This window comes from Notolepis coatsorum (genome assembly GCF_963971535.1).
Source record: "Notolepis coatsorum genome assembly, chromosome: 5".
NCBI classification, from domain to species: Eukaryota; Metazoa; Chordata; class Actinopteri; order Aulopiformes; family Paralepididae; genus Notolepis; species Notolepis coatsorum.
Genome location: NC_140169.1, coordinates 30,032,100 through 30,176,278, shown reverse-complemented (window position 1 = coordinate 30,176,278; position 144,179 = coordinate 30,032,100). Strand labels below are relative to the sequence as shown.

Sequence of the window (144,179 nt, the reverse complement as noted above, 5' to 3'; positions counted from 1 at the left end):
GGGGTGGAATTCTCAGACGACGGAGCCCTGCTGTCACACGATTGGCGCATATGTCACATGACGTGCTGTGAAGACCCGCCCTACTCTGCCTCTGATTCGCAGACTGTGGATGGGGAATGTGATTGGACAAAAGCAGAGTCACTCACAGACAGAGGTCTTGTATTTAACCCTTTCACTGCCACACCACGTCACTCCCAAAAGAAAAACAGCTCAAAATGTATTTTTGACTGTCGAAAACGAAATAAAATACTGCATTCCGCCTGCATTATGAATTTATGATGAGATAGTAACGAAATAGTAATGCACAGCCACTTGGACAAGTAACTGCAATCAGATTACTGGCTTTTAAAGATTAACACGTTAGATTACTATTTTCGGGGAAAAGTAATCATATTACAATAACGCGTTACTTAGTAACGCGTTACTGGCATCACTGCAAGTAACGGATAACAAATACGGGAGTGAGTAGGGGAGACAGTCAGGAGGAGAGTAAGGGAAAACCAAGGGGGGTGGGGGGGGGGGGCAGGAGAGGAGACAACGTGGGGCAGGGGGAAATGGTGGCGAGTTGGAGGAGGGTGGTTATGGGTAAGGAAGGTTGAATGCTTGGGAGAACAGGTAGGTTTTGAGTCTGTTTGTTTCTTCACTTGTTTTAACTGCAAGTGAAGACGGCAAGTTTGTGGGAGCTCTTTGTTTTACATCTATAACACTGGATCAGTCTTTATTGTCGGCTATATCTACAACACTGGATCAGTCTTTATTGTGGGCTATATCTACAACACTAGATCAGTCTTTATTGTGGGCTATATCTACAACACTAGATCAGTCTTTATTGTGGGATATATGGGATCAGTCTTTTAGTATTCTCACCATGAATGGAGTAGCTGTTGCTTGACACTGTAGTTATCCCAGACACCTGCATCACCTGCCACCATGGGTTCACCTGTGAAGACAAAAGATAATTATGAACTCCCCAATACCAGTGGACCATAACCAAACAGTGATTTGAGCCATGTGGGAGTAAGACGTGATTCTAAATGTTGACACCCACACAACAGCGCAGAATGACTTGTTCACTAAACAGGTCATAAAGTCATAAAGTGTAATCTTGTAAACTAAGATTACAAGTTTGTGCTGGTCCGCTGAATACATGTAGGGGAGAAGAGAGAGCTCTCCTAATGCAGAGGTACAGACCAGAGTTAGTATAGCACAGATATAGGAGTCCAGGGAGAGCTACAGTAGCATCCGTGGGTGTTCTCTGTGCAAAAGAGATCACTTGAGGAAGTTGACGGATGTAGTAACGTTAGTCAGGGACAGGGTCAGAACTACAAGGTTTCGTTTTTTTTATTTATTTGGAATTCTAGAACTCTATAGCTTTCAGCAGAATGTTTAGTTCTCAAAACACACTGTACATCACAATGCATCCATTACTTTATCCACACCCCTAGTGTTAATGTACACAGTGGGTGCAGTGTGACTAACCTGTGCTCAGGTCCACTCCGACCAGCTGGCCAGACACATTGTACTCCGTCTGGAGCTTCACCAGAGTCTCCATAGGGTCATAGCCAGAGTTCTGGGCCAACACCTGGGGTGGTGAGAAAGGGAACGAGGGAAGAGTCATCATGGAATGAATGGAGGCTTTAATGAGGAACAAGAGGAACGAGACAAGTCCCGCCCCCCTCCCGAATGATGAATTGGTGGTGTGTGACAAAATATACTGTAGCATCCATCAACACTTCTTGATTTGTAAGAAGTCTTTGCAGAAGAGCTAAAAGTAAGGACATTCAACATTCAGTATATGAAGGCATTTACAGGAGGGCGGCTATGTGGCGTAGTGGGCAAGGCGCTCGCCACGAATACTGGAGACGCTGGGCTCGCCTGTTCGAGCCCAGCGCTCCACATTGCTTTCAGTTTAGCTGGTCGTCCGTACTAATACACATTGGCCGTATTAGGGGGTGGGAAACTGATGGGTGGGGATCGGGCGCTGTGGACAGCGACTCCTACAGGTCGGTTGGTGCGCCTGCGCAGTAGAATCAGGAAGTGTCGGGGGCAGCGTGAGCCTCCCACGCGTTACTCCTCGCCACTGAGAGATCGCGCTGTGCAGGTGAAAAGATGCGACTGCTGTTACCTCAAGTATCGGAGGGGACTCGTGCTATGTATGACTTAGTCCACATTGCAGCCGGCTTGTGGTAGGCAAGAAACAGCGTTCGTGACAGGGGAGGGTTGAATTGGATGATACGAAATTGGGATGGAAGAAAAAATAGAAAAATGGGAGAAAAGTGGATAAAAAAAAATGAAGGCATTTACAGGATGACTCTTTCCAGCTGTTGAAATGAAAGTCCCAGATTAAAAAGTATATATATACACAGTCACACACGCACAATAAAACATTTTATACATCACTTACAAGCATGACCACTTAGGCCCTGTCCACACGAGGGTTTGGATTTAATATGACCGAAGTTTGAAAAAATAAAACTCCGTCCACACGGTGAACACATGTGAACAACCGTGTATAACTGCGTACTCACGGCAGAGCTGGGAACCCAGTAACCGATACATTTAGTACAATGCCAAAACAGTAGGCGGCGATGTTGTTCAGACATGAAGGCCATTTCAACCAATCAGAAAAGGCTGTACGCTCACTAAACTTCCTGTTGGGTCACGATCTGCCATTAATTCACTGAAGAAGAAGAAGTAAACTTCCTGTTTAGAAGCACAGCTGGACTGGATCATTTTGCCAACGGAACATATTATTTTCAGCAAAGAAAGAAACTGCAATAAACAAACGGATACATTCACTGTGTTCTGCCTCTCATTTTGTTGATGAAACAAAACACAATTTACCACCAAGAGCGGATAGTTTAGTCTCACAAAAGACCGCCGGTGTTGTTAGCTACATGCTAATGTGAATGGCTATATCCATGTATAGTATATAGCTTAAATGCTAACGTAATGTGGTAACGTTACCGATATGAAATGGATGTAAACGTTATTTAACACATTGCAGAATGGGTACAATACAATACGGCTCAATACAAACAATTGTTAAGGGGATGCAGTCTGGACTGGGTTCCTTATAACAATAACTTGACAACACATGAGTTTAGTTTAGCTGCAGCTACATGTTTACTCTCAGCGTCAGGTCAGGAATGCGACAAGACATCAGTCGATCACAACACTCTTCAACACAGACGATACGTTTCGAACAAAAGTTTGTTACAATCATTTTCATATAACGCTACTTGGGACTGCTGTAAACACTGGTGTAGTTGGCTCTGCTATAATCTCTCTACCCCGCGGTCTGCCGTGAACATGGGAAATAATTGCGACAGCTCTGCTGTAAACACTGGGAATAACCTCGGTTGCTATGCCCACACGCAACTGCAAAACCGCACAACTTCACCCTGGCCACCGGTTTCAAAGACCGCGGTTGCAGTGTAGCAAATCCCCGGTTGTGTGTGGCCGAACAGTGCAACTGCGCACATACAATCATGGTTATATTAAAACCAGCGTTCGTGTGGACGGGGCCTTAGTACCGGTAGATCTTGACTGTCTTGGGAGAGAGAGAGAGAGAGAGAGAGAGAAGGCATTACAGGATGACTTTTTGAAATGATGTCCCAGATTAAAAAGTATATATTATATATACACAGTCACACACACAATAAAAAAATTTATACATCACTTACGACCACTTGAAGTAGTTGTTCTTGAGCTGTCTTCTGCGTTCATCTCATTGATGAGATCCAGCACTGTAACAGTATTTGCAACAATGAAATTATATATTTTATTACAACTCTATCAGCTGAGTAACAATATTCATCAAAGTGTTGCGTGTTACAGTGTAGGTTAGTTTATTAGTGCATGACAGTAAGGTTAGCATACTTTTCACACTATAAGCCCCACCTGAATGATAGCCAGTTAGCAGCTCCGGGTACAGTAGTTAGCAATGTTAGCTCTCATAACGTTAGCCAGTTTGCAGCTCCGGGTACAGTAGTTAGCAACGTTAGCTCTCATAATGTTAGCCAGTTAGCAGCTCCGGGTACAGTAGGTACAACGTTAGCTCTCATAACGTTAGCCAGTTAGCAGCTCCGGGTACAGTAGGTACCAACGTTAGCTCTCATAACGTTAGCCAGTTTGCAGCTCCGGGTACAGTAGTTAGCAACGTTAGCTCTCATAACGTTAGCCAGTTAGCAGCTCCGGGTACAGTAGGTACCAACGTTAGCTCTCATAACGTTAGCCAGTTAGCAGCTTCGGGTACAGTAGGTACCAACGTTAGCTCTCATAACGTTAGCCAGTTTGCAGCTCCGGGTACAGTAGGTACCAACGTTAGCTCTCATAACGTTAGCCAGTTTGCAGCTCCGGGTACAGTAGGTACCAACGTTAGCTCTCATAACGTTAGCCAGTTTACAGATCCCGCCAGTTTCATAATATCGAGCTAATAACGTTACAGTAGTCACTGAAAACACAGACTAAACAGCACTCATTTATATCAGCGGCACACATTACTTATAAATAATAAAATATATGTGTTGCACAATTACCTGAGGAGAAGATGCAACAGTTGGTCACGACGTGGTGCAGGCTCTGTCTGTAACGCGCTTCAATTCAAATTTCAAACCGGGATCCCCCACAATGCAACGCATCAGTGTTGCCAGATTTGAGAGTCTGCCTTCATCTGACAAACCTTTGATAATAATGGGCGGTTCGGATATTGTTAATCCGATCTGGCAACCATGCTCTTCCTTGTTTCTCCGCACAGACTGACCACGGTTTTGATTGATTGAAAACTTTGTTAACAGATTGCAGAATGGGTACAATACAGTACAGCTCAATACATACAATTGTTAAGGGCATGCAGACCAGAGAAAGACTTTCGTCTTGTTTACATCAGGGTCCCCCATTTTCAATTCATCATAACATGACATGTGACATACAGATAGACACTTCTATACATTTATGACATACCAGATTTGCAAATACAGTAGGGCCTACTGTTTGTGATACAAAAAGAGTCTAGAAAAGAGAGTATATACATTTGACGTAGAACCGTACATTATAGGTGGGGTGGGGGGGGTAGGTTGGGTAGGAGGGGTGGGGGGGACACTGTACAACTGCACAAGCACAACTGTACATTGGAATATTGACAAAACCATGTTTGGTACTTTACTGTACATTGGAGGGGGTTGGGTTAGGACATTTACAGGGGCCAGTTTCGAATTGCAGTCTCCCGTAGGTGTTCTTTGAGAGTGGTTTTGAAAGTGGGTAGTGATTCACATTCCTTTACATCTTTGGGTAGGGCGTTCCACATTGATGTGGCATAATTGCGAAATGTGTTTAGTCCCTGTTTGAGCCGAATCTGGGTTTAACATGATTTGTGGAGCTCCCATGGTGTTGTGGTCGTGGTATTCACTGACCTTTGGGAAGTATTTTGACATGTACACATATACCTTGGTCATGTATGTATCTTGTAGACAGGCCCATTGCAAGTTGTTGTACTCTGTCGTCTACTCTAAGCCATCCTAGGTTGTCACGTGGGCAGGGGCGAGGTGGGTTCTAGGAGTAAGGTCAAGCAGTAGTCTGACCAGTTTGTTTTGAGATGTTTGTGTAGCAGGGTGGATTATCCCTACTTTATGAGATGTACACTGTCACCAGGTAGGGGGGAACGCAGCAGATCTGAGTCCAACTGAATCCCCGACTTTAGTGCAGGAGTGGAGCTTTAGCAGAGGGAGTGGATGGGGCCTATGATTTACTAACCTAGGTGTAGTGCGCTGGTCCAGCTTTAACAAATTATCTCTGTATCTTTTCAATGTAAATAATAAAGTAACCTCACAAAGATACTAATCTAATTATCTTTAAAGATAAGATAAAATAAGATAAGATAAGATATTCCTTTATTAATCCCCTTGGGGAAATTCCAGCAACACACACATACAGCTCATCGTCTCATTAATAATAATAACAACATCACAATCATTAAATTTTTTACAGTAACAACGGCACAGCATAAATTCAAACAGACATGTACATTTGTTGACACATGTCATCTACAGAATGCCAGAGACGCCATATGCGATAGTCAGGCTGCATCAACAACAGAGTAGTTAAACAAAGTGTCATCGCACCAGGTGGGGGAGGGAGGGAGGGATGGACAGGCGGGGTCGGGAGACAGTCTTAGGATCCACTCCTACAGCGCACATACGTGGCAGCCGTCCAGAAACAGTTCTTACGGCGCTCGGCGTAAACACGGGAGGGGAGGAGGTCTGGGTGGGGGTTGTGGGTGGGGGGGGGGGAGTGCCGAGCAGATCTGGAGGGGGAGGTGAGGTGTTGGGAAGGGAAACGCCGCATTCCAGTTGTTATCTTGTCTGACTCCCTTAACCGAGGCCACGAGACAGGCGGGCAGACCTTGGCATTCCACAGTTCCACACCAGACTTGAGAGTGTGGGGGGGGAGGGGGGGGGGGGTGCAGAAGAAGACAATGACCCCTAAAAGCACTGTTCTTGACTCAAATTCGATCCGTCGCGCTCTTAATGTCCTGCGTGACCCCCAGCAGGACTTGACCTCTCAATTGTTCGTCAGATGAATGGACAGCGAGCCTTTTAACAAGTTCCATGTGGGTTCTAACAAGTTCCATGTGGGAGACTTCCAGTCTGGCCACAGCTGTCAGGCAGCGGTCCACACGGTTATCATCCTTTTGTTTGTCTCTTTTCCCAATTATTCTTGTACAAATCCAGATCCAGATTGCGATCGCTCCCAAGCCGATCAGTAGGATTGTGATGATGTACACATCTTCAACATCCTCAATTTCAAGAGAAAACATGCATATTGATCGCCATTTATTCCAACTGTCAATCGCAAAGCCTGCTTGATATGTCCCGATTGGACACAGCGGGTCAGCTGCGTTTTTCTTCCTTGAAGAGAAAATTCAATCAATTGCTGCAAATGACCAGCTTACTAGTTGACCCATTGTAGTTGAGTAGGGAGCCAAGTCTGTTGAAGAGTAGAATCCACGCCGTCAGGGAGGCAGTTAGAGCCAGCGATAGGAATGACCTTGGAGGTCTAGGGAGAGGAAAGAAATATGCGACTGCTCTCGGCAAGAGGGAGGGAGGAGCACTATGTTGAGCTGCTGGTTAAAGGCATTAACCACAGTATTGTTATGTTAGCTACTGAGCTGCAAAGGCCTTAACCACAGTATTACATTAGCCAATAAGCTGCTGGTTAAAGGCATTAACCACAGTATTGTTATGTTAGCTACGTTGAGCTGCTAGTTAACGGCCTTAACCACAGTATTACATTAGCTAATGAGCTGCTGGTTAAAGGCCTTAACCACGTATTGTTGGAGACTCGTGTGACTTGGAGACTCGTGTGACTTGGAGACTTGTGTGACTTGGAGACTTGTGTGACTTGTGTGACTTGGAGACTCGTGTGACTTGTGTGAGTTGGAGACTCGTGTGACTTGGAGACTCGTGTGACTCTTGTGACTTGGAGACTCGTGTGACTTGGAGACTTGTGTGACTTGGAGACTCATGTGACTTGGAGACTTGTGTGACTTGTGTGACTTGGAGACTTGTGTGACTTGGAGACTCGTGTGACTTGGAGACTCATGTGACTTGGAGACTTGTGTGACTTGGAGACTCGTGTGACTTGTGTGACTTGGAGACTCGTGTGACTTGTGTGACTCGTGTGACTCTTGTGACTTGGAGACTCGTGTGACTTGGAGACTTGTGTGACTTGGAGACTTGTGTGACTTGGAGACTCGTGTGACTTGGAGACTCATGTGACTTGGAGACTTGTGTGACTTGGAGACTCGTGTGACTCGATCTTGTGACTTGGAGACTCGTGTGACTTGGAGACTTGTGTGACTTGGAGACTCGTGTGACTTGTGTGACTTGGAGACTTGTGTGACTTGGAGACTTGTGTGACTTGGAGACTCGTGTGACTTGTGTGACTTGGAGACTCGTGTGACTTGTGTGACTTGGAGACTCGTGTGACTTGGAGACTTGTGTGACTCTTGTGACTTGGAGACTTGTGTGACTTGGAGACTCATGTGACTTGGAGACTCGTGTGACTTGTGTGACTTGGAGACTCGTGTGACTTGGAGACTCGTGTGACTCTTGTGACTTGGAGACTCGTGTGACTTGGAGACTTGTGTGACTTGGAGACTCGTGTGACTTGGAGACTCGTGTGACTTGTGTGACTTGGAGACTCGTGTGACTTGTGTGACTTGGAGACTCGTGTGACTTGGAGACTTGTGTGACTTGGAGACTCGTGTGACTCTTGTGACTTGGAGACTCGTGTGACTTGGAGACTTGTGTGACTTGGAGACTCGTGTGACTCTTGTGACTTGGAGACTCGTGTGACTTGGAGACTTGTGTGACTTGGAGACTCATGTGACTTGGAGACTTGTGTGACTTGGAGACTTGTGTGACTTGGAGACTCGTGTGACTTGGAGACTCATGTGACTTGGAGACTTGTGTGACTTGGAGACTCGTGTGACTTGTGTGACTTGGAGACTTGTGTGACTTGTGTGACTTGGAGACTCGTGTGACTTGGAGACTCATGTGACTCTTGTGACTTGGAGACTCGTGTGACTTGGAGACTTGTGTGACTTGGAGACTCATGTGACTTGGAGACTTGTGTGACTTGGAGACTTGTGTGACTTGGAGACTCGTGTGACTTGGAGACTCATGTGACTTGGAGACTTGTGTGACTTGGAGACTCGTGTGACTTGATCTTGTGACTTGGAGACTCGTGTGACTTGGAGACTTGTGTGACTTGGAGACTCATGTGACTTGTGTGACTTGGAGACTCGTGTGACTTGGAGACTTGTGTGACTTGGAGACTTGTGTGACTTGTGTGACTTGGAGACTCGTGTGACTTGTGTGACTTGGAGACTCGTCTGACTTGGAGACTTGTGTGACTCTTGTGACTTGGAGACTTGTGTGACTTGGAGACTTGTGTGACTTGGAGACTCGTGTGACTTGGAGACTCGTGTGACTTGTGTGACTTGGAGACCCCCAGCAGGACTTGACCTCTCAATTGTTCGTCAGATGAATGGACAGCGAGCCTTTTAACAAGTTCCATGTGGGTTCTAACAAGTTCCATGTGGGAGACTTCCAGTCTGGCCACAGCTGTCAGGCAGCGGTCCACACGGTTATCATCCTTTTGTTCATCTCTTTTCCCAATTATTCTTGTACAAATCCAGATCCAGATTGCGATCGCTCCCAAGCCGATCAGTAGGATTGTGATGATGTACACATCTTCAACATCCTCAATTTCAAGAGAAAACATGCATATTGATCGCCATTTATTCCAACTGTCAATCGCAAAGCCTGCTTGATATGTCCCGATTGGACACAGCGGGTCAGCTGCGTTTTGCTTCCTTGAAGAGAAAATTCAATCAATTGCTGCAAATGACCAGCTTACTAGTTGACCCATTGTAGTTGAGTAGGGAGCCAAGTCTGTTGAAGAGTAGAATCCACGCCGTCAGGGAGGCAGTTAGAGCCAGCGATAGGAATGACCTTGGAGGTCTAGGGAGAGGAAAGAAATATGCGACTGCTCTCGGCAAGAGGGAGGGAGGAGCACTATGTTGAGCTGCTGGTTAAAGACATTAACCACAGTATTGTTATGTTAGCTACTGAGCTGCAAAGGCCTTAACCACAGTATTACATTAGCCAATAAGCTGCTGGTTAAAGGCATTAACCACAGTATTGTTATGTTAGCTACGTTGAGCTGCTAGTTAACGGCCTTAACCACAGTATTACATTAGCTAATGAGCTGCTGGTTAAAGGCCTTAACCACGTATTGTTGGAGACTCGTGTGACTTGGAGACTCGTGTGACTTGGAGACTCGTGTGACTTGGAGACTTGTGTGACTTGGAGACTCGTGTGACTTGTGTGACTTGGAGACTCGTGTGACTTGTGTGAGTTGGAGACTCGTGTGACTTGGAGACTCGTGTGACTCTTGTGACTTGGAGACTCGTGTGACTTGGAGACTTGTGTGACTTGGAGACTCATGTGACTTGGAGACTTGTGTGACTTGTGTGACTTGGAGACTTGTGTGACTTGGAGACTCGTGTGACTTGGAGACTCATGTGACTTGGAGACTTGTGTGACTTGGAGACTCGTGTGACTTGTGTGACTTGGAGACTCGTGTGACTTGTGTGACTTGGAGACTCGTGTGACTTGGAGACTCGTGTGACTCTTGTGACTTGGAGACTCGTGTGACTTGGAGACTTGTGTGACTTGGAGACTTGTGTGACTTGGAGACTCGTGTGACTTGGAGACTCATGTGACTTGGAGACTTGTGTGACTTGGAGACTCGTGTGACTCGATCTTGTGACTTGGAGACTCGTGTGACTTGGAGACTTGTGTGACTTGGAGACTCGTGTGACTTGTGTGACTTGGAGACTTGTGTGACTTGGAGTTTTGTGTGACTTGGAGACTCGTGTGACTTGTGTGACTTGGAGACTCGTGTGACTTGTGTGACTTGGAGACTCGTGTGACTTGGAGACTTGTGTGACTCTTGTGACTTGGAGACTTGTGTGACTTGGAGACTCATGTGACTTGGAGACTCGTGTGACTTGTGTGACTTGGAGACTCGTGTGACTTGGAGACTCGTGTGACTCTTGTGACTTGGAGACTCGTGTGACTTGGAGACTCGTGTGACTTGTGTGACTTGGAGACTCGTGTGACTTGTGTGACTTGGAGACTCGTGTGACTTGGAGACTTGTGTGACTTGGAGACTCGTGTGACTCTTGTGACTTGGAGACTCGTGTGACTTGGAGACTTGTGTGACTTGGAGACTCGTGTGACTCTTGTGACTTGGAGACTCGTGTGACTTGGAGACTTGTGTGACTTGGAGACTCATGTGACTTGGAGACTTGTGTGACTTGTGTGACTTGGAGACTTGTGTGACTTGGAGACTCGTGTGACTTGGAGACTCATGTGACTTGGAGACTTGTGTGACTTGGAGACTTGTGTGACTTGTGTGACTTGGAGACTTGTGTGACTTGTGTGACTTGGAGACTTGTGTGACTTGGAGACTCATGTGACTCTTGTGACTTGGAGACTTGTGTGACTTGGAGACTTGTGTGACTTGGAGACTCATGTGACTTGGAGACTTGTGTGACTTGGAGACTTGTGTGACTTGGAGACTCGTGTGACTTGGAGACTCATGTGACTTGGAGACTTGTGTGACTTGGAGACTCGTGTGACTCGATCTTGTGACTTGGAGACTCGTGTGACTTGGAGACTTGTGTGACTTGGAGACTCGTGTGACTTGTGTGACTTGGAGACTCGTGTGACTTGGAGACTTGTGTGACTTGGAGACTTGTGTGACTTGTGTGACTTGGAGACTCGTGTGACTTGTGTGACTTGGAGACTCGTCTGACTTGGAGACTTGTGTGACTCTTGTGACTTGGAGACTTGTGTGACTTGGAGACTTGTGTGACTTGGAGACTCGTGTGACTTGGAGACTCGTGTGACTTGTGTGACTTGGAGACCCCCAGCAGGACTTGACCTCTCAATTGTTCGTCAGATGAATGGACAGCGAGCCTTTTAACAAGTTCCATGTGGGTTCTAACAAGTTCCATGTGGGAGACTTCCAGTCTGGCCACAGCTGTCAGGCAGCGGTCCACACGGTTATCATCCTTTTGTTCATCTCTTTTCCCAATTATTCTTGTACAAATCCAGATCCAGATTGCGATCGCTCCCAAGCCGATCAGTAGGATTGTGATGATGTACACATCTTCAACATCCTCAATTTCAAGAGAAAACAGGCATATTGATCGCCATTTATTCCAACTGTCAATCGCAAAGCCTGCTTGATATGTCCCGATTGGACACAGCGGGTCAGCTGCGTTTTGCTTCCTTGAAGAGAAAATTCGATCAATTGCTGCAAATGACCAGCTTACTAGTTGACCCATTGTAGTTGAGTAGGGAGCCAAGTCTGTTGAAGAGTAGAATCCATGCCGTCAGGGAGGCAGTTAGAGCCGGCGATAGGAATGACCTTGGAGGTCTAGGGAGAGGAAAGAAATATGCGACTGCTCTCGGCAAGAGGGAGGGAGGAGCACTATGTTGAGCTGCTGGTTAAAGGCATTAACCACAGTATTGTTATGTTAGCTACTGAGCTGCAAAGGCCTTAACCACAGTATTACATTAGCCAATAAGCTGCTGGTTAAAGGCATTAACCACAGTATTGTTATGTTAGCTACGTTGAGCTGCTAGTTAACGGCCTTAACCACAGTATTACATTAGCTAATGAGCTGCTGGTTAAAGGCATTAACCACAGTATTGTTATGTTAGCTACTGAGCTGCTGGTTAAAGGCCTTAACCACGTATTGTTGGAGACTCGTGTGACTTGGAGACTCGTGTGACTTGGAGACTTGTGTGACTTGGAGACTTGTGTGACTTGGAGACTCGTGTGACTTGTGTGACTTGGAGACTCATGTGACTTGCGTGACTTGGAGACTCGAGTGACTTGGAGACTCGTGTGACTCTTGTGACTTGGAGACTCGTGTGACTTGGAGACTTGTGTGACTTGGAGACTCATGTGACTTGGAGACTTGTGTGACTTGTGTGACTTGGAGACTTGTGTGACTTGGAGACTCGTGTGACTTGGAGACTCATGTGACTTGGAGACTTGTGTGACTTGGAGACTCGTGTGACTTGTGTGACTTGGAGACTCGTGTGACTTGTGTGACTTGGAGACTCGTGTGACTTGGAGACTCGTGTGACTCTTGTGACTTGGAGACTCGTGTGACTGGGAGACTTGTGTGACTTGGAGACTCATGTGACTTGGATACTTGTGTGACTTGGAGACTTGTGTGACTTGGAGACTCGTGTGACTTGGAGACTCATGTGACTTGGAGACTTGTGTGACTTGGAGACTCGTGTGACTCGATCTTGTGACTTGGAGACTTGTGTGACTTGGATACTTGTGTGACTTGGAGACTCGTGTGACTTGTGTGACTTGGAGACTCGTGTGACTTGGAGACTTGTGTGACTTGGAGACTCGTGTGACTTGTGTGACTTGGAGACTCGTGTGACTTATGTGACTTGGAGACTCGTGTGACTTGGAGACTTGTGTGACTCTTGTGACTTGGAGACTTGTGTGACTTGGAGACTTGTGCGACTTGGAGACTTGTGTGACTTGGAGACTCGTGTGACTTGTGTGACTTGGAGACTCGTGTGACTTGGAGACTCGTGTGACTCTTGTGACTTGGAGACTCGTGTGACTTGGAGACTTGTGTGACTTGGAGACTCGTGTGACTTGGAGACTCGTGTGACTTGTGTGACTTGGAGACTCGTGTGACTTGGAGACTCGTGTGACTCTTGTGACTTGGAGACTCGTGTGACTTGGAGACTTGTATGACTTGGAGACTCGTGTGACTTGGAGACTCGTGTGACTTGGAGACTCATGTGACTTGGAGACTTGTGTGACTTGGAGACTCGTGTGACTCGATCTTGTGACTTGGAGACTTGTGTGACTTGGATACTTGTGTGACTTGGAGACTCGTGTGACTTGTGTGACTTGGAGACTCGTGTGACTTGGAGACTTGTGTGACTTGGAGACTCGTGTGACTTGTGTGACTTGGAGACTCGTGTGACTTATGTGACTTGGAGACTCGTGTGACTTGGAGACTTGTGTGACTCTTGTGACTTGGAGACTTGTGTGACTTGGAGACTTGTGCGACTTGGAGACTTGTGTGACTTGGAGACTCGTGTGACTTGTGTGACTTGGAGACTCGTGTGACTTGGAGACTCGTGTGACTCTTGTGACTTGGAGACTCGTGTGACTTGGAGACTTGTGTGACTTGGAGACTCGTGTGACTTGGAGACTCGTGTGACTTGTGTGACTTGGAGACTCGTGTGACTTGGAGACTCGTGTGACTCTTGTGACTTGGAGACTCGTGTGACTTGGAGACTTGTGTGACTTGGAGACTTGTGTGACTTGTGTGACTTGGAGACTCGTGTGACTTGGAGACTTTTGTGACTTGGAGACTCGTGTGACTTGTGTGACTTGGAGACTCGTGTGACTTGGAGACTTGTGTGACTCGGAGACTCGTGTGACTTGTGTGACTTGGAGACTCATGTGACTTGTGTGACTTGGAGACTCGTGTGACTTGGAGACTTGTGTGACTTGGAGACTCGTGTGACTCTTGTGACTTGGAGACTTGTGTGACTTGGAGACTCGTGTGACTTGGAGACTCGTGTGACTCTTGTGACTTGGAGACTCGTGTGACTTGGAGACTTGTGTGACTTGGAGACTCATGTGACTTGGAGACTTGTGTGACTTGTGTGACTTGGAGACTTGTGTGACTTGGAGACTCGTGTGACTTGGAGACTCATGTGACTTGGAGACTTGTGTGACTTGGAGACTCGTGTGACTTGTGTGACTTGGAGACTCGTGTGACTTGTGTGACTTGGAGACTTGTGTGACTTGGAGACTCATGTGACTCTTGTGACTTGGAGACTCGTGTGACTTGGAGACTTGTGTGACTTGGAGACTCATGTGACTTGGAGACTTGTGTGACTTGGAGACTTGTGTGACTTGGAGACTCGTGTGACTTGGAGACTCATGTGACTTGGAGACTTGTGTGACTTGGAGACTCGTGTGACTTGTGTGACTTGGAGACTTGTGTGACTTGTGTGACTTGGAGACTTGTGTGACTTGGAGACTTGTGTGACTTGGAGACTCGTGTGACTCTTGTGACTTGGAGACTCGTGTGACTTGGAGACTTGTGTGACTTGGAGACTTGTGTGACTTGGATACTTCTGTGACTTGGAGACTCGTGTGACTTGTGTGACTGGGAGACGTGGTAAATACACAGGTCACAACATGTTTACAGGAACGTTTGGGAGTTGTATTTTGATTGTATATTTCCTGACTGTAGGCTAGCTAAGCTGCATGTTAGCCTAGCACAATTAATGGAAGCGGACATGACTGGGTAGCCTTCGGGAGAGGTGTTAGTTGGACAATGCCTAGGCTAACCAGTCATGCCCGCTTCCATTCATTGTGCTAAGCTAGGCTATCATTGTGCTAAGACTGAGCGAATTTTCCAAAATGTTGGCGTGTTCCTTTAAACTGTATAAAGTTAGCTGTATAAAGTTGTCTATAAAACACTTAATATTTCATTAGATGATATGTGTACTTATATAAGCAGATAATTTTCTGCAGAAATGTTGTGCCTCTAATTTAATGTGTTTCAGATGTACTCACAGTGCTACATGCATTGTATGGGATGCATGACTTTCATGTTCAGTTTTACTGTAAAAGGTAATGTACAATTAGCAATTCTGTATATTGGGCTAAACCTTTCTGAAGCAGAGACTTAGTTAGTAGCTCCCCTGTTAGCCTCTTTAGAGGGTACTACATGGTACCACAGAGTACTACTTGGTACTGCATGGCATTACAGGGTACTACACGGCTTACATAGCTCTACATGGCACTACATGGAACTACAAGGCACTACAGGGTACTACAGGATACTACGGGGTACTACATGGCACTATGGGGTACTATAGGGTACTACATGGCACTACGGGGTACTACATGGCACTACAGGGTACTACATGTCTGCTCCTTTGCAGCACCACAAACATCTAACTCTTCCCCCCCCCCCCCCCCCCTCTCCCCCCCCCCCCCCCCCCTCCCTCCCCCTTCTCTCTGAGTACCCGTCTCCTGGCGCTGACCAAGGTGATGGATGCCTCGGGGTCTTGGCCAAGCTTGTAGTGACTGCTCTACATGCACCTCCGAGGCATTGGATCAGTTATTCACCGCCGTCTGTCCGTGGTCCTGTCAACTGATTAACAGACTGTTAACAGATTAACAGTCAACGCGGTTTCATTGCTGGGTTAAGTACTTCTATTCTATTCACATAATACGCTTACTTCATATATCTACTCCATTCACCTATATGCCTACCACTTGTATCTATTGCTATGTCCGCCTACTACAATCTCATGAGCTGTCTAACGCCTGTCCCGTCTCCCTGTCTTCCTATAACTTGCTGTCCTGGAGTGTTGACCGGAGTGTTGGACGTCCCGTGACGAAGGCCGGGAGATTGCGACCCCCTCTGCGTGCCCCCCTGTCTTCGGAGGTCTCGTAGTGGTGACCGGAGTGCCGGATGTCCCGCGATGATGTCGGGGAGTTCGCAACCCTCTCTGCGCCACCCCCCTTCCCCCTGTCTCCGGCTGTCCCTGAGCAACGACCGGAGTGTTGAATGTCCCGTGACTAAGACGGGGAGGACGTGACCCTCTTGCGCCGCCCCTGTGCCTCAAATAGATCCGCTATCAACTCTATCTTTAATCTTTCAAAATGTTCAGTTGCTATCGCTATTAGCTCTATCTTTAATTTTTCAAAATGTACAGTTGCTATTGCATGCACTCATCTGTGTTTCACCACACACATGAGTGCATGCTTACCAACTGTCCGTCTGCAACACTACTATCACCGACATCTAAGAAGGGAGATCCCCCCCTTGAACGGCCCTTCTAAGGTTTCTCTCCTCCACATTGCCTGTGGAGCTTTTTTTCCCTATTGTTAGGTTTTAGTGAGTTTTTCCTTACCTTCGCGTGGGGTATGTCTGGGAGTGCTTGCATTCTTTCATTTATTTGCATTCATCTAAAAAATTTTTGGACCCTATGGTGTTCTTGTTCTGTTCTTGACTTATTGTTATGTTGTCTTCTTGACTTGTTTAAAGAAGACCTGTACGGCCCATGGGGACATTAACGTGTGTTGTCGGGCCCTATAAATAAATTTGATTTGATTTAGCTCCCATGTTAGCTCCCCTGTTAGCTCCCCTGTTAGCCTCTTTAGCTCCCCTGTTAGCTCCCCTGTTAGCCTCTTTAGCTGCGGCTGTTAGCTCCCCTGTTAGCTCCCCTGTTAGCTTCTTTAGCTCCCCTGTTAGCCTCTTTAGCTGCGGCTGTTAGCTCCCCTGTTAGCCTCTTTAGCTCCCCTGTTAGCTCCCCTGTTAGCCGAATCTGGGTTTAACATGATTTGTGGAGCTCCCTGTGTTGTGGTCGTGGTATTCACTGACCTTTGGGAAGTATTTTGACATGTACACCGGGTACCTTGGTCGTGTAGTGTATCTTGTAGACCAGGCCCATTGCAAGTTGCTGTATCTGTCATCTACTAGCCATCCTAGGTTGTCAAAGTGGGCAGGGGTGAGGTGGGTTCTAGGAGTAAGGTCAAGCAGTAGTCTGACCAGTTTTTTTTAGATGTTTGTGTAGCATGGTGGATTCCCTACTTTATGAGAGTAGATGTACACTGTCACCAGGTAGGGGGGAACGCAGCAGATCTGAGTCCAACTGAATCCCCGACTTTAGTGCAGGAGTGGAGCTTTAGCAGAGGGAGTGGATGGGGCCTAGGATTTACTAACCTAGGTGTAGTGCACTGGTCCAGCTTTAACAAATGATCTCTGTATCTTTTCAATGTAAATAATAAATCCGTAACCTCACAAATATACTAATCTAATTATCTTTAAAGTGCACTATGCAGTGAGCTGCTGGTTAAAGGCATAAACCACAGTATTGTTATGTTAGCTACTGAGCTGCGGTTAAAGGCCTTAACCACAGTATTGTTATGTTAGCTACTGAGCTGCTGATTAAAGGCCTTAACTACAGTGTTGTTATGTTAGCTACTGAGCTGCTGCAGGCCTTAACCACAGTATTGTTATGTTAGCTATGAGCTGCTAACTATAGTTAAAGGCCATAACCACAGTATTACATATACTCTTGTTAGCTTTATGAGGCTACATCAACACGCTCCTATGAGTGCAGCTATAATGTTAGCTTTATGAGGCTACATCAACAGGCTCCTATGAGTGCAGCTAATGTTAGCTTTATGAGGCTCTGCCCCCCCCCTCCACTCCTCTAACACCCACCTCGCTCTGCCCCCCCCTCCACTCCTCTAACATTTTATTTATTCATTTTATTATTATTATTTTATTTGTTGCCATTAAAATAATAGGCAAGCATAGGGCTAACACATTGCCGGGCCAGAGCCGGTTTATCTTTGGCAAGCTGAGTCGGCTCTGGCACGGCAACCATTACCGGGCCAGAGCCGGCTCATCGTTGGCGTGCCGTGCCGGACATGTGCCGAGTGTGCCGACCGGTAGCCGGAATCGGGCAGAGTATGCTGGCCACCTGGGACAGAGGTGTTTAGCAGGCTGTGACGTACAGGCGTGGAGACAGAGGTGTTTAGCAGGCTGTGACGTACAGGCGTGGAGACAGAGGTGTTTAGCAGACTGTGACGTACAGGCGTAGAGACAGAGGTGTTTAGCAGGCTGTGACGTACAGGCGTGGAGACAGGTGTTTAGCAGGCTGTGACGTACAGGCGTGGAGACAGAGGTGTTTAGCAGGCTGTGATGTACAGGCATGGAGACAGAGGTGTTTAGTAGGCTGTGACGTACAGGCGTGGAGACAGAGGTGTTTAGCAGGCTGTGACGTACAGGCGTGGAGACAGAGGTGTTTAGCAGGCTGTGACGTACAGGCGTGGAGACAGAGGTGTTTAGCAGGCTGTGACGTACAGGCGTGGAGACAGAGGTGTTTAGCAGGCTGTGACATACCATGAATGATGTGGGCGTGTGCGAGGTGGTGCACAGAACGGACACACACTGACTGTCACTAGACCATAAATTTGGCTTAAGACAAATATGCGATCTGCAATGTTATCAGGAAACAAAATCTGGACTGGATCCAAGAGCTGCCGGCTGACTTTATGGATCATACATTTTTTGATTATATATTAGATTAGATTTAGATTATTGGATTATTAGATTATATCTTGCATATATTTAGCATTTTAGCATTTTCTTTTTCTTTTTTTATTATATATTAGATTCGATTTTGATTATTAGATTATATATTGTAACTATATTTATGGTAGGGCAAATACAACTGAGAGGGCATACATACCCTCATCTCACACCTTGTTGCCAATATGCGCATGTCCAGAGTTAATTATATTGTATATTGTTTACAGTGCCTTTTTATTTGTACTTATCCACTGTACTATAATTCTGTGACCTGTACCTGTATGTCTTCTACTACCTCCCATCCCCCCTCCCCATGCTGCTATGATGCCTGAATTTCCCCAACAGGTTCAATAAAGGAATATCTTATCTTATCTTATCATCACTACTGCTGCTCACTACTACTGCTCCTCACTACTGCTGTTCACTACTGCTGCTCACTACTGCTGCTGCTCACTACTGCTGCTCACTATGGCTGCTGCTCACTACTGCTGCTCACTACTACTGCTGCTCACTACTGCTGCTCACTACTACTGCTGCTCACTACTGCTGCTCACTACTACTGCTGCTCACTACTACTGCTCCTCACTACTGCTGTGCACTACTGCTGCTCACTACTACTGCTGCTGCTCACTACTGCTGCTCACTACTACTGCTGCTCACTACTGCTGCTGCTCACTACTGCTGCTCACTACTACTGCTGCTGCTCACTACTGCTGCTGCTCACTACTGCTGCTGCTCACTACTGCTGCTGCTCACTACTACTGCTGCTCACTACTACTGCTGCTCACTACTGCTGCTCACTACTACTGCTGCTCACTACTGCTGCTGCTCACTACTGCTGCTGCTCACTACTACTGCTGCTCACTACTGCTGCTGCTCACTACTGATCCTCACTACTGCTGCTCACTACTGCTGCTCACTACTGCTGCTCACTACTGCTCCTCACTACTGATGCTCACTACTGCTGCTCACTATGGCTTCTGCTCACTACTGCTGCTGCTCACTACTGCTGCTCACTACTGCTGCTGCTCACTACTGCTGCTCACTACGGCTGCTACTCACTACTGCTGCTGCTCACTACTGCTGCTCACTACTACTGCTGCTCACTACTGATCCTCACTACTGCTGCTGCTCACTACTGATCCTCACTACTGCTGCTGCTCACTACTGCTGCTGCTCACTACTGCTGCTGCTCACTACTGCTGCTCACTACTGCTGCTGCTCACTACTGCTGCTCACTACTACTGATGCTCACTACTGCTGCTCACTACTGCTGCTGCTCACTACTGCTGCTCACTACTTCTGCTCACTACTTCTGCTGCTCACTACTGCTGCTGCTCACTACTGCTGCTCACTACTGCTGCTGCTCACTACTGCTGCTCACTACTGTTGCTGCTCACTACTGCTGCTCACTACTGCTGCTGCTCAGTACTGCTGCTCACTACTGCTGCTCACTACTACTGCTGTTCACTACTACTGCTCCTCACTACTACTGCTGCTCACTACTGCTGCTCACTACTGCTGCTACTCACTACTGCTGCTGCTCACTACTGCTGCTCACTACTGCTGCTGCTCACTATGGCTGCTGGTCACTACTGCTGCCCACTACTGCTGCTGCTCACTACTGCTGCTCACTACTGCTGCTGCTCACTACTGCTGCTGCTCACTACTGCTGCTCACTACTACTGCTGTTCACTACTGCTGCCCACTACTGCTGCTGCTCACTACTACTGCTGTTCACTACTGCTGCTCACTACTACTGCTACTCACTACTGCTGCTCACTACTGCTGATCACTAATGCTGCTCACTACTACTGCTGTTCTCTACTGCTGCTCACTACTGCTGCTCACTACTACTGCTGTTCACTACTGCTGCTCACTACTGCTGCTCACTACTGCTGCTCACTGCTGCTGCTCACTACTGCTGCTCACTACTACTGCTGTTCACTACTGCTGCTCACTACTGCTGCTGCTCACTACTGCTGTTCACTACTGCTGCTGCTCACTACTGCTGCTCACTACTGCTGCTGCTCACTACTGCTGCTGCTCACTACTGCTGCTCACTACTGCTGCCCACTACTGCTGCTCACTACTGCTCCTCACTACTGCTGCTGCTCACTACTGCTGCTCACTACTACTGCTGTTCACTACTGCTGCTCACTACTGCTGCTGCCCACTACTGCTGCTGCTCACTACTGCTGCTCACTACTACTGCTGCTCACTACTACTGCTGCTCACTACTGCTCCTCACTACGGCTGCTCACTACGGCTGCTGCTCACTACTGCTGCTCACTAATGCTGCTCACTACTACTGCTGTTCACTACTGCTGCTCACTACTGCTGCTCACTGCTGCTGTTCACTACTGCTGCTGTTCACTACTGCTGCTCACTAATGCTGCTGTTCACTACTGCTGCTCACTAATGCTGCTCACTGCTGCTGTTCACTACTGCTGTTCACTACTGCGGCTCACTAATGCTGCTGTTCACTACTGCTGCTCACTACTGCTGCTCACTGCTGCTGCTCACTACTACTGCTGCTCACAATTGCTGCTGCTCACTACTGCTGCTCACTACTGCTGCTCACTACTGCTGCTCACTACTGCTCCTCACTACTGATCCTCACTACTGATCCTCACTACTGCTGCTCACTACTACTGCTCACTACTGCTGCTCACTACTGCTGCTCACTACTGATCCTCACTACTGCTGCTCACTACTACTGCTCACTACTGATCCTCACTACTGATCCTCACTACTGCTGCTGCTCACTACTGCTGCTCACTACTGCTGCTCACTACTGATCCTCACTACTGCTGATCACTACTGCTGCTCACTACTGCTGCTCACTATGGCTGCTGCTCACTACTGCTGTTCACTACTGCTGCTCACTACTGATCCTCACTACTGCTGCTGCTCACTACGGCTGCTCACTACTACTGCTGCTCACTACTGCTGCTCACTACTGCTGCTGCTCACTACTGCTGCTCACTACTACTGCTCACTACTGCTCCTCACTACTGCTGTTCACTACTGCTCCTCACTACTGCTGCTCACTACTGCTCCTCACTACTGCTGCTCCTCACTACTGCTGCTCACTACTGCTCCTCACTACTGCTGCTCACTACTGCTCCTCTATTCTGCTCCTCTCTTCTGCTCCTCTCTTCTCCTCCTCTCTTCTGCTCCTCACTTCTGCTCCTCTCTTCTGCTCCTCTCTTCTTCTCCTCTCTTCTGCTCCTCTCTTCTTCTCCTCTCTTCTCCACCTTTCTTCTCCTCCTCTCTTCTGCTCCTCTCTTCTCCTCCTCTCTTCTTCTCCTCTCTTCTGCTCCTCTCTTCTTCTCCTCTCTTCTGCTCCTCTCTTCTGCTCCTCTCTTCTGCTCCTCTCTTCTTCTCCTCTCTTCTGCTCCTCTCTCCTCCTCCTCTCTTCTCCTCCTCTCTTCTTCTCCTCTCTTCTGCTCCTCTCTCCTCCTCCTCTCTTCTCCTCCTCTCTTCTTCTCCTCCTCTCTTCTGCTCCTCTCTTCTTCTCCTCTCTTCTGCTCCTCTCTTCTGCTCCTCTCTTCTTCTCATCTCTTCTTTTCTTCTCTTCTGCTCCTCTCTTCTGCTCCCCACACTTTGAAGCTTCACGGACTAACAACCAATTGACTGTAAGCCAGGATTAACAATATACAAGAAATACAAAAAAGAAAAAACGAATTAAATTTAATTAATAGCATAATCAATCAAAACGGACAAAAGAAATCAAGTAACAAAGTGTTTATGACCATCTAACAGGAAGTTTTAAACTGTGTGAGTCAATATTTCTATTGTTATTAGTCTATTTCATGCTCATTTTATGTCTAGTTGTACTGCTGTGAAGCACTTTCGGCTGCAATTCTTGTATGAACGGTGCTATACAAATAAAGTGTATTTGTATTATTTATTATTATTATTATTATTATTATTATTATTATAACTGTGATAACAGATCAGTCAGTTCGATCCACATTCCTCAACCCCCCCCCCCCCCCCCTCGACAGGGACTATTGCAACCCAACCGGTGGGAAACATGACTAAAGTGGGATGTAATGCAGATGGTGTGAAGATAGCAGTCAACCCCCCCCCCCCCCCCCCGCCCTGACATTGGTCTACATGACTTTACTCTGCCTCAGTGTCACAGATCAGATCTGTGTTGTGGTCCCTGTCTCTCTGTCCCGGGCCAGCCCGGGCAGGCTGCTGGCTCGAACAGCCCTAAACACAGGTCTAATAGCTGGGCGGTGACACTGATGGCCTGTAATCAACACTGTACACAACCAGCCCACACGGCTCAGCCCCGGCCATTACCGCTGGGATGTGATCAGCCGAGGACAGATAGAAAAAGAGAGACGAGGTGATGGAGGGGAAAGGGCTGGAACCCCCAAGTCAGAAGGCATTCGTTATCCAGATGACACGGCCCTAAATCCTGGAAACCCTAGGAAGGAAACCTGATCAATCATATCCCTGCATTGGGGCAGGACTGCAGTCAACTTCATAGATCATAGGACTTGAGTGAGGACAAGGGTCGACAACGTGGCTGTCAGTGGAAGTCAACAGCCTATAATAAAGACTGTACAGAGAACCAGCCTCTGGCTCAACCTCAACTATTATAAGCACAGGACACAACCCATGTAACAACCCATCATCTACAGTCTACAGTCATGTACACACTCACTTTAAATAAACACTCACCTTACCACTCACTTTAGACACTTTAACACACTTTATATTTTTATAAAGAGATTTGCAATACCTCATTTGCACCTTACCCTAAGTTTTGTACCTCTGCATTGTACCTCACTGTTACTCATTTTACTCTGTATTGTATATTGTATATTGACTTTACTTACTTTTTACTTACTTCTTAATTACTTTTTTTCTTTACTTACTTAATTTTTACTGTATGTAGCACACTCTCAGGGGCTCATACAGAAACAAGCATTTCATCATAAAGTATTCTGTATTTTGTTGTGACAAATAATAAACAAACTTGAACTTGAGGACTGCAGTCAACCCTCTTGGAACACAGTGGAAGTTGACCATAGCCCTTTACTTTTGCTGACAAAAATAGTACACTTTTCATACATTTACTAAACTACAACTAAAGTTTGGTAAACATTTCAGTGTACATTTTTTTTTTTACTCAGATTACACTTACAGCATATTACATGAAAGCACATAGGAAGTACCAAAAATGCATTGCAAGTATGCTCTCAGAAAAGTACATGTGCTGAAAACTTAAATATTTTCATATAAATGTATATAATATCATTTTTTTTTTAGATTGACTTGAAACCTGGTCATCTGAAGGGGTGCCTGATGCTGGGACCAGTTGTCTTGTTGTCACTGCCTTAGAGGGATGTTGTGTTGAATATTCCTGCCTCTGGCTGCCATTTGCTCCTTTATCATTTGACAGCAATGTGTTCCGTTTACATAGTGATGTCATAGGTAACATAGTGATGTCATAGGCAATAGAATCGTTGCAGGGAATGTTTACGAGGTTATTTTTCTTCCAACATGGCTGCCTCTAACCATTGGTAACCACTTTCAAAAGAAAACGGCTGATCGTACAAAGTCGTACAGTTTGCAAAATATTAGAAAAGCATGATATTACTGTTCCACTGTGACTTGTTTACAAGATCCAGCAAAAAGACACCTTACTTTATTGTTGATAAATGTCCCATATCAACACATAGCAACCGTTGTTTCTTCCAACATGGAGGACAAATGGCCATTCTAAACATTCAAGGATCAGCCCTATGCCAACAATGTTACAGACAACTCAGTCCCCGTCATTACTGAGGATAACCATCACTATGGTACACCACTCCAACCACATGTGGTCAAGCATGAAAAGGTCTACAACCACAGGACTGTAATGTGACTGTCAACGACCAAATCAAATCAAATTTATTTGTAAGGCCCGACAACACACGTGAATGTCCCCATGGGCCGGACACGTCTTCTTTAAACAAGTCAAGAAGAAACATAACAATAAGTCAAGAACAAAACAAGAACACCATAAGGTCCAACAAATTTAAAATAAATGCAAATAAATGAATGAATGCAAGCACTCCCAGACGCGTGAACACTTAAGGTAACTAACTTGCGTTCAGCGTTTCTCAGATTTTTCTCTGATTGGCCACAACGCCCACGTGACCGCGCGCTAGCACGCCCCCTTATCCACGCCTGCCGCTCTCGCTCTGTGTGTTGTGTTGCAGCGCGCGGCAGAGGCAGGGGCGTCCATTTGGTATGGCAAGGTATGGCACTCGCCATACCTTGGCAAATAAAAATGAAAAAAAAAAAAAAAAAAATTTACAATTTACAATTTTTTATGTTGATTTAGAATTCGAATGTCAACATTATGAACGAAGCTTCGAACTATTCGGTACAGCCCTAGCATGTTTTGATATTTATGTTTTGTCAATTATCTCACTTTTACTAGGTGACTTTTGCTGTGACTAACTGAAATATGCCCAAAAAAAAGGAAAATGGACATAGGGAAGTTTTTTTATCAAAGGGCAGCAGAGACAAGTGATACAGGGACACAGGTAAGATCTGGCGTAGTGATTATAACAGTGCAGTTCAGCATTCAGTAACCCATACTTTTTGTGAATGTGTTTTTGATACTACATTCTGTTGAACACACACCTCAAAAGCGTACCTAAGGAAAATTGGCTCAATTGCAAGAAAAGTAATAGACAGTTATGATATTACATTCTGCATAATTCGTATGCAAAATATTGTGGTTCCCTGCTTTAGTCTGTTGACACATTTCTATACTAAAAATGCTTGTGTAGTCCTGTGTCATACCTAAATGTCATATAACTGAATTGTATAGAAACAACTCACCAAAAGTGACTATTGCACAACTGATTTCCTTTTAGTGAAAGGACGCCACTGGGCAGAGGTCCCTGCCTTCCTCAATTTATACGCATTGAAGTATTGACTACGCCGTAACGAATCATTAAAAAAATATACCGTTAACTGGAATATGTTGTGCCTTTACACATATGTTGGATTATGTAATTGGTTTGTCATGACAAACCAATCATCGCATCGCCGGCTGTCTCTGGCTTGCTCCAGCGGACACCAGAGCACAGTGATGCCGCTCGCGGCAGCATATTCTCCCCGCTGGCTGAGCTCTGGTGTCCGCTGGAGCAAGCCAGAGACAGCCGGCGATGCAATGTTTTATTTGTTCCAGTTAACGGTATCTTTTTTTAATGATTTGTTACGGCGCAATCAATACTTCCATGCATTAGGGACCTCCATGTTTTGGGGGTATTCATCAGACAAATCGGATCCGGCCATTCGGCTCCCATCAGTCGGGCAAGAACTGCAGGTTTTCAGCCTCTCTCCTCTCTCCTGGAGCTTAAGGGGGAGCTTAGTATTCCTGCCTCTGAGGAGGTGGCTACAACAACACACAGTGACTACATGCAGTCACTGTGTGTTGTTGTAGCCACCGGGACATTTTTTTTTTATTTGTTTGTCATGACAAACCAATTACATAATCCAACATATGTGTAAAGGCACAACATATTCCAGTTAACGGTATATTTTTTTAATGATTCGTTACGGCGTAGTCAATACTTCCATGCGTATAAATTGAGGAAGGCAGGGACCTCTGCCGCGCGCTGCAACACAACACACAGAGCGGCAGGCGTGGAAAAGGGGGTGTGCTAGCGCGCGGTCACGTGGGCGTCGTGGCCAATCAGAGAAACGCTGAACGCAAGTTAGTTACCTTAAGTGTTCACGCCTCCCAGACATACCCCACGCGAAGGTAAGGAAAAACTCACTAAAACCTAACAATAGGGGAAAATGCACCACAGGCAGTGTGGAGGAGAGAAACCTTAGAAGGGCCATTCAAGGGGGGGGATCTCCCTTCTTAGATGTCGGTGATAGTAGTGTTGCAGACTAACAGTTGGTAAGCATGCACTCATGTGTGTAGTGAAACACAGATGAGTGCATGCAATAGCAACTGAACATTTTGAAAAATTAAAGATAGAGCTGATAGCGATAGCAACTGAACATTTTGAAAGATTAAAGATAGAGCTGATAGCGAATCTATTTGAGGCACAGGGGCGGCGCAAAGAGGGTCGCGTCCTCCCCGTCTTAATCACGGGACATTCAACACTCCGGTCATCGCTCCGAGACAGCCGGAGACAGGGAGATAGGGGGCGGCGCAGAGAGGGTCGCAACCTCCCCGACATCATCGCGGGACGTCGAGCACACCGGTCACCACTACGAGACCGCCGGAGACAGGAGGTGGTAAACCAATGGTTTATTCAGTAGGAAGGTGCTTTTAAGAGATGCACTAGGATTTCTGATGATTTGAAATGAGACAGAATAGACCACCAGACCACGTATTATGTGGAAGAAGCACGTCATTTGGTAATTTACATTTAGCTGACGCTTTTATCCAAAGCGACTTACAAATATAAGGATAGTAACATAGTGGTTCCCCGTTTCCATTGTGGAGCGAGGACCGAGAATAGCCTGCTTCGCTTTGATGACCCCCCAGGAGCCTGAATAGGAGTTGGTCTCAAGTCAGAAGATACAAAGCGTAGGGGTCTTGAGGGTGTGTAGTTTGAAGATGCAGAGCGTAGGGGTCTTGAGGGTGTGTATTTAAGAGACCATTGACAGAGGCAGGAGGGAACCGTTCCCTTACCATTGTCAATTCCCTTCTTGCTGCACGGTAAGCAAGGTCAAGAACCTTGAAGCAGATTCTTGAGGAAATGGGAAGCCAGTGCAGCTCTCCGAGAAGTGGGGTGACCAGTGTTGGGCAAGTTACTCAGGAAGTGTAATTAGTTACTTATTACTCCTTTAAAAAGGTAATACAAAAAACATCCGGTCACCCCTCCTCCAGCTACTGATTATGTTGTATAAAAGTAATTAGTTACTTAGAGCCTTGGTGGTGGAAGCTGGTAAACCAGCTAGTAGTGCATTGCAATAGTTGAGGTGAGATATGACTGTTGACTGCAGGAGTTGGGTGGCTTCTTTTGTTAGAATACAGTCTAGTCGTGGCGGCTGGGTCGCGCAGCGGACTAAGCGCTCGTCACCAACGCGAGAGACACTGGTATCGAATCCAGCTGTCAGCGTTGCCTCCGGCTTGGCCGGCCGTCATACTGGCTCAATTGGCAGAGTCAGCGGGAGGGAAGCCGGTGGGGTGGTATTCTGGTCATTGTAAACAGCGACTCCTACAGGTCGGTCAGGGCGCCTGTACAGCCAGGGAATGATCTGGAGGGAGGTAGTGTGACCTTCCACACGTTACACCCTCCCAGTGAGAGTCCGCGCTGCCAGGTGAAAAGAAGTGGTGGGCTGGGTACACATGTGTCGGAGGAAGCATGTGATAGTCTCCGCCCTCCCAGACCGACAGTAGGGGGTAGAGTGCGCAACGACCAGGAAGGGGATTGGGAATTTGCATAACAACTAACATTGGGAGGGGAGAAAAATGGAAAAAGATAATAAAAAAAAACGAATAGTCTAGTCTACAAGCCAGACAGTAGTAATTATCCACGTAGTTGCACATGGTTGAGTCTACGCTATCCTCATTTCAAATAATCAGAAATATCTTGGTGACAGTGTTTGTCTTGTGGTCTGCAGGCTGCATGTTAAGCCATTATTACCTCTGACCTGCTCCTGCTTCAGTATCACTCTCCCTGTCATTACCCACAACCCATACCTTGACCACATGCCTGCTGAACTATGACCTTTAAACTCTGTGTGACCCTGTGGTTTGTAATGACTAAGGAGGAGGGTGACCTTAGCAACCATTGTGACTGTATTATGCCTCAATAGGGCTGTTAAAAGTAGAATCTATAATACTGTCAAAGAGCTACCTCTAGGCGAGTCTTTTAGGAGGGGATAGGTTTTTCTTAACAGAGCTAAGCTCAGGAGGTGGAGTGGTTCAATTCCGGCTCCTGCAGCATGTCCTTGAGCAAGACACTTAACCCCTAACTGCTCCTGACGAGCAGGTTGGTGCCATGCATGGCAGCCTTCACCATTGGTGTGTGTATGTTGTAAAGCACTTTGGGTAGTCAGAAGAATGTGCTATATAAATGCAGTGCATTTACCATATCGTGAGATAAGTGTGCAGGAAGCTGTTAGGAAGAATTCAGAATGAACTGCATATATTTTCTTCATCTTGAATTCCAGTAACCTGCCCCCAGCCCTTGTCAAAACAAACACACTTCTTGCAGAGATCATAATTACGCACCAAGCAGATACATATTCTTCCCTCAGTTTATTTAATCAATCACATCTCAAATCAACAACAAATTAAAAGCTACTACACAGCTTCAGGCTACATACTGTCCAATCAGTTCTGGCAATCTGCCATTCAAATAAACGATAAAAACACTGAAAAGAAAATGGTAAGAAATGGGACAGTGACGGTTTGTCACCCAAAAAGAAAATAACCAAACCTAAAACTAATTGTGTAGTTGTAGGGTAGTCACAATACCAGTTTTATCCTACAATGCTACACCAGACCAAGTTTCAATACCACACCAGACCAAGTGTCAATATCTTAGTCCACATATTCATTTTGAGTCGATTATACTATTGTACTTCAGAATCCCGTGCTGTAGTCTTAAAAAGGGACAGTCCACATTTTTAGATATTATAAGCAGAAAACACAAGAAATTGATAGCATTATCCTAGTAGTGGAGGTCAATGGGGAGGAATGGAGCATGTATGTTGCTTAGCCTCCAATGACTTCGACTAGCACACTTAGTATGATGCCAAATAATACAGGGGCTGGGTATTGCTACTGAGTACCTGATTCAATGTTGATTCTATTAGGCTCCATGACACTGATTTGAATTGGTTTGTTTTGGAGTTTAAGCTCAGAAACTCAGTGCAAGGCAAACTAGAGATACCTGCAGGACAAGGGGCACGCTAGAAATAACGTTTAAGCAAACATCTACAGTAGTGGAAAAAATTAAAAAAAATTATTATCTTGGTATTTTATCAATTCAATTATAATTTCTTTATATTTATTCCTGGACCTACTAACAAATGTGTTTCTGGGGAGAGCCCTGCTTCAGGTTAGAGCATAAGATGTTGATAAAATAAAAGTCTATAAACATGTAACAAAAATACAGTGTTTTTAGCAGTCAGTGAACCTGTGTGGTTGCGATGATATCATTCTAGAGAGCAGTAACACTGCTGGACATGAGTCCCTGGGGAAGAAAATAAAGTGCATCAAACATTCAGAGAGAAAGAGAGAGAGAGATAGAGGAAAGATAGATGGAGACGAGGGAGAGAAGAGCGAGGGAGAGGGAGGGGGAGAGAGAGATGGAGACAAAGAGAGATGGAGAGCAGATGAAGAAAGTGAGGGGCAATGGTAGAAAGATAGAGACAGGGCGAGAGGAGGAGAGAGAGTTGAGTGATGCTGAAACTGGTAGCTAAGTATTGACAGGATCAGATTCCAAATCGAAGGCGTAAAATTCCAGAACACTTCCCGGGGGCCTAGAGTTCCAACAACAACAGTTCTTCCAGCAACGGCCTCATTCTGCCTCGTTCCGTTTTCCATGGTTACAGTCCATCCATCCGATTGTCCCGTGACCTCCCGAACCTCCTTGAGTTGACGACGTTACACCTTTACGTGCCTCTCGTTTCATTTTCAAATTAGCTAATGGAGAATGGAGAGAATGGCACAACGCTATAACACTCCAGAATGGTTTTCACTACAGAGAGAGAACATCAGGGGGGAAGGTCTTCTCTCTGGAGAACTCCCTGCTGGGAAGCCTCGTTTCTAGACCATGGTTAACGGCTACCAAGACACACATCGCCTGAAACGTTTTGTTAAGCGTAAACTTTGGTGAAACTGTGAAATGCAGGATAAAGTGAGAAAGATGGTAACCTGGTTATGTTTGCTTAGCAGCCTATATATATATATCGCAACTAGCGGTTGTATAATTCACAGCAGGGGGAGCGTTGAACACCATTCTGGAGTGTTACACAGCAGGAGTGTGCGGGCCACCATATTCAGGAGCCTTTCTATCCCGCACATGCTCACAGCCGCTGGATGTGCACGTCTTCTCCATGCAGTTAAGTTATAAATTAACCCCATGTTTGACGCTGGTAGGGTTGACAGAGTGACAACCTGGGGAGAAGGTTTCAGAGAAGAAGAAGAAGAAGAAGAAGAGGAGGAGGAAGAAGAAGGAGGGGGTTCCATGTTTCTTCTTCTTCTGGTTGTGAAATGTAAAGCAGCGGTCTGCAGGACTGATAAACAAACGCGTCTGCAACGCCGTGTGAGCGTTGTCGTCTTGGGAGTGATGATGTCATCATTAGAGGCCGAGGGACTTGCGTACGATCTGTTGGGCCAGTTGGTAGAACTGTTCTCGGTCTTCACGCCACATCTTAGAGGCGTCAACATTGGCACCGCTCTCATCATTAGGCTCTGGAAGAGAGAGGAGAGGGAGAAGAGGAAAGATTATATTTATGTTAGCACTCCATGGACTTCAGACTGTATTAGTATTATCTAAGAATTTATGGTATTATCCATCTATTGTAACTATCTTAGGGCTGACCCTGAGTAGTCGAATGCAAAACATATACTTGTTTCCCCTTCATTCTTTCTAAAAAGCAAAGAGGCCTAGAAGCATGGCTAACACTAATGGTGTGCATACCAGAGAGGCTAACTGCCTAAGAAAACCGGCACAGAGGCACTGAAAGAGGATTTCACCCATCTAATGAACACACTAGACTAGACAAATATCAAGATGCATCCATCAGTGGACCAATTGCATGCTTTCGCAGAGGACAAGAAGCCTTCAGTAGACTCCTTCAGACATTAATTCATTGAGCGCCACGCTGTTTTTCCATCTGTACTGCCTGGTGCCAGTGTTATTGACAATTTTTACGATGTTTGCGGACCCATCGTATATTCTATATGTTGACGACAGTATCTTCTCTACAGTACCTGCTAGCATGTTGACGACAGTATCTTCTCTACAGTACCTGCTAGCATGTTGATGACAGTATCTTCTCTACAGTACCCGCTAGCATGCTGACGACAGTATCTTCTCTACAGTACCTGCTAGCATGCTGATGACAGACGACAGTATCTTCTCTACAGTACCCGCTAGCATGCTGACGACAGTATCTTCTCTACAGTACCCGCTAGCATGCTGATGACAGACGACAGTACCCGCTAGCATGCTGATGACAGACGACAGTATCTTCTCTACAGTAACCGCTAGCATGCTGACGACAGTATCTTCTCTACAGTACCTGCTAGCATGCTGACGACAGACAGCAGTATCTTCTCTACAGTACCTGCTAGCATGCTGATGACAGACGACAGTATCTTCTCTACAGTACCCGCTAGCATGCTGACGACAGTATCTTCTCTACAGTACCCGCTAGCATGCTGACGACAGTATCTTCTCTACAGTACCTGCTAGCATGCTGATGACAGACGACAGTATCTTCTCTACAGTACCTGCTAGGATGCTGACGACAGTATCTTCTCTACAGTACCTGCTAGGATGCTGACGACAGTATCTTCTCTACAGTACCTGCTAGCATGCTGACGACAGACGACAGTATCTTCTCTACAGTACCTGCTAGCATGCTGACGACAGACGACAGTATCTTCTCTACAGTACCTGCTAGCATGCTGACGACAGACGACAGTATCTTCTCTACAGTACCTGCTAGCATGCTGATGACAGACGACAGTATCTTCTCTACAGTACCTGCTAGCATGTTCATGACAGTATCTTCTCTACAGTACCTGCTAGCATGCTGACGACAGTATCTTCTCTACAGTACCTGCTAGCATGCTGACGACAGACGACAGTATCTTCTCTACAGTACCCGCTAGCATGCTGACGACAGTATCTTCTCTACAGTACCCGCTAGCATGCTGACGACAGTATCTTCTCTACAGTACCTGCTAGCATGCTGACGACAGACGACAGTATCTTCTCTACAGTACCTGCTAGCATGCTGACGACAGTATCTTCTCTACAGTACCCGCTAGCATGCTGACGACAGTATCTTCTCTACAGTACCCGCTAGCATACTGACGACAGTATCTTCTCTACAGTACCTGCTAGCATGCTGACGACATGCTGACGCTAGCATGTTGATGACAGTATCTTCTCTACAGTACCTGCTAGCATGCTGACGACAGACGACAGTATCTTCTCTACAGTACCTGCTAGCATGCTGACGACAGTATCTTCTCTACAGTACCTGCTAGCATGCTGACGACAGACGACAGTATCTTCTCTACAGTACCCGCTAGCATGCTGACGACAGTATCTTCTCTACAGTACCCGCTAGCATGCTGACGACAGTATCTTCTCTACAGTACCTGCTAGCATGCTGACGACAGACGACAGTATCTTCTCTACAGTACCTGCTAGCATGCTGACAGTATCTTCTCTACAGTACCTGCTAGCATGCTGACGACAGTATCTTCTCTACAGTACCCGCTAGCATGCTGACGACAGTATCTTCTCTACAGTACCCGCTAGCATGCTGACGACAGTATCTTCTCTACAGTACCTGCTAGCATGCTGACGACAGTATCTTCTCTACAGTACCTGCTAGCATGCTGACGACAGTATCTTCTCTACAGTACCTGCTAGCATGCTGATGACAGACGACAGTATCTTCTCTACAGTACCCGCTAGCATGCTGACGACAGTATCTTCTCTACAGTACCCGCTAGCATGCTGATGACAGACGACAGTACCCGCTAGCATGCTGATGACAGACGACAGTATCTTCTCTACAGTACCCGCTAGCATGCTGACGACAGTATCTTCTCTACAGTACCTGCTAGCATGCTGACGACAGACAGCAGTATCTTCTCTACAGTACCTGCTAGCATGCTGATGACAGACGACAGTATCTTCTCTACAATACCCGCTAGCATGCTGACGACAGTATCTTCTCTACAGTACTGCCGCCATTTTAGTGCTGGGTGATTTCAATAGCGCCAATCTGAGAAAGGTATTACCTGACTTCTATCAGCATGTGACTTGCAACACCAGAGGCGGTAACATCCTAGATCACTGTTACACGCAATTTAAAGGTGGCTACAAGGCTCATTCTGATAGTGGCTTTGGTAAATCAGATCACGCGTCCATCTTTCTTTCACCAATGTACAAACAGAGAATCAAAAGTACTCCTGTAGTCTCGCGAGAGGTGCAGAAATGGGATTTGACGTCAGAGGAGACGCTCCAGTCTGCGTTTGACTGCACAGACTGGAATGTATTCCGCGACACGGATAACATTAATGTCTACACGGAGACAGTGCTGGACTATGTTTGTACTATGGTGGAAGAAACAATCCCCACTACCAAAATGAGAGTTTACCCAAATCAAAAACCCTGGGTAGACAAATCCGTCCGTGAAGCTCTGAGAGAGCGCACCAAAGGACAGTGTCAGAGGCCAAACGGCGCTACAGGGATAAAATTGAACTCCAGTTTGAACAAGCTGACTCTAGAGCTATGTGGCAGGGGCTCAAAACGATGACAGACTACAAAGGCGCCTCCCTCAAACTGAACAGTGACATCTCCTTAGCAAATGACCTCAATACCTTCTATGCGAGGTTTGATGCTGGTAATAACAACACCAGCTCACAAGCCACGGCAATGGGGGGGGGGGGGGTCGGCTGCTGATGAAGGCGCAGTGTTCAGGGTAACAGAGCATGAGGTGAGGCGGACCTTTAAAAAAGTGAATATCAGGAAGGCAGCAGGTCCGGACGGCATCCCCGGCCGCGTCCTAAAAGTCTGTGCCGACCAACTGGCCCCAGTATTCACTGACATATTTAACCTGTCCTTAGAACAGGCTGTCATCCCCACCTGCCTGAAGAAGTCCACTATTATCCCTGTACCCAAAAAATCCAAGCCTGCTTGCCTCAACGACTACCGCCCTGTAGCTCTCACCTCCAGACCATAGCCATGAAGTGCTTTGAGAAGCTAGTAAAGGGCTACATCTGCTCCTCCCTCCCCATCAACATGGACCCCCTGCAATTTGCATACCGCCCCAACAGGTCCACGGAGGACGCCATAGCCCATGTGCTGCACACAGCAGCATCACACCTGGACAAGAGGCAGGGGAACTATGTGAGAATGCTATTCATCGACTACAGCTCGGCATTCAATACCATAGTCCCCTCCATACTCATAGCCAAGCTCAGGGACCTGGGCTTGAACTATGACCTCTGCCAGTGGGTCTTGGACTTCCTGACTGGCAGACCCCAGGTGGTGAGAGCAGGCAACTGCACCTCCTCATCCATCACCCTCAACATAGGGGCCCCCCAGGGCTGTGTTCTGAGTCCCCTCCTCTACTCCCTGTACACACACGACTGTGTGGCTCAGCGGAGTAGCAATACAATCATCAAATTTGCTGACGACACAGTGGTGGTGGGCCTGATCTCTGCCAACGACGAGAGGGCCTACCTGGAAGAGGTCAAGGTCCTGGCGGGATGGTGCCAGGAAAACAGCCTCTCCCTGAACGTCAGCAAAACAAAGGAGATGATTGTGGACTTCAGGAGGTCGGGGGTCAAGGACTACAGCCCCCTCAGCATCGACGGGGCACCGGTTGAGAGAGTCAACAGCTTTAAGTACCTCGGAGCCTACATATCCGAGGACTTGACATGGACCACACACATTGACAGTGTTGTGAAGAAGGCACGACAACGCCTCTACTTCCTCAGGCGCCTAAGGAAGTTCCAAGTCAGTCAGAAGATCCTTAAGAACTTCTACTCATGTACAATAGAGAGCATCTTGACCGGCAACATCACCTCCTGGTTTGGGAATAGCACTGCACAAGACCGAAGCAGACTACAAAGAGTGACACGTTCAGCCGAACGCACAATTGGAGGGGGGCTCCCCACCCTCCAGAACATTTACAACAAGCGTTGCAAGGGCAAGGCTAAGAGAATCATTAAAGACTCCAGTCACCCGAACAACTGCCTCTTTGAACTGCTGCGGTCAGGCAAGCGATACCGGAGTCTCAAGGCGAGCACAGAAAGACTCAGAAGAAGCTTCTATCCCCAGGCCATCAGGCTGCTAAACGAACAATGAACACTACACAACAACAACCACCAAACGCACATAGCACACACATCCACACGCACACACTCACTTTAAACAAACACACTGTAGCACCCACTCCACACACTTTATAGCACACACCCACTTTAAACAAACACACTGTAGCACCCACTCCCCACACTTTATATTTATTGATGAAGGATTGCACTACAACTCGTACACCTTACTGTAAATTGTACCTAAATTGTACCTCATCCCATTTCTGCTTTGCACTATATAGTACTGTACATTAGTACACTGCATAGTATTGTATATTATATGGTAACTCAGAACATTGTACATATGTCTATACCGAACACTGTGACCTCATTTTCTTCTTCTAAATTACATGCTATACTATGTTATTTGATACTATCTTGTCTAGCACAGTCTCTGGAGCGTAACTGTAAGAAGCATTTTGTATGAAAGTATTCTGTACTTCTGTATGACAACTATTAAAGAAACTTGAAACTTGCTAGCATGCTGACGACAGTATCTTCTCTACAGTACCTGCTAGCATGCTGACGACAGACGACAGTATCTTCTCTACAGTACCCGCTAGCATGCTGACGACAGTATCTTCTCTACAGTACCTGCTAGCATGCTGATGACAGACAGTATCTTCTCTACAGTACCTGCTAGGATGCTGACGACAGTATCTTCTCTACAGTACCTGCTAGCATGCTGACGACAGACGACAGTATCTTCTCTACAGTACCTGCTAGCATGTTGATGACAGTATCTTCTCTACAGTACCTGCTAGCATGTTGATGACAGTATCTTCTCTACAGTACCTGCTAGCATGCTGACGACAGACGACAGTATCTTCTCTACAGTACCTGCTAGCATGCTGACGACAGTATCTTCTGTACAGTACCTGCTAGCATGCTGACGACAGACGACAGTATCTTCTCTACAGTACCTGCTAGCATGCTGACGACAGTATCTTCTCTACAGTACCTGCTAGCATGCTGACGACAGACAGCAGTATCTTCTCTACACTCTGGACAGGACTCCATCTCTCAGCACTGCTCTCGTAGCCCATGGGGTCGTCTCCTGGAGCGTGGAGGATGGAGATACACACTCTGCCGTCCGGGTAGACTGGAAAGGACAGGAGAGAGGACAGACATTACTTGAATCTGTTTAAACCTGTCTGGGTAGAGTAGAGAGAAGAAGACATGGAGAGTAGAGGAGACAAACAACAGTTTAAATGGTTGTTTATAGAGATTAACCTTGGCTGACTTTGTGAGACAGTTTAAAATGTGTGTGTGATTTCCGGTTTGAACGCAATGTGAAGCGATACGCGTTTGGTTACAGCTCCGCTCCCGTCAACGTTAATTTCGTTTAAAAACCTTATTTGAACAATACCAAAAGAGATGAAACCACATCGTATGTATTGATAAGACCTTCTACTAACTATATCAAAAGCCATAAAGACTCAACATGGATATTAAGGATAAGAAAAAGAGTGGAAAGAGATTCGGCACAGACACTCCAACGGCGCCGATTTTGACACGATCAAAAAATACAACAGGCGAGGCAGCGACGGTACCGTTGTTGACTAGCCCCGATGGGGGGACTATAGTGGAGAATATACCGGGACCAACGACGACTGGCCCGAGAGGGAGACAGCAGTTGACAACACAACGGTAACAACGTGTAAAAATACCGTAAGAGATAAAGCAGGGGAATTTGAGAAGATAATCTCCAACAAACCCATCGGGTCCATCATTGCACCCACAACATCAACTGACACAAGCAGTGCAATTTCACAACCCGACTTCAACTCTGACTATCCTGATGAAGGAACAGATGGTCGCTTTCAAATTACACATCGAGGAACTCAAAGATGAATTCAAAGCACACGTCGATGCTAAATTCGAAGAGGTTATGGAAGCAGCCGCTGCACAGGCCGGGCGAATCACGGCAGTGGAGAATACGGTGATAGAAATTACACAGATGGTCCAAAAGAACGAGAAGAACGTCAACGATGGATTAACAGAGTTTATCGAAGGAGATAAAACAGGTGGAAGAAGAGTGTCGGAAGAAAATACAAGAAGTCGAAGAGGAAGCAAGGGAGAGGCAGCTCGAGACCCAACGTTACTACAGGCGAAATAATATCCGCATTGTGGGACTGGATGAATCAGTAAATTGCACAGACGACAGCTTTTCAACAGTGTTAGTAGATATTTTAGGTAATAACACCCTTCCCACAGCGCCGACAGTGGACCAATGTTACAGAGTCGGTACACGAGGACAAAGAGTTAACGGTCCGAGAGTTATCATTGTTACCCTGCGCAAGACGGTAATAAGAGACGCCATCATTAGAGGAGCGCGCAATCAAAGGGGGAAACTGAAATATGGTGAAAATTCAATATCTATCTACGAAGATCTATGTAAGGAGGCCATCGCTCAGCGTTTCCCCTACAAGGATGTGATGCAGAGAATGTTTAAGAGTGGTCTCAGGCCAATCCTTAACTACCCGGCACTATTATCGATCTTGGGAAAAGACGGTATTAGGCAGAGAATACGCACACCTAAAGCCGCCGAAGATTACATGAAGCAACATGGATCTGGTCCCGCCGGGCAGGACGCAACATTGGCTCAGAACAGATAAGCCTATTCTTCTCTCTCTTTCTCTTTGTATTTTAGTAATTTTATTAGAATGACTTTACCACGGCTCAACAAAAGTAACAGATGCTATGCACGCTGACAACAATAAGGCACAAGATGTTTAATATGGCTTGTAAGGCATTATATTTACAGTCTTCTGGTCTCTGTGGAGACAATAATCCAACATTGAAATTATGAACATTCTGGAACATTCTGGGCTCCTCTCTCGACTGCTCAGGGACACAAAGGAATATCCCGGAAAATACTAGTAGGTCATGACCCCTGGGTAGGAAGATCATTCTGGAACATAACAGCAGTGTTTACATATTACTAGTATTCTACAACCTTCTAGAATATAATGCACCCCTTCAACGAAGGCCTGTAAATTTAACATTAACATCCGGTGTGAATAAGCATAGGATCCAAGGACTGAAGTTTAATTATGCTTTAATAAGACTTAAAAAAATAAAAATAAAAATACATTCGCCATCTAAATGTATAAGCACGACAAGGTTATTCTAATATTTTAAATAATTACTCCACTGATTTAGAGATTTGCACAATGTAGCTCTAAAAGTCTCTGTTTTTCTCTTTTTTCTCTTTACTCAATTTTATTTTATCTATTTTTCTCTGATGAGTTTTATTTTAGTTCTCACTCCTTTTTTATTTTTATCTTTCATTGTTATTTTTTTCATTTTAAGGTGTTAGTATTTATCTCCACTCTTTTCCTTTTTTCTGATGTTTCCTACATAAGTTAGTAGAAGGTTCAAATTAATATATCAATGAAGGTATATTTTTCATTTTTCACACTATTGTTAGTACATTAATGGGAAGGCGCAAGACCAAAAGCGACATTCTATTGAATTAGAATGAAAGTTTTAGATCCTATGGCAATTAGCATAGGAAGAGTAGGATTACAAAGCTCAATTTGGGTAATCCGGTGGCCTAAGGGAGGGAGTCATACGCGTAGGATGTGTCTATGGGACACAATCCTGTACGACTCTCGGTGGGAGGGGGGGAAAGGGGATTTTTATTTGTATATATGTATGTTTTTAAGCTCGGCTCTCAACGGGACCTCACTAGTTGGATGTATATCTATTGTTGCCTCGCACTCCAGAAGCATTACCAACAACTACACAACAACATGTATAGATTATGGCTAGTTTGAATATAATGATCTGGAACACTGGGGGAATAAATAACCAACACAAACACAAAAGCATGCTCACACTGATGAAAAAAGAACAGGTGGACGTTGCTCTGCTACGCAAGACGCACATTCTAGAGAAAGACATAGATACGTTAGCCGACAACACATATCATAATATTAGTCACTCTTCTTTTGGTACGAGAACTCGGGGTGTAGCCATAGTCGTTAGACGGAAGTTGAATATTGAATTAAAGGGAGTATGGTCTGATGTAGATGGTCGGATAACTATAGCTAAGATTGTACACAAGAACAGGAAAATAGCGTTGGTAGCGTTATACACCCCAAATTTGTACGAAGTGGGTTTCTTCACTACACTAACCAAAGCAATGTTAGACCTTCCCGATTACTCATTTATAATAGGTGCGGATTTTAATGCCATTTGGAATCCAAGGATGGACAAATCTTACCTCACCTTTTCCAGCGAACAAAAGAATTCATCTAATGCATTAAAGGATTGGTCGAAGATTACAGGTGTAAATGACTTATGGTGATCACTTAACCCCACGACCCGAAAGTACACTTGTCGATCTGCGAGACATAACACATTATCCAGAATAGATTATGTCTTTGCATCCCCGAGACTATTTGATAACTATGAAGTGGAAATGATACCCAATGCATTATCAGATCACTGTTATTTACTCCTAAAAGGAACATTTGGTATACTATCTTCCCGAGCCCCAAGATGGCGATTTAACTCGATGCTGCTTAATAACAAGGAATTCATTAAACAAGTCAAAGAAGCTCTTACAGTATTCCTACGGGAGAATGCAAACTCGGTGCAAGACCCCAGAATAATATGGATGTCGGTAAAGGGAACGATCAAGGATTTCACTGATAGCTTTTCCTCCAAAATGCGCAAGAATCGATGCACAAAACTGGCTGAACTGGAAACGCTTTACTCAACGTTATTTAATTCTTTACAATACAACAACTCAACTCGACTAGAAAATCAAGTTAAGGTACTAAAAAAAGAGATCAATGCCATATACAGACAACAATCGGAAATACAAATACGTAGCACAAGACAACAGCAGTACTCCCAAGGTTCTAAACCTAGTCACCTATTAGCCATGCGATTAAGAATTAATGCAAAATTTGCAGATATAACTACCATTAGAGCACAACAAGTACTTGAAACAGACCCTGAAAAAATAAATGTGACATTCAAAGAATTCTACTCCAACTTATATAAATCAGAAACGACCTTCGATCAAAACAAAATGGACACATATCTTAATCAAATTATTCTCCCTAAACTTTCAGAGGATGACGCTAAACAGTTAGAAACACCGATCACACTAGAGGAACTCAAGAAGGCCATATCCGAAATGCAAAGTGGTAAGGCTCCTGGAAGAGACGGTATCCCACCAGAAATGTACCTCTCTTGTTGGGACATAATTGGACCCTTATTACTAAATATGATCTTATACTCAGTCAAGGAGGGGAACTTCCATAAGAACGACAATATTGCACTCATAACAGTCCTTCTCAAAAAAGACAAAGACCCCACCGAGTGCGGTAGTTACAGACCCTTAAGCCTCCTCGGAACCGATATCAAACTGTACTCTAAGGTATTAGCCATCAGATTACAAAAGCATATGACGTCTTTAGTTCATCCGGACCAAACTGGCTTCATAAGAGGCCGCCTGATCACTGATAACATAAGACGATTACTGCACGTACTAGATGCCGACAAGGACGACACCATACCTAAGGCGATGCTGTCCCTGGATGCAATGAAAGCTTTTGACAGGCTGGAATGGTCGTATCTATGGGCAGTATTAGAGAAGATGGGGTTAGGTAAAGGTTTCATTGATATGATTAAAGTAGTATACAAAGACCCATCGGCCATGATTACAACAGGTATAATCACCTCCGGAATCTTTCCGGTATCACGCTCAGCTAGACAGGGTTGCCCTCTTAGTCCCGGACTATTCGATCTATCATTAGAACCTTTAGCACAATATATAAGACAATCCCAATCTATAGAACCAATCGTAATCAAGGGCACACAACATAAAATTTGTTTATATGCGGACGACGTAATACTGTTCATGCAAAACCCCAACACCACACTGCCTCATCTGCTCAAGTTGATTGAGAACTTTGGAGATTTATCGGGATTCAAGATAAATTGGCCGAAGTCGGCTTTCCTTCCACTTAACGCCCCTGCAAAAAAAGATATAACCCTCCCAGGAGAGATACCTATGGTAAAACATTTTAGATGTTTGGGAGTGGAAATATTCCCCACCATAAGACAAACGGTGAAGCACAATTACACAAAAATCCAAAACAAAATCAAAGACGACCTTGATAGGTGGGCAAAACTTAAAAACTCAGTACAGGCACGGATATCAATAGTTAAGATGGACGTACTACCTAGAATCAACTTCTTCAGCTCAATGCTACCGTTACCCCCTCCAGAGGGTTACTGGAAAAAATTACACTCCTCCACATACAAATTTATTTGGAATAACAAACCACCACGTATAAAAAGATCCACCGCACAGAGAAATAAAGCAGACGGTGGCATGGCATTTCCAGATTTTTTACACTATTTTAAGGCGTACACATTAAGACCATTGACAACATGGTTTGATCCCCAAGCATTAGTATCCTGGAGAAAATTAGAAGAAAACATAGTAGCCCCACATAGACTGAAGGACATAGCATACACTAAACTATCAATTAAGCATTGCGAACGTAAATTTGGCCCCATAATTACTCATGCGATCCGGATATGGCGTGAAACACAAAAAAAATATCCTAACCCACATAAATGGCACAATCATACTCCCTTATTCAATAACAATGTACTCTTGATTGGAAAACGACCTATAAGATTCCCTATATGCAGGGCTGTACGTTAACTTTTTTTGCACATAGCACTGGTGCTACAGAGGTTGATAGTTTTGTAGCACAGGCCAAAATCTTGTAGCACAAGTATAAAACGTGTTATATTTGTAACAGTCACAAATGTGCCTATTTGTATTTGTGTTATTTAGTTGCAGGGCCATGTTTGGCTGTCATTTAGTATATCGCCATGTGTTATTATTATTATAATACTCTCATATGCTATTTTCAATTAATATCATAAACAACATAAGGAATATTAGCATAATTTTGAGTGGACTGAAGGAATGAGCCAGCGTTAATAGTTTTAAATGCAAATAATTTATTGAAACATAGAAGTGGGGTCGGTTGGGACACACACACACACACACAATGGGGGACCCTGATGTAAACAAGACAAACGTCTTTCTCTGGTCTGCATCCCCTTAACAATTGTGTGTATTGAGCCGTACTGTACTGTACCCATTCTGCAATCTGTTAAATAAAGTTTTCATTCATTCATTCACACACACTGTTTCAACTCACCACCCCCGCATCATATTGTAGTCTAGTCTGTCTTCAAACTTCCACTCCTCTCGAATTTTTTTTATATTTGAATATCAACATTATCTGTCCATCCTCAGTAATCCTCAGTTTACTATAATATACTCCTGTCCTGAGTCCTGACTAGTGACTTCATCGTCTTTCCAAACGCACGCACACAGGGAAGGGGAGAGAGTGCCCCCCCATTTCCCTTTCCCCAGTCCACACTGTGTCTGCTGGCTCTGCGCCTCTGCCTCTGATCAGGATTAGCTTGTTAGCTTACGCTATAGTTGTAGTGATTGTAATGGTACATAAACGTTAATTTCGGGCGATGTGCGCATAAAGGAATGGCGACGGTGCAAAGCATGTAGATGCATTTGACCCGTTGCGAGAAAAAAAAACACCACAGACTTATTTCGGGACGTGTAGGCGCACTGCTGTGTTAACGCAGCAGTGCGCACCAACCGACCAACGCGCTGCTCTGCTTGCAGAAGCACGGATAGGGCGGATATGACTCGTCGAGTTGTCACAGAGTTTTTTCAAAATAAGAGTATCATAATGACCTGAACGTTGCTAGCTGTCGAGCCTAGTTATTATAGCTGGAGCTGCGCTTGGGCAGAAATGAGACCCGCTACAGGATTTTCAAAATAAGAGTATCTATATGAACCGAATGCCTATCGCACCAGTGCTACTGAAGTAAATCCATTCATTGCACAGACCGCTGTTGCTGTAGCACGTGCGATATATATGTCGCACTGTACAGCCCTGCCTATATGGGAAAAGCAAGGCATACACTCATTAGGGGATGTTTTTAACAAACAGGGTTTTTGTAGTTATGAAGAAATACGGAAACATTTTAATCTCACCAAGTCCACACATCTTTTTTACATACAGTTGTTATGTTTGAAGACTCAAGGTGTTCCATTAAAGAAACCAATTGAACACCACAGATACCACAAATTATTCTATGAAAGAGAGACATCAAGAGGTTTTGTTTCAGATTTTTATCATCAATTACTAACGTCCTCATATGAAACCCTCCACCTAGACTCCGTCTGGAGGAGGGATATACCAGACCTGGAAAATGTTCGACTCACATCAAGGAACCCGGACCATCAACAAATCAATCTTAACTATATTTACAGGACATACTTGACTCCTATAAGACTGAAAAAAAATTGGTCTTATACAAGACTCCAAATACTCCTTATGTACAAATGGGGACGAGGGGACATTTATGCACATGTACTGGGACTGCCCACCAGTTAAGATATTCTGGAAAGAGGTGACCCAGCAATTATCAAATCTCTTAACTTGGAATATACCTGTACACCCCTCTGTATTACTGCTGAATGATGTTTTTGAGTGTGCAGTACATCCACAGCTAAAGAGATTGGTTTTATCGGGTATCACAGTGGCTAAAAAGCTGATAGCATCACGATGGTTCCAACCGGATTTTTTTTTGCCGAAAGGTCTGGATTATTACATATCTCGATGTGATCTATCAAGAAATATCTACAGCAAGAATTTTGGGTCTCAATTAATCCAAAATGACATTGTGGTTAGAAGTGGTGGAGAAAATAAAAGCTAGCATATAATGGTAATGTCTGGTTAGGAGCGAGGGAAAATGGATGGATTATCCAATGGGGGGTCCGGGAGGGGGGGGGTACGAGCTAGAGCATATGTGTGTAGGTTTTTAGATAACAGGTATTAAGGGTATATCCTATATAAGACAATTAACTAAAATGTGATTTCATTGGATGTGCACTGTCAACTAATGCTTGTATATCTTATCGTGTGTTGTCATGTTTGTTTATGTGTTTGTTTAAAAAATTTAAAAATTAAATACAAAAAAAAAAATTGTGTGTGCTGTGCAAGCCTGTACCTAGTTGAAGCTTGAGCCCATGCCTACAAAGAGAGAGAGTGTGTGTGTGTGTTGTTCCATCATGCACAAGCACATTCAATCCCCTTCCCCTCCTGTATATGTGTGTGTCCCAGTCAGTGTGTTGCCATCAGGGCTGATAAGGAGCTTCATGTTGGCAGGCCGTTATCAGATACTTGCTCCATCAGCAAACTGCACATCCAAGTGAAGATCCTACTGCAGCCTTCCAGACCCAGGGTCACACATCCATGTAGAGAGGCTACTGCAGCCTTCCAGACCCAGGGTCACACATCCATGTAGAGAGGCTACTGCAGCCTTCCAGACCCAGGGTCACACATCCAGGTAGAGAGGCTACTGCAGCCTTCCAGACCCAGGTATCACATCCAGGTAGAGAGGCTACTGCAGCCTTCCAGACCCAGGGTCACACATCCAGGTAGAGAGGCTACTGCAGCCTTCCAGACCCAGGTATCACATCCAGGTAGAGAGGCTACTGCAGCCTTCCAGACCCAGGGTCACACATCCAGGTAGAGAGGCTACTGCAGCCTTCCAGACCCAGGGTCACACATCCAGGTAGAGAGGCTACTGTAGCCTTCCAGACCCAGGGTCACACATCCAGGTAGAGGGGCTACTGCAGCCTTCCAGACCCAGGATCACATCCAGGTAGAGAGGCTACTGCAGCCTTCCAGAACCAGGGCCACACATCCAGGTAGAGAGGCTACTGCAGCCTTCCAGACCCAGGGTCACACATCCAGGTAGAGGGGCTACTGCAGCCTTCCAGACCCAGGTATCACATCCAGGTAGAGGGGCTAATGCAGCCTTCCAGCCCAGGGTCACACATCGAGGTAGAGGCTACTGCAGCCTTCCAGACCCAGGTATCACATCCAGGTAGAGGCTACTGCAGCCTTCCAGACCCAGGGTCACACATCCAGGTAGATAGGCTACTGCAGCCTTCCAGACCCAGGGTCACACATCCAGGTAGAGGGGCTACTGCAGCCTTCCAGACCCAGGGTCACACATCCAGGTAGAGGCTACTGCAGCCTTCCATACCCAGGGTCACACATCCAGGTAGAGAGGCTACTGCAGCCTTCCAGACCCAGGGTCACACATCCAGGTAGAGGGGCTACTGCAGCCTTCCAGACCCAGGGTCACACATCCAGGTAGAGGCTACTGCAGCCTTCCAGATCCAGGGTCACACATCCAGGTAGAGGCTACTGCAGCCTTCCAGACCCAGGGTCACACATCCAGGTAGAGGCTACTGCAGCCTTCCAGACCCAGGGTCACACATCCAGGTAGAGAGGCTACTGCAGCCTTCCAGACCCAGGTATCACATCCAGGTAGAGAGGCTACTGCAGCCTTCCAGACCCAGGGTCACACATCCAGGTAGAGAGGCTACTGCAGCCTTCCAGACCCAGGTATCACATCCAGGTAGAGAGGCTACTGCAGCCTTCCAGACCCAGGGTCACACATCCAGGTAGAGAGGCTACTGCAGCCTTCCAGACCCAGGGTCACACATCCAGGTAGAGAGGCTACTGCAGCCTTCCAGACCCAGGGTCACACATCCAGGTAGAGGGGCTACTGCAGCCTTCCAGACCCAGGATCACATCCAGGTAGAGAGGCTACTGCAGCCTTCCAGAACCAGGGCCACACATCCAGGTAGAGAGGCTACTGCAGCCTTCCAGACCCAGGGTCACACATCCAGGTAGAGGGGCTACTGCAGCCTTCCAGACCCAGGTATCACATCCAGGTAGAGGGGCTAATGCAGCCTTCCAGCCCAGGGTCACACATCGAGGTAGAGGCCACTGCAGCCTTCCAGACCCAGGTATCACATCCAGGTAGAGGCTACTGCAGCCTTCCAGACCCAGGGTCACACATCCAGGTAGAGAGGCTACTGCAGCCTTCCAGACCCAGGGTCACACATCCAGGTAGAGGGGCTACTGCAGCCTTCCAGACCCAGGGTCACACATCCAGGTAGAGGCTACAGCAGCCTTCCAGACCCAGGGTCACACATCCAGGTAGAGAGGCTACTGCAGCCTTCCAGACCCAGGGTCACACATCCAGGTAGAGGGGCTACTGCAGCCTTCCAGACCCAGGGTCACACATCCAGGTAGAGGCTACTGCAGCCTTCCAGATCCAGGGTCACACATCCAGGTAGAGGCTACTGCAGCCTTCCAGACCCAGGGTCACACATCCAGGTAGAGGCTACTGCAGCCTTCCAGACCCAGGGTCACACATCCAGATAGAGGGGCTACTGCAGCCTTCCAGACCCAGGGTCACACATCCAGGTAGAGAGGCTACTGCAGCCTTCCAGACCCAGGTATCACATCCAGGTAGAGGGGCTACTGCAGCCTTCCAGACCCAGGGTCACACATCCATGTAGAGGGGCTACTGCAGCCTTCCAGACCCAGGTATCACACATCCAGGTAGGGGCTACTGCAGCCTTCCAGACCCAGGGTCACACATCCATGTAGAGAGGCTACTGCAGCCTTCCAGACCCAGGGTCACACATCCAGGTAGAGGGGCTACTGCAGCCTTCCAGACCCAGAGTCACACATCCAGGTAGAGAGGCTACTGCAGCCTTCCAGACCCAGGGTCTCACATCCAGGTAGAGATGCTACTGCAGCCTTCCAGACCCAGGGTCACACATCCATGTAGAGGGGCTACTGCAACCTTCCAGACCCAGGGTCACACATCCAGGTAGAGGGGCTACTGCAGCCTTCCAGACCCAGGGTCACACATCCAGGTAGAGGGGCTACTGCAGCCTTCCAGACCCAGGGTCACACATCCAGGTAGAGAGGCTACTGCAGCCTTCCAGACCCAGGCATCACATCCAGGTAGAGAGGCTACTGCAGCCTTCCAGACCCAGGGTCACACATCCAGGTAGAGGCTACTGCAGCCTTCCAGACCCAGGTATCACATCCAGGTAGAGAGGCTACTGCAGCCTTCCAGACCCAGGGTCTCACATCCAGGTAGAGAGGCTACTGCAGCCTTCCAGACCCAGGGTCTCACATCCAGGTAGAGAGGCTACTGCAGCCTTCCAGACCCAGGGTCTCACATCCAAGTAGAGAGGCTACTGCAGCCTTCCATACCCAGGGTCACACATCCAGGTAGAGAGGCTACTGCAGCCTTCCATACCCAGGGTCACACATCCAGGTAGAGAGGCTACTGCAGCCTTCCAGACCCAGGGTCACACATCCATGTAGAGAGGCTACTGCAGCCTTCCAGACCCAGGGTCACACATCCAGGTAGAGGGGCTACTGCAGCCTTCCAGACCCAGGGTCACACATCCAGGTAGAGAGGCTACTGCAGCCTTCCAGACCCAGGGTCTCACATCCAGGTAGAGAGGCTACTGCAGCCTTCCAGACCCAGGGTCACACATCCAGGTAGAGAGGCTACTGCAGCCTTCCAGACCCAGGGTCACACATCCAGGTAAAGAGGCTACTGCAGCCTTCCAGACCCAGGTATCACACATCCAGGTAGAGGGGCTACTGCAGCCTTCCAGACCCAGGGTCACACATCCAGGTAGAGGGGCTACTGCAGCCTTCCAGACCCAGGGTCACACATCCAGGTAGAGAGGCTACTGCAGCCTTCCAGACCCAGGGTCACACATCCATGTAGAGAGGCTACTGCAGCCTTCCAGACCCAGGGTCACACATCCAGGTAGAGAGGCTACTGCAGCCTTCCAGACCCAGGTATCACATCCAGTTAGAGAGCAAAGCCTCTTAGAGCCTCCAGACCCAGGGTCTCACATCCAGTTAGAGAGCGAAGCCTCTTAGAGCCTCCAGACCCAGGGTCTCACATCCAGTTAGAGAGCGAAGCCTCTTAGAGCCTCCAGACCCAGGGTCTCACATCCAGCTATCACATCCAGGTAGAGAGCCAAGCCTCCTACAGCCTCCAGACCCAGGGTCTCACATCCAGGTATCACATCCAGGTAGAGAGCCAAGCCTCCTACAGCCTCCAGACCCAGGGTCTCACATCCAGGTATCACATCCAGGTAGAGAGCGAAGCCTCCTAGAGCCTCCAGACCCTGCAATCTCAGAGAGTTAGGGATGGAGAGACAGAAGGGGGGAGGAGTTCCTCCATGATGGTCATGAGATCTCCTGAAGCAGCTTTTCACACAACAAGACTTCCAAACCAAACATCCGCTTGTCAACAAACACACAGAGTGAACCATAGTGCTCCTCTACATGGCGGCACGGTGGTGTAGTGGTTAACACTGTCGCCTCCCAGCAAGAATGTCCTGGGTTTGTTTCCCGCTTGGAGACCAGGTTGCTGGGTTACCAGGTAGGCAGGTACCCAGGTGGGGTATCTCCCAGGCCTTTCTGTGTGGAGTTTGCATGTTCTCCCCGCCACCACAAGGGTTTCCCCTCCAGAAAAAGAGATAAACCCAATGGAAAAACATACAGAACAGATCGCTAACGCTGTTGCGTCCCTGATGAAGACGGACAGGAGCACTTGGTCCCCAGGCGTGGCCCATGTCTACTAGGGATGGGCGTGAGTAATCGATTAATCGATTACTCATAGCTATGAGAAAAATCAATCTTAAATAATTAATAATTTTCGGGCGCTCCAGTAGCACACCATATAGCGTTACTAGTTACTAAACTCCAACCCACACATCGCGCCAAAACAAAAAATGTAAAAAGGAAAAGTGCAATACCAAGCGGGGCTCTTTTGCCTAGAGGTCACTGTTTTACGACATTACAGATGCTACCTTTAAACGCCTGGGTAAACTAATTGAACTTCCCCTCCCTCCAGCCATACCAGCACAGTTCCTGCAGGCAGCTGTCTGACGAGAGAGCGTGGAGTTGTTTATCTGTCAGTAACATGACTGGACCTGAGACATCCTGCTCCGCTGAGCCGCGGCTGGGAGGATGAGGGTGAGAGCGGTTACTGTAGCAGCTCAAACACCTGAGAAACCGCCTGATAAGACTGGAGAGAGGCATCGGGGCAGAGGGCGCTGCAGGCGTGAGAGGATTCCTGCACCGGCGCTCCGGGGCGCCTCGAGCCGCTGCTCGCATCAACGTTGTCTGTTGTCAGCCGACCAATCACGACTGCCGGCGGTCGAGCGGAGCAAGCGAGAGCGTCGGCGTGTTCAAACTCATCCAGGGACGGCGCAAAAGCACCAGCGTCCTCCTGCCCGTCAAGGAACCCCCGAAGAGACACGATCAGGGAGGAAATATTTGTTTCAGGGACCCCCATCTGAGAAGATATCTGTTGTTGTGCGAAGATGTGAATTACTCCAGAATTCCAGAACGGTCTACACTGTACATAACAGATAACAGTGGATAGAGAGAAACATATGATCAGAATAGTCATTCTTATACATTCTCCCATTGTGCCTAACCCTTTCACTGCCGCACTACCAAACGGTTAACCCTTTCACTGCGACAATACACAGAAGGTTAACCCTTTACTATCTCACACTACGTATTAGTGAAATTAAAGGCCCCCTGGAGCCCTGACCCCACTTTGAGAACCACTTTAAAAGTCAGTGAAAAATGTTCCATGTGCGTAAAAGGTCAGTATAGTAAAAGTTAATAATTTAAATCTATATAGCACTTTTTCTAAAAACTATGAAAAGAAGTAGTGGTACTGGGTCAACCTCCAGGCAACAGAACAAAGGTGATTATGTTGATGTTTCAACATTGTGGACATGGGAGACTAAATCCATGTACAATGTTTTCTCTCCACCCTCCCAGTGCTGCTCAGTGCCCTGCTGAGGCTGGCTGAAAGAGACACCTAGTGGACACAAGGACATCTAGTGGATGCAGGGGTCAATACTTTTACCAACTAACTTGAATTTTTCCGCAATCTGATTGGCCACTGACGTTTCTGGTCATGTGACATCTGCGCCAATCGTGTGACGCCTGTTTCTATCACTGGTTAAGCTTAGGCACTCTTTCGAAGTTGGTTAAGGTTAGAGTTTGTCTAAGCTTAACCAGTGATATAACTAGGCGTTAGGTAGTTTGCAGGCTGTTAGAGGCGGAAATAGGTGCAGAAACAGGCGTCACGCGATTGGCGCACATGACCAGAAACGTCAGTGGCCAATCAGATCGCGGAAAAATGCAAGTTAGTTGGTAAAAGAATAGACGCTGCAGGGACACCGAATGGATGCAGAATAAGCTTAAGGTAGACTCTGAGCTGTCCACACGTCTCATTAACCCGTTCACCGCAGCACTACCAAAACGGTTAACCCTTTCACTGCGACAATACACAGATGGGTTAATAATAAGACCACAAATGGACTGCATGTATACAAGTGGGGTAGTGACACACACACACACAAACTGTACAGCCTTCACACACCCTCAGATTCTCCCTCTTGACGACACATTATACTGAAACAGTAGCTCTGAACCAGAAGAGGACAATAACAGGGACAGGTTGAAGTGTGTGTATGTATGTGTGTGAGTGTATGTATGTGTGTGTGTGTGTGTGTGTGTGTGTGTGTGTGTGTGTGCGTGCGTGCGAGCAAGTGTGTGCATGTGTGTAAGTAGGCCATTCATGTCCAGTTCTAACAAGTTGGGAGTGCTGACTGCTAACATGGGAAACATCAGAGATGTGTGAGTATACGCACACACACACACCTGTGTTTGTCCTAATGTGCATGTAATATGGGCATGCACACATGTCACAGAAGTCATGATGATGATGATAATGAGCCGGCAGTGAGCTTCTGGTCCTCTAATCTTCTACTGAGCGTGCTCAGACCGTCTCCCTCCCATGACATCACGACGACACAACACCACTCCTCTCCAATTTACAGTCTCGGCTAATGGTCCTCCACACTGCAAATACCACACTGACTGACCTACCCAGCAAAACACCATGTGACATGAAACACCAAAGACAGCAGCGGAGGAGAGCCTGTCTTTAGAGCTGCATTACAACACTGCTCTGTAATGTGCCTTCAGACTGCACTGCTCAGCAAGTCGTGGCAATCGGTGGTGAAGTGACGGTGGCAGATGTGGCTTTATTGCCAGGTTTACAGAGCATTTATCCAGGAAAACGCTACAGACAGGGGAGGAAACTAACTTTTTGGCTTACCAGCCAACTGGCGAGTATCTGATTTTTTTTACCAGCCAAACAGATTTTTTACCAGACAAAAAAAATCGCTAATTGTGATAATTACTTCTTTGTATGTCAAGCCACGTCAATGTTGTGTATGCATCTGGGTAGGCACACTGTGCCTTTAAGACAGTACAGTGGTCTTACGACAGTGCTGTGAAGTACCGTCAAGTGTTGTGGTAACGTCAGTTGGGTTGGTGTGCTGTTGTGCACAGTGCACTGGTTGAGCTAGCCCCTTTCATGACTGCGATGTGCAAGCCAGGGGCTTTTGAGCATGAAATAAAATGTCTAACCTTACGTCGTAGTCCGGTGCTTTTTTAGAAACATTATAGTCATAACAGATACACCTAGCTGGCTGCTTTGAGCACACAGGGCTAACGTTAGCTAGCAAGCAGCTATAGCTAAAACGCTAACTAGAAGCTAACCACTGTATACATCTCCATAATAAGAATAAATGCCTACCTCCTAACGAATACAACAATTAAAATGGTAGTACAATCTTTAGTCTTGTCCCATCTTGACTACTGCCCAGCAATCTGGTCTAGCGCGTCAAAGCAAGAGCTTAGTAAACTCCAGCTCACTCAAAATAGAGCTGCCCGACTCACTCTTCACTGCTCTATAAGGAATAGTGTGGAGGGAATGCATGCTAGACTGTCGTGGATGAGGGTGGAGGAGAGACTAGCATGCAGTTTTGATTAGGTTTTTAAAGAACATTTGTACCTTGGGTAAACCCACTCAATTGTATTCTATGCTTTTATCCACCAATGATAGACATGACCATAATACCAGACATGCTTCAAGTAGTCGCTTCACCCTACCTCTGCCTAGAACCAACGCTCTAAAGAAAACTGCAATGTATAGAGCCATAACATACTGGAATAGGATCCCATTACATATTATACGGACGGAAAACAAGGACAGTTTCAAAAAGAAACTCAAAGGAGCCATAATCCGGAAGGAAATTAATATATGTCATGCATGAGTGTAGCTGCAGCCATGTTATCCAAAACTTCTTCTGATTACTTTGTGTTTTTCTTTTTAAAGGTATGGTGAAATTGATGTTTTAGTAACATTGATGATCATTCTAAAAGCAATTCTTAAAAATATTCAATTTTAAAAACAATCTTAAATTGTATTTAACACTGTATTTTTTATTTTGTTTTGTTTTTTTGTTCTCCGTTTCTTTGCTTGCATGTAATTTTAGCCATCTTAATTGTTAGTTTCATTGTGTATTGTATGTTGAGTACTGGCTTTTAATAATTCTGTTTTGCAACAATTGTTTTTGTATGTTTTTTGTGTGGACCCCAGGAAGACTAGCTGGTTGCCATGGCACCAGCTAATGGGGATCCGTAATAAAATCAAATCAAGTTCCAGTAGACTAACATTACACCTCTGTGATTTAAATGTGTCCTTAGTAACTTATACTCGAGGGTTGTACTAGGGTTGGATGCAGTTCCCCGTTGGTCAGTCTGTCTGTTTTCCATCTTCTGCTGTGTTTAACGTTATCTGTTTGCGAGTGCTCCTGATGGCTAGCCTAGTACCGCAGGACTTTTATTATTATATGTCCGCGGGTTGGCCAGTACTGCGCAAACGTTTATTAAACATTATATGTCCGCGGGTGGTCTTGTGCAGTGCTCTCGTGGCACTGTCAACTAAAGCAAACACTCAGAAGACGCGCACCGTTTGCCAGTGCAGTGATTGCAGAATGTTTAATTTTTTTGTATACACGCCAGCAGGGGAGGAAACTAACTTTTTGGCTTACCAGCCAACTGGCGAGTATCTGATTTTCTTTTACCAGCCAAACGTAAAAAATACCCGCATTTGGCGGGTAAAGTGGCCTAATTTCCTCCCCTGACAGAAGAGCAACAGAGTTTTTACTCAGAAACAGTTAGCTTTTTGTTTCTCTTCACTTGTTGTTCTATGATCTACAAACTGAATAAATCTCTCATAGAAGTACATTTTCTGTTTTCTCTGCTCTCGCAATGTTTCCATGTTTGTTTACACCCCATCAGCATTGAGTTTCACTTACAGTTTGGCGAGGTTGCAACAAGTGATTGACAGACAGCTTGTTCGATTTTGCAGGAGTAGAATTGTGGTGTGTTCCTCACATATTTTGCAAAACATGTCTAGTGTTGCATGGGCTCTCTGCTTTAGAGGGTTAACATGTGTGATGTTTGAACTGACTTCTTCTGTGGTGTTCCTTAACAAGTGTGATGTGACTTATTGTATGGTGTTCCTTAACATGTGTGATGTGTTTGAACTGACTTATTGTATGGTGTTCCTTAACATGTGTGATGTGTTTGAACTGACTTATTGTATGGTGTTCCTTAACATGTGTGATGTGTTTGAACTGACTAATTGTATGGTGTTCCTTAACACTTTGGATGCCACGCCTCCCCGTCTCAAAACATGGTTGAATGCCAGCACCCACTTCAATGATAGCGTTGTGAACGCATAAACTATGTCTTAAATTATGGCTATGTGTCTAATCTGGCTGTCGCTTATCAATGACTTGTTTGCAGTCAAAATTGTCGAAATGGATATATATATATTTTTTTATAATAATCGGTTCATTTCCGTTTTATAGCATTTTGAAAAACCCTCGTTTTCTTGAAAGTTTCAGGAAAATATAAAGATTCTGTGATAAACGGCCTTTACTGGAATATTCTGGAATACACAAAAACTGTAATTTTTCTGCCTATTTATGAATAGTTTTCAAATAAACGCTAGATTATCGATAGTATATGTGTACTTGTGTGTGTGTGCGCGCTGATCAGGATATGAGAGAATCGATTTTTCAGCTCACTTCTCTCATATCCTGATCAGCGCGCACACACACACACACACACCTAAGACTGGTAAAATAGATTCCTTACCTCAGATCAGATGTTCTCCAAAAAGATTATTCCAATTCCTGATCGCCATTCCAAATATCGATCACGTTTATTGATTCAGCGCTGGGTACTGGAAATATGTATTCCACGCTGTTTTGCGGCTCGGCAATGACTTGGATCTCTTCGGATGGCTTGCCGGAGAAGTAAAATGAGGAAACTGGATTCGCCCACCCCCCCCCCCCCATGTCTTTCATTCAGTCTAATCCAATGGGGTGCAGTACAACAGGGAGAGACGATAGGGGGTGGTATTTTCCCAATGGAGCTCAGAGAGAGTTTGCAGCATTAACGTGAGACTAGATTGATGAAATATGAATTCAAATCGCTAATAAAAAAAGACAAAAAACGCTATTTGTCGTTGCTGGCACTCAACGGTCGGCATGAACTAACGACATATAGCGTCGTTGGCACTCAAAGTGTTAACATGTGTGATGTGTTTGAACTGACTTATTGTATGGTGTTCCATAACACTTTCGCGGCCACTGGGATGAGTCTAATTAATCTCAAGAAAACCGGGGAATGTAAACAGACGTGGGGCTGTTTGTAGAGCTAAATCTATATTGCTATCTGTCCATTCTCATTGTCAATTGAGTCCATAAACCGTCCCTTCAAAATGGCTTAAAAAAAAAAAAATCATCAATAGGTTCTCATTTTATAGCGCCGTGAATATAAGCGTTATACGGGATTTGGTCTAGTATATTTTCTGGAAGGCTAGATATATAGGGCTAATAGCTGCTAACGTTATATCCAATGGCATTTCCGTTTTACAGATGCTACAGAAATAACTCAAACTGCATATGATCAGCGCGATCCCAAAGCATGTATGCATGAAAGGGGGGGGGGGGGGGGGGGCGGGGGACGTTGTTTCTGATTATCGATTACCAATAACCGCGTTAGCCTCATTAGCCTCATAGGCCGAACGCCTGGTTGAGTATCATAATAATGCCAGAGTGGGCTGTACTTTACGTGAAAAAGATCTTACCGTGGTCCGGGCTGATCCCCCCCCCGAGCATTTCCCCGTTATCGATCGCCATCTGGTAGATCGAAATGTCCATTGGCTGATGATAAATCCCCTTATTGCATGGTGAAATCTGCGATGCAAAACGTAATCCAAGGTACAGGCTGCAGATCCAGCTATTGGAAACTCAAAAAAAAAAGTCAAAAAAAAGATTGCTTTCTTCAGCCACAGTGCACACTGCATTATCGCGATAGCGCCCCTAAGAGGATCTGGCCGGTATTGCACCTTCTCGAATTCAAAGAATAGGGTAAATCTGCAGTGCCGCTCGGCGACCTTGAATAAGTTATTAAAATGGAATAAAAGCAATAACAACTTCCCACGGATATATCCGTGCTTCTGTCCACAACGGTTGGAATCGAAAAACACGGATATATACGTGGCCCGTCCCGAATGTGTTAACATGTGTGATGTGTTTGAACTGACTTATTGTATGGTGTTCCTTAACATGTGTGATGTGTTTGAACTGACTTATTCTGTGGTGTTCCTTAACATGTGTGATGTGTTTGAACTGACTTCTTCTGTGGTGTTTCTTTACATGTATGTGTTTGAACTGACTTCTTCTGTGGTGTTCGTTAACATGTGTGTGAACTGACTTCTTCTGTGGTGTTCCTTAACCTGTGTGATGTGTGTGAAAGTGGTGTATTATGTGTGTCACATAATATGCTTACTTCATATATCTACTCTATTCACATATATGCTTACCACTTGTATCTATTGCTATGTCCGCCCACTACAATCACGCGAGCTGTCTAACGCCTGTCCCGTCTCCCTGTGAGTTGCTGTCCTGGAGTGCTGACCGGAGTGTCGGACATCCCGTGATGAAGGCCGGGAGGATGAGACCCTCTCTGCGTGCCCTCCTGTCTCCCTGTCTCCGGCGGTCTCGTAGTGGTGACCGGAGTGCTGGACGTCCCGCGATGATGTCGGGGAGGTTGCGACCCTCTCTGCGCCGCCCCCAAAATGTTCAGTTGCTATTGCATGCACTCATCTGTGTTTCACTACACACTTGAGTGCATGCTTACCAACTGTTAGTCTGCAACACTACTATCACCGACATCTAAGAAGGGAGATCCCCCCTTGAATGGCCCTTCTAAGGTTTCTCTCCTCCACACTGCCTGTGGAGCATTTTTCCATATTGTTAGGTTTTAGTGAGTTTTTCCTTACCTTCGTGTGGGGTATGTCTGGGAGTGCTTGCATTCTTTAATTTATTTGCATTTATTTTAAATTTGTTGGACCTTATGGTGTTCTTGTTCTGTTCTTGACTTATTGTTATGTTTCTTCTTGACTTGTTTAAAGAAGACGTGTACAGCCCATGGGGACATTAACGTGTGTTGTCGGGCCTTACAAATAAATTTGATTCGATTTGATTTGTGTGTCCAGCAGGGGGCAATCTGTCCTCTGGACTTGTCAGTAACAATGCCCCTATTACGGTAGGGACGCCGTAAAGCTGCAAGTGCCGTCCTTCGGATGAGACGCTAAACCGAGGTCCTGACTGAATTCGGTCGTTAAAGAACCCAGGACGCCTATCGTAAAGAGTAGGGGGTTCCCCGATGTTCCTGGCCAAATTCCCAATCAGGTCTCTGACATCAAGGCCACCCAATCATCCCTTCCCCTTAACACATTAATTACCAACGACGAGATTAGTCATCTTAACTCGCCACGCGTTGAGTGCCAAGGCCAGAGAAAACTCGGCTTTTAATCGTTATTTCTTTTATTAGCGATATCCATTCATTTTTCATCCATCCAGCCTGACGTTATCATTGTGAATGGGTCTGAGCTCAAAAAGGGCAAATACCGCCGCCTATCGTCTCCCGGATGGTATTGCACATCATTGGATTGGATTGGGTGGGCATGTGCATCAGAAAAAAAGTCCGGTCCGGGGTTTTCCCTTCTCTGGCAAGCAGTCTCATATACCACATTCACTGGGGACACTGAGCAGCGTGGATTATGTGTTTTGGATATATAACGTTGGATCAATAAACGCGATCAATATTTGGAATGGCGATCAGGAATTGGATTAATCTTTTTGCAGAACATCTGATGTGAGGTAAGGACTCTATTTTACCAGTATTGGTTTAATCAGATGTTTTTTTCTCAGCCATCGCAGCGTGTCTGTGTATGTGTGTGTATGACGTTAGAGCTGACCAGGTCATGGATAATAGATTTTTCAGCCCGCTTCTCTAGCGTGCATAAGTACACATATACTATCGATAATCTAGCATTTATTTGAAAACTATTCATAAATCAGCCGAAAAATGACAACGTGTTTCGTGTGTTCCACTAAAGAGCTATTATCGTGAAATTTCTCTGGAATTACTAGAATTCTCCAAAACTATACTCATATTCAAAATGGTATAAAACGGAAATGTACCAATGTAAAAACAATCCGTTTCGCACATGTTGACTGCAAGCAAGTCATTGATAAGTGAGGGGTGTTTTAGACCCATAGCCATAATTTAAAATATAGTTTAAGCGTTCGCAAATTTCCCCGACCTCCCATTGACTTCCTTATTGGCACTCTAGCCCATATATGGTCAAAGGGGTGTGGCACTGAATGTGTTAATTGACTGATATCAATCCCTGTCTCCTGAGCCATTCAGTCATTGTGTAGTGTGATGTGTGCCGGGTGCCAGTGTATGGTAGCCATTGAGCTTGCATAGCCCCAGGTTGGGTGCTACCAGTGGTGGTGAAGGAGGCAATTTCCACCCTACATTGTAAAGCGCTTTGAGTGTCTAGAAAAGTGCTATATAAATGCAATTAATTATTATTAGTATTATTATAAATCAATGTGCGGTCCAACATTTTGGACGAATTATTACCAATACAAGGATTACAAAAGCATCTGTAAAACACATTTTCCGTGGGATTTTTATCAACTTTGGACCTGTATGACTATAAGACGTCAGGCTATGGAACCGTTATGTTTTCCAGCTCCCACCTCTCAGCTGGAACCCAAAAACAGGCATCTGGCAACAAGTAAAGAAACATTTTCTTTATTGTGTAAGAAACTTTGTTGTGTAAGAATGTTACCTTTCAAAAGAGACCAGACTCATGCATGTGCTATAAGTATAAAGTATAATAAATCGCAAATTACTTTGGGTATGCAATAATCAGGCGTTTAATGCAAAATGGGGGTATCCATAAGTGGTTTTAACATGTGTGATGTGTTTGAACTGACTTCTTCTGTGGTGTTCCTTAACATGTGTGATGTGTTTGAACTGACTTCTTCTGTGGTGTGATGTGTGATCTCCGGTGTGTCTCTAGTCCTGCACCTGCAGCAGGGATCCAGTTCCACCATCAATAGGATGAAGGAGAGGTGGAAATGGAACAGGTGAGGGGGGGTGGGGAGGGATGTGGGGTGGATGAAAGGAGGATGGAGGAGATGAAGAGGAAGGAATGCACTCAGCCCTCTCTCTCTGTAGGTGCTTTAATGTGTGTCAATGCCCATTAAGCTGAGTCTTGATGTGGGCTCTCTCCCTCTCTCCCTACCATCATATCAGCTTGTCTCTCATTCATCCCTTAGTCTCATATTAGTGCTGTTCAAACCCAGGAGGAGGCGGCTTTGGGAGTGGGTGAAAAACTGCCATGTTTTTCTAGTTGAAATTACTTCACAGTCACAGATTTGCCCTTTGTGTGTGTGTGTGTGTGTGTGTGTGTGTGTGTGTGTGTGTGTGTGTAAGTGTGCGTGTGTGTGTGTGTGTGTGTGTGTGCCTGTTTGTGGTGCATACTTACTGTTAGGGTGGAACATGTCACAGGTGAACCTCATCTTGGGGGGGCTCAGAGGGTAGTCAGAGGGGAAGCTCAGGATGGCAGGGAACACGCCACCCTCAAAACATGTGTCCTCTGGTCCCCTGAGACAAGAGAGAGAGAGAGAGGCAGAGATAGATAGAAATATGAAATATGGATATTGTGACTTTAATTTGATGAAACTGATGTTCATGTAATTTTGAAAGGAATTAGACTGAGCTAGAAGGAGCCAGACCAATCAACTCTGTGATTAGCATGTTGTTCCAGGAGGACAAAAACCACACTGGGGATACAATTATTCTTATTCAACTAATGGATTAGTTTATTTCATAAACAGATCTGTAAAATGTTTAATTTCAAATCTCATACTTACCAGAGATGTGGTTATAATTTTTTTCAGGATAACTCAATTCAGTATAAAAAAGAAACTAACAAAACATAGAAATTGACAAAGTCTTGGTCAAACCAAGCAATTAAATCGACTAAACCCTAAATGTATCACATTTTGAAAGGCCAATATCGGCCCCATCTATCAGTCAAACCATAATTACAACACTTAATTATAATAATACATTATATCTTGTATATATGGTAAATGGTTGTATAAATGGTCAATCCAAAGCGCTTTACAATTTATGCCTCACATTCACCCATTCACTCACACACCAACGGCAGAGGCAACCATGCAAGGAGCCAACCTGCTCATCGGGAGCAGTTAGGGGTTGTCTTGCTCAAGGACACTTCGACGCACTACCGGAAGGAGCCGGAATCTAAACAGGAATCTTCTGATTACCAGGCGACCGTTCTACCTCCTGTCGCCCCAATATACAATGTTATATATATATATATATATATATATATATACATATATAGATATTTTATATAATATGAAATATATAACTTATTATTATAATTAATTTTTAATTTTTTGTATCCACTTTTTCTCCCATTTTCTCCCATCCCAATTTCGTATCATCCAATTCAACCCTCCCCTGTCACGGACGCTGTTTCTTCTCGATCTCTCAGTGGCGAGGAGTAACGCGTGGGAGGCTCACGCTGCCCCCGACACTTCCTGATTCTACTGCGCAGGCGCACCAACCGACCTGTAGGAGTCGCTGTCCACAACGCCCGATCCCCACCCATCAGTTTCCCACCCCCTAATACGGCCAATGTGTATTAGTACGGACGACCAGCTAAACTGAAAGCAAATGTGGAGCGCTGGGCTCGAACTGACGAGCCCAGCGTCTCCAGCATTTCGTGGCGAGCGCCTTGCCCACTACGCCACGTAGCCGCCACTCTTATTATAAGTAATTGTTATTAGGGTTTGACTGATGGATAGGGCAAATTATAAATATATATACAGTATATAGCCGAACCCCAGGGCTATTAATTTGAGCCCTGTCATGAAGGCGAGACACACTGCAGATAAGCATCCAGGTCATTCTGATCCAGACAGAGGAACCACATCATCACACACACATTTCCCTAAAAGTCCAAACAAACACATTGTAGAGATAAAAGCTCCATGGAGCTGTAGGCTGTTATAAGAGCTTCATGGAGTTGTAGGCTGTTATAAGAGCTTCATGGAGCTGTAGGCTGTTATAAGAGCTCCATGGAGCTGTAGGCTGTTATAAGAGCTCCATGGAACTGTAGGCTGTTATAAGAGCTGCATGGAGCTGTAGGCTGTTATAAGAGCTTCATGGAGCTGTAGGCTGTTATAAGAGCTTCATGGAACTGTAGACTGTTATAAGAGCTTCATGGAACTGTAGCCTGTTATAAGAGCTTCATGGAGCTGTAGGCTGTTATAAGAGCTTCATGGAGCTGTAGGCTGTTATAAGAGCTTCATGGAGCTGTAGACTGTTATAAGAGCTTCATGGAGCTGTAGGCTGTTATAAGAGCTTCATGGAGCTGTATTATAAGAGCTTCATGGAGCTGTAGGCTGTTATAAGAGCTCCATGGAGCTGTAGGCTGTTATAAGAGCTTCATGGAGCTGTAGGCTGTTATAAGAGCTCCATGGAGCTGTAGGCTGTTATAAGAGCTCCATGGAGCTGTAGGCTGTTATAAGAGCTTCATGGAGCTGTAGGCTGTTATAAGAGCTTCATGGAGCTGTATTATAAGAGCTTCATGGAGCTGTTGGCTGTTATAAGAGCTCCATGGAGCTGTAGGCTGTTATAAGAGCTTCATGGAGCTGTAGGCTGTTATAAGAGCTTCATGGAGCTGTAGGCTGTTATAAGAGCTTCATGGAGCTGTATTATAAGAGCTTCATGGAGCTGTAGGCTGTTATAAGAGCTCCATGGAGCTGTAGGCTGTTATAAGAGCTCCATGGAGCTGTAGGCTGTTATAAGAGCTTCATGGAGCTGTATTATAAGAGCTTCATGGAGCTGTAGGCTGTTATAAGAGCTCCATGGAGCTGTAGGCTGTTATAAGAGCTTCATGGAGCTGTAGGCTGTTATAAGAGCTCCATGGAGCTGTAGGCTGTTATAAGAGCTCCATGGAGCTGTAGGCTGTTATAAGAGCTCCATGGAGCTGTATTATAAGAGCTCCATGGAGCTGTGGGCTGTTATAAGAGCTTCATGGAGCTGTAGGCTGTTATAAGAGCTCCATGGAGCCGTAGGCTGTTATAAGAGCTCCATGGAGCTGTAGGCTGTTATAAGAGCTTCATGGAGCTGTATTATAAGAGCTTCATGGAGCTGTAGGCTGTTATAAGAACTTCATGGAGCTGTAGGCTGTTATAAGAGCTCCATGGAGCTGTAGGCTGTTATAAGAGCTCCATGGAGCTGTAGGCTGTTATAAGAGCTTCATGGAGCTGTATTATAAGAGCTTCATGGAGCTGTAGGCTGTTATAAGAGCTCCATGGAGCTGTAGGCTGTTATAAGAGCTTCATGGAGCTGTAGGCTGTTATAAGAGCTCCATGGAGCTGTAGGCTGTTATAAGAGCTCCATGGAGCTGTAGGCTGTTATAAGAGCTCCATGGAGCTGTATTATAAGAGCTCCATGGAGCTGTGGGCTGTTATAAGAGCTTCATGGAGCTGTAGGCTGTTATAAGAGCTCCATGGAGCCGTAGGCTGTTATAAGAGCTCCATGGAGCTGTAGGCTGTTATAAGAGCTCCATGGAGCTGTAGGCTATTATAAGAGCTCCATGGAGCTGTATTATAAGAGCTCCATGGAGCTGTGGGCTGTTATAAGAGCTTCATGGAGCTGTAGACTGTTATAAGAGCTCCATGGAGCTGTATTATAAGAGCTTCATGGAGCTGTAGACTGTTATAAGAGCTCCATGGAGCTGTCGTTTTGCATATCCATCTAGATTGTCATTCAAGCAGTGGAAGGAATTGATCAAATCCATGATAGAGAAGATCATTCAAACACAGACACCATAGACATGAACAGAGTTATAGAAAAAAGACACACACACAACAGCTACCCACGCATGCCCACACACATCAAACCCCACACAAATGGGCACACACACACACACACATACAGTTCCTTCCTCATTTGTGTTGGCAGCACCATAGGCACTTACACAAATCCCTATCCGATTTACCAGCCACCTAAGATCAGCTGATTAAGACTGTGTTGCTGAGCCGTACTGTATTGCAGTGGTTCCCAAAGTCGGGGTCGCGACCCAAAGGTGGGCCGCGAGCAGCCACAAGAGGGCCGTGAGATGATTAAAAAAAAATATATATATATATATCAAATATTTATTTATTTTTGTCAGGCCACTGAACTTAGAAGCAGGCCAGGACAGTGTTTCTAGTTGTATTCTAAAATTCTATTCTATTGTATTCTAAAATGTGACTATATGGTTTTATATTAACTTAATAAATAAACAAAAACAAAAAATCTACTTATTTCAACAAACATTTCAAAATGCACATAAAACGCTGAAAACACCGAAGCAACAATAGTATTTTAATGAGGCTATTATTATTATTATCATTATTATTTTGCAACAAGTTAGCCCTCTCATAAATAGCGGTTGAGGTTGGTGCTAGAGCGTGCTAGAGCGAGGACGTGCCGTCTCTCTGAGCGAGATCAAATGAATGAACCAATCATCTCAGTCTTTTCGTTTTGCCTCAGCTGGTGTCACTTACAGATTTCTTTGAATGTGTTTTTTTTTTTTTTAATACTTTATACTGGGGAAATCTGTAACACTAAAGATGGCGGCAACGACAAAGAATTGCTGCAAAATAAACATAAATTAGTTTGTTTAAATAATAATAATAATAAAACATTTAAATAAATATATATATTCAAAATAATAATAATAAAAAATATAGATATGTATCGATAATTATGATATGAAGAGAGCAGGGCGGCCGATATGAAGAGAGCAGGTCTAATGTGACATCTAGAGGCTGAATGTTATCTATAGCATCTTTAACAAATGACACACAAAACGTCTTTTCTTGAGTTGATCTGCACTTATTATTTTAAATCAACACACATATCAAATTAAATGAACAAAAATAGTTCCAAGATATGGATCTAAGAGGAGATATCAAGCATGGGAAATGCAAAAGGACTGTTGAATTATCTTGTGGATGGTTAAAAAGTGTCTTTGCATGTTGTGGTGTGGATAAAAATAACTTTTTGTTACTGGACCCCCGCCCCATGTGCCGCCTGACTTTCTTGGAAAACCGCCACAGCTTCCACTGCGGGACTCAGCGAGTCAGCTAACGGCTAAGCATCCATTACACTACTGGCAGGCATCTCATACCACTTTATGTAACAAAATGCGACGTATCCCTTTAACCCTTTCACTACCACACTACAGAAGGTTAACCTTTCACTACCACACTACAGACGGTTAACCGCCTGTAGTGTGGTAGTGAAAGGGTTAACATTCTGTAGTGTGGTTGTGAAAGGGTTAACGCTTTGTCGTGTGGCAGTAAAAGGGTTAACATTCTGTATTGTCGCAGTGAAAGGGTTACCTCTGGTTAACAAAGGTCAGGAGAATATAAATTATAATTATTATAGTTTTCATCTTTGACTGTGAATAACACCATGCTAACATTGACCATACGTCTCCTCTTTCTTAGGACTACAACGATTAGAGAAGAGTGCTTCTTCTCGCGTCTAAATGGTCCGTTTTCCGTTTTAGATTTGTATAACTACATATTTCGCTAATAACACTTAGTCATTTGTAAACAAACGTAGTGCTGAAAATATACACTTTGAATGCAGTTTTGATAGGGTTGGGGTCTTTACTCTGGGCTACATTTGAAAAAGAAACGCAACGTTACTTAATACAGACTGTATTGATCTACCGTATTTATGACATGAAATAAATCTCTTACCGGTACCGGGTCGATCGGGCTTAAGTTAACACTTTGGCGACCAAAGTCCCGCGGCGATTTATAGTCCAGACTCTGGACTCCAGAGGACCGAGCTTCGTCAACAAACCGATGTACTTTCTAACAGCTATATATATATACTTTATAGTATTGCTATCTGTCCATTCTCATTGTCACTTGAGTGCATAAACCGTGCCTTCATAATGGCTTAAAGAAAATAAAAATCCATCGGTTGTCATTTTATAGCGCTGTGAATATAAGGTTTATCGCAGTTTTCGCCTCGTCTTTTTTCTGGGGAGCTAGATAATAGGCTAAAGGCTAGTCACGTTATATCAAACGCCATTTCTGTTGTATATATACGAATGAAATAAAACAAACTGCGTAGCATCCGGAATATTACAGAGCATCTGGATGAAATGGGGGCGGCGGGGGACGCCGATTACTATTATTGATTAGCAATACAGTGTGTGTTCAAGTAGCCATTTTCACTGATCGATCACGTTGCGTTTTAAAACAAGCTCCAATCCGGCTGTAATTTGGGTGAATAGTATCCTACCGTCAGCCCATGTGATCGCCGGCAGCATTTCGTCATAATACATCGGCATCTGGTAGATCGATATGTCCATTGGCTGATCATAAATCGCATTATTCCAGGCTGAAATCTGCGCTTCCAAACGTGATCAAAGATGGATGATGTTCGTTTGGGATCCAAGCTCAAATGAAACGCCCACAGACAGTAAAAATAATTTTTTCCCCAATCGGCCTCAATGATACTGCAGTGGAGCGATGGCGCCCCTAAGAGGATCTGGCCGGTATTGCATGTTGCCGAAATAAATATGCGGGTAGGTCCCCAGAGTCGATCGGGGGCGTTAATACGGTTATTAATATGGAATAAAACAATAACAACTTGCCACGAGTTACATGGCACCGTAACATGTATAAACTCGTGGCTGGTCCTTAAAGTGTTAAGAGGTTAAGTGTGTTTAGTCTCAACAGTGGCATTGTTGACATTCACAAAAATTAGACCCTTTCTAAATGTATCCTATTCAATATCTATACAGAGCATTCATAGCAGTCTATTTCATATTCGTTGTTAAGATATACCTGTATTTGCTCCATGTCGCCCGGTGAATTTCTCACTCAAGTTGAAATATTTTCAACTGGAGAGAACACTGGCTCTGTGTTGTATTTGAACGTGCCACGTGGGACTGAGCTGTGTGTCTTTCACCGTAGTCATGGCCTGGCTTCGTGTGTCATCCTTCCATATACGATCATTTAGTTCCACTGGCGTGCCAAACACACACAGCTCAGTCCCACTGTCTTCTGTCTCATACGGTTTTCTTGTTGTTGGGTGGTTTCTCTGTTGCCATCTTGCCAGTATGTCATTCTGTCTGTTAACCCTTTCACTGCCAAACGACAAAAGGTTAACCCTTTACTATCACACAACAGATGGTCGCCGATTTTATTTTATTAAGGATCCCCATTAGCTGGTGCCATAGCAACCAGCTAGTCTTCCTGGGGTCCACACACACACAAAAACAATTATTGCAAAAACAAAATTATTAAAAGTCAGCACACACAATGCATAATGAAACTAACAATTAAGATATCTAAAATTACATTACAACAGTGTAAAACAAAAATACTTTACACTGTTAAAAACTATTTAAGATTATTTTTTAAAGTGAATCTACTGTAAAGGCAGCAGAGGTTTTGAGGCAGGTTATTCCAAAGAGTTAATGCTCTAAAAATAAAATATCTTCTTAACACTTTGAATGCCCATCACGAGATATCTCGGGTTATCAGCCCGCCCCCTGAATGCCCAACACGAGAATTCTCGTGATTATTTTTTTATTAGCGATCTGAAACCGAGTCTACCGTTGGTAAACCAGCCTCATCAGGCGCTTAGATGTGAAAAAAGCGCCCCCTATCGTCTCCCAGATGGTAATGCACTGCATTGGACTCAATGAAAATGGATGAGAAAAAAAAACTCCGGAATCCACATTTTAATTCTCACGCATGTAACCGGAGCCGATCAGATTAATTGTGGACCCTCAGCACAGCGTGTAATATGTGTTTTACAGTATACGCGTTGGATCAATAAAATGATCGATTTTTGGAATGGCGATCAGGAATTGGAATAATCCATTTGGATACCATCTGATCTCAGGTAAGGAATCTATTTTACCAGTCTTAGGATAATCAGACCTGTTTTCACGGAGATATAAGCTTTTCCCCTATATCTGATATGGCTGTTTGACTGTGCGAGCGATCAGGAACTAAGAGAATCGATTTTCAGCTCGCGGCACCAGCGTGCATACGTACACATAATACTATCGATAATCAAGCGTTTATTTGAAAACGATTCATAAATAGGCCGAAAAATGACAACATTCTAGAATATTACAGTACAGGGCGTTTATCACGGATTCTTTTTTTTCTTCTTGAAAACGAGGACTTTTCAAAATGCTATAAAACGGAAATTAAACGATAAAAAAACAATCCGCTTCGACAATGTTGACTGGAAAATGAGTCATTGATAAGCGACGGGCAGACTAGACACATAATTTATGTTTAAAACATAGATTAGGCGATATTAATGCTAACATTGAAGTGGATGGTGGGCATTCAAGCACTAAATGTGCGCCCCCTGCTGAGCACTGAAAGTGTTAAAGCGTTGGTTTTAGGACCTGGCAATTCAAGCTGCCCACTACTGGAACCTCTAGTGCAGGGGTCAGCAACCTTTACTATCAAAAGAGCCACTTTTCCCCCGTCCCACAAAATAAAATGCTCAGGGAGCCGCACAACCTACCCTTAAAATGAAGATAACAGTGTATAACATTTTATATATCCCCAAGCATACCCCACATTTAGCATAAAACGCCTGACAATTGCATACCCAAAGTAATTTGCGATTTATTATACTTTATACTTATAGCACACAGTTTGTTGCATTAATGGGATTATAAAGCAACAAAAAGAAATATTTTGACTTTTTAATTGCTGTTTTTACCTGTTCTAACAAAGGAAAACCTCAAACTATTATGAAGTGGAGAAAAAATACTGGCTGTGTAGACCTATTTTTTAATAAAAAACAGAAGAGGAGACAAAACACTGGTGTCTGTAGACCGACTTTGAAATAAAACCCTGAACTATTCAGGTATATTTGAGTCCTTCCCTTATTTGTGGAACATTTATAAAATAAAAGTAGTCTACTTTGAAAAAAGACTACCATGTGTACTGTAGACCTACTTTGAAATAAAACACAGAAAAGGAGAAAAAAACACTTGCATCTGTAAACCTACTTTGAAACAGGTAGTATAAAAGACAATCTATTTTCAATGTTAAGCCAAGAGAGGCGGGCATGCATACGGCTCACATTAGACCTTCCCTTATTTGTGGAAAATCTATAAAATAAAAAGTACATTTTTCGTTGTTCGCAAATTTCGCACCACATATCAGGCATACAGGTAAGCCTTTTGTTGACTAAATATCTTAGTTGATGAAATATTTTTTCATTTCAGTGTCACATTATGACATCGATATCAAAAAAAAAAGAAAAAAAAGAAAAAAATCTTTTGTCAGGGAGCCGCAGCTGATTGGCTAAAGAGCCGCATGCGGCCTCGAGGCCGCAGGTTGCCGACCACTGCTCTAGTGTAATGCTCATGCACAGTATTACTAAAACAATCTGATTATGTATAAAAACAGGAGTTTTACTGCTCATGACCAACTTGAACAGCACAAGTATATTAAAAGACAATCTATTTTCAATGTTAAGCCAAGAGAGGCGGGCATGCATACGGCTCACATTAGACCTTAGTGAGCAGCCCAGTACCAACTGTGCTGCCCTGTTCTGGACCACCTGGAGCTTCCTGAGGTCACCACTGGCTAAATGACTAAAATGGCAGCAGATGACCACATCGCAGAGCAATAGTCAAGATGACATAAAACTAAACTTTGCACTATCTGACATAAAAGGGGACGGGCAACAAAAGAAGCACATTTCCTGGAAATACCAATTGCTCTTCCCATTTTTAAAACCATATAATTAATATGCTGAGACCAAGACAGAGTGCAATCCAGCATCACTCCAAGGAGTTTAGTACTTTCAACTTGTTGAACTGCCGAATTACACAAGTTTAAATGAAGCTTTGGATTTGTAGATAACCTGTGCCTTGTTCCCAGCACAATACATTTAGTCTTGGAGATATTAAGGACAAGTCTATTACATACTACCCAGTACCCAGTCATGCACAACTTTAAGTTCTCTGCTCAAAACTTCATTAAGTACATTGCATGATGGTGCAGCGTAAAACAATGTTGAATAATCTGCATAAAGAACTGTTGTAGCACATTTGGTAGCCCAAGATAGGTTATTAGTAAATACAGAGAAGAGCAAAGGTCCTAGGCAACTTCCTTGCGGAAGGCCACACTCTAGACCTCTGCTACTGGACAGGCTGCCATTTAGATACACCTTCTGTGATCTAGAGGACAAATAATTTAGTATCCACTTTAAAGCAGAATTTTTTAAACCATAACATTTAAGTTTCTCAACTAGTAGAGAATGGTCCAGCACATCAAATGCAGCACTAAAATCTAACAGCACAGCTCCCACCAGCATAGAGTTATCTATAGCTTTAAGCCAGTCATCAGTCATCTGTATCAAAGCAGTAGAAGTAGAGTGACCAGCTCTATAGGCATGTTGAGAATCTGTTGCAAGCTTGTTTGAAACAAAATATTCTTGAATCTGTGAATGCACCAACTTTTCCATGATTTTGCTCAAGACAGGTCAAATACTTATAAGTCTAGAATTTCCCTCATTAAAAGCAGCTACATCGATGGTGCCCACCAACACTGCCTTTGAGCAAGGCAATGGTCCCCAAACTGCCATAGTCAACCCTACGCTTTGAACTCTGAGGAAATACAGTATCAGTAGTGTATCTACAGATGGGTGACAAAGGAAATTCTGAATGAGTGGAGAAACCCAATACAGATGCTTCCATGCAGATGTTACTGCATGACACCAGATCTTAGGATTTAACATCCTATCATGCTTTGTGGCATGTATAAAATGCTGAGCAAGTGACTTTAAAAGAGGGTTCATTATTGGGGCACAATAATAATAACAGGAGATTCAAATGTATTGGTTCCTACCTAACAGGAAGACAACAGGTGGTAGATATAAACAGAGTACTCTCCTGCAAGGGAGTGTTTTGGGTCCGCTCCTCTTTCTCCTGTATATTACTGACCTGAAAGCAGCTTGCTCATGTGACCTTTTTTTATACGCGGATGACTCCACCTTACTAGTGTCTCACAAAGACAAACAAGTGGTTGAGCAGACATTGAGTGCAGAACTAGAGAAGGTTAGCGACTGGCTCGGCTACAACAAGCTGTCCCTCCACGTGGGGAAGACTGAGTCCATTCTATTCGGGTCAAAGGTCAGGCTCCTAGAATAGGAGATACTGTTCTCACAGACAAAACATCTGTGAAATATCTTGGTTGCGTCCTGGAAAACAGCTTATCAGGGGAAAGCATGGCTCACCAAGCACTTACAAAGATCAATAACAGGACTAGATACCTAGCCAGAATCTCTAATTTTTTAGATCAGTCAGCGATGAAGATTCTTGTTGGAGCACTCATACAGTGTCACTATGACTATGCGTGTGGCTCCTGGTACAACAGTGCCCCCAAAAGTCAGAAAATAAAACTACAGACATCACAAAACAAGCTAATCAGGGTAATACTAAGGCTACCTGCCCGAACCCACCTTGACCCATCACACTTTGAGATCATGAGATGGCTTAAGGTGGAAGACGGAGTAAACCAGATAGGGATGTGCCTAGTTCACAGAATAGTGCACAGGGTAGTGCCAGTGTACTTCAACAACTACTTCAACTGAATCAGGGACACCCATGCATACCCAACTAGGCGCAGCTCAAATGACTTTGTGCCAGTCAGATTCAGGAGCTGTATGGGGAAGGAGTCATTTCTGTATTCAGCTCCGTCTATTGGAACAGTCTACCCAGTGACCGGAGTGAAAATCGTAGACAATGTCGTTAGATTCAAGTCCAGCCTGAAGACATGGCTCAAAAGGGACTATACTTAACCTAGACACTTAGCTTAAGGCACCCTTGCATGTTGTATGAGTCTGTTATGTATATAAATGTTAAATGGTATATGTGATGTGTTGTGATGTCATGTTTTGTATGATGCATGTCTAAGCATCACACTCCCCTACCCCCATACAAGGACCACAATGGAAATAAGCTCTGAGCTTTTTTGTGTTTCATCCTTGGCAGTATATCCTGACTGTGCTTTCTGTCACATGTTTATTTTTTATATTGTCAAATAAAGTCATTCATTCAATCACAAAGAATATTTCTATTCTGATAGGAGTGGTCTCAAGATGACAATGCCCCATCCACAGGACACTAACCCTAGGGCTGGGCGATAAAACGATAACGATAACTATCGCGATAAATTATTTCCTTGAAATAAACATGAAACGTGGTCGCAAAGTTTCGATATATCGATTTTCCAAGCTTGGATATGAGCACACGCATAGATATCTATGAGCACACGCACTAACAACCAATCAGTGAAGGAGATGGCCGATAGCGGAAGGAGACCCGGAAGGAGACGCGGAGTTAGGACTCAGTAAACAAGGCTGGCTAGGGCTAATTAGCTTGCACTGCGCTATTTTACAGTTTACCTGCCGAGTTGGTGTGTGTTTTGAATTCTGAGGGTAACTGTTATAGTAGTGTGGGGTATACAGTGGACGTCGTTGCAATGAATTGGGCGGAACAGAGTATTTTAGGGTAATTTTTAGTACATTGTCATGAGATACTCCACTCGGAAACGAGGCTGGCTAGGGCTAATTAGCTTGCACGGCGCTATTTTACAGGTTACCTGCCGAGTTGGTGTGTGTTTTGAATTCTGAGGGTAACTGTTATAGTAGTGTGGGGTATACGGTGGACGTCGTTGCAATGAATTGGGCGGAACAGAGTATTTTAGGGTAATTTTTAGTACATTGTCATGAGATACTCTGCTTGCTTTGGCTAACTGCTAACGTGCGCGGACTTATGACGACATCTACTCGACTCTCGAGACATTCACAGCAGCAAAACAAGTATTAATAGCCCGTCCATCGGCGCCGGGCATAATAAGTTAATTAAACTTGACAGACATTATATCGACGATAATTATCGATATAGTTATATGAAAATAATTTTTAACCCATACACACACACGTACTGTATACGTGCATAATGAATCATCACAGTAGGCTTCTATTATTCTAATGACTTGTTTTATGAGGATATCGTGGATATGCGCTACCCCCCTGGTTCATGACCCGTGGACGGAGCAGGAGCCTTGAGAGCCAAGCTTGCACTCGTTCCATATTGACACTACTAAAGACTTTGATTGATTGATTGATTGAAAAGTTTATTAACAGATTGCAGAATGGGTACAGTACAGTACAGCTCAATACATACAATTGTTAAGGGGATGCAGACCAGAGAAAGACTTTCGTCTTGTTTACATCAGGGTCCCCCATTTTCAATTCATCATAACATATATGACATACATGACATACAGATAGACAGTACTGCTACATCTATACATTTATGACATATCAGATTTGCAAATACAGTAGTTTGTGATACAAAAGTGTCCAGAAAAGGAGTGTATATACATTTGGCATAGAAACTGTACATTGGAGGAGGTTGGTTGGGTGGGGTGGGGTTGGGTGGGTTGGGTGAGGGCTGTACATTGGAGGTGGGGGGGGGGGGGGGGGGGGGGGGGTTGGGTAGGGGACACACACACATTTTACACTGTACATTGGAATATTGACAAAGCCTTACTTGGTCATTTACTGTACAACTAGGTTAGGACATTTGTAGGGGCCAGTTTCGAATTGCAGTCTCACGTAGGTGTTTTTTGAGATTGTTTTTGAAGGTGGGTAGTGATTCACATTCCTTTACAGCTTTAGGCAGGAAGTTCCACATTGATGTGGCATAATTGCTAAACGTGTTTAGTCCCTTGTTTGAGCCGAATCTGGGTTTTACATGATTTGTGGAGCTCCATCTGGTGTTGTGATCGTGGTATTCACTGACCTAAAGATGTCATGCTAAGTTCTACAGTATGACTTACTACTATGGAGCAGCGCATATCTGCGATTTGCTAATAAAACAAGTCACTTGAATAATAGAAGCCTACTGTAACAATTAATTACACACGTATACAGTACGTGTGTGTGTGTGTGTATGCGCTAAGTGCATCTGCCTTATGCATAATCACTAAACCGTTTCTCCATTGGCTCTTACGATGTGCGCACAAAGCAATAGAAATAAATAAAACCAACAATAAATAATATCATAGAGAACAAGACGGTATATGGCATATTAACCCATTCTTCGCCAGGCATTGTACCCTTCTTATACCATCCTCTGCCAGCTCTATTTGTCTATCGAGATGTTCACCTTCTTTGCAGGGCTATAACTTTTTAAATTGTATTGCTAAATTGACATTACTATGGCCCATTCAACATCAATTATCTATCGTTCAGGGTGTAGGAACGTTTTACTTTTTCATTCACACATTCATACTAAAATACTGTCTAGACTAGAGTATAAATATGTTTTTATCGTTTTCTGCTGTATTTCATAGAACGTGAGATATAGCCATTTATGCATATATTAGATCATCAAATGCAGTTTGATAGCGATTGACGCCAGATAAAAAATGTCAACTGTACATGATCCTAGACGTTATGACTTATCATCTGATGTTGACCGGAGGGGGGGGGGGGGGGGGGTAGTTTATAATTCCGTGGCCAACGTTACATCATTTATGTAGTATGGGTGATATATATATCAGAGCAGTTTGTATGGTTAATAATAATCAAAAACGCTGAAACTCACCGCAGCTTCCTCTTACCGTTGGGTGATCAGCGTGGAGCAAGAAGATCGCTATTATGGGATGTTGATCTAGATGAACCATTTCCGGGTTGTATAATACTATATACGTCCAAATAACGTTGTTTATTGAGTTATGGCAACGGATCGATTATCCAGTGTGTCGAGATGGAGTCCCGGGAGCGATAGCAAGTGGCGGACGGAATAGGGGGGACACCAAACACTTCTGGTTTGGCAACTCGCCGATCGGCCACCAGGTGGCGGTATTGAAGCGATGGAGAGTTGAGTGGAGATCTACAGCAGTGGTTCCCAAAGTCGGGGTCGCGACCCAAATGTGGGCCGCGAGCAGCCACGGGAGGGCCGCGAAATGATTTATAAAAAAGAAAAAAAAAAAAAAAAAAAAAATTGTCAGGCCACTGAACTTAGAAGCAGGCCAGGACAGTGTTTCTAGTTGTATTCTAAAATTCTATTCTATTGTATTCTAAAATGTGACTATATGGTTTTATATTAACTTAATAAATAAACAAAAACGAAAAATCTACTTATTTCAACGAACATTTCAAACTAAATAACAGATTATGCACATAAAACACCGAAAACAACCGAAGCAACAATAGTATTTGAATGAGGCTATTATTATTATTATTATTATTATTATTATTATTATTATTATTATTATTATTATTATTATTATTATTATTATTATTATTATTATTATTATTATTATTATTATTATTATTATTATTTTGCAACAAGTTAGCCCTCTCATAAATAGCACATATAAATTATATGTGATATTTGGCTTAAAAAATCGGTCGCCTGGCAAAAAAAATTAAATAAAAAAGCCTGACGATGTGCATTGGGCCGCGGCTCTCTGACGCCTTATTTTCTGGGTCCCGGCCTGAAAAGTTTGGGAACCCCTGATCTACAGCACCAGTCATGGCTCCGTGGGTGAAATGTGAATACCATGACGAAAATTTGAAATATTGATCTTGATGATGTCGTAATCCGTCATTGGCAGATTAAGCATGGCGAGGAATGACGTCTTAATCCGTCAATGGCGGAGAATGGGTTAATACAGTATTCCACTATACAGTAGCTATATCCGCGGTGATTGGGTTTAGTTCTTATTTATTTATTTTCTGACATGGTTCATTGAGTCATGTTGTTTACTTTTTGTTTCTCTGAATTCTGTAGGAAAAACACGCTAGGATTCAATACAAACCAAACTATTATGATTCCCACAGTAACAGGAGGGCAGAGACTTACATGATCAGCGCATCCCATTCAAAGAAGTTCTCCTCATTTGCAGGACCTGTTCAAATAGAAAGAAAAATGTGTATGATTGTGTGCATATGCTGCAGACTATAGCTAATTACATATTTTGGTGTTTCATCCTCACTGTGAGTCAGGTTCAGTTTAACCTGGATCGGCGCCATGAGACTGGGTATAAGCATGCCATTGGTCGACTATTTCAGTGGAGTTCTCCTCCCCTTCCGCTATATGCAACACTATTTTGCCAGGTCACCGATGCTGCATCCTGGGCGGCGCAAAACCCAGGACGATTGTGATTGGTTTAAAGGAATACAAACAAGCCAGAGCGTTCTTTCCCCCTGTAGGTTCAGCCAAAAGGGGTGGGCGATATAACGATAACGATAAATATTGTGATATATTTTAATAATCGATATCGAATATCGAAATAAAAAAAAATAGAGCCTCTGTAATACCCACAACCCCCTGTGTGACCGCCGTGGCCGGACAACACTGGTTTAGGGCTGGGCAATACGGCCAAAGTATCATACCACCTATGCATCTTTTTGACGGTAACAATATTTGATGGTATTTAGTTTTCCAGTAAATGGCTGCTTTTTTATATAGCGCTTTTATCCAAAACGCTTTACAATTTGTTACTCACATTTTCCATTCACTCACACACCGACGGCGGAGGCAACCATGCAAGGTGCCAACCTGCTCATCGGGAGCAATTAGGGGTTAAGTGACTTGCTCAAGGACACATCGACACGCTGCCCGGGTGGAGCGGGAATCAAAACGGGAACCTCCGGATTGCCAGACGACTGCTCTACCTCCCGAGCCACTGTCGCCCCAGTACAAATTACAACATGATATGGCATATTTTTATGTTGTTATCTCGTAATAAAATTGCCATGGTGCCATTTCATTCAAAATAGTTTTTTTTATACAATATGTATATATCATGGACGATAATATTGTAAAAATCCATACTTTTGCATGGACCCAGATGTTATTCCATTCCCTTCTATTCAGTATGCCTACCAGTAGTACCAGCCCTACACTGGTTTTATGTACAAATTGTACAAACATAAAATGGCCTTCAGTGTCCTCCTCCTTCAGGCTGTCCATGGCAGCATAGTGTGAAAGGAGACACAAAGCAGACACTGTATGTGTGAAGTATTTTAAAAATAAATGTCTTTTCTTTTTGTCTTAGTACATTTTATATAAAAATGTATTGTCTGCATTTAAGCCATGCTCACTATTCTACCTCCTAGGAGTAGTGGGCAGTACAGCGGCCAGGGACCAACTCCAGTTCTAGTGAGTACTTGAGTGATCCATTACCGAATATGAATTTAAAATAAAACACAAGATACTTGTGCATTAATGATAAGGATACGCCCTTAACACTATCAGTGCCGGCCTTGTTTACCTTTTTACCCCCTTGAATGCCATCATCCACTTCAATGTTAGCGTTAAAAACGCATTTTATGTTTTAAATTATGGCTATGTGTCTAATCTGCCCGTTGCTTATCAATGACTTGTTTGCAGTCAACATTGTCGAAACGGATAGTTTTTTTTAATCGGTTCATATCATTTCGAAAAGCTATCGTTCTCTCGAAAATTTCCGGGAAAATAGAAAGATTCCCCCATAAACGGCATTTATTGGAATATTCTCGAATACACTAGACACGTTGTCATTTGTCAGCCTATTTATGAATCGTTTTCAAATAAACGCTAGATTATCGATAGTATACGTGTACTTATGCACGCTATAGAGGCGGGCTGAAAAATCGATTACCTCATTTCCTCAAGATCACACACACACACGGCACATGCTGATATCTCAGTGAATACAGCTCTGATTACCCCAAGACTGGTAACATAGACTCCTTACCTTAGATCAGATGTTCTCCAAAAAGATTATTCCAATTCCTGATCGCCATTCCAAATATCGATTGCGTTTATTGATTGATTATTGGCTGCTGTAAATATATATTCCAGGCTGCATTCCAACTCGCGATCACTTCCATGTTCATCAGACAGCTTGCCAGCACAGTGGAGTTGGCTCCACCTCCACAGATCCAGCAGTATAATCGAATGACCTGCAGTTACACAGGGATAGACGATAGGGGGTGGTATTTTCCCATCTGAGCTCCTAGAGGGAGCTGCTGTACCAACGGGAGACTCGGTTGATGAAATATGAATTCAGATTGCTAATAAAAAAATCAAACGACAATACACGTCGTCGCCATTCAAAGTGTTAATAAAGAACCCCCTCTTCCCTCTGACCGGCATGCTGGCCTCAGTACCATATACTTCCGCCCCGACAGAGCTTCCCCCCTCCTCCTCAGTGATAGGGTTACTGATATCCTGCAAACTGTGGTTTTCTACCCGTCGCTGGACATCAATCGACTGACTTTTACTGATAGTATTGATCAATAGGGTGAAGGAATACTGTCATGGATCCATGCAACGGTATGGAATTTTACTATACTATCATCCACGATATATAGGCTACATATTGTAAAAGATTTACATATGGTATATTTTTTTGTTTATCAAACAATTGTTCCTTGGAGCAGTATTAAAAAAGTAAAAGAAGAGATTTTTTATTGAAATAGCATCATGACAATGGCATTAAAACATAATAATGACGTAAAAAATACCTCATATCACATTGTAATTTGTACTGGAAAACTAAATGCAGCCACATAGCATTGTCCGTTACACCTTCAAAACTAAGAAAAATATGTGATATGATACTTTGGCCGTATCGTCCAGCCATAATGTATTTTGCATCAAAATACTGCCCATACTGTCCTGGCGAAGGACTTACGATGAATGAATGAATGAAAACTTTATTTAACAGATTGCAGAATGGGTACAATACAGTACGGCTCAATACACACAATTGTTAAGCGGATGCAATAACCTAGGGGTCCGCAAAGACGATTTCAAACTAGAAATGGTAACAACAGCTGAGGTACTCAAAAAACTGAGCGCCCTCCAACCTAACAAGGCCACTGGCCATGACAATATCCCCTCCAAATTCCTCAGAGACTCAGCAGCCGCCATCACCCCAGTCATCACACACATAATAAACCTCTCCATAAAACAGGGACACGTACCCAAAGACTTCAAAATTGCGAGAGTAACCCCCCCTGCACAAAAAGGGCAGCAAATTAGACCCAGGCAACTACCGCCCTGTTTCTATTCTCCATCTCGAAAGTCATGGAAAAAATAGTATACAAACAGGTCGAAAAGTATCTTGCGGAAAAAAATCTCATCTACGAATTCCAACCCGGCTTCAGAACATCCCACTCCACTGACACATGCCTTCTCTATTTGAACGACCACATCAAACAAGAGGTGGACGCTGGCAAATACTGCGGCATGGTCATGTTGGACGTACAAAAGGCATTCAACACTGTCAATCACTCCATTCTGATTGACAAGCTAAAAGCAATTGGTTTTGATAGTCTCAGTGAGCTGGATGCAATCCTACATGGAGGGGAGAGAACAGATGGTGGAGGTAAATGGTACTCACTCTATCCCCCCCTCAGAGTGAGCTGTGGTGTTCCACAAGATTTACGGTCCCGGAGATGTACACGGTCCATTACTGACATTGCAATTGTATATTTGAGTGATTAGCACCACTATGTCCTTTCTTAAGGGTGTACCGTATCTCTCTATTTCTCCTAATGCAATCTTATAGTTTAAGGGACTCGTTAGTCTACAATGCCCTCTAGAGGGGGAGACAGGTTACAGGCCATAGCAGTAGCTCCACTACTAGGCCTAACTCAGGCCACACCAGCAGATCTACCAACAGACCCGGCCATCCACATCGGATTATCACTGTCGTCACTACAAAATCAACGGCCGTGCCTCTGCCTGGGCAGTTGAGAGCACGTGGCAACGGTGTTGTCCACACCAACCTGCGCCCGCTGCGACGTGCTGCGTCCAGTGTGACACCAGATATCACTCTCAATATGGCTCTTATAAATGCTAGATCGATTTTAAATAAGACATTTCTTCTAAATGATCTTTTTACCTTCCATAAACTGGATTTTATGTTTTTAACTGAGACCTGGCTCCACGCTGGTGACTGTACACCGTTCTCCGAACTGCTCCCTCCTGACTGTACATTTTTTAATTCCCCCCGGTCCTCCGGTAGAGGTGGAGGTTTAGCCTCCGTGTTCAAATCTTGCTTCCAGTGTCGCCTGTCCCAGCCTGTAGCAAGCTACTCTAGCTTTGAGCTGCAAACATTTGAACTGCACCTGTCATCCCCTGTGTTCTGTGCTGTTGTCTATCGTCCACCCAAATACAACAAGGAGTTTATCACAGACTTTGCCGATTTTCTCGCTGGGATCATGGTGAAATATGACCACGTTTTAATTTGCGGTGATTTTAATGTTCATGTCTGCTGTCCGCTGCTACCCCTATCCCGGGACTTTCTGAATCTCATTGATTCATTTAATCTGATACAATCAGTCACTGGCCCAACACATGAAAAAGGTCACACGTTAGATCTTGTGTTATCGTTTGGTATATCTGTCTCTATAACAGACATCTGTGCTGCAGGTCTTTCTGACCACTCACCTGTTGTGTTTACCTTAATAGCCCCGTGCCTACATAAGAATGACCATGCCCCTGCGCGCTACTCGCGCACGTTGGGCCCCCTGACTGCTGTGCTTTTTTCTGATGATTTTAACGGTTCCCCACTTCACGCCTTGGGCGCAAACTGTGTTTTTAATAGGGATGCACCGATATGAAAATTGGCCACCGATACCGATACCGATTGTTCAACTAACACTATCGGCCGATACCGATACCGATATTTGTATATTTGTATATAAGTATTTGTATTTTTATTTTTTTTATGAAACTACTGTATATTTGTATGTGTATGTTTGTATTTGTAGGCCTCTTTACTTACTTAAAAAAAGGAAACATCAATAAATATGTTTATGGTATCACTATCTCTCTCCCAGTATCGTCTGGCGGCCTGCAGAGGGATACTATTTTCTCAACCAGAGCTTTCAACCAATGCAATGGAACCATTCTGGCGGCCTGCAGCGGGATACTATTCTTTCAACCAATGCAATGGAACCATTTTGATTGACAGTCGATTCAGCCAATTACGCCACACCGCTAGCACCCACCTCCTGCTGTTCTTACCACCAATCGGCAAGCGTTTTCTACTTTCGGGCATGCCGCCATTGATCTGCTTGCGACTCACTCGAGAGCACATCACAACAAACTTAACGTAGCTAATACCTTAGCTGCCCGGCCCGCCGACCAGCGCTCTACAGCATGACCAAATGAGACATAATGATTTTACTGCAACAAATGTTATAATAAAACAAAGCCTTTCTATACATTTGTCTGGTTGAAAACTTTATTAACAGATTGCAGAATGGGTAGTTTGGTACGGAATGAGCAACGGAGCTATGAACGGAATAATGCCTTGCTTACTTGCTGTGTTCGGGTAAATAATATGCTGATGTTATATTGAACGTGTAACACTAACTATATAACGTTATTAACTAACTAGCTACCGTACCGGGAGCTCACGTTGATGCCTGGATGGTGCTAACTAACTAGCTACCGTACCGGGAGCTCACATTGATGCCTGGATGGTGCTAACTAACTAGCTACCGTACCGGGAGATCACGTTGATGCCTGGATGGTGCTAACTAACTAGCTACCGTACCGGGAGCTCACGTTGATGCCTGGATGGTGCTAACTAACTAGCTACCGTACCGGGAGCTCACGTTGATGCCTGGATGGTGCTAACTAACTAGCTACCGTACCGGGAGATCACATTGATGCCTGGATGGTGCTAACTAACTAGCTACCGTACCGGGAGCTCACGTTGATGCCTGGATGGTGCTAACTAACTAGCTACCGTACCGGGAGATCACATTGATGCCTGGATGGTGCTAACTAACTAGTAGTGGGTAGTTGGGTACGGAATGAGCAACGGAATGGAACTGAGCTATGAACGGACTCCGAGTAATGCCTTGCTGCTATGGGTAATAATAATATGCTGATGTTATTGTCAGTGTAACACTAACTATATCACGTTAATGCCACAAAACGAATGCCTTGTTAATCATAAGTAGTAACTGTGATGCAGTAGCTTGTGTGTGTGTGTGGGGGACGGCGGGCGTTGTGCAGGTAGGTCGCGAGTGAACTTTTTTTTTTGCCTTTTGACGCTACACAAATTGATGCTTATTTATCGGCGACTGCTATCGGCACATTTGAGCTTATCGGCCGATAGGCCGATAGCAGTCAACAAGGCACTTATCGGCCGATACAGATACCCGACCGATATATCGGTGCACCCCTAGTTTTTAATATAGATGATTTAATTTCAATGTTTGACTCGACCTGCAAAAATATTTTAGACTCTGTTGCACCTCTCAGGTCCAAACGCAGCAAAACACTCCAAACACCATGGCTAAATGACTCCACGCGTGCTCTCAGACGCACATGTAGGCGTGCAGAGAGAAAGTGGAATAAGGATAAGCTCCACGTCTCCCTCAAAATCCTACGTGACTGCCTATCTGCATATCAAAATGCTGTCAAAACTGCTAAATGCGAATACATCTCCAATTTGATCTCTACAAATTGCCACAAGCCCCAGATTCTTTTTAAAATTCTTAACTCCCTCATTAACCCCCGTGATGTCTCCCCAGTTTTGCCATCATCTGCTCTCTGTGAAAGTTTTTTAAAGTTTTTTATTGATAAAATCTCTGCTCTCAGACCAGTTCTCATTACAGCCTTCCCACCCCCCCCCCCCCCCCCCCTTCTCCCCTACACTCCCTGCCTGCTGTTTTTGAGCAGTTCGAGCCCGTCTCCCCCTCCTCTCTCTCTTTGATTGATTGATTGAAAAGTTTATTAACAGATTGCAGAATGGGTACAGTACAGTACATCTCAATACATACAATTGTTAAGGGGATGCAGACCAGAGAAAGACTTTCGTCTTGTTTCCACCAGGGTCCCCCATTTTCAATTCATCATAACATATATGACATACATGACATACAGATAGACAGTACTGCTACATCTATACATTTATGACATATCAGATTTGCAAATACAGTACTGTTTGTGATACAAAAGTGTCCAGAAAAGGAGTGTATATACATTTGGCGTAGAAACTGTACATTGGAGGAGGTTGGTGGGGTGGGGTTGGGTGGGTTGGGTGAGGGCTGTACATTGGAGGTGGGGGGGGGGGGGGGTTGGGTAGGGGACACACACACATTTTACACTGTACATTGGGATGTTGACAAAGCCTTACTTGGTCATTTACTGTACAACTAGGTTAGGACATTTGTAGGGGCCAGTTTCGAATTGCAGTCTCACGTAGGTGTTTTTTGAGAGTGTTTTTGAAGGTGGGTAGTGATTCACATTCCTTTACAGCTTTAGGCAGGGCGTTCCACATTGATGTGGCATAATTGCGAAACGTGTTTAGTCCCTTGTTTGTGCCGAATCTGGGTTTTACATGATTTGTGGAGCTCCCTCTGGTGTTGTGATCGTGGTATTCACTGACCTTTGGGAAGTATTTTGACATGTACATGGGTACCTTGGTCGCGTAGTGTATCTTGTAGACCAGGCCCATTGCAAGTTGCTGTACTCTGTCGTCTACTCTAAGCCATCCTAGGTTGTCAAAGTGGGCAGGGGTGAGGTGGGTTCTAGGAGTCAGGTCAAGTAGTAGTCTGACTAGCTTGTTTTGAGATGTTTGTAATTTGTTTTTTAGTGCCTTTGAGGTGCTTTGGTACCATGAGGTGCAAGCATAGTCGTAGTACCCTTGAATGAGTGCTCCTGCTAGAGTCTTCAGGGTATTCTTGTTTACCAGAGAGGAGATCCGGTACAAGAATCGCGTTCGTTGGTTGACTTTTTTTATTACATTGGATGCCATTTTGTCACAGGAAAGATTAGCCTCTAGGATGGAACCCAGGTAGGTAATTTCATCTTTCCTTGTGACAATATTGTCACCCACTGTAACCGAGAAGTCGTCAGTCTTGCTGAGTTTGTTATTTGAACCGAAGAGAATGGACTCTGTTTTGCCCATGTGTAATGATAGTTTGTTGTCGGCGAGCCATATGCAGATTTTGCCTAGTTCCGAGCTGAGGGCCTTTTCAACCTGTAACTTGTTCTTGTCAGAGACCAGCAGGGCTGAGTCGTCCGCAAACAGGAACAAGTTGCAGTCACAAGCTGACGACATGTCATTTGCATAAATTAGGAATAGTAGCGGTCCTAGTATGCTTCCTTGTGGAACACCACAGCTCACTGTGAGGGGGGGGGATAGGGTACCGTTTACTTCCACCATCTGTTCCCTCCCCTCCAGGTAGGATTGTATCCAGCTCACTGATAAACTATCAAAACCAATTGCTTTTAGCTTGTCAATCAGAATGGTGTGATTGACAGTGTCGAAGGCCTTTTGTAGGTCCAGCATGACCATGCCGCAGTATTTGCCCGCGTCCACCTCTTGTTTGATGTGGTCGTTCAAGTAGAGAAGGCATGTGTCAGTGGAGTGGGATGTTCTGAAGCCAGATTGGAATTCGTAGATTAGATTTTTTTCCGCGAGGTATTTTTCGATCTGTTCGTATACTATTTTTTCCATGACTTTCGAGATGGATGTAAGGATAGAAACAGGGCGGTAGTTACCCGGGTCTAATTTGCTGCCCTTTTTGTGCAGGGGTGTTACTCTCGCAATTTTGAAGTCCTTGGGGACGTGTCCCTGTTTTATGGAGAGGTTTATTATGTGTGTGATGACTGGGGTGATGGCTGCTGCTGAGTCTCTGAGGAATTTGGAGGGGATGTTGTCATGGCCAGTGGCCTTGTTTGGTTGGAGGGCGCTCAGTTTTTTGAGTACCTCATCTGTAGTTACTATTTCCAGTTTGAAGTCGTCTTTGTGGACGCCTAGGTTCATGTAGTATGCTACTATGTGTTCTACCCCATACTGCCCTGAGTGGGAGGGTAGTTTGTTTACCAGTGTTGTGGCTATGTTTGTGAAGAAAGTGTTTAAGTAATTGGCTACATCCAGCTTGTCTGTGATGAGCGTGTTGTCCGTCTTTATGTTTATGTTTGAGAACCTGGTTTTGAGTTTTTTACTGCAGCCTAGTTGATTGTTGAGTAATTTCCAAAGTTCACGTGGTTTATTTTTGTTTTCCTCGGTTTTGTCATTGATGAAATTTTTTTTTGCAGTTTTGATCATGGAGTTTACGTCATTTCTTAGTCTGTTTCTTTCTAGTTTGAGTTCAGTCACGTGGTCTTGGAGTTCACTGCTCGTGCTTTTGGTAAGCTTTGACTGACTTTTACGAAACTCAGAGCATTTTTTGTCTCTGGCTTTCATAGCGGTCAGTATTTCAGTGTGCATCCATGGCTCAGCGCGATTTTTTACCCTGGTGGTTCTTAGGGGGGCCATTTTGTTTAGTATTGATGAAAATTTGGTTTTGAAGCCAAGCCAAGTTTCTTCAACCAGTGTACCATTGAGTTCATCTGACCAGTCCAGACTCTCCAGTTCAAGGTTAAAGGCCTCGCTAGAGTAGGTTTTGAGGTCTCTAGATGTGACTGTTTTGTGACAGCCAGCCTTTAGTTTTAGCTTTTTGCGGGTACAGAATATCATGTAATGATCACTTAACCCGCATGCTATAACCCCTTTACTGGAGATCTTGGACTTGTCAGAGGTCAGTATGAGGTCAATGGTAGTCTGAGTTGATTCACATATCCTTGTGGGTTGGGTGATTAGTTGGCTGAGGCCGTGCAGATCACAAAACCTATTGAAGGATTTGAAGACGGGTGCATTTTTTTGTTGCATATCCGTGTTCCAATCCCCAATAAGAATTTTTTCCGCATCCTCAGCTCCAGCTAAGCACACATCCAGAGTATCATAAAAACCAGTCTGTTCTGGTGGTCTATAGATTGTGCCTATTAGTACTGATTTTGCCCTTTCAAATAAGATTTCAATCCATACAGTTTCAATCTCGTCATGGTTAAGGTCAGTACGGTTGCTGAATTTGGTATCTTTGTGTATATACACACAGACACCACCTCCATACTGGTTCCTATCCCTCCTGATGATTGAATAGTCCTCGATTTCTATCTCTGGATCCTGAACAGATGAGTCAAGTTTTGTTTCTGTGAAACATAATATATTTGCCTTACCGTTTAGAAACAAATGTCTGATTTCAGCCAATTTCGGTTTCAAGCTGTTTATGTTTAAGTGAAATATGTGAAGTCCATTTTTGCTTGTAATAAGTTTGATGTCGTCACAGTTGAGGTAACTCTGTTCCATTGTGTCCTGTCCTGTGGTGGGGGGAGGGGGGGCGTTGTTGCTGTTTGTGCCGTGGGTGGGGAGGGGGGGGTGGGGTGATGCTTTGTCCTTTGCTGGTGTCTGTGTCTGTATTCCTTTGTGTGAAAGCCCGCGATGTGGGGGGGGGGGCTGGTTGATTACAGATATGTCTGATTGTACTCCATTGTGGGGGAGGGGGGGTGCCTTTTGTCCTGGCCTCGGCCCGGGTAGACTTGCTGGCATGGCGGCCTTGGCCTTGGCGGGGCCAGCCAAGCTAACCGTCGGGTCCTTGGTGGTCTCGATGTCCCGCGCCGCTCTTCCTTTAGCCACTCGCCGAGTCCGCTGGGGCTTCTGTGAGGGTATGTCGCCGCTTGCTGGTCGGCTGGTGCAACTGCTGGCTGGAGCGTCAATTGCGTGGATGCTGTTGGTCGCGATGGGAACCTCCATCGCTTCTTGCTGTAGTCTCTGGTTCCGTGTCATTACGGGACCAGGGTTCTGATGTATGTCACCCGACATGAGCAGATATAATAAAATCATTGATCTCTTATTACACTTGCCTGCCGGGGGTAATTTCTTTCGTTCCGGATTTGCAGTAAGTACTGCGTGGATCGCCGAGGCTCCGAATGCTGGATGTTTCCTCTCCGTGCCCGTTAACAAGTAGAAGTCGCAATGGGACTGTTGATTTACGTTTTCGCTACCCTCCACTTCTGTCTGGAGTTGCTGCTTGAGTTGTGAATTCAGGTACAAATCCATAATCCACAGGAGGGAAAGTAGAAAATGCGCAAAGTACTTTGTTGTTGCTCTGTTGCGTTGGCTGTTGCGTTGGTTACGGGAGCTACGTAAAATGCGACCGTCCATGTTGAAGCCGGAACCATCGATCTGACATAATTAAACACTTACGGCCCACAAACTGCCCCTCAGATAGCCTTCCCTCTCGCCTTCTAAAAGAAGTGCTCGATTCAGTCTTGCCCACTATTCTGTTGCTGGTAAATTCCTCTCTCAGCTCTGGCTGTGTCCCAACTGCCTTTAAACACGCTGTGGTTCAACCCCTGATAAAAAAGAAAAACATTGATCCCTCTATTTTATCTAATTTCAGGCCTATTTCCCAATTACCCTTCGTGTCAAAAGTCCTGGAGCGAGCAGTTTACCTCCAGTTAAAACTGTTTTTAGATGTTCATCAAATCCATGAAAAGTTTCAGTCTGGCTTTAAACCGCGCCATAGCACTGAAACAGCCCTCCTGAGAGTCCAAAATGATCTAATTTTAGCTGCAGATTCTGGAAATCCCGCCATTCTCGTGCTTTTAGACCTTACAGCCGCCTTCGACACTATAGACCACACTGTCCTACTGTCGCGCCTGGAAAAACATGTTGGCATCACAGGTGTCGCCCTAAGCTGGTTCAAGTCCTACCTGACTGACCGGAGCTTCTCAGTCCAGCTTGGAGAATTCTTCTCCTCAGCGGCCCCACTTACCTGTGGGGTGCCCCAGGGGTCGATACTGGGCCCCATCCTCTTTTTATTATATATGTTGCCCTTAGGCTCAGGGGCGGACCTTCCTACAGGCGATATAGGCGGTCGCCTCGAGCGCCCCCCAGAGGGGGGCGCAAAAAAAAAATGTTTAATTTTTTATTTTATTTTTTTTTCTCAGTGCAGTTTTGGCGCCCCCCTCTATATCTGCAACCATTATTTTTACATAAAAAAAATTCTAACATAAGGGAAAATGAGCCAAAAATCTAAAACGGTCGGTCGGTCTGAGCCTCAGCTTTAGGTGTTCACAGTCAGAACATGCTAGAGCGCTGTGCATTGATGGGTATCGGTCAAGTGTTTATAGAATTGAGCGTTGAGGAAAGAAAGACTAACGTTAGAGAACTATGAAGAGGCAAAAGCCATAAAAAAAAAATTGCGCAGTGGTGAATCTCGCCTAGGGCGCCAAATGTGCTAGGTCCGCCCCTGCTTAGGCTCAATCATTGCAAAGCACAACATGTCCTTCCATTGTTTTGCCGACGATGTGCAGATATATCTACCCTTACAAGCAAAAGGCAAGGTCACATTACAACCACTGCTAGATTGCCTGGCTGATATTAAATTATGGATGAGTTCAAACTTTCTCAACTTAAATGAGCGCAAAACAGAGATAATTTTATTTAGTAATGATTCACCTGACCCTACAGCCATTGCCCTAGGCCCCCTGGGCTCAAATATCCGCTCCTCTGTCAGAAACCTCGGAGTAATCTTCGACAGAAATTTTAAATTTGATAAGCAGGTTAGTTCGGTGGTCAAAACTAGCTTTTTCCACCTCAGACTCCTAGTCAAGACCAAACCATACCTCTCCCAGAAGGATCTGGAGAGGGTGATCCATGCCTTTATCTCGACCCGGCTGGATTACTGCAATGCGTTGTATATCGGCATTGACCAGTTGCTGCTTCGTCGCCTGCAACTGGTACAAAATGCGGCTGCCCGCCTGCTTTCCGGTACCAGGAAACGTGACCACATTACACCAGTTCTGGCTTCTCTCCACTGGCTCCCCGTCCGTTTCCGTATTGATTTTAAACTTTTACTGACTGTTTTTAAAGCACTACACGGGCTGGCTCCACCGTACCTAGCTGAGCTCCTACATCACCCCACCCCATCCAGAGCCTTAAGGTCTGCTGACCAGCTGCTGCTGGAGGTGCCTAGGACCAGGCTAAAAACCAGGGGAGATAGAGCCTTTGCTGCTGCTGCCCCCAGACTCTGGAACAGCCTCCCCCTCCACATAAGATCTGCCCAGAGCCTGGAGGTTTTTAAATCCTTGCTCAAAACACATCTCTTCTCCCTGGCCTTTGACCAGAGCTAGCCCAGCATCTATACATGACGTCAGCTGTCACTCTGCATTTTTTATCAAATGTTCTTGTCTCTTTTATTGCACTTTGCACTGTACTGTACTCTACCTCTTTTCTAGTGTATTTTTATTGCATTGTATGTGTTTTTTATCATGTTGTGAAGCACTTTGGTTTGGCTGCTAGTCATTTGTAAACGTGCTATACAAATAAAACTGACTTGACTTGACTTGACTATATTCATTTGATTAATGGCATTGTACCAAAGGGAATGAATGAAAAATGTTGTTATCCTGTTTCCTACAAGTGACTTTTATTATCATGAGTATATTATCATTACTATTATTTTACAAATGGTGAAAAGTTTTCTTTCTTTCTGTTGTTGTTTTTCTTTGCTTATAGAATTTTGTGTTTGCTATTGGCTTATTTAAGTTTCTGGTATATATTTGTTTTCAACATGCTACATTATCAAGTCCTTACTCTGGAGGTCAAACTTGACTTGCATTCCCAAGCTCACCTCTATGATGTCACTTCCTGCCCTCATGGTATATTAGGCGAGTCAATCTATGAAAAAAAAGCACTTAACCCAAAAAAAATTTATACAAAAGGTTTTTCGATGGATTCCGATAGTATTGGGCGTGCTAAATAACATACTAAAAGTCGACCAAAATCGACCCCCCCGAAAGCCGCCATTTCCAAGATGCCGTCCCAGATGGCGGTGGAGATATTAAAGGGGAACTATTTTACTATTTCTTTCACTATTTGGGCACTTTTACACAATTCCTGTGAGTCTATGGAACACCTCTGTAATATATATATATTTTTTATTCATTGTTTTGTATTTCTAATCAAGTCCTCAAAAACAGCATTTTTCTACCTCAAGATCTCGAGCTGTTTTGAGCCTGGGCTGCAGGGCGGCTCCTAAACCACTGCGGAGCGTCGTGTTCGCCTGAACATTAACATGCAGCAGTGACTATATGACATCACATATAGGCACATTTTCAAATGACTCCGTTCAGTGAGGGTGAATATTGTGAGAGGAGAATTGGAAGAATGCGCCAATATGAGAATTTTGAGACATAGATCATATTAATATAAGTTCACATAGCTAGGAAACAATGCTAAACACTCAAAAAGGCCATTTATAAGATAGTTCCCCTTTAAAATGGCTATATCTCAAATTGAGAATATGGTGCAAAGGATTTCTCAACTGATTCTGGTACCTCTGGGCATGTACAATAACATACTAAAAATCTAGGAAAATACACCTTCCGGAAAGCCTTAATTTTCAAGATGGCGTCCAAAATGGCGGCAGACCAAGCTTAAAATGGCTATATCTCAATAGAAAAAAATATATAACTATCAGCGTTTCCGTTAGCCGGTAATTACCGGTATTTGACCGGCAAAATCTGTTGAAGTCCGACATATTTAATCTCTCCGGTCTTAATGTCCGGTGAAAATAATTCCCTGAGTCTAAGCACAATTTGATTATTTGAATTGTATTAAAATAGGCTAAAATTAAATAGCCTATGCGATGAACGAAACAATCATTACATGATTTGTTTCATCGTTGCTTCTAATAATGACAACGACGTTGTCAGCGAGAGCTTAGTGCTGGGTGTGCGAACTTTTGTGAAGCTGCAGAGCCGGAGCAACAGCAGCACAATGCAGTACTCCAGCAGTACTCCAATTCAGCCATTTTCAATTCAATGTTGGGTGGGGGGCGCTGTTGTGCGGTTCCCAGAAAAGAGCCAATAACAGCTGAATCTGCTGCTCTGCAGCGCCATACTCTCGCAAATAAGTCATTGGGAGGTGGAGAGAGAGAGTCGTCACGCAGACCCACGATAATGTTGCCGTCTCTCTCTGCCAAATTTCTCAGTTCTTCGCTTGATATAATTAATACAAATGTCCAATATAACGGAATTCGTTAGCTCATAACAGACTGTTGTTTATTAATGTCGGGCGACTGCCCACAGACACCTATTTGATTTAAAGTCGGCAGCAGCACGAGTCTCGGGACTTATTTTATTTGGAATATAATGACTTTATATGCAAAAGTAGCCTAGTTTTAAGTAAAAATATTATAAATCTACATGCCTTGATGATGTCATTCTTTTGTTTTGTTGTCATTCTTTTGCCTATCAATTGTTTTTAAGCTCAATAAACTCTGACCGGAATGTCTCTCATTTGACCGGTAGATTGAAATGAGGCCGGCAACGATTTTTTCTAACGGAAACCCTGATAACTATGATTTTTCACTTGATTCTGGTATCTCTAGACATGCTTGTGAACATACAAAAAATCTAGGAAAATACACCTTCCGGAAAGGCATCATTTTCAAGATGGCGTCCAAACTGGCGCCCAGGAGCTTAAAATGACTATACAAATACAAATAGCTTACTAAAAAAGGTGTTTGCACTCTCCAGCTCTCAAGCTAGCATAGTTGAAGCCTTCTTTTTGACCATTATAGTTGTTATAGTTAGAGGTGTTTGCACTCTCCAGCTCCCAAACTACCATAGTTGAAGCCTTCTTTTTCTGAATCAGTTTCTTTCTTTCTTTTCTGACCTAGTCCTGTGTTTGGGCATGCCTGGGCGTGTCTGACCTGGCAGTGTTATTTAAGCCCCAGTTTCATTCTAGTCTTTGACAGAGGTGTTTGCACTCACAGCTCTCAAGCTAGCATAGTTGAAGCCTTCTTTTTGACCATTATAGTTGTTATAGTTAGAGGTGTTTGCACTCTCCAGCTCCCAAACTACCATAGTTGAAGCCTTCTTTTTCTGAATCAGTTTATTTCTTTCTTTTCTGACCTAGTCCTGTGTTTGGGCATGCCTGGGCGTGTCTGGCCTGGCAGTGTTATTTAAGCCCCAGTTTCATCCGAGTCTTTGCCAGAGGTGTTTGCACTCTCCAGCTCTCAAGCTAGCATAGTTGAATCCTTCTTTTTGACCATTATCTGATTTCTAAAGTGATGAGTGAATTCAGTGCCCAGATCTGTCCCATTTGTAAATTGGAAGATGGAAGTGATTTTGTTAAGATTCGTCAGAAAGCTGCTGATGGGATCAATAAAGCTAGTGTTAAAAGAGGTGACACTGTTCATGTGACTGCTGGCATGAAAGTACATTCAGAATGCCGCAAAATGTACATACATAGCCGAGATATTGATTTACATTTACAGAGGAAACAGAGCGGTGAATCAAGTACCACTAATAAAAGGACTAGTACTAGGCAGTCTGAAGCTCTATTCAATAGCCAAACTGATTGCCTTTTCTGCGGCACAAATGTTCATGAAGGACGTGCCGACTACAGTTACGTGAAAACAGACAACTTTGCAAAGTCTATATTGCAAAGCTGTGATAAACAAAATGATGAGTGGTCATTCAAAGTCAAAGGTAGAATTGAATACTATAATAGTGATCTACATGCTGCAGACTGTGTGTATCATAATGCTTGTAGCACACATTTCCGGTGTGACCGTGATGTTCCCATGGAATTTCAGCCTGATTGTAATCCAATGAATGAATGAATGAATGAAAACTTTATTTAACAGATTGCAGAATGGGTACAATACAGTACGGCTCAATACATACAATTGTTAAGGGGATGCAGACCTGAGAAAGACGTTTGTCTTGTTTCCATCAGGGTCCCCCATTTTCAATTCATATAGACATTTATGACATACACAACATACATGACATTTATGGCATAGGGACATGTAGGTATTTAGTACTGATACATTTGTGACATAAGCGGTATTCAAATATACAGTACTGTTACCCCTAGATCCTGACAGAGTATATACATATGATGGGGAGGGGACTGTACATTAGGAGGGGGTGGATGGGTGGGAGGGAAATATACATACGGCGGGGAGGGAATATATACATGCGGTGGGGAGGAGACTGTCTATTAGGAGGTGGTGGGGGTTTGGGGCATTTACGGTGGCCAGTTTCGAATTGCAGCCTCCCGTAGGTGCTCTTTAAGAGCGGTTTTGAATGTGGGCAGGGATTCACATTCCTTTACAGCTTTGGGTAGGGCGTTCCACATTGTTGTGGCATAATTGCGAAACGTGTTTAGTCCCTTGTTTGAGCCGAATCTGGGTTTAACATGATTTGTTGAGCTTCCTCTGGTGTAGTGGTTGTGGTATTCACTGACCTTTGGGAAGTATTTTGACATGTACATGGGCACCCCGGTCGTATAGTGTATCTTGTAGACCAGGCCCATTGCAAGTTGCTGTACTCTGTCGTCTACTCTAAGCCATCCTAGGTTGGCAAAGTGGGCAGGGGTGAGGTGGGTTCTGGGGTTCAGGTCAAGTAGTAGTCTGACCAGTTTGTTTTGTGATGTTTGTAGTTTTGTTTTAAGCGCCTTTGAGGTGCTTTGGTACCATGAGGTGCACGCATAGTCATAGTACCCTTGAATGAGTGCTCCTGCCAGAGTCTTCAGGGTATTCTTGTGCGGAGAAAGTCTGGAAGGCCAAAGAATGAGGACCAAGAACAAGCCTTCTCAAAAATGTGTGCTTACTTTGAAACGAATGATGGACAGCTGACCGTTTCTGCACTTAGGTGTAAAATGCAAGAGTATTTGTCTAAGGCCGATTCCATCCCATATAGTAATCAATACCTAAAAACATTGCTGATGCAACGATATGCAAATAGCATATTTATTGCAGAAGGAGATGGCTTGGATTGTATTGTTACAATAAGAGAGAAAACATCAGACACTCAGATCCTACTATAACAACACAAAACAAAACAGTGATGAAGAGTCTGAGAAGAGACACTTACTTGAAACAGCTGCAAAACTCATAAAAAGTGACATAATGACTAATGTTCCACCCTGATGGAAACAAGACAAACGTCTTTCTCAGGTCTGCATCCCCTTAACAATTGTATGTATTGAGCCGTACTGTATTGTACCCATTCTGCAATCTGTTAAATAAAGTTTTCATTCATTCATTCATTAATGAGTACCCGACTACAGAGACACTAAAACTACAGAATGCCCTTGATTATATTCCACAATCACTCCACATTGTGTTAAAAGCTTTGTTTGTCGGTAAAGAGACCGAATTGCTAGTATTGGCCACGCAATCATACAGGCAGTCCGACCACGAGCTGTCCTTGCCGCTTTGCAAATTGGCCTAGCAGTGCAAATGCACCACTTAAACCGGTCTCGGTTCATTGTAGATATGCTGAATAAGATGGGATTCTGCTCTTCCTATTCTGAACTGCAGAGGTTTGAAATGAATGCTGCAAATTGTACTGCACCAAACATGCTTGGTAAGGATATTGATGTGTTGAACACAACCGTCTTATTTGCTGCAGACAATGTAGATCATAATATTCTAACAATTGATGGGAAAGGGACATTTCATGGGATGGGCATGATAGCTGCCTTGACACCAGGACAAAAGACAGACCAAAGGATTCCGAGGTTCAGAATTAATGAACTGAATCTTGTGCAGAGGTCAAAAGTTGTGATAATAGATTATCACTTTGCCAAACACTTTTGCAGAGACACCACATTTAAAGAACTTCCAAGACTCGCAGAATGTAACAAGATGGTTGATCTGCTTTGGGAGTTATCGTTCAATTTCAAACAGCCTGCACCTGGTTGGCAGGGGATGATGCACATTATTCATAAGGGAGATGAACATCCAGGGCAGTCTTCAGTGAGATACTTACCAATGATAGACATGTACACCGGAGACAAAACATGCATTCTGTCAACACTGGAGTTCATTTGTAGTCTGGCATCCAAACACCACCTTGCCCCAGTAGTTACATTTGACCAACCCCTATATTGGAAAGCAGCAGAGATAATCCTAGATTCACCACAGTGCAGTCACCTCAAGTCCTTTGTCCTGCTCCTAGGAGGATTTCACACATTTATGAATTTTCTAGGAGCAATTGGTACACTGATGGACGGTACAGGACTTAAGGACATTCTAGGGGTAGTCTATGGGGAGAACTCAGTAGCCCATATGATGACAGGCAAATCAGTTCAGAGAGCATTCCGTGGCCATCTTCTGGTTGACAAATGTCTTAACCGCATGATAATATCAGAAATGGTAGATGATAGTCATGAATTTGCAGCAATGGTTGAACAGTCTGAAGCAATGTATACCTCAATAGTTAAGGGTGAAATGCCATTGGAAACAGTGTTCACATCAGAGACCCTCATTACAATAAATGAAGAGCTGGGAAAAAGGAAGATGGAACTGTGTGCTAGATCCAAAACTAGTCAGTTGTGGCTAAATTACCAACACATGTTAGAAGTTGCTAGGTCACTGATAACAGCAGATCGCACAGGTTCCTGGCTTTTGCACCTACGCGCTGTTTCTGAATGCATGCCGATATTCGCTGCGGCTGGGCATTACAATTACTTGAAATTAGGGATGCCCCGATCGATCGGCCACCGATCGTTATCGGCCGATAATCAGTATAAATATGCGATCGGGGAATTCCGATAATTAGTCATATTCGCCGATCGCGGAAACTGATCAAGTGGATATCTCACTCGCTTGTCTCAGACGCACAGGACCTGCAAACTGCTCCTCCTCCCTAGCCCCGCCCGTACCCGTGTAGAGTTTGTAAACACGGAGGCGGACCTCCTCTGCTGAGTCTAGATAGCCAATGCCCGCCCACAACCTAGGCAGCCCACACAGCGATAGCAGAGCGAGTGGAAATCACAGCGAGGCAGATAGTGAAACCCGACATCTCGACTGCACTCTGCCAGAGAGGGAGAGAGAGAGAGAGGAGAGAACCCGCGTCTGCGTGTGCTTGTTTACACAGCGTTTCATTCTCAGTCCCACTGAGTCCAGGGCTCCCTCTCTCTGTCTCTCCCTCTATCTGTCTCTCCCTCTCTCTCTCTCCCTCTCTGGCAGAGTGCAGTCAAGGTGTCTGGTTTCACTATCTGCCTCGCTGTGAGGAGGGGAGGGAGAGAGAGAGGAGAGAGCCCGCGTCTGCGTGTGCTTTTTTACACAGCGTTTCATTCTCAGTCCCGCTGAGTCCGGGGCTCTCTCCCTCTCTCTCCCTCTCTCGCTATCGTTACTGTTTAAACAAAATTACCCAGTCAACTATTCACTTTTAGTAGGCATTGTCTAACGGTATTTAGCCGGCTAGCTACTGATAGCTCCGGATATCAACAAATGCCCCAGGAAGTCCAGTAGCCCATGTTGATATCTCCGTTAGCTTGCGTTAGCTGACGTTAGTTCACGGTTCAAAACGAAATGTCCGATTGAACTAAATAGTTGTCTTAACGTCATCTAGCCGGCTAGCAGTAGCTACAGATAGCTCCTGATATCAATGTCTTATAACATTGATTGAATGCGTATTCGAGCTGAGGGCTTGCTGAATGTGAAATGACCAAAGCATAACGTTACCAATAGGGTCCCGCTGCAGCGCCGGAGAATCCTTTTTGGAGCTAGGGCTACTAGAGTACACACAGACAGTGGAGCTGTTTGCAGATAGCGAGCATTTTGACTTGTTGCGTGGTGGCGATGTCTCGCAGATAATACAACTACAAGTCTAATTATATAATATATATATTTTATAACAAAAAAAAAAAAAAAACTTTATATAAAATAATTTTTAATTTCTTTTTAATCAAAAACGATCGGTATCGGATCGGTATCGGCCGATATGGCTCACGACGATCGGTGATCGGTATCGGTGGCAAAAAACGTGATCGGGGCATCCCTACTTGAAATCGGCACACTTTTATGTCCAAGAGATGAGTCAGCTTCACATCAACCACCCAGATGTCTTCAGACAATTTGAAAAGGGTTTTCATGTTATCCGTCGCAGCAGCCAATCATGGGCAGGCCTCAGCTCAGATCTTGTAATCGAAACAACATTGATGAGGTCATTGAAGACTACAGGAGGGATGACACATGGAAGTGGAATGACCGACAATCAGAGATCCCTTTGGACAATGTCAAAGGGCATAACATCAGAGTATAACACCGCAATGCAGGAGTTCTCAAACCAGACATACACAACATCAGAACAGCACAAGGATTCAACAGAGGCAAGGATGAAAAGGGATGCTGCTGACCTGGAGAAGATCACTTCAAAACTTGCTATATGTTCACCTTTCTCTCCAGACTCTTCTTTAAGGAATGTTGTTACAGGTGTTGTCGCTGAGGATGGAGTGAACGTGCATGATTATGACTCTGTTGGACGCAACATCATGCACAAAATGATCGGACAGCCGGCATTCACATTTTCATTTAGTAGAAAGGATAAAGCCATAACCCTTGGACAAAAATCGTCTATCAAGGTTGCTCCTGATCGAATCATTGATTCTGCACTTCTTTTTCAACGTTTCCTTATTGTCTCCCAAACTGGAGAGCTGTCATTGGAGGAGGTTATGCGTTACGAACTCAGTCCTTTCCCTCCTGCCCTCTTTGAAGCCGGAAAAGGTCTTCCGCAAAGCTGATAAACCACAACTAGCGCACGCGATCTGTGATCATGCAAGTGATGCAATCCTAGATTCTGTACCAGAAACGGAGCATTATGTTCTTGATGGTGGTTCACTCCTTCACCGAATACAATGGAAGCACGGACAAAGCTATGGTAAAATTGCACAGTCATATGCAGACTTCACCATCCAACATTATGGCTCAGCTACAACCATTGTGTTTGATGGCTATGAGGATGGGCCATCCATTAAAGACAACACACATCAAAGAAGAGGAAACAATATTCATCCCATTGTCAACTTCACTGCTGAGACAGAGTTCTCAGGTAAGAAGGAGGAGTTCCTGTCAAGAGATCTGAATAAACAGAAACTGATCCACATGATAAGTGATGAACTGAAAGAACGGGATTGCACTGTGGTCAATTCACTTGGAGATGCTGATGTAGACATAGTAAGGGCCGCAGTGGGATCATCTCTTCTTCACACCACAACGCTGATTGGAGAAGATACTGATCTCCTCGTCTTACTTCTTTACTATGCACAGAGAGATAGCAAGGGCCTTTATTTCAGATCAGACAAGTCGAAAGCTGATGGCAGTTTTAAAGTGTACGCCATAAACCATTTGAAAGAAGTACTCGGACAGGATGTGTGTTCTCAGTTGCTGTTCATCCATGCTGTGACTGGCTGTGACACAACTTCCCGGATCTTCGGAGTTGGCAAAAAGACAGCATTCCAAAAACTTGTAAAAGGGGATCCTGTCCTTCAGGCTTGTGCCAATGCATTCACTGTACCAAACCAGACAACAGATGTGATCGATGACCTTGGGTGCCAAGCAATGGCTGTATTTTTTGGTGGAAAGTGCACAGATTCGCTTGCAAAAATGATATAACATTTTCAGCAAGAAGGTTGTCTCAGCTTCATCAACGGTAACGCCTGAACGTCTACCACCAACTGAATCTGCTACCAAATTCCACTGTCGTAGAGCATACTACCAGGTCATGGTCTGGATGGGAACAGATGATGGTATAGATGCTCTAGACTGGGGCTGGAACCTGCAGGACAATAGATTTGTCCCACTCATGTCAACAATGAATGCTGCTCCAGACAGTCTCTTGAAGGTCATTCATTGTAACTGTACCACTGCCTGCAAGACACTTCGCTGCTCATGCTGAAAATATGGACTACCTTGTACTACTGTCTGTGGACCATGTCAACTTCATGAATGTGACAAGTTTCTCCCAGAGGATCCTGAAGATGATGATGAGTAGGCCTAAAGACCACAATAAGGGGGTCATTTATTTTGTGTTCAACACCAAAGCCAGCTTTCTAGGTTGAATATAATAACCAATTTAAATTTTAGCCAAAATAAGCTACAGGCAGCCATTTTGATGATGCAAATGATGCATTCCTAGCAGATATATTTAGCTAGATATTTTGCTCGTTATTAATGTATAGAGGTGCCAGAATCAGTTTATAAATCCTTTAGAAATGTTTTCCCATTTGAGATACAGGCATTCTAAGCTCCCAGTCGTCATTTTGGACACCATTTTGAAAATTAAGCCTCTTCGGAAGGTGTATTTCCCTAAAACTTTAGTATGTTCCTAAGTATGTCTAGGGGTACTTGGGGTACCAGAATCAAATGACAAAATCATTTATATAATTTTTATATTGACATATATATAGCCATTTTAAGCTTGGCCAGCCGCAATTTTGGACGAAAATGAAGCCTTTCTGGAAGGTGTATTTTCCTAGATTTTTACCACTCTGAAAGAACACCTACGGGAGATTTCAAAACTGGCCCCTGTAAATGTCCTAACAAGGCATGCAGTCATGCACAAACGCGGTTAAACGCCGTTTAGGTAGGTCACTGAGGCAGAAGTGTGCGCAATGATGTGCACGCGCGCACACAAAAATGCGTTCACAATTGTCACTGGACTCGTCGCGCCGTGCGATAAGTACCCGGCCGGCACTTATCACCTAGACTTTGCATAATAATAGGATACCGATAGCATAACAACGAGAAGTGCCAAACCAAAATACAAGCTACCAATTGGTGGGGGGTTGGTGCCCGACTGGAAGGATGAGACAAGTTGTGCTTCAGTCTGAAGGAAACTGTCCTTCTGTAAACTAACTCTAAGTTACATTGTTAATTTAGTTTGTATTTACTTTTCTAGTTTAAGTTAATTCAATTAAAGAAATTGTAACTACAATTACATTTAAAACATTGTTATGCATAATAATCATCTGTTCTGTGCGCAACCGAGGGAACATGTATGCGCGTGGCGTTTGGGCAGTTCCCATATTACGACCGCATCACTGGTCCTAACCCAATGTACAGTAAATGTCCTAACCCAATAATACACAAGACCCTCTTCTTGGGAACAAGTAAGGTTTAGTCAATAATCCAATGTACAGTTATAGCCCCCCCCCCCCCCCCCCAAAGTACAGTTTCCCACCCACCCCACCTACTCCAATGTACAGTTTCTTCGTCAAATGTATACTCTCTTTTCTATACTCTTTTTGTATCACAAACAATACTGTATTTGTAAATCTTGTATGTCATAAATGTATAGAGGTAGCAGTATTGTCTCTCTGTATGTCATATATGTTATGATTAATTGAAAATGGGGGACCCTGATGTAAACAAGACGAAAGACTTTCTCTGGTCTGCATCCCCTTAACAATTGTGTGTATTGAGTTGATTGATTGAAAAGTTTATTAACAGATTGCAGAATGGGTACAGTACAGCTCAATACATACAATTGTTAAGAGGATGCAGACCTGAGAAAGACTTTCGTCTTGTTTCCATCAGGGTCCCCCATTTTCAATTCATCATATGACACACACGACATACAGATAGACAGTACTGCTACATCTATACATTTATGACATACCAGATTTTCAAATACAATACCGTTTGTGATACTAAAAAAAAAATCTAGAAAAAGAGTGTATATACATTTGACATAGAAACTGTGCATTGGAAGAGGTTGTGTAGGTGGGGTGGGGCTGTACATTGGAGGTGGGGGGGGACGGGGACGGACACTGTACATTGGAATACTGACATACATTTAACATAGAAACTGTACATTGGAGGAGGGGGTTGGGTGGGGCTGTACATTGGAGGTGGGGGGGGGGGGGGTTGGGTAGGGGGGGGGGGCACTGTACATTGGAATACTGACAAAGCCATGTTTGGTCTTTATTGTACAACTGGGTTAGGACATTTGTAGGGGCCAGTTTCGAATTGCAGTCTCCCGTAGGTGTTCTTTGAGAGTGTTTTGAAGGTGGGTAGTGATTCACATTCCTTTACAGCTTTGGGTAGGGCGTTCCACATTGATGTGGCATAATTGCGAAACGTGTTTAGTCCCTTGTTTGAGCCGAATCTGGGTTTTACATGATTTGTGGAGCTCCCTCTGGTGTTGTGATCGTGGTATTCACTGACCTTAGGGAAGTATTTTGACATGTACATGGGTACCTACCTTGGTCGTGTAGTGTATCTTGTAGACCAGGCCCATTGCAAGTTGCTGTACTCTGTCGTCTACTCTAAGCCATCCTAGGTTGGCAAAGTGTGTTAGTTAGTTTAGTTTAGTTTCTTTAATAGTTGTCATACAGAAGTACAGAATACTTTCATACAAAATGCTTCTTACTGTTACGCTCCAGAGACTGTGCTAGACAAGATAGTATCAAATAACATAGTATAGCATGTAATTTAGAAGTAGAAAATGAGGTCACAGTGTTCAGTATAGACATATGTACAATGTTCGATGCAGAATAGACGTAACTGAGTTACCATATAATATACAATACTATGCAGTGTACTAATGTACAGTACTATATAGTGCAAAGCAGAAATGGGATGAGGTACAATGTAGGTACAATTTACAGTAAGGTGTACGAGTTGTAGTGCAATCCTTCATCAATAAATATAAAGTGTGGGGAGTGGGTGCTACAGTGTGTTTGTTTAAAGTGAGTGTGTGCTATAAAGTGTGTGGAGTGGGTGCTACAGTGTGTTTGTTTAAAGTGAGTGTGTGCGTGTGGTGTGTGTGCTATGTGCGTTTGATGGTTGTTGTTGTGTAGTGTTCATTGTTCGTTTAGCAGCCTGATGGCCTGGGGATAGAAGCTTCTTCTGAGTCTTTCTGTGCTCGCCTTGAGACTCCGGTATCGCTTGCCTGACCGCAGCAGTTCAAAGAGGCAGTTGTTCGGGTGACTGGAGTCTTTAATGATTCTCTTAGCCTTGCCCCTGCAACGCTTGTTGTAAATGTTCTGGAGGGTGGGGAGCCCCCCTCCAATTGTGCGTTCGGCTGAACGTGTCACTCTTTGTAGTCTGCTTCGGTCTTGTGCAGTGCTATTCCCAAACCAGGAGGTGATGTTGCCAGTCAGGATGCTCTCTATTGTACATGAGTAGAAGTTCTTAAGGATCTTCTGACTGACTTGGAACTTCCTTAGGCGCCTGAGGAAGTAGAGGCATTGTCGTGCCTTCTTCACAACACTGTCAATGTGTGTGGTCCATGTCAAGTCCTCGGATATGTAGGCTCCGAGGTACTTAAAGCTGTTGACTCTCTCAACCGGTGCCCCGTCGATGCTGAGGGGGCTGTAGTCCTTGACCCCCGACCTCCTGAAGTCCACAATCATCTCCTTTGTTTTGCTGACGTTCAGGGAGAGGCTGTTTTCCTGGCACCATCCCGCCAGGACATTGACCTCTTCCAGGTAGGCCCTCTCGTCGTTGGCAGAGATCAGGCCCACCACCACTGTGTCGTCAGCAAATTTGATGATTGTATTGCTACTCCGCTGAGCCACACAGTCGTGTGTGTACAGGGAGTAGAGGAGGGGACTCAGAACACAGCCCTGGGGGGCCCCTATGTTGAGGGTGATGGATGAGGAGGTGCAGTTGCCTGCTCTCACCACCTGGGGTCTGCCCGTCAGGAAGTCCAAGACCCACTGGCAGAGGTCATAGTTCAAGCCCAGGTCCCTGAGCTTGGCTATGAGTATGGAGGGGACTATGGTATTGAATGCCGAGCTGTAGTCGATGAATAGCATTCTCACATAGTTCCCCTGCCTCTTGTCCAGGTGTGATGCTGCTGTGTGCAGCACATGGGCTATGGCGTCCTCCGTGGACCTGTTGGGGCGGTATGCAAATTGCAGGGGGTCCATGTTAATGGGGAGGGAGGAGCAGATGTAGCCCTTTACTAGCTTCTCAAAGCACTTCATGGCTATGGAGGTGAGAGCTACAGGGCGGTAGTCGTTGAGGCAAGCAGGCTTGGATTTTTTGGGTACAGGGATAATAGTGGACTTCTTCAGGCAGGTGGGGATGACAGCCTGTTCTAAGGACAGGTTAAATATGTCAGTGAATACCGGGGCCAGTTGGTCGGCACAGACTTTTAGGACGCGGTCGGGGATGCCGTCCGGACCTGCTGCCTTCCTGATATTCACTTTTTTAAAGGTCCGCCTCACCTCATGCTCTGTTACCCTGAACACTGAGTCTCCATCAGCAGCAGACCCCCCCCCCCCCCATTGCCGTGGCTTGTGGGCTGGTGTTGTTATTACCAGCATCAAACCTCGCATAGAAGGTATTGAGGTCATTTGCTAAGGAGATGTCACTGTTCAGTTTGAGGGAGGCGCCTTTGTAGTCTGTCATCGTTTTGAGCCCCTGCCACATAGCTCTAGAGTCAGCCTGTTCAAACTGGAGTTCAATTTTATCCTTGTAGCGCCGTTTGGCCTCTGTCACTGTCCTCCTTACGTTGTATCGCGCCACCTTGTGGTCATTCATGTTGCCTGCCACTAGGCCGTCGTTGTATGCTTTGGTGCGCGCTCTCAGAGCTTCACGGACGGATTTGTCTACCCAGGGTTTTTGATTTGGGTAAACTCTCATTGTGGTAGTGGGGATTGTTTCTTCCACCAAAGTACGAACATAGTCCAGCACTGTCTCCGTGTAGACATGAATGTTATCTGTGTCGCGGAACACGCTCCAGTCTGTGCAGTCAAACGCAGCCTGGAGCGTCTCCTCTGACGTCAAATCCCATTTCTGCACCTCTCGCGAGACTACAGGAGTGCTTTTGATTCTCTGTTTGTACTTTGGTGAAAGGAAAATGGACGCGTGATCTGACTTACCAAAGCCACTAGCAGAATGAGCCTTGTAGCCACCCTTGAATTGCGTGTAACAGTGATCTAGGATGTTACCGCCTCTGGTGTTACAAGTCACATGCTGATAGAAGTCAGGTAAGACCTTTCTCAGATTGGCGCTATTGAAATCACCCACCACTATAATGGCGGCGTTAACGTTCGCCGCTTGGATTCCATTTACCTCGTCGTGGACGTGGAGTCTGGAGAGCGCGACATTATTGCTGGCTTGCGGTAGAATATACACTCCGACCAGGACGATCGCCGTTAACTCCCTCGGGAGGAAGAAAGGACGACACTTGATGGTTATATATTCCAGGTCTGGGCAGCAGTGGTTCGATAATTCCTTCACGTTAGCTGGATCGCTCCAATTGTTGTTAAACATGAAGGCAATACCTCCTCCACGTTGTTTGCCGGACTCTGCTGATCTGTCCTTGCGGTGGGTGAAGAAGTGATCGGCCGGTTGTATGGCGTGGTCTGGGACGTCCGGCGTCAACCACGTCTCGGTGAAGCAGAGAACGTTACAGTCTCTAACGTCTCTTTGGTATTGAATCCTTGCTCGGATGCTGTCCAGTTTATTGTCAATTGATTGTACATTGGCTAGCAATATACTGGGTAGTGGCGTTCGGTGTCGTCTGGATCTCAGCCTGTTACGGATCACAGCTCTCTTCCCACGCCGTCTGGTGGTTCCTTTGTTCCTGCAAGCATAGTCGTAGTACCCTTGAATGAGTGCTCCTGCCAGAGTCTTCAGGGTATTCTTGTTTACCAGATCCGGTACAAGAATCGAGTTCGTTGGTTGACTTTTTTTTATTACATTGGATGCCATTTTGTCACAGGAAAGATTAGCCTCTAGGATGGAACCCAGGTAGGTAATTTCATCTTTCCTTGTGACAATATTGTCACCCACTGTAACTGAGAAGCCGTCGGTCTTGCTGAGTTTGTTATTTGAACCGAAGAGAATGGACTCCGTTTTGCCCATGTGTAATGATAGTTTGTTGTCGGCGAGCCATATGCAGATTTTTCCTAGTTCCGAGCTGAGGGTTTTTTCAACCTGTAACTTGTTCTTGTCAGAGACCAGCAGGGCTGAGTCGTCCGCAAACAGGAACAAGTTGCAGTCACAAGCTGACGACATGTCATTTGCATAAATTAGGAACAGTAGTGGTCCTAGTATGCTTCCTTGTGGAACACCACAGTTCACTGTGAGGGGGGGGGGATAGGGTACCGTTTACCTCCACCATCTGTTCTCTCCCCTCCAGGTAGGATTGTATCCAGCTCACTGATAAAACTATCAAAACCAATTGCTTTTAGCTTGTCAATCAGAATGGTGTGATTGACAGTGTCGAAGGCCTTTTGTAGGTCTAGCATGACCATGCCACAGTATTTGCCCGCGTCCACCTCTTGCTTGATGTGGTCGTTCAAATAGAGAAGGCATGTGTCAGTGGAGTGGGATGTTCTGAAGCCAGATTGGAATTCGTAGATTAGATTTTTATCCGCGAGGTACTTTTCGACCTGTTCGTATACTATTTTTTCCATGACTTTCGAGATGGATGTAAGGATAGAAACAGGGCGGTAGTTGCATGGGTCTAATTTGCTGCCCTTTTTGTGCAGGGGTGTTACTCTCGCTGTTTTGAAGTCTTTGGGGACGTGTCCCTGTTTTATGGAGAGGTTTATTATGTGTGTGATGACTGGGGTGATGGCGGCTGCTGAGTCTCTGAGGAATTTGGAGGGGATGTTGTCATGGCCAGTGGCCTTGTTCGGTTGGAGGGCGCTCAGTTTATTGAGTACCTCATCTGTAGTTACCATTTCCAGTTTGAAATCGTCTTTGTGGACGCCTAGGTTCTTGTAGTATGCTACTATGTGTTCTACCCCATACTGCCCTGAGTGGGAGGGTAGTTTGTTTACCAGTGTTGTGGCTATGTTTGTGAAGAAACTAAAGTGTTTAAGTAATTGGCTACATCCAGTTTGTCTGTGATGAGCGTGTTGTCCGTCTTTATGTTTATGTTTGAGAACCTGGTTTTAAGTTTTTTACTGCAGCCTAGTTGATTATTGGGTAATTTCCAAAGTTCACATGGTTTATTTTTGTTTCTCAGTCTTGTCATTGATGAAGTTTTTTTGCAGTTTTTATCATGGAGTTTACGTCATTTCTTAGTCTGTTTCTTTCTAGTTTGAGTTCAGTCACGTGGGCTTGGAGTTCACTGCTCGTGCTTTTGGTAAGCTTTGACTGACTTTTACGAAACTCAGAGCATTTTTTGTCTCTGACTTTCATAGCGGTCAGTATTTCAGTGTGCATCCACGGCTCAGCGCTAGGCCTGCCACGATAACACATTTTGCTGGGCGATTAATTGCCCCCGAAAATATCGCGATAAGCGATATTATTGCGACCGGTTAGAGAATTTTTTTGAGAAATTTATTTCCCAAAACTTTTATTTTGAAGCCCACCGCTCCGTCTTTTCCGGTTTAAGACTTTTATTTTGAAGCCCACCGACCGGACCGGAAGTATTGTTGTGATTATCCTAGCCGACAACTTGTCTCGTCTGGTTGTGTTTTTTAGTTTTAACGTTAGCTACTAACGTTAGATGCAGCTACTACAGGCAATCAACGATGAGGAGGACGCGTCAAAGCAGTATATAATAGAATAGCTGTGGTGCGTAGGCACTGCAGCACGACTCGAAAACGACCCGTTATAATAAATTAATTCATGTTTAACTTGTCCCCGTCTCCAGTGCTTTGACTAGCCCCACCCGTTCATTGTAAACAATGATGCATGTAATTGTATTAACGTTATTCTGTGTTATTCTAACGTTACACTACAAATAACGCTACTTGGTTAAAAGGAGCAACACTATTGAGAAATGTAGTTAAGCTATATGTGGCGTTGCTACTGCCCCACGGAGCTCCCGTGCTGTGCTCTGTAGTAACGCCAGCGGCCAACCCACACGGAGAGAGACTGCAAGGGGCACTGGTTCCGCCTCATTAAAACAAACGCGCAAATAGCAATTAATCGCGCCCGTCAAAATCATTGCATTCATTTTAATTATCGCGGCAATTAATCGATTTATTGCTTATCGCGGCAGGCCTACTCAGCGCGATTTTTTACCCTGGTGGTTCTTATGGGGGGCCATGTTGTTTAGTGTTGTTGAGAATTTGGTTTTGAAGCCAAGCCAGGTTTCTTCAACCAGTGTACCATTGAGTTCATCTGACCAGTCCAGGCTCTCCAGTTCAAGGTTAAAGGCCTCGCTAGAGTAGGTTTTGAGGTCTCTAGATGTGACTGTTTTGTACCCATTCTGCAATCTGTTAATACAATTTTCAATCAATCAATCAATCAATCAATGCAAACCAGAGAAAGACTTTCGTCTTGTTTACATCAGGGTCCCCCATGTTCAATTCATAGTGAATGACATGTATGTGGTAAGAAGAACCTGTCTCATATCTGTATTGTCTCTTAGAACCTGTCTCCTGTCTGTGGTATCATGTCTCTTTGGGTGTATATGAGGTAACAACCTGTCTGTGGCATTGTCTCTCACCTGCAACAATCCCTTCTGGTGGATTCAGAGTCAGCTCTGAAACAAAAACAAGAGAAGTTAAATAAAGTTAGATATTGCGGTCAGCTGCTCTCCCAAATAAATAGATCGATATATTTGAAAGATTTGACTTGATATTGATATATAGCAGCGAATTACCTTCTTGTTGTGATATTACAGCTAACGTTAACGAGATGACTAGGTAGCATCTAGCGAGGTGGGCGTAACATTTAGCCCAACAACGACTTACTTGCTAACAAACAAAGCCGGTTAGATAACGTTACCGATCAGTTGCAGAGTTTAATGTTACCTGCAGTATGTTTGACCCAATTTGATCTTCAGGTTGCGCATAGACTAACATTTCGTAGCAGACAACTAGGCCCCAAACTAATTTGCAAATGTAGGTTCTGGTTAACGTTAGCTAGCTAGCTATGCTAATCATAACGTTAAAGCTGACGACGACAACAACAACCCCCACCAACATGTCAGTTAGCTGTGACGTTAGCGGCTAGCTTAGTTTGAGCTAATGTCATAATAGTATCCTTGATCTGTCAGTTACGTTTTTTAAAACAGCAACCGGCGTTAAAAACCACTCAGCTCCAAGTCGAGAAGACGTCAACTCACGTTTATATTCAGCCATAAGTCGTTTCAAAGCGGTTCCAGCCATTGGTGTTGTTGTTGTCAACAGCAGCTTGAACTAAACACAAAATAAAAAAAAAAGGTCCAGAGGGTTTTCCTTGACGACGCAGTAGCCACCACAGCTGATCAAATACGCATGCGCACAGTGTACATTTCCTGTCATTGATACTAGTGCAATGCTGCCACCTACTGACGATCACTCACAACAACCTTCTTCCCTAACTTAGGGTGACCATATTTTGTTTTCCAAAAAAGAAGACATGCTGGCCCCAGCCTCGAGATACTTAATGATACTTTGCACAATCGAAGCGGGCATGGCCACCTTCATTTCACTATGTCTTGTGTACTGTACTGTATGTGATGAATAAACCTCTTGAATCTTGAATCTCTACTCAAAGTTTACTCAAAGATGCCTCTATTGTTTTAACATATGCTTGGAAACATGCACCCAGAAAAGCGGCAATTTTTTTTATACTTGAACTTGAGGACTGCATACTTTTTTTGCAAAGCTTATCTTTATACATTATGCTTATAGCAAGCACATGCATAAGCCTGGTCTCTTTTGAAAGATAACATTCTGAAGTTACTAATGCAAAAAAGGAAAATCACTTTTAGTGCTAATGAAATAGAGTAGCATATAGGTCTGAACTTGAGTTGAACGTGCACTTGTGTACTCAAATTTTTCTGCAGTGGTTGCAATATCCCAAATTTAACCACATAACATGCGCCCAGAAAAGTGGCAATTCTTTTTTACTTGAACTTGAGGACTGCATACTTTTTTTGCAAAGCTTATCTTTATACTTTATGCTTATAGCACATGCAAAAATCACTTTTAGTGCTAATGAGTAACATTAGCCACAACACTGGTAAACAAACTACCCTCCCACTCAGGGCATTATGGGGTAGAACACATAGTAGCATACTACAAGAACCTAGGGGTCCACAAAGACGACTTCAAACTGGAAATGGTAACAACAGATGAGGTACTCAAAAAAACTGAGCGCCCTCCAAGTTCAACCCAACAAGGCCACTGGCCATGACAACATCCCCTCCAAATTCCTCAGAGACTCAGCAGCCGCCATCACCCCAGTCATCACACACATAATAAACCTCTCCATAAAACAGGGACACGTCCCCAAGGACTTCAAAATTGCGAGAGTGACCCCTCTGCACAAAAAAGGCAGTAAATTAGACCCAGGCAACTACCGCCCTGTTTCTATCCTTACCTCCATCTCGAAAGTCATGGAAAAAATTGTATACGAACAGGTCGAAAAATACCTTGCGGAAAAAAATCTAATCTACGAATTCCAATCTGGCTTCAGAACATCCCACTCCACTGACACATGCCTTCTCTATTTAAACGACCACATCAAACAAGAGGTGGACGCGGGCAAATACTGCGGCATGGTCATGCTGGACCTACAAAAGGCCTTCGACACTGTCAATCACACCATTCTGATTGACAAGCTAAAAGCAATTGGTTTTGATAGTCTATCAGTGAGCTGGATGCAATCCTACCTGGAGGGGAGAGAGCAGATGGTGGAGGTAAACGGTACCCTATCCCCCCCCCTCACAGTAAGCTGTGGTGTTCCACAAGGAAGCATACTAGGTCCGCTACTGTTCCTAATTTATGCAAATGACATGTCGTCAGCTTGTGACTGCAACTTGTTCCTGTTTGCGGACGACTCAGCCCTGCTGGTCTCTGACAAGAACAAGTTACAGGTTGAAAAAACCCTCAGCTCAGAACTAGGCAAAATCTGCATATGGCTCGCTGATAACAAACTATCATTACACATGGGCAAAACAGAGTCCATTCTCTTCGGTTCAAATAACAAACTCAGCAAGACCGACGGCTTCTCAGTTACAGTGGGTGACAATATTGTCACAAGGAAAGAAGATATTACCTACCTGGGTTCCATCCTAGAGGCAAATCTTTCCTGTGACAAAATGGCATCCAATGTAATAAAAAAAGTCAACCAACGAACTCGATTCTTGTACCGGATCTCCTCACTGGTAAACAAGAATACCCTGAAGACTCTAGCAGGAGCACTCATTCAAGGGTACTACGACTATGCTTGCACCTCATGGTACCAAAGCACCTCAAAGGCGCTAAAAACAAAATTACAAACATCTCAAAACAAACTGGTCAGACTACTGCTTGACCTTACTCCTAGAACCCACCTCACCCCTGCCCACTTTGACAACCTAGGATGGCTTAGAGTAGACGACAGAGTACAGCAACTTGCAATGGGCCTGGTCTACAAGATACACCACACGACCAAGGTACCCATGTACATGACAAAATACTACCCACTTTCAAAAACACTCTCAAAAAACACCTAAGGGAGACTGCAACTCGAAACTGGCCCCTGTAAATGTCCGAACACAACCCCCTCCAATGTACAGTAAATTACCAAGTATGGTCTTGTCAATAATCCAATGTACAGTGTTTGTTTGTACAGGTGTACAGTGTCCCCCACCCACCCCTCCTACCCTTGTAAGTGGTAAGTTGTAAGAAAATGTGCAATACAGGGGCGACAGTGGCTCAGGAGGTAAATTGGGTGTCTGTAACGCTGGCACAATGCCTAAAAGATAGCAGTAACAGATAACACAGGCCACTGTGGTAAAACCTCCCCCGCCACAGCACAATCTAAAGGATAGACTGAAAGGTTTGAGGCCTTGAGGCAGTAGTTAAAACAGATGGCTTTTGAAACCAATCCCTCCCCCACTGGAATTTAGGGCCTGAAGACCAGCTAAGTTAAGTATTTGAATTGTGCTTTATTTACTTAGGAAAGGTCAGGCAGGAGGGGCCAAGCAGCTGGTCGCCTGCAAGCCACCAGGACCTCCTTGGTTGAGCTTTCTAATTAATTGCAGTTAACCAGACTAACTAACAAGTTAACCAGAGAACAAGACATAATTAACTATAAGGCTAATCAACTTGGTATAAAACTATAAAGATACAGATTAATTTGTTAAAAGCTTAGTGATACTATAAAACAGTATGAACCAAAGATTAGAAATTAGACCAAGATACTTAGTGTTCAACTAAGCTAAAAATACCACTTTAACTATAGAGTTTGAGCAGATCGATAAAACAAGGTTAAAGATTACTTTAGAGAAATACAATCAGCATGATAAACAATCAAAAATAAGGGTTAATTAAAGACTGTTAAATCAAGAAGCCATGTATGCTATTTCTGTTGAAGGACAGAGCGCTATTCTCTGTTCCAGGAGAGAGAACTGTAAAAACCTCCATATAAGGGAATGAAATACTTAAATAGTCCTAGATGTAAATAGGATCTGTGCCTTTAAGGATCTAAAAGGGCCGAGATCACGTTAAGCCAATAGGAAACAGTGACGCCCCTAGTTATCATCACCAGGATGACGCAGGAAAAAAGGGAGGAGAATTGTCTTTATCTACAGATGCACAAGAGGAAACAGGATCGCAGCAGGGGATCCAGAGGGAAAGACGAAAAGAGCGCTCCGCTCTGAGCGAGAAGATCCATGAGACCAGAGTTGCCGTGGCAACCCGCAGCAAACAAAGAGAAGGCCTCGTGTTGCCGGGCCAACCAGCAGCAAACACCGGAGAAGACGATTCTGAGCGGCATCAGCCGATCAGACATGGACCAACAGCCAAACCGAAGACGATGATTAGATATAGAAGGAAGATCCAGTACTTGTTTGATTCATTAGTTTGTATTTATTGGAATGGAATAAACACAGCTCTGCTTTATTCAAAACATCTCGTCCGTGCTTCCTTCCTACAACCGAACCACATTGAAATGCAAACAACGCAGAGTAGAAGGGTAATTTCCACTATACGATCAAGAGATACGATAGACATTTAATGTTTAATACTTCACTTACAAATACATTTGATTTTGATTTGATTATCAATAAGGTAGGATATCTGGAACACACAATTTTTTAAATCACATGCCATGAAACTCTGGGACCTGGCTGAATTTAAGACTGCACAAATCATGTTTAAAGCACGAAACAATTCACTCCCGGGTAACATCCAAAAATTCTGTAGAGAGGGGGGTTACAATTTAGAGGAGAGTCTAACTTCAAGAAACAGGCTGTTCATTCAACAATGTATGTAGCCTATATTTCAGTTTGTGGAGTGAATATGAGTTGCATAAGATAATAGAGTGTGAAGGTATACTGAATACTGTCTATCTGTATGTCATGTATGTCATATGTTATGATGAATTGAAAATGGGGGACCCTGATGTAAACAAAATTAAAGTCTTTCTCTGGTCTGCATGAGCCGTACTGTATTGTACCCATTCTGCAATCTGTTAATAAAGTTTTCAATCAATCAATCAATCAAGGGGGTAGGAATACATACGTTTACACTTCATTCTATACTCCTGCTTGTTTGTTTTTTTAATGTTTATTACTTGTTTTTTATTATTATTTATTTTCAATTTATGTTCGAAATAAATAAACGCATTCATTCAAGATATTGTGTGAGCAAAAGTATAGTTAATTTACTCCCTCGAGTCTGGCCCCGTGCGGATCTCGCAGCTGTGCCCGCACAGTGCAATACTCCAATTCAGCCATTGGCAATTCAGCCATTGGGTGGGTGGCGCTGCTGAGCGGCCCTCACAGCGCAGCCGTCAGCGTGTGGCCCTGAGAGTGCCGCTGGCTCTGCGGCTCTGCAGCTGCATGGGAGTCCGGGGTGATAATCTGGCGCGCCATGTAAAAAGTCGCACGCCTGACATATCGGCATGTAACTCGGGAACCGAGGCACGGATTTTGGCAATTCAGATGGCATTCGAACGGCAACGAACAGCGCTTTAATTCGGTAATTTATATGTTCGGCGAAAAATGCAGTCCCGAGCCTTCAGATGCTTGCAAAGGGCCGTGAAACTGAAACTGAAAATGAAAAACAATGAAACCCCGGACATTTCCATGCATTTATAAACCCCCCCCCGGACGCCCCGGACAGGGCGTGAAAAGAGGACATGTCCAGGCAAAAGAGGACGTTTGGTCACCCTACCTAACTTCCTTGTTACTTCCCCCATTGTCAACCCCTTCATACCCATGTCTAGTACTGCTGCTTCAACTACTAACTTTAACCTCTCTGTCCTGCTAACCATCACTATTGTATTCACTACTCTTGTCACAAATGCCACTATCTCCAACTTCTCCCCCCACACCATCTCTTTCTCCTCCTGTACTTCCTCTACTGACAAATGCCCTTTTCTAAACCCCTGTTCCTCACCTTGCTTCCCCTGATCCTCCTGCTCTACCCTTACTGCCAAATGCCCTTCTCCAAACCCCTGTTCTTTACCTTGCTTTCCCTGTCCTACCTTCCTAACTGCCTCTGCATACGAAATCCTATCCTCCCTTCTCACCTGCTGGAGCACTACCTCTCGCTTCATCGCCTCACAACCCCAATACGCTACACTATGCTTCCCACCACAACTACAACACCTCGGCTCCACTCCCTGGTCACAATCCCCATACTCATGCTCCCCACTACATCTACCACATCTCTGTCCCTTCCTACATGACCTAGCTATATGTCCAAACTCCTGGCACCTGTAACACCTCAACGGTTTCGGCACAAACTCCCTAACCCTATATGCCAAATACCCTAAAAATACCTCTCTCGGACTAACCTCACCCTCAAACTGAATAACTATCGTCCCTGTCACCTCCTTCTCTACACCTCTCTTCCATAGACGTATGCGCAATGGAGCACTCGAAGCATCTGCTCTACCACTATTGAACATGGGGGGGCAAATGTCTGGTTTTGCTCCCCCACTTTTTGATCATATGAAAAATATGATATACCCCCCCCCCCCCCCCCCCCAATATATAGATCTAACCATAACTACGTAATTTCAATCAAATTAATAATACGCAATGACACTTAATAGCAAGTTTTTAAGTTTCCAAAGATTGTGTGACCCCCCACTTTAATGGTTTGATCCAGTGCCCACAGGGCCACGGTTCCTCGGCATGACGTATACGACATGTTGGGGGAGGCGGCTTTTTCGAATGCCTCGTTTGTCGTTTCAATGAAAAAAATTCAGACTGGATATTGGATAACATTGTGAGGATTATTCTTCTGCGTTTACATCAAAATTGAGCAAATCATTACGTAAGTCGAACACTGTGACTGTATACTAAATGCGCAAACTGAATATTTCTCGTATGGTGAGCCTCGACCTCGTATGGACCTAGCCCCCTCCGTGACTGTGATGCACCGAGTGAATCCACAGTCACTTGCTCCTCAATGGGAAACCAACCTAGGTTTACCATGAAGGACTGGTTCTGGCCGAACCGTTCGTTATACAAGTATCAAGGAGACATTACAAAGGTGCTCAGAGTTGCACGAGTGTTTCAGACAGAGATACGGGATGGTTTGAAAGCTCGGCGTTGCTAATAAACATTTAAAATATGTTTTATAAACTGCTCAACACTGCACCGTTTCCGGCGTTGGGTTGCCTGGTGCGCCTGCGCTGTGATCACCCAACGGCGGAAATAATGCCGTTTTGAGCAGTTTATAAAAAAATATTTAAAATATTTATTAGCAACGCCGAGCTTTCAAACCATCCCGTATCTCTGTCCGAACCCCTCGTGCAACTGTGAGCACCTTTGTAATTTCTCTGTGATACTTGTATAATGAACGGTTCGGGCAAAACCAGTCCTTCAGGGTAAATCTAGGTTGGTTTCCAATTGAGGAGCAAGTGACTGTGGATTCACTCGGTGCAGCACAGTCAGGAAAGGACCCTGATGTAAACAAGACAAACGTCTTTCTCTGGTCTGCATCCCCTTAACAATTGTGTGTATTGAGCCGTACTGTATTGTACCCATTCTGCAATCTGTTAAATAAAGTTTTCATTAATTCATTCAGCCGCCGCGCTGACTGGGGCTATATAGCATCAATGAATTGTTGTTGTTGTTGTTGTTGTTGTTGTTGTTGTTGTTGTTGGCTTGTTGCTACTGCCGCTGCGGATGTGAACGGGGCCGGAGGGGCTTCGGGAGGATCGGGAAAGTTATTATTATTATTATTATTATTATTATTATTATTATTATTATTATTATTATTATTATTATTATTATTATTATTATTATTATTATTATTATTATTATTATTATTATTATTATTATTATTATTATTATTATTATTGTTATTATTATTATTATTATTATTATTATTATTATTATTATTATTATTATTATTATTATTATTATTATTATTATTATTATTATTATTATTATTATTATTATTATTATTATTATTATTATTTGTATTATTATTTTTTAAACAAACACATAAACAAACATGACATGGGGAACTTTCATAAGAACGACAATATTGCACTCATAACAGTCCTTCTTAAAAAAGACAAAGACCCCACCGAGTGCGGTAGTTATAGACCCGTAAGCCTCCTCGGAACCGATATCAAACTGTTCTCTAAGGTATTAGCCATCAGACTTCAAAAGCATATGACGTCTTTAGTTCATCCGGATCAAACTGGCTTCATAAGAAACAGTTTGATCACTGACAACATAAGACGATTACTATACGTACTAGATGCCAGCAAGGACGACACCACACCCAAGGCGATGCTGTCCCTGGATGCAATGAAAGCTTTTGATAGGCTGGAATGGTCGTATCTATGGGCGGTATTAGAAAGGATGGGGTTAGGAAAAGGATTCATTGATATGATTAAAGTATTATACAAAGACCCATCGGCCATGATTACAACAGGTATAATCACCTCCGGAATATTTCCGGTATCACGCTCTTCTAGACAGGGTTACCCTCTTAGTCCCGGACTATTCGATTTATCACTAGAACCTTTAGCACAATATATAAGACAATCCCAACTCATAGAACCAATCGTAATCAAGGGCACACAACACAAAATTTGTATATTTGCGGACGACGTAATACTGTTCATGCAAAACCCTAACACCACAATGCCTTACCTTCTCAAGTTGATTAATGACTTTGGCGACCTATCGGGATTTAAAATAAACTGGCCAAAGTCGGCTTTCCTTCCACTGAACGCCCCTGCAGAGAATACAAGTATTCCAGGGGAAATACCAATGGTTAAACACTTTAGATGCTTGGGAGTTGAAATATTCCCTGCCATAAGCCAAACGGTGAAACACAATTACACAGAAATCCAAAATAAAATCAAATGCGACCTTGACAGGTGGTCAAAACTTAAAAACACAGTACAGGCACGGGTTTCAATAGTTAAGATGGATGTCTTACCTAGAATCAACTTCATCAGCTCAATGCTTCCGTTACCCCCTCCAGATGGTTACTGGAAAAAATTACACTCTTCCGCATATACATTTATTTGGAATAACAAACCACCACGTATAAAGAGATCCACCGCACAGAGAAACAAAGCCGACGGAGGGATGGCAATCCCAAATGTTTTCCACTATTTTAAGGCGTACACTTTAAGACCACTGACAACCTGGTTTGAACCCCAAGCATCAGTATCCTGGAGAAATTTAGAAGTAAATATAGTAGCACCACAGAGACTGCAGGACATAGTATACACCAAAATATCAATTAAGCAATGCGAACTGAAATTTGGCCCCATAATTACACATGCGATCCGGATATGGCGTGAAACACAAAAAAAATATTCTAATCCACATAAATGGCATAATCATACTCCCTTATTCAATAACAATGCACTCCTGATTAGAAAACGAACTATAAGATTCCCTAGATGGGAAAAGCAAGGCATACATACATTAGGAGATGTTTTCAACAAACAGGGTATTTGTAGCTATGATGAAATAGAAAAAAAGTTTAATCTCACCGGTTCCACATTTCTTTTTTACGCACAATTATTGTTATGTTTGAAGACTCACGGTGTTCCATTAAAGACACCAATTGCACACCACAGATACCACACATTTTTCTATGAAAGAGAGACATTGAGAGGTTTTGTATCAGATCTTTATCATCAATTACTAACGGCTTCGTATGAAACCCTCCACCTAGACTCTGTTTGGAGGAGGGATATACCAGACCTAGAAAAAGATTTTGATTGGCAAGAAGCCTGGGCAAATGTTCGACTTGCATCAAGGAACCCGGACCATCAACAAATCAATCTTAACTATATTCATAGGACATACTTGACTCCTATAAGACTGAACAGAATGGGTCTTAAACAAGACTCCAAATGCTCCTTATGTACAAATGGGGACGAGGGGACATTTATCCACATGTATTGGGACAGCCCACCAGTTAAGATATTCTGGGAAGAAGTGACCCAGCAATTATCAAATCTCTTAATTCTGAATATACCTGTACACCCCTCTATATTACTGCAGAATGATGTTTTTGAATATGCAGTACCTATACAACAAAAGAGATTGGTTTTAGCTGGTATTACAGTGGCTAAAAAACTGATAGCATCACGATGGTTTCAACCGGAAAAAATTTGCCGAAAGGTCTGGATTCTTACATATCTCGATGTGATTTATCTAGAAATATCTACAGCAAGAATTTTGGGTCTCAATGAATCCAAATTGACAATGTGGTTAGAAGTGGTGGAGAGAATAAAAGCTAGCATTTAATGGTAGTATTTGGTTAGGAGCGAAGGATAATGGATGGATTATCCATGGGGGGGTCCAGGGCGGGGGGTGCGAGCAGGAGCATATGTGTGTAGGGGAATAGATAGCAGGTATTAGGGGTATATCTTGTATAAGACATTTATCCAAACGATGAGTTAACTGATGTACACTGTTTTACAATGCTTGTATATCTAATCGTGTGTTGTCATGTTTGTTTATGTGTTTGTTTAAAAAATATTATTATTATTATTATAATAGTAATTGGCTATCATACGTGCCTAGCTAGCGTTAGCTAAAAGAGCCCTTGCAGTGAATATTTCATGTTGACATGGACTCAGCGTGGTGGAATGGTTGTTGTTGTTGTTGTTGTTGCTAGTCCGTTCACAAGTTGCTACTGCTGCTGGGGATGTGAACGGAGGTGCTTCGGGAGGATCGGGAAAGTTATTATTATTATAGCTATCATACTGCAATATAAACTGAGTTTTATAGTGAAAAGAGCAGCTTTATTTTGGTCAAGATTGAAGGCTCTATATTGCAGGAAATTGCACATTAAATGTAAAAAAAAAAAAAAAAAAAAAAATTGCACCCCCACTTTCAACTATAACTAGGCGGCCATGCAGTCTCTTCATCCTATCTACACTCTTAACTTTCCCATTACGTTTGTCACTCCTCAACTCTTCTAACAGCTGCTCCATACTAACCTTAATTGGAATTCCAGTAATCACCCCCTTGCACCCACCATCCCTTTTCTCCCCTACTATCCCTACTCTACAGACCTTCACTTTGCCAATGCTCTTCATTTCCCTTGCCTTCCCTACCTGCACTACACTTACACACCCTATAAACAAGTTCCCATCCCCCAACACCTTTCCGTACCTTACCTCTCCTAACTGTGCTCTAATGAGTTTTGACAGCTGACTTGGCTCTATGTTCCTAACTCCGTCTACTCCCTCAAATCGCACCACTACATTCAACCCTACAAACTCCTTCCCTCTACCCTCATCCTCTGACCCACTCAAGCTATCTCCCCCCTCTTTCTTCCTCTTACTCCCTTCCCCCCACTTTCCCTGCTCTTTTCCCCCACCTCTTCCCACCCCTCTCCCTCGTTTTCCTCTCCTACTCTACACTCCATAGCGCTAGCCATCCCCTCTCTTTCCTCACTACTAGTCCCATCACAGGGATCAGCCCACCACGGAAATGTCTCCTTTCTACCGCTGTTTGAATTTTCCGCCATTCTTCTTCCGCAGCTGAACCAGCGTCAATTAGTTGCGACCCAAGCAAGCAGACAGAGTAGGGGATATCTGCAGAGCCACAGAGCCCAGGCGTGGACGGGTTTGAGGCGGGGCTTTGTGGCGTAGACAAGTATTAGTGGCCTGGACAAGTATTTGCACTACTGCGCATGCGGTAACTTTCGTCTCGTTTACATAGACAGTAATGTTACATCTAGACATTTATGACATACCAGATCTACAAATATACAGCACTGTTTGTGATACAAAAATATAGTAATAATAGAGTATACATTTGAGGGGGAATACATTTACATTTAGTCATTTAGCTGACGCTTTTATCCAAAGCGACTTACAAGTTCTGTACGACAAGTCATCAGGAAGGGCACAACTCTATCAGCTGAGTAACAATGTTCATAAAGTGTTGAAAGGGTCTACTGTATAAGAAAAATGACATGTGAAGTATGTTGTGTGCCAGGTTAATGTACTCTACTATTTTTGATTGAAAAACTGATTTTATATGTCTGAGGAGAAGATACTCATCATCTTCGTCTCCACAAAAAGAAAAATGACATGTGAAGTATGTTGTGTGCCAGGTTCAAACAGTGCTGTATATGTACAGTTTATTCCTACTCCTATCCAAGCTCCGGGAGGGTCATCAAAGAGAAGTCGCCTAGTCCTTGCCCCACAATGGTGGAATGAACTACCCACCCCAGTTAGGACAGCCGAAACCCGTCCAATCTTTCGCCGTCGACTAAAGACGCACTTCTTCAACCATTATCTGAATAAAAAAAAAAAAAAAAAAAAAAAAAAATCTAACCCTAACTAACCTTACTGTCATGCACTTGTCCTAATAAACTAACCTACACTGTAGCACTCAACACTTTATGAACATTGTTACTCAGCTGATAGAGTTGTGCCCTTCCTGATGATTAAAAAATAAAAATAAAAAAATCTAACCCTAACTAACCTTACTGTCATGCACTTGTCCTAATAAACTAACCTACACTGTAGCACTCAACACTTTATGAACATTGTTACTCAGCTGATAGAGTTGTGCCCTTCCTGATGACTTGTCGTACAGAACTTGTAAGTCGCTTTGGATAAAAGCGTCAGCTAAATGACTAAATGTAAATGTAAATGTATTCCCCCTCAAATGTATATACTCTATTATTACTATATTTTTGTATCACAAACAGTGCTGTATATTTGTAGATCTGGTATGTCATAAATGTATAGATGTAACATTACTGTCTATGTAAACGAGACGAAAGTTAAGTTGAAAATGGGGGACCCTGATGTAAACGAGACGAAAGTTAAGTTGTGTACGTGTGTCGTAAATGAGAGAGGGAGCGAGCGAGAGAGCCCCCCCCCCCCTCATCCGCATGCGCAGTAGTGCAAATACTTCTCCAGGCCACTAATACTTGTCTACACCACGAAACCCCGCCTCAAACCCGTCCACGCCTGGGCTCTGTGGCTCTGCAGATATCCCCTATTGAGCAGACCCGGCGCCATGGACGGGCATTAGGGGGCCGGGCCCGCCCACTGAGTCAGCTGTGCCCACCCTGGTAAAATATATATATATATATTTTGTTTTCTTTTTTTTCAATCAAAGTCGACTATCCAAATCCTTAGTCAGGAACAGCCCAGTGGGCACTGATGTCAACAACAACACTACTGAAGCTAGCACGGCACTCTGTGAGAATTCGTTTTCTACCCTCAAGAACGTCGCCTTAGTATGCTTCATCGACGCAAGGCCAATTTAATTCAGTTGGCATTTGAGAAGGACTTAACAAAAATGTTCAGGAATGAGTGGAGAGGGGCAGTGTTTTAAGAAGATTTCACTCTGACCCCAAACGCCGCTTGCCGCTATACTAATTGTTTGCTTTTTTATGCACCTTATTTTTGTCAGTTCAGTTCAGTTTGTCAGTGAATTCAGAAGTGTTGAATAAATGGAGACTTTTCAAAGATATAGAATAGAATAGAATAGAAATGTATTATCCTGAGGGAAATTTGACACTGCAAATCACTCAACAATAAACATTTAGACAGAACAAGTCACTAATAAGAATAACAAATCAAATGGCCTAAGAATAGAATAAAATGAAATAGAATAAAAATAGAATAAAAGATACAGTAAATAAATACAGTAAAAATATACTGAAGTCTACAGTAGGTGTAATATTGCACAGTGCTGTTTAAAAAGTAAGAGTCCAGGAAGATGGTAACTGTCCATCTGTGCTCAGTGATGCAGTGAGGCACAGTGATGCATTGTATAGTCTGATGGCTGTCGGAATGAAGGACTTCCTGTGCCGTTCAGTGCTGCATTTAGGTAGTGTGAGCCTATAACATGCTCCTCCTGTCAGCCAAGTCTGTGTATAGTGGGTGGGAGGGGTTTTCCCTGATGGCCTAGAGCTTAGCAAGGTTCCTCCTCTCCGCCACCCTCGCTAGAGTCCAGCTCCACCCCAACCACGCTACTGGCCTTCCTGACCATCTTATCCAGCCTGTTTGTGTCCCCAACTGCTCTAGTGGAGTTGCTCAATGGCCGACAGTGTCAGACTGTGGTTGTACTGGACACCTCCCAGGTGTGAATGGAACTGTGTGAGTGTCAAGCAGGGCATTGCTGAAAAAGAGCATACATGCTCCTTTCAAACGATTGAAAAAAGACGTGTGTTGTTCACTGAGTGTTTATTAACCATGGTGTTGCACCAGGTCGTCCCAGGTGTGGATGTGTGTTAACTGGGAGTGTTTATTAACCATGGCATTGCTGAAAGAGGGCATACACGCTCATAAAATCTACCCGGGGTAAAGGTTTGAAATCAGTTGTGTTTTATTTTCCAGGTGGACTGACTAAGGCAGACCGGGAGCTGATAGTTGTGGCCACCAGTATCTACAACAAGTGCCTCTACTGCGTGGTATCCCAGAAGCCCACTCTTGCTGACCAGGTATATGGCGGCATATCATCTTCAGGTCAATCATTTAGACTGAGATTAAAGTACAGATACCCCCAGTCAGGGCCGCCTGGGAGAAATGCGAGGCCCTGTGCGAGATTTAAACCCCCCCCCCCCCCCCCCCCCCCCCAAAAAATAAAATATTATATAATTTTTTATTTATTTTTTTCATACAGTCAACAAATAATAGCGCTGCCCGAGGCTGGGCATGATACAGTCAACATATAGCAAGAGAGAGAGCGAGAGAGAGCTCCCGTTCTACAGTCAATATACAGTGTACAGAGAGAGAGAGACACATTGGAAAGAAATTGAAATGCTATTTGGCCCTAAAAAGAGAGTACACAGTGGCAGAATACCTGAGCACTGTGACTGAAGATCCTTGACTAGGTACAGACTCAGCGAGCACAGCCTAGCCATCGAGAAAGGCCACCATAGGCAGACTGTGTGTGTTAGAAAGAGAGAGAGAGAGAGCATGTGTGTTAGAGAGAGAGCATGTATGAGAGAGATAAGCAAAGATGACCCCCTAAAGGATATTCAACTTTTAATGAAAGAACAAAACAGAAGGAAAAGATAACTTCACAAAGGCAACATGAATATACATAGATCCAAAAGGACAAAGATCAACACTTAAATCCAAAGAGAAGAGGGTCTATACCAGAGAAAACAAAGCAGCAAGGAGCCAATGGCCGACAGCTAAAGGCTAGCCAGGTAGGCTACTGACACCAGGCCACACACAGCTTTGGCCAACGGCCCAACGCTACCCAAGCTACACAAACGACCAAGACAATGAATTCACACACAGCACATGTCGTATCTCCAAATGTTGTGAAGTAACATATGTTTTGCCTGGAAAAAAACATCGTTATTAACAAAACATTCGGGAGGGGAAGGAAGGAAGAGTGGGGTAATGTCATGATTTTCATTAATCTTACCTGCACCAAGGAACGCAGGGCGAAAGGCCGCAACACAGGTCTCCACGTTGACGAAAGGCCTCTCGCTGGCGGGACAAAAATAACCCCCTGCTATTCTCACGGCTAATGTCAATGGTCGTAGCACAAGCTAACAGCTAACTCAAGGCTAACTGATAGCATCAAACGAACGTTCCCAGCCGAGCGCAGCCGGCAGCTAACGTCGTAGCTAAACAGCTAACTGGCTAACAGTTAGCTCAACCAGGCTATCGCTAACCATTAGCTAACGCAGAAGCAAGCTATGTGGCTACATACAGGTGCTGACACCAGGCCACACACCGTTAGCTACTAGTAGTACTACAACAGCTAGTCGGCCAGTTTAGCTCCAGAGAGAGAGAGAGAGAGAGAGAGAGAGAGATGTCCACGGCGGGAATAGAATAGAGTTAATAGAATAGGTTAAAAACTCACCAAACGTCCAAGAGGATGGAGACAACCGCGTGGAGTTGACGAAGTTCATCTGCCAAACGACCATCCTCTTCATCTTGGCTGTATGCGCTGTCTCTAGGTTAGCTAACGCTAGTTAGCCTTTAGCTAAGCTAGCTACTAGCCGACATCATCATGGCTATACCATGACAAGGCTCCGGCCAATTGTCCCGCCAGCGAGAGGCCTTTCGTCAACGTTCCTTGGTGACCGACCGACTGATAATGACCGACCTCTTTCTTCATCTTGGCTGGCATAACTAAGCATAATAGTCAAAAGCTGCACGCGCGAAATAGTCAAACGCAGCTGACTCACGCCGGCGTACTACACATGATGTAAGTAACCACTCCCTTCGTTGAAACCAATAGTATGTCTGCTGCAGAGCCCCAGAGGCTGAGCTCCAATAGTGAGTATGTCTGCAGACCCAGGAACAAGTCAGACACATTCTACAAATATGTCTGATGTGAAATATATAAGCATATAAGCAAAACTAAATGCACAACATTTCTGCCGAAAATTATCTGCTTATATAAGTACACATATCATCTAATGAAATATTAAGTGTTTTATAGACAATACAGCTAACTTTATACAGTTTAAAGGAACACGCCAACATTTTGGAAAATTCGCTCAGTCTTAGCACAATGATAGCCTAGCTTAGCACAATGAATGGAAGCGGGCATGACTGGTTAGCCTAGGCATTGTCCAACTAACACCTCTCCCAACGGCTACCCAGTCATGTCCGCTTCCATTCATTGTGCTAGGCTAACATGCAGCTTAGCTAGCCTACAGTCACACGAGTCTCCAAGTCACACGAGTCTCCAAGTCACACAAGTCACACGAGTCTCCAAGTCACACAAGTCACACGAGTCTCCAAGTCACACAAGCCTCCAAGTCACACAAGTCACACGAGTCTCCAAGTCACACAAGTCTCCAAGTCACACAAGTCACACGAGTCTCCAAGTCACACAAGTCACACGAGTCTCCAAGTCACAAGAGTCTCCAAGTCACACGAGTCTCCAGGTCACACAAGTCTCCAAGTCACACGAGTCTCCAAGTCACACGAGTCTCCAAGTCACACAAGTCTCCAAGTCACACAAGTCACAAGAGTCTCCAAGTCACACGAGTCTCCAGGTCACACAAGTCTCCAAGTCACACGAGTCTCCAAGTCACACAAGTCTCCAAGTCACACAAGTCACACGAGTCTCCAAGTCACACAAGTCTCCAAGTCACACGAGTCTCCAAGTCACACAAGTCTCCAAGTCACACGAGTCTCCAAGTCACACAAGTCACACAAGTCTCCAAGTCACAAGAGTCTCCAAGTCACACGAGTCTCCAGGTCACACAAGTCTCCAAGTCACACGAGTCTCCAAGTCACACAAGTCTCCAAGTCACACAAGTCACACGAGTCTCCAGGTCAGACAAGTCTCCAAGTCACACAAGTCTCCAAGTCACACAAGTCTCCAAGTCACACGAGTCTCCAAGTCACACAAGTCTCCAAGTCACACGAGTCTCCAGGTCACACAAGTCTCCAAGTCACACGAGTCTCCAAGTCACACAAGTCTCCAAGTCACACAAGTCACACGAGTCTCCAAGTCACACAAGTCACACGAGTCTCCATGTCACACAAGTCTCCAAGTCACACGAGTCTCCAAGTCACACAAGTCTCCAAGTCACACAAGTCTCCAAGTCACACAAGTCTCCAAGTCACACAAGTCACACAAGTCTCCAAGTCACAAGAGTCTCCAAGTCACACGAGTCTCCAGGTCACACAAGTCTCCAAGTCACACGAGTCTCCAAGTCACACAAGTCTCCAAGTCACACAAGTCACACGAGTCTCCAAGTCACACAAGTCTCCAAGTCACACGAGTCTCCAAGTCACACAAGTCTCCAAGTCACACAAGTCACACGAGTCTCCAAGTCACACAAGTCTCCAAGTCACACGAGTCTCCAAGTCACACAAGTCTCCAAGTCACACAAGTCTCCAAGTCACACAAGTTACACAAGTCTCCAAGTCACACGAGTCTCCAAGTCACACAAGTCTCCAAGTCACACAAGTCACACGAGTCTCCAAGTCACACAAGTCTCCAAGTCACACGAGTCTCCAAGTCACACGAGTCTCCAAGTCACACGAGTCTCCAACAATACATGGTTAATGCCTTTAACCAGCAGCTCACTGCATAGTGCACTTTAAAGATAATTAGATTAGTATCTTTGTGAGGTTACTTTATTATTTACATTGAAAAGATACAGAGATAATTTGTTAAAGCTGGACCAGCGCACTACACCTAGGTTAGTAAATCATAGGCCCCATCCACTCCCTCTGCTAAAGCTCCACTCCTGCACTAAAGTCGGGGATTCAGTTGGACTCAGATCTGCTGAGTTCCCCCCTACCTGGTGACAGTGTACATCTCATAAAGTAGGGATAATCCACCCTGCTACACAAACATCTCAAAACAAACTGGTCAGACTACTGCTTGATCTTACTTCTAGAACCCACCTCGCCCCTGCCCATGTGACAACCTAGGATGGCTTAGAGTAGACGACAGAGTACAGTAACTTGCAATGGGCCTGTCTACAAGATACATACACGACCAAGGTATGTGTACATGTCAAAATACTTCCCAAAGGTCAGTGAATACCACGACCACAACACCATGGGAGCTCCACAAATCATGTTAAACCCAGATTCGGCTCAAACAGGGACTAAACACGTTTCGCAATTATGCCACATCAATGTGGAACGCCCTACCCAAAGATGTAAAGGAATGTGAATCACTACCCACTTTCAAAACACTCTCAAAGAACACCTACGGGAGACTGCAATTCGAAACTGGCCCCTGTAAATGTCCTAACCCAACCCCCTCCAATGTACAGTAAAGTACCAAACATGGTTTTGTCAATATTCCAATGTACAGTTGTGCTTGTGCAGTTGTACAGTGTCCCCCACCCACCCCTCCTACCCAACCTACCCCCCCCCCCACCTATAATGTACGGTTCTACGTCAAATATATACTCTCTTTTCTAGACTCTTTTTGTATCACAAACAGTAGGCCTACTGTATTTGCAAATCTGGTATGTCATAAATGTATAGAAGTGTCTATCTGTATGTCACATGTCATGTTATGATGAATTGAAAATGGGGGTCCCTGATGTAAACAAGACGAACGTCTTTCTCTGGTCTGCATGCCCTTAACAATTGTATTGAGCTGTACTGTATTGTACCCATTCTGCAATCTGTTAACAACGTTTTCAATAAATCAATCAATCAAAACCGTGATCAGTCTGTGCGGAGAAACAAGGAAGAGCATGGTTGCCAGATCGGATTAACAATATCCGAACCGCCCATTATTATCAAAGGTTTGTCAGATGAAGGCAGACTCTCAAATCTGGCAACACTGATGCGTTGCATTGTGGGGGATCCCGGTTTGAAATTTGAATTGAAGCGCGTTACAGACAGAGCCTGCACCACGTCGTGAGCAACTGTTGCATCTTCTCCTCAGGTAATTGTGCAACACATATATTTTATTATTTATAAGTAATGCTGATATAAATGAGTGCTGTTTAGTCTGTGTTTTCAGTGACTACTGTAACGTTATTAGCTCGATATTATGAAACTGGCGGGATCTGTAAACTACCGGAGCTGCTAACTGGCTAACGGTATGACTATGAGAGCTAACGTTGGTACCTATACTGTACCCGGAGCTGCTAACTGGCTAACGTTATGACTATGAGAGCTAACGTTGGTACCTACTGTACCCGGAACTGCTAACTGGCTAACGTTATGACTATGAGAGCTAACGTTGGTACATACTGTACCCGGAGCTGCTAACTGGCTAACGTTATGAGAGCTAACGTTGGGGTACCTACTGTACCCGGAGCTGCTAACTGGCTATCATTCAGGTGGGGCTTATAGTGTGAAAAGTATGCTAACCTTACTGTCATGCACTAATAAACTAACCTACACTGTAACACGCAACACTTTGATGAATATTGTTACTCAGCTGATAGAGTTGTAATAAAATATATAATTTCATTGTTGCAAATACTGTTACAGTGCTGGATCTCATCAATGAGATGAACGCAGAAGACAGCTCAAGAACAACTACTTCAAGTGGTCGTAAGTGATGTATAAATTTTTTTTATTGTGTGTGTGACTGTGTATATATAATATATACTTTTTAATCTGGGACATCATTTCAAAGAGTCATCCTGTAATGCCTTCTCTCTCTCTCTCTCTCTCTCTCTCTCTCTCTCTCTCTCTCTCTCTCTCTCTCTCTCTCTCTCTCTCTCTCCCAAGACAGTCAAGATCTACCGGTACTAAGTGGTCATGCTTGTAAGTGATGTATAAAATGTTTTATTGTGCGTGTGTGACTGTGTACTTTTTAATATAATATGTGTACTGTCAATCTAACTAACTGTAACTGTCTCCTCCTACTTTTCTCCATCGCCAATCCGTCCTACAGCTCCCACCACACCTAGCGTGGCACCCCGTACCCTGCCCAGGCTAACCAACAAGTGGGATCGCAACGAGTGGGATCGTAAGTGTTCTACAGCAATTACTACTACACAGTAAATCTCATTCAAAGTGTTGCATCTGTATTGAAAAATCCACTGTGGGGCACCGGAGAGGAGGACTGCGCTGCAGCTCGCTACCAATCTACATAAAAATAACGCAACGAACCATTCGGTATTTAATATAACATAATTTTTTATCTTTGGGCATGGGGGAAGCTCAAGTCTTCTCAAGTCAAAAGGCTCAAGTCCAAGTGAAGTCACAAGTCATTGGTGTTAAAGTCAAAGTATTTTTTTATTTGGTCAAGTCCAAAGTCATCAAATGCATGACTCGAGTCTGACTTCAGTCCAAGTCATGTGACTTGAGTCCACACCTCTGCTACACAGTAAATCTCATTCAAAGTGTTGCATCTGGGGGGGGTGAGACCTTGACACGAAATAGGGAACCATGACTCAAGACAATGGATATTTGTGTCTCAGTTCAGAACCGTTAGTTTACCACAGTTCTGCACCCAATTTCCCTGTGTAATGGATTTTTGTGACATTTTAGATATGCTTACTTTTGGTTAGGCCTCCAAATTAAGATAATCTGGACAAACCTGTCAGATTTTCTGATTTATATGTAGACCGGTTTGAGTTTATTGATGTTACTGTGTTTCCAAATCTCAGATATTTTTGTTTTTTACAGCTATTCTCCGTGAGATTTTAACTACTGTGGCAACGACTAATCAAATGATAAAGGAAATGCACACCTTACTGCAAAAAAATGGTGCAGCAGCAGCACCACTTGTCCCAGATGGCCTTCCATTTACGATGTTACCACTTTCCACCCTGGATGACCTGAGAACCCTTGATGAGCGCATTGCACAGGAGGATGTTTATAAGCAAAAATTGGTAGGTGAAAATGTATATTTGAGGAATTGACATTTGCTGAGACTTTTGACCTATGGCCCCCCTTTTTTTATCTACTTTTTTTCTCCCATTCTATTTATTATTATATATTTGGTTACTTGATCATGATTAGGGCTACTTCTACGCACTAGGCCTTATGCTTTTTCTTCTTTTTTTTGCTATCATGAATATGATCAGTTTCCAATTGTCTACCTATGGTGGTAATGTTCTTATGTTGGTCCACCACTCCTGAATGAAGTGTAGAGGAAACTAAACAATTTTGTCTTTCAGATCCTTTACTTGGCGATGGCTGCGGGATTGACTGTTAAAGAAACTGTTTGGAGGACTATGGCGAAACTAGTGACAAACCAGCTGGCCAAGAAAAAATTTACTGGCGTGGGGCAAATGGCAAGCAGGCCTTCGAGCCACTTGCAATTAAAGATGTTTTCCTGAGTAAGTTTTGCTTTATTATTATATGGTTTCTTAATCTTCTAAAGGAATAGTTCAACATTTTGGGTAATATGCTTATTTGCTTTCTTGACCAGAGTTGAGGAGATTGATACCATTCATGTCTGTATACTTTAAATATGAATTAGCACGGAAATGTACGTGGATTCACGTGGATCACATTTTCAGGCCGGAAAAATCACATCCTTGATTTATTTGAGCTCTGAGCAGATGTAAATCTAATGCCTTTCATCACTCTGACCGACTCTCAAAACACTTATAGTTGGATGAGTATCAAGAAAGCATTAAAAAAAAAAGTTAATGGAAGTTTCTTATGATAGGGCTTCACCTGTCCCATTCTTTGTCTTTTTTTAGGGTCCGTGAGACTCAATGCGGGCACTAAAAGTGCATCTGATGCAGATGTAGAGCGCTATACTAAAAGGTGGCTTCAGCTCTCAGCAGATAGAGATGGAGGAAGGAGAGAGCGGGCCTTGAGACAAGTTCATTCTTAGTAAGTTGTGGTCTGTCTGTCTACGTTTACATACTTACTGAATGTTGAAGTCATTAAAACTACATTTTAACCACTCCACAGATTTCATGTTGGCAAACTAGTGTTTGCAAGTCAGGACATCTACTTTGTGCATGACACAAATAATCTTTCCAATAATTGTTTACAGACAGATTATTTCACTTATAATAGCCTACACTATCACAATTTATTGATTTATCACAGTGAAGACTGTATTGAAAACTCCACCCTGGTGACACCAGTGTACCGCTCTGTAGAAACATCAAACTCTCAAGCATGAGGTACAGAAGCCAACCTAGACATAACCAAGAAGCAGATAGAGAAATGTCACCACCTTCATTCTCAAAATCTACTTGAGAGCGAAAGAGTCCATTAGTCCAACTGCAGCCCTTCACAGTAGGCAAGACTAGAGGAGGCGGTTACAGGTGTTGCACAATCTGGTTGCAAAGAAGAAAAGATAAGGTCCTACCGTTAGTGTTTGAGCCAGGATGACTTGGGAGGGGTCCGATGACCCCCTTTACATTTTTTAGGGGGACACTGAGATATTTGATGCATTTTCTTTGTCCCTTTCCTCTCCCACCTTCCTCTTCCCTGGGAACAGTTCAATCTATACAAATAAAATGTGTTCATTCATTCAAATGGAGTGTTTATAATATATATATCATTTAGAAGATTTTCATGTTTTTTTCTTAAGGCACAATCACATCCCTGAACTAACTATCTGTCCCCTCCCCCTACTTTTCTCTATCTATCTTTCTATCTATCCAGGAGCGGGAATCAAACCGGGAACCTCCGGATAAAGACGACTGCTCTACCGACCAAACCACTGTCGTATACACATGAAAACACAGTAAATCCCCCAGCCATCCCTAAGTAAAGGATCTGAAAGACAAAATTGTTTAGTTTCCTCTACACTTCATTCAGGAGTGGTGGACCAATATAAGAACATTACCACCATAGGTAGACAACATTTTGAACTGATCATATTCATGCTTACAGTCTTCTCCAGAGAGAGACAAGAAGATGTATACCAGTCTCGTATCTGCATTGAGTAGAAATCTATCTGGCTTAGCACAATGAATGGAAGCGGACATGACTGTGTATAGCCTTCGGGAGAGGTGTTAGTTGGACAATGCCTAGGCTAACCAGTCATGCCCGCTTCCATTCATTGTGCTAAGCTAGGCTAACATGCAGCCAGATAGCTTTCTACTCGACGCACAGAGAGGAGACTGGTATCTATCTTCTTCTCTCTCTCTCTGGAGAAGACTGTAAGCTAATTTCACAAAATGTTGGGAGTTTTAAGTGAAAGTATGGGTACCGTCTCAAAATTGTACTCAAGTAAAACACACGAGTAAAAGTCTACTAAAGTTTCTACTTTTAAATGTACTTAGTTAAAAGTAAAAAAAAAATCTGACTGTCTATTCTTCTGATAGCAGTGTTTAATCAAAGATCCCCGCCTTCTATAGTCTTGCACAAGGACCAATCCGCAAACTTAATACTAAAGTAAAGTACAAATGTACTTTTGACTAATTGCACTTTGTTCTTTACACCCATGTTGGGTGTATGGACTATTTTATTTTGTTACATGTTTTGTTAATTATCTCAAGGCCTGTTTCATGGTAATAAATGTTTACTAATGTTCACAGAGAGAGAGAGAGAGAGAGAGAGAGAGAGAGAGAGAGAGAGAGAGAGAGAGAGAGAGAGAGAGAGAGAATACATTATTCTATATGTATGTTGGTGTAGGTATATTTACATAATGAGCAATAATGGATATTCAAATGTTTTTTTTTGAAGGTAATGTAATTACCACCATAGGTAGAACATTTTTGAAACTGATCATTCATGCTTACGGTCATCTCCAGAGAGAGAGGAGGAGATATATACCAGTCTCCTTATGTGCATTTGAGTAATCTATCTGTACTATGATTTATTGTGATGTTGATTTGATTAAACCTCATTTTGGGTGTAATGGCCCAGATGTGATTAATGTGATATTTCTTTGTTAATAAATGTTTAAATATCTATTCAAGTTGTCATTTTTAACTGGAAAAAGTAGCATTGTTACTTTACTTGATATTTGAGCTTCACTGCAGAATGATGTATATTGTGTACAATGTGCACATACACTGAGAATATATTTCAGTGAGGTAGGAGACAGCATGTAAACTTCTGAATTTTTCAATGAGGGACATGCCAATACTGAATTGGTAAAGGGAAGGGTCCTCAAATATGTGGCATTGTATTACTAATCAACCATTTCCTACTGTATTTCCGGTAATGTACGGTCATAGGCAGATAGTGGAGTAGCTCTTGCAGAATACTGGGTACACAGTAAATTCCGCTGACTCAAACTGAGTACATTTCACTCAAACTGAGTAAAATTTCTTTACTCAGTTTGAGTCAAATGTACTCTGCGGAATTTACTGTGTAGTACCAGTATTGCATTGGCAGTGTCGGCTAGGCTTCGGGCAACCAGACCTGGCCCAGTGTGTTTGGGCCGCATCTGGGCTGCTTTAGGCAACCGGACGTTCACCGCTTCCGGCAACCCTGGACCTGGCCCAGTGTACTCGGGCCGCAATCGGCCAGTCAGTCATTGCCGCCTACTGGGCCGATTCCGCCAATTCCGGACGTTCACCGCTTCCGACAACCCCGGACCTGGCCCAGTGTACTCGGGCTGGAATCGGCCAGTCAGTCATTGCCGCCTACTTGGCCGACTCTGGCAACCGGACTTGGGCCGATTAATTTCTTCCGGCCTGCCGGATACAGGCCATTAATGGGCCGGAACTTTTTGGCCACCTGGGTAACGGCACATTTTGGCCAATCCTAGTCGACCATCCAAATCCTTAGTCGGGGACAGCCCTAGTGTTTACTATATACCATATAAACCATTAAGAGTGGGTGTCAGACAAGAGGGAAGACTCAGGTTTTAAACTGGAACAACAGAAGGTAAACATTACTTTGAACTGTACAGTAATCCAGAACTATTCCATTGCACTGTAAATAAACAGATTTTATAGTATGTCACATCATTCATGTCTTTCACATTCTACTAAAACTGAATCAAACCATAAACAAGGTGGCCTGTTGGGATGTTAGATCCTAATGTGAAAAACTGCTTTTATATGTCAGGAGAAGACTGGTACTCATCAGCAGGTCCACAGACGGGCCTCGCATCTTCGTCTCCACAAAGTACTGGGGGAGTCTACTGTATGTGAGACATATTTCCTTAGAGTGAAAGAAAAATGATATATGTGAACAAGTATGTATGTTGTGTGCCAGGTTTATGTGCAGTCATGGTAAAGTGAGAGGTGACGGGTGGACCACCACTTATGTCATGTGTCCAGGCAGGCCTCAGGTACAAGTCATTTAAACTCCAGCAGCCCATTACGTACCAACCAGTTTATTTTCCCATGAATCCCTGCACAGCCACACACATTAAACCGAAAGAAGCTTTAGCTGTCATGACATAAAGATGCCAGACATCCATACATCTGCTTATAGATCTGTTTAATAATGTCAAGCTGCTATCCTCAAATTTACAATTTACATTACATTTGGTTTCCTTGAGGTAAATTTCACCCCAGCAATTTAAACCTCTAGAAAATTATTAAAATTGTAACCAACGTTTGTGTCTGCGGTGCACGGGGTAAAACAATTAGATTTTAGAATATTTCAGATAATGAAATTAAATGTTTATCATCAACTATCTAGTTAGTAGGTACATTGAGTCCATCCTCACCTCCATCACACTATGGTACGCTGCAGCCAAGGACAAAGGCAGGCTGCAGTGTGTCATCCACTCTGCTGAGAAGGCTGCAATCTGCCATCTCTCCAGGACCTGTACGCCTCTCCAGAACTCTGAAGCGTGCAGGTAAGATTGTGGCCGACCCCTACAGCCCCGGTCACAACCTGTTTGAGTCACTACCCTCTGGAAGGAGGCTGTGGTCCACCAGGGCCAAAACCTCACCCCACAAGAACAGTTTCTTCCCCTCTGCAGTGAGCCTCATCAACAACCCAGGTGGCCAAAAAGTTCCGGCCCATTAATGGCCTGTATCCGGCAGGCCGGAAGAAATTAGTCGGCCCAAGTCCGGCTGCCAGAGTCGGCCAAGTAGGCGGCAATGACTGACTGGCCGATTCCGGCCCGAGTACACTGGGCCAGGTCCGGGGTTGCCGGAAGCGGTGAACGTCCGGATCGGCCCAGTAGGCGGCAATGACTGACTGGCCGATTCCGGCCCGAGTACACTGGGCCATGTCCGGGGTTGCCGGAAGCTGTGAACGTCCGGTTGCCTAAAGCAGCCCAGATGCGACCCACACACACTGGGCCAGGTTTGGTTGCCCGAAGCCTAGCCGACACTGCCAATGCAATACTGGTACTACACAGTAAATTACGCAGAGTAGATTTGACTCAAACTGAGTAAAGAAATTTTACTCAACAGTTTGAGTGAAATGTACTCAGTTTGAGTCAGCGGAATTTACTGTGTACCCAGTATTCTGCCAGAGCTACTCCACTATCTGCCTATGACCGTACATTACCGGAAATACAGTAGGAAATGGTTGATTAGTAATACAATGCCACATATTTAAGGACCCTTCCCTTTACCAATTCAGTATTGGCATGTCCCTCATTGAAAAATTCAGAAGTTTACATGCTGTCTCCTACCTCACTGAAATATATTCTCAGTGTATGTACACAATATACATCATTCTGCAGTGAAGCTCAAATATCAAGTAAAGTAACAATTACCCTCATACATGCTACTTTTTCCAGTTAAAAATGACAACTTGAATAGATATTTAAACATGTATTAACAAAATATCACATCCTCCTCTCTGAACCCAACGATAAAGCCTCCAATGAAATTAACCCATTGTTCCCCTGCAACAGCTTCTCCCACAGGGGATCTTTGATTAAACACCTGCTAGCAGAAGAATATAGACAGTCAGAAAAAAAGTTCACTGTTGTACATTTAAAAGACTTTTACTCAAGTGTGTACTTTCACTTAAACTTTCATGTTAGTCTAGCTTAGCAAAATTTTTTAGGAGAATTAATACAAAAACTAGTGATATGGCCATTCAGTTGTAAATGAAAGCCTGCATTTAGTAAGACGTTGTTTATAAATGTCTTTTGGTTTGGTTATGAATGAATGACAGCATCTCTATAGCACAGCTCTATTACTAGGACATAAAGTGCTTTGGAATGACTGTATACATCATTCACAACGGGTGGCCCCAGCAGGAATCAAACTCCTAACCGTGACAGTGTTAGTGCCATGCTCGGAGTGCCAAGCACAAGACCCCAATGTTATGCGGGGCTCTGCTCATAGGCGGGCGGCTCGTAGTCCTGGTTGTAGAAGCAACCGTCGCCCTCCATGGAGACCCCCCTCCTCCCGCGTCACCCCAGCGAGGTGGCGGGTGGCGACCCTGACGAGGTGAGCCATGGTGGGGTGGCGGGGGGCCGGCAGGGGGAGGCCCCTGGCCCTGGGGGGGGGGGGGGCTCCGGAGAAAAGCGTCAGGGGGCCGGGCCGGGAGGCGCCCCTGGGGCACCCCGGGAGGCGTGGGCATAGCCTTACGGACCACGGGGGAATAGGTGACGTGGGGGCGTAGCGTGGCGGGGGTCTGGGGGAGCTGTCGCCGGCCCCGGCGAGGCGTGCTGGTCCCCGACGTGGAGGGGACGGGACTTCCACTCACTGCCCTACACGAAAAGTGAAAAAGGCAAATAAAAAGAACGAACCACAAATTCAACGACAGAAGAGAAGAGGATGAGATAGAGAGAGAGAAGAGAGAGAGAAGAGAGAGAGAAGAGAGAGAAGGAAAGCAAGATAACAAAATACAACAAGAGCCACAGTATGGAAGCAAATGAGTGACAGAAGTATTTGAATTTGATCAGACACCGAATTTATAGCATTGAAAATAATTACTTTGAAAACATGTATCTGAATTGAATTTATAGCATTGAAAAAAATTACTTTGAAAACATGTATCTGAATTTTTTCAGACACCAAATTTAAAGCATTGAAAATAATTACTTTGAAAACATGTATCTGATTTTTGAATTTTATCAGACACCGAATTTATAGCATTGAAAATAATTACTTTGAAAACATGTATCTGAATTTTTTCAGACACCGAATTTATAGCATTGAAAATAATTACTTTGAAAACATGTATCTGAATTTTTTCAGACACCGAATTTATAGCATTGAAAATAATTACTTTGAAAAATGTATCTGAATTTTTTCAGACACCGAATTTATAGCATTGAAAATAATTACTTTGAAAAATGTATCTGAATTTTTTCAGACACCGAATTTATAGCATTGAAAATAATTACTTTGAAAATCATGTATCTGAATTTTTTTGCTCCGAATTTACCTATGTGAAATAAAAATTCAATGTAAAAAATTCGAATGTATAATAAAATTCAATGTAAAAAATTCGATGTAAAAAATTCGATGCATAATTGCGGTGTATAAAATTCGATGTAAAAAACCATCATCCGGGCTACCCAGACAGGATAAGCAATCGAGCCTGGATGCAATCGAATTGACTTCTGGCCTATCACTGCACGGCTTTGTCAGTCATGTGATCACACCAACCCGGGAGAAAGATGGCGGTATATATACATACGTTGGGGAGAGAATATACATACGGTGGGGAGGAGACTGTACATTAGGAGGGGGTGGGTGGGAGAGAAATATATATACGGTGGGGAGAGAATATATACATACGGTGGGGTGGAGACTGTACATTAGGAGGGGGTGGGAGAAAATATATACAAACGGTGGGGAGGAGACTGTACATTAGGAGGGGGTGGGTGGGAGAGAAATATACATACGGTGGGGAGAGAATATATACATACGGTGGGGAGGAGACTGTATATTAGGAGGGGGTGGGAGGGAAATATACATATGGTGGGGAGAGAATATATACATACGTGGGGAGGAGACTGTACATTAGGAGGGGGTGGGAGAGAATATATACATACGGTGGGGAGGAGACTGTACATTACGAGGGGGTGGGAGAGAAATATACATATGGTGGGGAGAGAATATATACATATGGTGGGGAGAGAATATATACATACGGTGGGGAGGAGACTGTACATTAGGAGGGGGTGGGTGGGTGGGAGAGAAATATACATATGGTGGGGAGAGAATATATACATACGGTGGGGAGAAGACTGTACATTAGGAGGGGGTGGGAGAGAAATATACATATGGTGGGGAGAGAATATATACATATGGTGGGGAGAGAATATATACATACGGTGGGGAGGAGACTGTACATTAGGAGGGGGTGGGTGGGTGGGAGAGACATACATATGGTGGGGAGAGAATATATACATACGGTGGGGAGGAGACTGTCTATTATATGTATATTTCTCTCCCACCCACCCCCTCCTAATGTACAGTCTCCTCCCCACTGTATGTATATATTCTCTCCCCATCATATGTATATATTCTCTCCCCACCGTTCTCTTGGTGTAAAAAGTTTAAGACCAGGGTGAGGCCAGGCTATGGATGGCTTTGAAGGTGAGGAGTAGTGTTTTGAAGTTAATGCGTTCCTTGATCGGGAGCCAGTGGAGGGAGTGGAGGACAGGAGTGATGTGTTCGCGGGACCGGGTGTTAGTGAGGAGGCGGGCAACTGAGTTTTGGACCATCTGCAGTTTATGGAGGGAGCGGGAGGTGATGCCAGTGAGGAGGGAGTTACAGTAGTCCAGGAGGGAAAAGATGAAGGCGTGTATGAGGGATTCAGCAGCAGGGGGTAGAGGCAGTGACGGATTTTGGCAATGTTGCGGAGGTGAAAATATGAAGTTTTGACAATGGAGCGGACATGGGGTCAAATGAGAGGGTGGGGTCGAGGATGACACTGAGGTTGCGGACTAGGGGGGAGGGGTGATGGTGGAGTCATTGATGGTGAGCGTGATGTAATACAATAATTTATACTGTAGCATTACAAACCATTTGACAGCCAGGTCCTGCACCTCCGTTCTTGTCCTCTAGGAGCCATCGCAGCATGGCCAAGACCTTCCTCATCCAGCATACTGTCCGCGTGTAACTTATTGCCAGCGGAAGAGTGCAAGAATGCTTCCGCATTCGTCACCGCACGCCAGTACGGTAATGCGCCTTTCCTTTCTCCGCGCTTAGACAAATGCATGTAGTACATTGCAACACAACGCAGCATTTCCGCGGCTGTCTTTAACTAGCAGGACGCTAGTGGGCTAGTCGCTAAAATATATAATTGTACCAACACAGATATTAGGCAGTACACACATTGTCCTGCAATACATGTACAGTGAATGCACAGCTACATTCGCCATATATTTCTATCGCTGCTGCGGTCTACAGTGAAATGCAATATTATTATTATTATTGTAAAGATTATCATTACAATCGCAGCCTGGAGGCAATATTACAAGTGTACGAGGGTTGTGTGCAAAGAGCACAGCCTCTCAATTTGCACAACGTGCACAAAATAATAATTGTAATGATCTTTACAATAATAATAATATTGCATTTCACTGTAGACCGCAGCAGCGATAGAAATATATGGCGAATGTAGCTGTGCATTCACTGTACATGTATTGCAGGACAATGTGTGTACTGCCTAATATCTGTGTTGGTACAATTATATATAAAACGATATATATATTTGAGCGACTAGCCCACTAGCGAGGCAACCTCCTGCACCATCGCAGCAGCGCCGAGCGTGGTGATACAAGCGGGCTGCTCTGAGGAAAGGAGCCCCTTCACGCTAGTGGGCTAGTCGCTCAAATATATATCGTTTTATATATAATTGTACCAACACAGATATTAGGCAGTACACACATTGTCCTGCAATACATGTACAGTGAATGCACAGCTACATTCACCATATATTTCTATCGCTGCTGCGGTCTACAGTGAAATGCAATTTTATTATTATTGTAAAGATCATTACAATTATTATTTTGTGCACGTTGTGCAAATTGAGAGGCTGTGCTCTTTGCACACAACCCTCGTACACTTGTAACATTGCCTCTCCAGGCTGCGATTGTAATGATAATCTTTACAATAATAATAATAATATTGCATTTCACTGTAGACCGCAGCAGCGATAGAAATATATGGCGAATGTAGCTGTGCATTCACTGTATGTATTGCAGGACAATGTGTGTACTGCCTAATATCTGTGTTGGTACAATTATATATAAAACTATATATATTTTAGCGACTAGCCCACTAGCGTCCTGCTAGTTAAAGACAGCCGAGGTTGAGTAGTTTCTTCTGATATCACTTTCAAACTCCAAGTGATTTGTTGCAATGTACGCGGAAATGCTGCGTTGTGTTGCAATGTACTACATGCATTTGTCTGAGCGGGGCGAAAGGAAAGGCGCATTACCGTACTGGCGTGCGGTGACGAATGCGGAAGCATTCTTGCACTCTTCCGCTGGCAATAAGCTACACGCATACTGTCCTTCTGAAGCTCTGAAGTCATTAGTGGCCATGAACCTAAAGAGAGAGAGCGAGAATACGTTAGTAGATAGTCTAAGGCCAGTGATTCTCAATATTATTTTGCATATCTAGGACCTCTAATTTAGTCCACGTCATGCACATCTATACAATATACTGTAGCATCCATCAACACAGGATGACCCTTTCCAGCTGTTGAAATGAAAGTCCCAGATTGAAAAGTATATATATACACAGTCACACACACAATAAAACATTTTATATATCACTTACAAGCATGACCACTTGAAGATCTTGAAGACTTGGTAGATCTTGACCGTCTTGGGGAGAGAGAGAGAGAGAGAGAGAAGGCATTACAGGATGACTCTTTGAAAATGATGTCCCAGATTAAAAAGTATATATTATATATACAGTCACACACACAATAAAAAAAATGTATACATCACTTACGACCACTTGAAGTAGTTGTTCTTGAGCCGTCTTCTGCGTTCATCTCATTGATGAGATCCAGCACTGTAACAGTATATTTGCAACAATGAAATTATATATTTTATTACAACTCTATCAGCTGAGTAACAATATTCATCAAAGTGTTGCATGTTACAGCGTAGGTTAGTTTATTAGTGCATGACAGTAGGGTTAGCATACTTTTCACACTATAAGCCCCACCTGAATGATAGCCAGTTAGCAGCTCCGGGTACAGTATGTACCCCAACGTTAGCTCTCATAACGTTAGTAGCTCCTGGTACAGTATAGGTACCAAAAGTTAGCTCTCATAGTCATAACGTTAGCAGCTCCGGGTACAGTATGTACCCCAACGTTAGCTCTCATAACGTTAGCCAGTTAGCAGCTCCTGGTACAGTAGGTACCAAAAGTTAGCTCTCATAGTCATAACGTTAGCAGCTCCGGGTACAGTATGTACCCCAACGTTAGCTGTCATAACGTTAGCCAGTTAGCAGCTTCTGGTACAGTAGGTACCAAAAGTTAGCTGTCATAGTCATAACGTTAGCAGCTCCGGGTACAGTATACAACGTTAGCTAGTCATACCGTTAGCCAGTTAGCAGCTCCGGTAGTTCACAGATCCCGCCAGTTTAATAATATCAAGCTAATAACGTTACAGTAGTCACTGAAAACACAGACTAAACAGCACTCATTTATATCAGCGGCACACATTACTTATAAATAATAAAATATATGTGTTGCACAATTACCTGAGGAGAAGATGCAATTCCGTTGCTCACGACGTGGTGCAGACTCTGTCTGTAGCGCGCTTCAATTCAAATTTCAAACCGGGATCCCCCACAATGCAACGCATCAGTGTTGCCAGATTTGAGAGTCAGCCTTAATCTGACAAACCTTTGATAATAATGGGCGGTTCGGATATTGTTAATCCGATCTGGCAACCATGCTATCCTTGTTTCTCCGCACAGACTGACCACGGTTTTGATTGATTGATTGAAAACTTTGTTAACAGATTGCAGAATGGGTACAATACAGTACAGCTCAATACATACAATTGTTAAGGGCATGCAGACCAGAGGAAGACGTTCGTCTTGTTTACATCAGGGACCCCCATTTTCAATTCATCATAACATGACATGTGACATACAGATAGACACTTCTATACATTTATGACATACCAGATTTGCAAATACAGTAGGCCTACTGTTTGTGATACAAAAAGAGTCTAGAAAAGAGAGTATATATTTGACGTAGAACCGTACATTATAGGTGGGGGGGGGTAGGAGGGGTGGGGGGGCACACTGTACAACTGCACAAGCACAACTGTACATTGGAATATTGACAAAACCATGTTTGGTACTTTACTGTACATTGGAGGGGGTTGGGTTAGGACATTTACAGGGGCCAGTTTCGAATTGCAGTCTCCCGTAGGTGTTCTTTGAGAGTGTTTTGAAAGTGGGTAGTGATTCACATTCCTTTACAGCTTTGGGTAGGGCGTTCCACATTGATGTGGCATAATTGCGAAACGTGTTCCTGTTTGAGCCGAATCTGGGTTTAACATGATTTGTGGAGCTCCCTCTATGGTGTTGTGGTCGTGGTATTCACTGACCTTTGGGAAGTATTTTGATATGTACACATATATGGGTACCTTGATCGTGTATAGTGTATCTTGTAGACAGGCCCATTGCAAGTTGCTGCACTCTGTCGTCTACTCTAAGCCGTTGTCACGTGGGCAGGGGCGAGGTGGGTTCTAGGAGTAAGGTCAAGCATGTAGTCTGACCAGTTTGTTTTGAGATGAATTGTGTAGCAGGGTCAAGTCAAGCCAAGTCAAGAGTTTTAATTGTCACGGCATACAAGTATACAATGAAATGCGGGTGGTCTTGCCCGCAACGATGTGCAATACGTGGTACAACATAATAGAATCCAATAAAAAAACAACATTGTGCAATAAACAGGTAACAGGTAACATATCTGTGACATCTCGGTATCTGTACATATTATTTACAGGGCATATAGGACACGGTCAAAGAACACCAGATCCAGGCGTACAACTAGAACCACCAGAACAGTGAATACGAGCAAAGTAACATGACTAACTGGTAACGACAGATACAGATTACAAAACATACAATTAAAAACTAAAAATCTCTAGAAAATCTAGTCAATTTACAAACCAATGAGCTTCTAGATACAGTAGAAAGGATATGCAGCCAGTATGAGCTTCTAGACAGACAGTAGAAGAGATATGCAGCCAGTATGAGCTTCTAGATAAGACAGTAGAAGAGATATGCAGCCAGTATGAGCTTCTAGATACAGTAGAACAGATATGCAGCCAGTATGATCTTCTATATAGAGACAGTAGAACAGATATGCAGCCAGTATGATCTTCTAGAGACAGTAGAACAGATATACAGCCAGTATGAGCTTCTAGATACAGTAGAACAGATATGCAGCCAGTATGAGCTTCTAGATAAGACAGTAGAAGAGATATGCAGCCAGTATGAGCTTCTAGATAAGACAGTAGAAGAGATATGCAGCCAGTATGAGCTTCTAGATAAGACAGTAGAACAGATATGCAGCCAGTATGATCTTCTAGAGACAGTAGAACAGATATGCAGCCAGTATGAGCTTCTAGATAAGACAGTAGAAGAGATATGCAGCCAGTATGAGCTTCTAGATAAGACAGTAGAAGAGATATGCAGCCAGATGAGCTTCTAGATAAGACAGTAGAAGAGATATGCAGCCAGTATGAGCTTCTAGATAAGACAGTAGAAGAGATATGCAGCCAGTATGAGCTTCTAGATAAGACAGTAGAAGAGATATGCAGCCAGTATGAGCTTCTAGATAGACAGTAGAACAGATATGCAGCCAGTATGAGCTTGTTGCATTCTCATGTTAAACAGTTGGCATTAGTGCAGAATTGAACTAAAACTGTCTCATAGGAACGGATTCTGGAATGGCATTTTGAATAAATGACTAAATGACATAAATGAAAGCTCTCATCGACTCCGACAGATTGCTAGTCATTCATAATGGCATCGAAAGAATGTCCAAATGACCTGTGTTGTGTTAGCTTGTGTTAGCTTGGGGAGCTGCAGTCCATGTTGTGTTAGCTTGTGTTAGCTTGGGGAGCTGCAGTCTGTGTTGTGTTAGCTTGTGTTAGCTTGGGGAGCTGCAGTCTGTGTTGTGTTAGCTTGTGTTAGCTTGGGGAGCTGCAGTCTGTGTTGTGTTAGCTTGTGTTAGCTTGGGGAGCTGCAGTCTGTGTTGTGTTAGCTTGTGTTAGCTTGGGGAGCTGCAGTCTGTGTTGTGTTAGCTTGTGTTAGCTTGGGGAGCTGCAGTCCATGTTGTGTTAGCTTGTGTTAGCTTGGGGAGCTGCAGTCTGTGTTGTGTTAGCTTGTGTTAGCTTGGGGAGCTGCAGTCTGTGTTGTGTTAGCTTGTGTTAGCTTGGGGAGCTGCAGTCCATGTTGTGTTAGCTTGTGTTAGCTTGGGGAGCTGCAGTCTGTGTTGTGTTAGCTTGTGTTAGCTTGGGGAGCTGCAGTCTGTGTTGTGTTAGCTTGTGTTAGCTTGGGGAGCTGCAGTCTGTGTTGTGTTAGCTTGTGTTAGCTTGGGGAGCTGCAGTCCATGTTGTGTTAGCTTGTGTTAGCTTGGGGAGCTGCAGTCTGTGTTGTGTTAGCTTGTGTTAGCTTGGGGAGCTGCAGTCCATGTTGTGTTAGCTTGTGTTAGCTTGGGGAGCTGCAGTCTGTGTTGTGTTAGCTTGTGTTAGCTTTGGGAGCTGCAGTCCATGTTGTGTTAGCTTGTGTTAGCTTGGGGAGCTGCAGTCTGTGTTGTGTTAGCTTGTGTTAGCTTGGGGAGCTGCAGTCTGTGTTGTGTTAGCTTCTGTTAGCTTGGGGAGCTGCAGTCCATGTTGTGTTAGCTTGTGTTAGCTTGGGGAGCTGCAGTCTGTGTTGTGTTAGCTTGTGTTAGCTTGGGGAGCTGCAGTCTGTGTTGTGTTAGCTTGTGTTAGCTTGGGGAGCTGCAGTCCATGTTGTGTTGGCTTGTGTTAGCTTGGGGAGCTGCAGTCTGTGTTGTGTTAGCTTGTGTTAGCTTAGGGAGCTGCAGTCTGTGTTGTGTTAGCTTGTGTTAGCTTGGGGAGCTGCAGTCCATGTTGTGTTAGCTTGTGTTAGCTTGGGGAGCTGCAGTCTGTGTTGTGTTAGCTTGTGTTAGCTTGGGGAGCTGCAGTCTGTGTTGTGTTAGCTTGTGTTAGCTTGGGGAGCTGCAGTCTGTGTTGTGTTAGCTTCTGTTAGCTTGGGGAGCTGCGGTCCATGTTGTGTTAGCTTGTGTTAGCTTGGGGAGCTGCAGTCTGTGTTGTGTTAGCTTGTGTTAGCTTGGGGAGCTGCGGTCCATGTTGTGTTAGCTTGGGGAGCTGCGGTCCATGTTGTGTTAACTTGTGTTAGCTTGGGGAGCTGCAGTCTGTGTTGTGTTAGCTTGTGTTAGCTTGGGGAGCTGCGGTCCATGTTGTGTTAGCTTGTGTTAGCTTGGGGAGCTGCAGTCTGTGTTGTGTTAGATTGGGGAGCTGCAGTCTGTGTTGTGTTAGCTTGGGGAGCTGCGGTTCATGTTGTGTTAGCTTGGGGAGCTGCTAACTATAGAGGCCATAACCACAGTATTACATATACTCTTGTTAGCTTTATGAGGCTACATCAACACGCTCCTATGAGTGCAGCATGTTAGCTTTATGAGGCTACATCAACATCCTATGAGTGCAGCTATAATGTTAGCTTTATGAGGCTACATCAACATGCAGGCTCCTATGAGTGCAGCTAATGTTATGAGGCTCTGCCCCCCCTCCACTCCTCTAACACCCACCTCGCTCTGCCCCCCCCCCCTCCACTCCTCTAACATTTTATTTATTAATTTTATTATTATTATTTATTTGTTGCCATTAAAATAATTCTCCACTTGCACAACCTGAATATAGGGACTTCCGGCTGACTTCCGGTTGCCAATAGCACTTCCTGTCCCATCCAAATACATTGGTTTTAGCTACTTTTCTCCCCTTATTTAAACAACTTTGTCGTCACAGAGAGGCAATGAAACGTTTGTATTATTATAGTATAGAATGTATTTAATAAGCAAACGTTTGTCAGCAGGGTTTTTGGGCTGTATTTCATGTAAAAACGTTTACTGTTAGTTTCCTTGCTCAGCCAGCATTAGCTAACAGAAGCTAGTGGTTAAACAGGCCGGATTAGCTTTGAGCTAACTATCTTTCCCGACCCATGTATTCATTCCATTCTAAACATAACGTTAGTTTACAAAACATGACCTGTCTATATAACGTTGAGGAACAAATTATAAGTGTGTGGGTGTGTGTTTTGGTGAACATTGGACTGCAAACAGAAAATGCATCACAGTTAGACAGTAGCTACTGTTAGCTGTCCTTCCGGATTAGCTTTGAGCTAACTATCTTTCCCGACCCATGTATTCATTCCATTCTAAACATAACGTTAGTTTACAAAACATGACCTGTCTATATAACGTTGAGGAACAAATTATAAGTGTGTGGGTGTGTGTTTTGGTGAACATTGGACTGCAAACAGAAAATGCATCACAGTTAGACAGTAGCTACTGTTAGCTGTCCTTCCGGATTAGCTTTGATTTAACTATCTTTCCCGACCCATGTATTCATTCCATTCTAAACATAACGTTAGTTTACAAAACATGACCTGTCTATATAACGTTGAGGAACAAATTATATAGACGGGTAATGTTTTGAACAACTAACGTTACGTTTAGAATGGAATGCATCGGCAAAGATCCGTTAGCTCAAAGCTATTCCGGCCAGTTTATCAACTTCC

The 144,179-nt window shown here is 44.1% G+C and overlaps 1 protein-coding gene across 1 annotated transcript; it reads right to left on the bottom strand.

Annotated features, from left to right (window-relative positions):
* Positions 1-28,993: 28,993 nt before the first annotated feature.
* Positions 28,994-107,028, bottom strand: ube2g2 (ubiquitin-conjugating enzyme E2G 2). Its single transcript, XM_084314687.1, has 6 exons — positions 106,896-107,028; positions 106,275-106,310; positions 75,117-75,162; positions 59,619-59,737; positions 36,790-36,930; positions 28,994-31,172 (listed from the first exon to the last, which is right to left on the bottom strand). Exons 1-6 carry the CDS (start codon positions 106,936-106,938, stop codon positions 31,060-31,062), a joined length of 498 nt encoding a protein of 165 aa, XP_084170813.1. The 5' UTR covers positions 106,939-107,028; the 3' UTR covers positions 28,994-31,059.
* Between the last annotated feature and the right edge of the window lie 37,151 nt (positions 107,029-144,179).

What these genes read in the sequence shown, in the direction of transcription:
- ube2g2 (XM_084314687.1), bottom strand. Translation starts at nt 106,938, where the DNA reads ATGGCTGGAACCGCTTTGAAACGACTTATGGCTGAATATAAAC. An exon ending in ACCAGAAGGGATTGTTGCAG is followed by an intron (nt 75,163 to 106,274) that starts GTGAGAGACAAT and finishes CTATTTGAACAG; the next exon opens with GTCCTGCAAATGAGGAGAAC. An exon ending in TGTCGTCAGCATGCTAGCAG is followed by an intron (nt 31,173 to 36,789) that starts GTACTGTAGAGA and finishes TCTCTCTTCCAG; the next exon opens with AGCCTAATGATGAGAGCGGT.